Genomic DNA, 113860 nt, shown 5'->3' with positions numbered 1-113860 from the left:
GCGGCACCCGATGCGGCGGCGGCGGAGGCGCCGGTGCTGGGCGCAGCGGCACCCGACGCGGCGGCGGCGGAGGCGCCGGTGCTGGGCGCAGCGGCACCCGACGCGGCGGCGGCGGAGGCGCCGGTGCTGGGCGCAGCGGCACCCGACGCGGCGGCGGCGGAGGCGGCGCCGGTGCTGGGCGCAGCCGCACCCGACGCGGCGGCGGCGGAGGCGGCGCCGGTGCTGGGCGCAGCCGCACCCGACGCGGCGGCAGCGGAGGCGGCGGAGGCAAGTGCTGCAGCAGAAGCCCCCACCTCCAGCTCCGGTCCTGTTGCAGAGGAGGAGCTGGAGGTGGTCTTTGGCAGGCGGCTCCTGCAGCTCCAACTCCCGGAGGAGGATGCGACTCCCCTCCCCCAGGTACTGTTTCAGGTCCGGCGGTCGATCGAAGAGGCAACCTCCTCCGCCGAGACGGTCTTCCGGCGGGAGTGGTCTGCTCTGGAGAGCGAGCGCCAGCGCGTCTCCAACTGGCACACCCGCCTGGAAGCGCAGACGAAGGCTGAAGCCTCCCGCGCCGCAGAAACTCGGTCGAAGCTCAAGGCGGACCAAGAGGCCTACCGAGCCAACCTCAAGAAGGTGTTTGACCGGGAGTTCGCAGTGTCGAACCGAGAGAAATCCCTAGCGCAGCGGGAGCAGGATTTCACCCTGGAGGTTGTTGGCTTCGCGGCTCAGCGGTCCGACCTCGAGACTCGTCTCGCGGCTCAGCAGTCCGAGCTGGAGACTCGCAGCCAGGACCTTGAGGTCCGGAGGCAGGAGCTCGATGTCTTCTCTGCGACTCTGCAGGGATGGCGTGAACAACTGCAGGAGAGAGCCCGCCAGCTGACTGCCGACGAGGCGGTTTTGGAGGAGGGCCGGAAATCCCTCGCCAAGCGGGAGGCCCACGCCACCGGCATAGAGAAGGAACTCGGGCGCCAACGAGACTCGCTCAAGAAGTTGAAGGACCGGGCGGAGGAGAGGGAAGCTGAGCTCGAGGAGAGGTCCCGCGGGCTCGAGGAAAGGTCCCGCGAGGTGGAGGTGGCCAAAGCGGCTCTGGACACCCGGGTGCGAGAGGCGGTCCAGGAGGCAGTCCGGAAGCACCAGGAGGACCAGCGCGCGGGAGCCCAGCGGATCGCTGACTGGGCGGCCGAAGCGAGCCTCGCACTGGTGCCATTTGGGATGAGCCCAATCCAAGTGGCGGAGCCGCCAGCTTCGATAGCTGACGCCCTCCCAGTGCTGAGTTCTGCTTCGGATAGGCTCCATCGTCTGGAGTCAGTCCTTGCTGGTCAGCTTGAAGCCGAGGGTCGCGAGCTGATCCGGATGGTGGCGGATCACATCCTGACCTGCCTCCGGAGCCACGACCCGACCATCTCGCTGGCGCTCGTGGTCGATGGCCCTGTAGCGGAGACGGAGGCCGCTGCTCGGGACAGCGTGCGAGAGGTCGTCAACTTCGTTGCCGCCTACTTCAAACGGGAAGCTGCGGACCCTTGAGCTGGGCATTGTATCTTTTTCTTTTTGCACTATGTAACAAACACTGTATTAGTTGAAAATTTTGAAATAGAAGAAACTTCAACTTAGCTGTTTGTCAGTTGTTGATTTGCGGTATGCAGCACCCCGGCGCCCTGGCCCCCTGGCGGATAGGTTCAGTTGCTTGGACCTGTCTGCCACCTGAGCCGTAGAAGATATTCCGGACCTCCTTGGGCATAGGGCTGCATAGTTTGTAAGACGAGCAAGCGCCTTGTTCCCTGTGTAGCATACAGAACTACAGGGAGAAGAATCAAGTTCACTTATACAGTAGCAATGATACTGCAACTTAGCTGTTTGACGCATGCAGAATCCGTTCATGATGTGTGGGACAAAGCGGATGCTCCGGGCCCCCCGGGAGATAGGCTCAGTTATTTTGAGTCTGTCTACCATTGAGACCGGACCTTGATCTGCATGAAGGCTTTGAAGCGGATGCTAGGACCCCCTGGTAGGTAGGCTCAATGATTTGAGGCTGGCTACCACCAGTCCGGACTTAACCTGTGTACCACTTCAAATTTACAGCTTAGTAGCAGGCCCGCGGGACTTATCCCTGACTAGCGCCAGGCTGGTACTAGGTCTGGGGCTCTAGATGCGCAGGTCCAGGTTGCTCAGTGCTTGTTACAGAGTGGTGGAGTGTGTAGGCTTAGGGTACGGGACCAGGCTAAGGCGCTACACAGGGCTCCGGACCATTCCAGGAAACAACGCGATCTTCCCGGACCTGGCTTCATCGACCCAGGCCTCTCACAGCAGTGGGCAAGGTCACTTTGTTGTACTCGATCCTTTGAGATATAGGACTGGACATGCCGTGTTGGACTTAGGGAACCAACTCTTGAGCTGGAATGGGGTCCGGGCCCTTAATTACCCAGCTCCAGGTACTAGAGTACTCGTTACAAGGTGGTGGAGTGTGTAGGCTTTTGGGTACGGAACCAGCTAAGCGGCTACACAGGACTCCGAACCACCCCAGGAAACAAGCACCCGCTCTCCAGAGTAGGTCCTTAGGGGTCTGGACTCCTCTCCAGCAGCAAGAGGGTCCGGATCTGTACGGCAGTCCAGCAACTCAATTCAAATCTTAGTTGTAGCAACAAGGGTAGAGGTCCCCGCGGGGGTTAGAGAAGTAAAAACTTGAGAATCGGAATGCGAATTTAAATTTTGACACAAAGACAGAACTGGGAGAAATTATTTCCTTTGCAATCTTGATGTACATGGCTTGCGCGATGGATGCCAGAGGCCGGGTTTACGAGGTCGGACCTCTACCGTTCTGAGCCGCGCGTTAGCCGACGGTGCGATGGATGCCAGAGGTCGGGTTTACGAGGGTGGCCCCTAAATGCTCTGGGCCGCACGGTAACTCTATCTTATTACAAAGAAAAAGTTTATTTTCCGGCTCTGCCTAGGTGTAAAACTTACGCAGATGCTCTATGTTCCATGGGTTGGGCAGCGGCACTCCATCTTCTGTGGCGAGGCGAACGCATCCGGGCCGGCATACCTCTGTAACCCTGAAGGGCCCCTCCCAGCTGGGGGAAAGTTTGTGGAGCCCTGCTCGGCTCAGGATCCGTCGGAGGACGAGGTCGCCAGCCCGGAGCTCCCTACTGTGCACGAACCGGTGATGATAGCGCCGGAGCGCCTAGTTGTAGCGTGCATTTCGGATTGCTGCTCGCCACCTTCGCTCATCAACAAAGTCCACGTCGTCACGCCGCAGCTGTTCCTGCATGGATTCGTCAAATGCCTGGACCCGTGGTGAGCCCAGGTGAATTTCTGGGGGAAGGCATGCTTCAGCCCCGTAGACCAGGAAGAACGGTGTCGGTACCCTATAGCAGGGATACCCACTCTTACCGCAGCAAGACAGGACCCGCGTAGTTATCCGTAACTATGCGTAAGGACGGAGTAGCCAGGCCCCTCCGGTCAGGCTCTTCCCTCACCAGGCCAACGGCCCCGGACCCGTTCCCCGCCTGGGGGTGGGTCCGGAGACGCCACGTGTCTCTAAGGAAGGGAAGCTCCGAGCTGACAGACGAGGCCTCGGACCCCCCTTACCGTGCGGGGGTCCGGAGCCGCCACGTATCCCGGAGGCACGGGCGCGGGCTCGTGCGCGAGTCCTCCGCAAGGGGGACTCGCCCACCCACCGCATTTAATGCGGATGGTTGACGCATGCTCTGCCGCCGCAGCTCGCGGGACAACCTTTGTCAGGCCCCGCTGTGCACCGCGTATTACCAAGGTGCACAGTGCAGCCGCCTGTGCCGCGCCCGCGCAGAGCCCGCCAGCCGCATTAAATGGATACGACGGCACAGCACTTTTCCATCATACCGCCTACGCCGCTCCCTACACAGCCGTTCAGCTACGTGGCAGACGACACCGCTGGCTACGACGGGCGCCGTTCCGACAAGACAGCGCCTAGACATGCTGAACGGGAGGCTCCAAGAGCAGGCAAAGATATCCAGAGAAAGATCTCCTTTGCCTGCAACGCCATAATGATGAACAGTACTATATTTTATACCGCATCGCTGGGCCCACTTGTCGGGGTCCCGGCAGCCATGTACGCGCCTCCCTTGAGATATAAAAGGGAGGCACTCGCTGTGTACAGGACAGGCCGGACGGACACAAGCTCTCGCAGCTCTCACACTCTCATGGGGAGGCAATACAACACACAGTGGACGTAGGGTATTACGCTCCGGCGGCCCGAACCACTCTAAATCTTGCTGTGTTCATCGTGTTCTTGAGTGAGATCGTTCTGGGACTAGCTAACCCCCGAGTACAAACCCTCTGGGCTAGGGCGGGTGCCTTCCGCCACCCGGCCGTGGTTGCAGCTCCACGACATTTAAATGTCGTGGGATTTCTAGGGTACCCACAGCCGGGTGGCGGAACGCACACGCCTATTCCCAGAGAGGGTGTGCTCGGGGAGGTACTAGGCGATTGGGCTGATCTAGCTCTGAGATAAGCACACAAGAACACTCGATCTAGAGTGGTTCGGGCCGCCGGAGCGTAATACCCTACGTCCACTGGGAGAAGTTTTGATCTCTGTTGTGTATGAGTCTATCCTCTGCCGGACCTTGGCTCTCACCCAGCCTGAGTTTTCCTTCTAGCGGGCGCCCCCTTTTATAGACCAAGGGGGCGGATACATAGGACGTTGGGGCCCCGACAAGTGGGCCCAACGTGACTGCGCAGCATACTGCGCAGAGTATTTAGATGGCTACAGTGGGTACGAATCTTTCCTCCGATACGCCCTGCTAGCGCTACAGTGGTCTTCTCTTGTCCCGTCACCAAGGTGTCCATTGGGGGAGCGTAGCTTGCAGCGTAGCCTGTGGAGGCCATTATGTAGGCGTCATAATGGGTGAAGCCGAGCCGTCGTATTCATCTGTTATGGCAGACTTGGCAGGCGCGGCGTGGGCGGCGCCAGCGGCTCCACTATCTTGGTAATACGCGATCAATAGTGCCCCCTGGTCAAAGAATCGCCTCGGCTTCCACTGCATCAATGCGGGCGTCCACCTACCACAATAAATGCAGTGGTGGGTGAGGCTTAGCATGGAGACCAAGCGGCCTTGTACACGTGTCGGCTCCGTACCACCCGGAGGCAGGGCGTCGACTTCTACCCTTAGCGAGGGGTCCGGTTACCATACAAGGGGTCCGGGATCCATGAGGGGTCCGGGACTTCCACGGGGGTCCGGACCCCTCGGGAGGTCCGGAGCCCCGGTTGTTCGGGCTGCCCGCCTCTTCCGGGACACGCGCCGTTCCCGGATCTTTCCCAGTCGTGAGGCAGGTCCGGAACCGTCGCCGAGAGGTCAGGACTCTGCACCACAGGGGTCCGGCTATTTGGACGTAGTCAAGGACAACTTCAAGGCCCTTGCCTAGACACAGCAAGAAGGGGTACCCCAGTCCTGGGGTACCGACAAACGGAGTCTCCCCGGTGGCTCGGCTGGGTGTGGTCCGGTTGCCCCATAGTACGCATGGAAGCTCGTCAACCCATTTGGCACCATGCTTCTTCAAGCAGTTGTAGGTGCGGGTCTTGAGTCCCCTGAGGATCTCTGCATTCGCTCTCTCAACCTGTCCATTGCGGCGGGGGTGTGCTACGGACGCAAAGCATAGCTGGATGCCGATATCCTCACAGTACTCTTGGAAGAGTCTGCTTTTGAATTGGGTCCCGTTATCCGCGATGATGCAGTTTGGGACGCCAAATCTGCATACAATGGACCTGAGGAATGCGACTGCTGATTTCTTAGTGATATTCACCACAGGGGTAACTTCCGGCCACTTGGTGAACTTGTCGATGGCGACATAGAGGAACCGGTACCCGCCGACAGCCCGGGGGAATGGCCCCAGGATATCCACACCCCACACAGCGAATGGCCATGAGGGCGGAATCATCTGCAGAGCTTGAGCCGGGGTGCGTATTTGCTTTGCATGGAATTGGCATGCTTTGCAGGACCTTACCAGCTCAGCCGCATCCTGGAGTGCTGTTGGCCAGTAGAAGCCATGCCGAAAGGCCTTGCCAACAAGCGTGCGAGAGGAGGAATGACTTCCGCACTCGCCTCCATGGATCTGCGCAAGCAACTCGCGGCCCTCTCCTTGGGAAATGCACCGCATGAGGACACCGTTGGCGCCACGACGGTAGAGATCCCCTTCTACCACCGCGTAGCGTTTAGCCAATCGGACTATGCGCTCAGCGGACACATCGTCATCAGGGAGGATGTTATCTTTCAGGTAGCCCCGGATCTCAGAGATCCATGCATCGGGAGCTCCCTGAGTAGGTGGGGGTGGCTCTGTGAGGTCACTAGGATCCTCAACAGGGCACACGGCCCAGGTTGGGCACCACAGGTGGAGTGCTGCCGGGACCGCTGGCTTCGAGGTGCTAGCTTGATCCCCTTCACCTAGCTCGGCAGGCTGGGCGGTAGGTCTCAGCAGCCGTCTTTCAAAGACACCCTCGGGCACGGATGCCCAGGTAGATGCCCTCGCAGAGAGATCATCTGCTGCTGAGTTGTGCTCGCGGGGAACGTGTTGTAGTTCCAAGGCGTCGAAGTCCTTCTCGAGCTTCCTCACGTGTATGAGGTATGCCGCGAGCTGGGGATTGTTGCAGTTGCAATCCCCTCGGACCTGCTTGATGATTAGCTGGGAGTCCCCCTTCACCAGGAGCTGCCGGACCCCCAATGAGAGGGCTTGCGTCAGGCCAAAGATCAGAGCTTCGTACTGCGCCATGTTGTTGGTGGCCTTGAACTCAAGGTGCACCATGTACTTCAGCTGATCTCCGTTTGGGTCGATAAGGACCACACCAGCTCCGGCCCACTTTTCGCGGGCGGACCCGTCGAAGAAGAGTGTCCAGTGGGGCTCGGTGAAGACTGGTGCCCTGATTTCCGGCTCCGGGGGTCCAGCGTTGACGACCGGACCCCCAGAATTGCTTGGGGAAGGAGTCCACTCCGCTATGAAATCAGCCAGGATCTGGCTCTTGACTGCATGGCGTGGCTGGAAGTCCAGTTGGAACTCAGCCAGCTCTGCCGCCCACTTGGCGATATTGCCTGTGGCGTTGGAGTTGTGCAGGATCGCTCTTAACGGGTAAGAGGTCACTACGACAACTCGGTGTGCCTAAAAGTAGTGGCGCAGTTTCCTGGACGCAATAAGTATTGCATAGATAAGCTTATGCGTCTCAAGGTACCTAGCCTTCGCCTCGTGGAGGACTTCACTAACGTAGTAAACTGGCTTTTGGACGGTCCGGACCCTGGTTACCGGGTCCGGCTCGCCCTTATCCACCACATCAGGTCCTTGGGCCCCAGCGGCTCTGGGTTCCCACTGGCACAAGGCTCGTCCGGACCCCCTTGTGCGGGTCCGGGGCTTCAGGCAGAGGTGAGGCTGACGGGCCCCCGTGTCCGGGGTCCGGCTCACCATCTTTGGCTAGGGAGACCCTGGTGTCCCCCTGGCGAGCTTGCTCCGTTCTTTCGGCGACCAGCACCATGCTGACTGCCTCCGCAGACGCAGCAAGATACAGAAACAACGGCTCACCGGGCTCTGGAGCCACCAATACTGGCAGCGAGGTGAGGTGCCGCTTCAGTTCCTGGAAGGCCTGTTCAGCCTCTTCGGTCCAAGAAAATGGACCGGACCTCCTCAATAGTTTGAAGAAGGGGAGGGCCCTCTCAGCTAGCCTCGATATGAAGCGGCTAAGAGCAGCGAGAGATCCAGTAAGTTTCTGGACGTCCTTGATGCGGCCAGGAGGCCTCATCGCTTCGATCGCCTTGATCTTGGCTGGGTTTGCCTCGATGCCTCGATGTGAGACCAGGAAACCCAGCAGCTTCCCTGCTGAGACGCCGAAGATGCACTTCTCTGGGTTCAGCTTCGTGCGCGTGGCGCGGAGCCGGTCGAAGACGAGGGACAGGTCCTCCACTAGTGTCGACCCTACCTTAGTCTTGACCACAATGTCATCGACATAAAGCTCAACAATATCTCTAATAAGATTACAGAAGGTTTTGTTCATAGCTCGTACAAACGTGGGTAAGGCATTCCTTAGACCATACGGCATGACAATGTAGCAATAAAGCCCATCTACTGTTACAAAGGCAGTATGCTTCCTATCCTCTCTAGACATCTGGATCTGGTGGAAACCAGAGTATGCATCTAGAAAAGACAAAAGGTCACACCCGGAGGTGGAGTCCACGATCTGATCGATACGCGGAAGAGGATAGGGGTCTCTAGGACATGCCTTGTTGAGGCTGGTGTAGTCGATGCACATCCGAAGCTTCCCGTTGGCCTTTGGGACGACGACCGGATTGGCCAACCACTCGGGGTGGTGGACCTCCTCGATGAAGCCGGCGTGTAGGAGCTTATGGACTTCTTCGCGGATGAAGTTCTGTCGCTCCCCGGACTGCTTCCGAGGCTTCTGGCGCACCGGCGTGGCGCCGGGGTAGATCCTCAGATTGTGCTCGATCACTTCCCTGGGGATCCCGGGCATCTGTGACGGTTCCCAGGCGAACACGTCAACATTTGCCCGGAGGAAAGCGATGAGCGCGTCTTCTTATTTCTCCTCCAGGTTCCCCGCGATGCGGGTGGTCCTGGTGGAGTCCGCTCCAATCTGCACCGTCTTCATGGGAACATGGTCCGGATCGGACGGTTGGACCTTGGGAGCCTTAGCAGGCGCCTTGGGTTGCGAGGTGGATGGATCCTCCTCGGAACGTGCAGCCTCTGCCGCCAGAGCATGCAGTCTCTCAACTGCAGCGACGGCAGCAGTGCGGTCGCCCTGCACGGTGTGGACTCCGGCAGGGGAAGGCATCTTCAAGACCAAATACCCATAATGAGCAATGGCCATGAAGCGGTAGAGCTTCCGTGTTTGGAAAAAATGGACATACTGTTTTATGCTATCACATTGAATCTAGGGAAAATTCGATTCATGCCACCACAACTCCGTGAAATTGGGTGTCATGTTGAAAATCATGCCACTCAATGACATGGATTTCAATATGAGATCCAATTTCAAGAAATTGGAGTGGCATGGATCCAATTGACCCTTGAATCTAATCCACTTGCGTTGTGTCTCTTGCATAGTGCGAGATGCCCACGGATGAGATGGAGTACAGTATGAGGGAATCCTTGATGCAAATGCGCCTTGTGAGTGTAGCGGTTTTGGGACGTGGCGTGCTGGTAATAAAGAAGGTGTACAGGAAAAGCGGGAAGCAAATTGCCGTTGCAGCCTTAGCGCGCAATGGCATCATTTTATTTTGCTCGCCGAGCCCCTCGCTCATCTCCACACACATCTCGCTCCCTTTCCTTGGTTTAAGCGGCAAAAGCTTGAGCTTTCGTGTAATCTTTCCCTCCCCCCCATAGCTTAATTTCCTACCGTTGCCTGCTGCACCTGCACTGCACGCACGCTCTCATGATTTCTAGCTTGTGCAGCTCCTCACGCAGCCCTGCTTTTGGTGTATGCCTCTTTACCTTTCACGGAAGAAGTTCAGACTTTTGGCACTGATACAAATAGCCTGCCCTGTATCAGAAAGAAAAAACATCTATGATTGTTTTAGCTGTGAAAATCTGTGTAGAATGTATGTGTTTTCCCCCGCACTTTGCAACTAAATTTGAAACTTGTCCCTTCGGATTAGGTTACTTTTGAAATGTATGGTGCCTGGAACCTTAGCAATTGGTTAGGTTACTTAGTTTGAAACTTGTCCCTTCGGATTTGGAGAGTCTCCAACTCAGCAAAGCAGCAAGGTCAAACTTTATCGATACCAAGATATGCGAGCAAAGGTAGAAACTACATTTGGTGATTGATTGATTATTATTTTTCTCTTGCAAGTAACTTGGTGCTGATCTACCGTGGGATGGAAGAATTCTCAAAGCTTCGATGCAGCATTAAAATCGATCTCTTGGTTGCTGAGGCTTATTATAGGCTGAAGAGGCAAAAAAGAAAGAATTGTAGGAGCCAGAGCCAGCTGCTTGAACCGTGATGGAAGCAAGCAAAGCAATTAAGCGGGGGGCGGCAGTTGGATGGAACAGTGGCGAGCCCGTTCAGCTTAGTAGTAGCCCCCTAGAACTCTAAAAAAATAGTGTCACGCGCCCAACCCATCTCCTTGAGTCCTTCCCAACCACCCCGTCCTTTTAGCCCGTGCTCGATCTGTGGGTGCCCTAATCTAACAAACCCTAACTAACTAGCTAGTGGCCACATATACGCGACACATACGTGGACTGTGTGCATCGCATCGCACCGATATGAATATGCGATGCTACTGTTGGAGGGCCGGTACGGTCGCCCACCAACACAGGGCGAGCTACTCCAATTCGCCCAGTCGCCACCAGCAATACTATCTAGCTAGAATCAATCAGAGCTATGCAGCTAGCTCTAGCTCTTCTTCATGTTGTCTGCCTGCATGCAGAGATAATTAAGTTGTTCTTGGCGGCCAAATTATATTTGTGATCGCTGCAAGCGCCCAAGATTACACCACTGTAGCAATTAATATAACGAATAAAATCCCTGGAGTATGTTAAGTTCCAGCCAACCAAATTGGTAGTTAGCCACCTGCATGCGATTACTCCTGCTAATGGGGCGGGGCTTGATGGGTTTTTTGGGTGGGTTTTAATACGGGTACTATTGGATGGGTGGAAACGGGTGACACTATGAAATTGGTTGGGGCGGGTTGGGTTGACGACATAGACGGGTTGGGACGGGTTGGGGCGCTATGGTAGTAGATCGGCACGTAAGTCGCATATCATCTTCCATCGTGACTTCGGGTTGGGGCATTGGGCCGACGGGATGGGTCGGGGCGGGTGGTAGTTAGGGCTCTTGAAATATGGGTAGGGGCGGATTTGGAGTGGGTTCAACCCCATTAGCAGGCCTACATGCGATTAATTAAACTAGTAATTAAGCTCCCTGGGTTGGTCTGGATTACTAGTTGCATTGGATTCTTTTAGCAACCTCAACCACACACCGTGTGCTTAATAATTATATATAATAGCTGTGTTCCCTACCGGATTTGGGGGCTGCAAAAACTACTCCTTGCGCTATATATATATATATATATATATATATATATATATATATATATATATATATATATATATATATATATATATATATATATATATATATATATATATATGCTCAACTAACATTTTACCCACACTAACGGCCGGCGCTGCAGCTTAACATCACTGATTGCCGCCATCCTGCTTAATTAAAAAACGTCACCCGCCCCGCTCCATCCTCTATAGACAGTGGTTCTACAGGCGATCACACAGTGGTTCTACGCTAGCTCCTACCAAACGCTTTGTACGCGTGTACTGCAGGCAAGGGCACACACCTAATAGATAGGCCGCGTCACCTATAGCTATATACGTATAGCTCATCGTCGTCAAAATTTAGGCTGACACTCTGTTCGCAACATCCAGCCAACACTATTCTTCTCTTACACCAAACTAACAACAGCCAGCAGCCACCAACCAACCAACAATATTTTTCTCTCACAACAAATCAGCATCAGCCACCAGCCACAGCACAGCGAACATAGGCTAAATTTCATTCCAGTTTCCTATCCTGCTCTGCTCTATGATTGCACTTGTGCCTCTCCAAGTAATTAATAACGTCCATGATGATTCGTGCCAGCAACATTGTTAATACTAACTAATAAGATGCATGGTGGGTTCCGAGCATCTAGAAAAGAGGAGCAAATTAGTTGACGCATCAATGCAGATTTATGTCTGATCGAGTAGCTCGCTCCGACTATGAGTACAGCTCAAATAAACGAGGACCCCAGATTGTTTACAACTCGAGGGAATAATCAACCTTGCTTCTTACTCCAGGTTATAGGATAAATTATCTTATATTACCGGGGGGGGGGGGGGACACAATTCCCTCACAAAAGAAAAGGGCGGAGAGCAAACAAGTAAAAGGAGCTTTGGGCCGTATTCAATCGAGCCGACAGCCACTGTTCCTTTTACTCGCTAGGGCCCCGTTCGGTTCGGGCCGTTCCAGAACGGCCTGGAACCGTTTCAGGCCTTATTCTAGGTGTCAAGGCCTTCGTGGCCTGAAACAGTTCCGGCCCAGAGCCGAACGGGCCCGCGCTAGGCTGCAGGCTGCAGCAGCCACCGGTGGATTTGGATTTGGATTGGAGTCCACACGTGTGCTCCACCAAAAAAATGAGTACTAACTCCATTTCAAATTGTAGATGGTTTAATTTTTTAACTTAAATTGAACTACTCGTTTTATTAAAAAATTTATACAAAATATCACTTATTTTGTTATAGGTTGATTTATCAATACAGGATCTTCAAGAATAACTTACATTTGATAATGCTTACACAAATTTTTTAAATAAGATGAGCGGTCAAATTTAAAGTAAAAAAATCAAACTCTAGCTAGCTAGGCCAACAACTCGACGAATGGAATCAAATGGTGGGTGGACCACCTGGTGGTGCCGACCTGCCGTGAGTCCTTCCTACCTACTGGTACATGCCATCCCCATGCCATGCCTTGGCGCGCGTGAAAATGGCGATGCCACATCCATCCGATCAAACCGGGTTTCAATCCAAACACAAGGCAACTTCTATGATCTATAACAACTAGAATAGTTCTAGTTCTACAAGATTATTTCTACTAGTTCTACAAGATTATTTCTAAATTTCTGTAACGTGTCATCTCTAAATCTGACTATTATTGTTTTATTATTAATTAATGGTTGTATATATGTGCATCGCCGATGACAATGAGTCGGAAAAGAGACTATAAACATGCTGATTCTTATCACGGCCTCTTGTAAACGAGTCTACGTACCATCAGAGTTGTCCTTTTGTCCTTCCGATTCCTCATTCTCCACATATGACGAGGACCGTCTTTAGGAATTTAGGCCCCGACGTGAAATGCAGAATGGATCTCTAAAATACTCCAAGGAACAAACGTCTACCCCTCCATCTTATGAAATTATTTGAAAATTTTGCACAAGGTGCTATTCTAAAAATTCTATCTTAATTTACTTGTCTAATTAATTAGACAGATTTGAATTGCATGCCAACGGAGGGTGGAAGACACGAAGATGCTATTGCAGCGTCGAAGTATCTAATGCGCGAGGAATAGAAAGCAAATAGAAGCGATAGAAATATTAGACCTTGAACTGTTAAAATATGGGTCCTTTTTCTTTTCTTTTTTTTTTACCCCGAGCGGTCGCTCAGCTCGCTGCTCGCTCATGGCACCTGCATAGGACAGATGATCACGTGTTACACGTGCTGGAATATACTATAGCTCAGCGGCAGTCAATCGAGAGAAGACGCCAAAGGTATCATTTATTTCCATTGACTAGGTAGATGAGCTCCGACCTACTACCTATTCAATGGCAACTGAATAAAGACCATGATGTATTATTACATCATACTAGTGTTGTTGATGTTTTTGTTTTATGAATCCAACTTAATCTCCTCAACTCTTTTTTTGTGTGCTTCTCTTGTAAAAATTGAAAAAAAGAGATTAAAAAACATGACAGCTGAGCTCCAAAACAGATTACTGTTAGGTCTGTCTGGATCGCCGGATCCAAGCAACGTGCTAGCTCCCGCAAGGTCATTAAGCCCAACCACGATTGGGGCTACTCCCATGGTGACGCATGATCGCCTCTCATCCTTTGTCTTTTTTGCTCTTTGCGATTGCTGGAGTTATCTTTACTATGGTTGAGATTAGCAAAAATCATCGGATAGCATAGCTGCTAAGATGACTCAACCAGTGTATGATGAAATCTGGGAAGTTTGTTGATAGATTGACAAAGCAGAGCGTAGAAACAAGATATTAACTCTCATAGTTGACAGAGACACCACTCTGATCCTGACAGCACAACCGTCAACAAATTACTACTCAAGATCACATTTTGTTTGACGTCGAGTTGGTTACTTAAAAACTGAACAGACCGGCGTCAAATATTATAGTAGGTGGGAGGAGTACACGGTAAGTGTTTAATTACATTCTAGAGTAGATCCAGGTTGATATCGAACTAAACCGTCCCAGCCGGCCCGCTCTCCACACAAATGGCCGCAATTAGCATCGAACCGGTGGAAAACCAGACAACCTAGCGGTTTTTCGTTAAAACCAAAGCACGTCAGATTCTGAATCTGCCTGTTATTCAATTTCAAAGCCGTGCGTCCGACACAGATCGCCCACGGCACTCCACTCCGCTGGGGATCTCCTCCTCCACTCCACTTCACGCCTCTCTTCCTTTGCGGCGGCGACTGGGCTCGCCAGCTCTTCCCCGGCGACGAGCACCCCCCGCCCCCACAAGGTATGGCCGCGCCCCTTCCTCCTGCCGTGCGAAATCGAACACCCCGACCCCTAATGTCAGCTGTTTGTTTTGGGATCCGATCCGACTGCAGGTCGGTTGGTTAGGCAGTTCGGACCGGCGGCGCGGCCATGGCTTCCAACGGCATCGCCCCCAGAGGTATTATTTGCAACCCCCAACCGCCCCAGCAGCCTTCAGAGCCGCCCGGGAGATCTTGGGCAATGACTCGATGAGCACGCCATTATAGTTCTAGCGATCTGACATTGTTGGGAGGCGGGCTTCGCACTGTTGGGCCCAATTTTTCGGTTTATTATGTAGTTTGCAAGGCAGTATTGGCTGCTTTCCGTGTAATTCTAGTGCCTGTCTGCGGTCATGTGGAGTTCTGACTTCTGAGTGCTCCACGCTCCTGCTCTTATCCTTGTGTTCCCCATAATCTGTTCGCTTGACGTCATCCATTTGGTTTGTTTGATAGTAGGAGCTTCTGATTTCACTGCAAAATTCGTACATGTTAGCACAAGTTCTGTTTCCCCCCTGCTCGCGCTGCGGACTGCGCAGAAGGGAGGGTTCCCCAGAAGGGAGTGCTACACATGTACCTTTTTTTTTTGAAAGGAAAGTGCTACACATGTACTTGGTTTTAGCAGCTCCAGCAATTCTTTTTGTTTTACTATAATATAATGCCAACTGTAGTGTGGTATTTGCTTTCCACGATTGTTTGTACCAATTTATGATGGGAGGCGTAAGCATGGTTTACAAATTACTGTAGATACAGTGGGAGAGAGGATCATTTTAGATGGTTTTGCTATGTCCTACTATCACTAACTTTTCTTCCTTGCTCACAGATGTATGTGTTGTTGGGGTTGCACGCACCCCTATGGGTGGTTTCCTTGGCGCCTTGTCTTCCTTGCCTGCAACCAAACTTGGCTCTATTGCAATTGAAGGTGATACACACACCTTTCTGCATGCACATCATCTCTGAACAAGATGTAAATATTTGTTTTGCGCCCGCTGACACTGACATGAACATTGGTTGGGGCGGTTAGCTGCTCTGAAAAGAGCAAGCGTCGATCCGGCCCTTGTGCAGGAGGTCTACTTTGGAAACGTCTTGAGCGCTAATTTGGGACAAGCTCCTGCGAGGCAAGCTGCTCTGGGTGCAGGGATACCAAACACTGTTGTCTGTACCACTGTTAACAAAGTCTGCGCATCTGGCATGAAAGGTTTGAACCTAATTCATTTGTCCAGGCTATACTCTGCTCATAATTTACACAAGTGAGACATTTTATCTGACATGCCCTTGCTTTTCTTTCCTCTGTGCAGCTACTATGTTTGCAGCACAGTCAATTCAACTGGGTATCAATGATATTGTTGTGGCAGGTGGCATGGAAAGCATGTCCAATGCCCCAAAGTACATTGCTGAAGCTAGGTATGCAAAGCACTGTTTTGATAGATCCAATATCGTGCTGCATAGCTGAAGCATATGCTTAGGTTATTTTGTGGGTACATGCATGTTTACTTATTTGTGTTGCATTTTCAGCACTAGTTTGTATTAATATGCCCATTCTCTATTGGCAAGGCAATTAACAAAGGCACCTGTTTATTCTGAAATTGTATTATATTCTTGGTTAAAATGGATTTCAACTGCAATAATCTGATACGCTTACTGATTACAAAAATGCAGGAAAGGGTCTCGTTTCGGACATGACACACTTGTCGATGGCATGCTTAAGGATGGCCTTTGGGACGTATACGGTGATTGTGCCATGGGAATGTGTGCTGAGCTTTGTGCTGACAATCATTCCCTCACAAGAGAAGATCAGGTCTCTTACTATGGATAATAGTGCTATAATTTTATTTCTATATTTGTCAATACATAAAGTGGTGTTATTCATAGTGGTAAATAAGACAATTCTTTTGAGAGTTCTCTGATTTGGTTTGGTGTTATTCATAGTGGTAAATAAGACAATTCTTTTGAGAGTTCTCTGATTTGGTTTCAATCATCAGTTTAAACATCTTCTTTCATAATCTTGGTTATCATCCTGCGTGGTCTCGATCTGCATCAGCATTCCCAGTATCTTATGATGGACTTCTAGTTTGGACCCTTCTAGGAGCAATGGCTTTTCTATTAGGATTTTCATATGATTGGGGCTAATGTGATGATCTGGATCTGTAGATGAACTGTTCATTTGCTTGCTTCCAAAGGTGAATGTAGATGTGCCATACTACAATGAGTACTATTTGTATCCTTGTTGAAGCAATATAGATTTAAGAGTAAAATGCACTGTGGGTCCTTAAACTAGTTGAGCCGTTCTGTTTAGGTCCATGAACTTTGAAAATGCATTTTTAGGTCCAGAATCTATTTAAGTGTGTCATCTAGGTCCAATTCAGCCACGCCATACCCTAGACCGTCTACGTGGACGGCCAACTCGGATCCGACATGGACTTAGATCCAACGTGGACTGCCTCTCTCTCTCTTCCTCCCCATCCCCTCCTCCGGCGTCCTTCCCGTGCCTCGGCTGCGGCGTCCTTCCCGTGCCTCCGCTGCGCGACAGAGGGAGCAGGGGAGGGCGAATGCCGGCCGCCATGGCCCCGCGGATGACAGGTTTGACGGCGGGGCTCGGCTGCGGCCGAGCGCGAGCAGGCGGAGCTCAGGCGGGCACTGTGAGGACGGCGGAGGAGGAAGGGGGCGGCGCGCGGTCTTCTAGGAGCTCTGCTCCGCTGCGCGAGGGAGGAGGAAGGTGGTGGCCGTGCGGATCCTCGCCGGGGAGGCCGGAGGAGGCCACGGCGAGCGCGCGCGCGCGGGCCGAGCAGCGAGCAGCAGCGGCGTGCGAGCAGGGGGCGGAGCGGCGGCGTGCGGGAGAGCTCCGACAGAGAGAGAGGGGCGGGGAGAAGCGGACGGAGAGAGGGGGGTCGGGACGCCGCCGGAGCTCGGGGTCGAGGAGGTCGCCGCGCGTCCGCCGCGGCTGCCAGCCGCGCCCCGGCCCGCCCGCCGCTGCCCAAGCCCATGGCCGCCGGGAGGAAGCGCCGGGAGGGAGGGAGGAGGAGGGGGCGGCTCCGCGCGGCGAGGGGGGGAGGGAGGGAGGAGGGGGCTGCGCGCGCCGCCGTCGCCGCCATGGGGTCTGGGCGCGCGTGCCTCCGCCGCTGGCCCTGCGCGCGAGCCGCCGCCGCTGGCAGCGCGCGCGCTCGCCGCCACCCCCGCGCCCCTGCCGCCGGAGGGGACGGGACGGCTCGCGGCCGGGGCAGGAAGGGAGGGCTGGGGCAGCTCGCCGCAGGGAGAGAGAGGAGACGAAGGGAGGGAGGGCCGGGCCCCTGCTCGCCGGAGAGGGAGGAGGCGCCGAGCGAGCAGGGGGCGCCGCCGGCTAGAGGGAGGCGGAGGCGGAGGCGTGATGGATAGGGGCCCCACATGTAAGGATCCACATCACCGCACAGTCAACCTGCCACATCAGCTTCTAGGGTATGGCGTGGCTGAATTGGACCTAGATGACACACTTGAATAGATTGTGGACCTATAAATGCATTTTCGAAGTTCATGGACCTAAACAGAACAGACCAACTAGTTTAAGGACCCCCAGTGCATTTTACTCTAGATTTAATCTCTTAGGAGCTGCTCTTCAGTACACAACATTACCCTTCTATACCTCAAATATTTTCCTGTAACAATTTTCATTTTTTGTCAATTATATTCCTGTATCAATTGCATAGGAATCTTCCTGTATCTGATGCAATGTATTTTTCCTCTATATTGCAATAAATATATTTGCCATTACTGTCGAATTTTATTTTACTTTTTTTTCGTGCATAGGATGCTTTTGCTATCCAAAGCAACGAGCGCGGAATTGCTGCTCGTGACAGTGGTGCTTTTGCATGGGAGATTGTTCCGGTGATTTTCTCTCTTTCTTGGATCTAGACATTGTATGCCCTGTTTGGTTTTTCTTATGCTCAATATTTTGTCAACCAGATTGAAGTTCCTGTTGGGAGGGGAAAACCACCAGTACTTATTGAGAAAGATGAAAGCCTGGACAAGGTAAATTTCTCATGTAACAAAGTTGTTATGAACGAAATAAAATTTGTAGTTGGTTATGAACAAGGTAATTACTGGCATGCTCTTTTATCATAATTCTTGCTTCCCAGGAGTACAATGGGTCTCCTTACATAAAGAGCTTTCCAAACAGTTATTGTAAGGTCAATGACAATGACAGTTTCACTTATCTTTTGTTATTTCTTTGTCTCTTAGTTTGACCCCATAAAACTGAAGAAACTCCGCCCAAGTTTCAAGGAGAATGGTGGCACTGTTACAGCTGGAAATGCTTCTAGTATAAGGTTTTAACTGCTTGACATTTATTTTATTTCTGAATTATTTAAGTTTTTCTACAATATGCTGTTTTTTTTCCTGAAAGGTCCGAGACACAAAATATTTCATTGTTAACGATTAATTATTTTATTATATCATGCATGTATTTTGTTGCTGTCATATGCATGCCATATTCGACTTCTGTTTGTACTTACAAATTGCTTCTCCTATTTATGTTTGACTGCTTGTTATGCTCTAAATTGTAACTAATTTCTTTAGGCTTGTAACATAAATAAATTGGTGCAAATGGTTTATATCACATAAGAAAGTAAAAATATCTTTGTAATGCACTATTCCCATTCAATCAAGGAAAATTAGCTTACCTGTCAAGAGTGCTGCATATTGTTCGCTTGTGTAGGCTTCTGCAATCAGTCACATCGAATTTGTTTTTCATGAATCAGTGATGGTGCTGCTGCATTAGTCTTGGTGAGTGGGCAGAAGGCTCAAGAGCTTGGCCTGCAAGTTCTTGCAAGGATCAAAGGATATGCAGATGCAGCTCAAGTAAGCTATAGAAACAGTTATTTTATTTAAGAGTAGAGTATGCTTCTAGGTATATCATCATGATCTAAATATTGAAGGATGTACGAAATTATTTTCTCTTGAGCAGTTTATGTTACTATTTTAGATATCAAATTTTATCAATTCTTGTCATTCGTATTCTGAAATACTAACTTTTCAACTTTGAATGTTGTTTATACAGGCTCCAGAGCTTTTTACAACCACCCCAGCACTTGCCATACCAAAGGCTATCGCAAATGCTGGATTAGAGTCATCTCATGTTGATTTTTATGAGATTAATGAAGCTTTTTCGGTATGTATTGACAGTTTCTTTTATTGTTTACTTATTTTTTGGTAACAATATCTATTTTTACTTCTCAATACAGGTTGTTGCGCTTGCAAATCAAAAGCTTCTTGGGATTCCTTCAGTAAGTGACACCTATATCAAACTACCATTCCTTTAAACATCTTTTTTTCAGAAAATACACCCTGGTTTGTTTGTTATGTGCTATGCAGTAGCAACATTTAGTAGCATATAATTCTCCAAAAACATTTGGTAGCATATAATAATATATGAATAAACAACAATGCGCTTGCAGGAAAAGATTAATGTTCATGGAGGAGCTGTATCTTTAGGACATCCTCTTGGGTGCAGTGGTGCTCGTATTTTGGTCACCCTTCTTGGAGTAAGTTTTATCTTACGATGCTAATTTTTCTGATCTTCTGGTTACAATCCCTTTCGTTTAAAGATGTGGAACGTTTTCTAGTAGAAAACTTGAAGTAGATATGTAGGTAATTATGAATTCTGTCAAATACTTGAGCATCTCATAGGGTTTGTCATGAAGGGTAAATCATCCTTCATTGCTACTAGTGGGTTCTGTACTTCTGTTAGTGATTTTTCAATGTGCGAAAATGTCTTCAATTGTGATCCTAGATAAACCTGCATATCCAACTGATGACCATTGTTTCTCTTTCTTTCTCAAAAAGAAAAATCGTGGGTGTCTTCTTTAGTCATCATTTTGGGACATCATCTGGTTCCTCATAGTCCTTGTTTCTTTTTAAACAGGTCCTTAGGGAGAAGGGTGGCAAGATCGGTGTTGCTGGTGTCTGCAATGGCGGAGGTGGCGCGTCAGCACTTGTTCTCGAGCTTGCATAAGAAATACTGACCTTGTAAGACTCAGCACACTGAATACATCTAACTCAATTGCATTATTTTATTACATGATGAAGTATTAAAAGTGACAGTAAGCTGTGCGAGGTGCTAGTACTACTGTTGTATTATTCCACTGATTCTGATGATTAATCATTTTACCTTACAAGTTTTGTGCCATTTCGCTAACCCTAGCAACTTGACACTGCAGGTTCAATCGTTCCAGTAGTTAGCACCGGCTTCCTGTGGCGACCATGTACTATTATGTGGATGTTTATTTATGTTGTACCTTGTTGAACATTCTTAGATTAATTCAGCAATAAGTTGTATCGTGCTTCAGTTACTTGCATAGTATTCTGCAATAAGAGAAATGAAGCAGCATCTCTGCCCGGTTCTTGTATATCCAGTTCAGGAGCTCAATAGCTGTAGTTTTTAAATGTTTGTGTGAAATTTATTTACTTGAAACTGCGAGGATGCTACGCAGCAACGGCCATGCTGGGTTTCAGTCAAGAGTAGGTCTGGGAACTGGCGATGAGCAGGTGCAAGATACATGTGGAGCTTTTGGTCGTCCTCGTTTTCTGCTGGCTTCGTGTGAGTTGAAACTAGATACCGTGCGTGAATATAAATGAACAAGAGACTAAGGAATGGATTCCATGTATTGATCAATGATCATTTGTCTGCCTGAAAATCATTCCCACCTCCCGACCCTCTCGTCTTTTATCGCTGCATATGCCGTTGGTGCACTCCCACCCCCGATAATCCAAACCCTAAACCGCCGCCTCGGCCATCACGGCAACCAGCGCAGCAGTGGGGCGGGAGGGGCTCAAGCCCCCCCTACCGCTGTAATCTTCATGAAGTCCCCCTAAGCCCCTCCTACAAATTTGAGAAGGAAGAAGGAGGAGATGGGCTAGAGGAGGAAGAAGGGAAGCAGCCCCTCCTGCCGTGATTCCTGGCTCCGCCACTGAACCAGCGTCAATCTTATCGTCGGTTGCTCGCGCCCACCTCCCACCCCTCCATTCCCAAGGTAGAAGGCGGAGCAATGGCTGGCCGATAGTAGCAAATGAAGGTGCCGCCGGACTGCAGGAGGAAGAAAGATGACTGGACACCAAATCGAACAGACCATGAACATGCGTACGAATCTCAAAACACTGAGATGAAGAATAAATAAAAAATCTTCCAAAACATGGAACATATTTTTTTAGATCACACAGTAAAACTCAGACACTCACAACACACTCATCCTGAAGAACACACGTACGCAAACCCTATCGCTATGAGCATCCCCGGAGACTGAGCCGACAAATCTTTAAGATTGACAAAGTCACCACAGACTCGCCTATAACTGAATGCACAACACCGATAAATTTTAGAATATTAGGAAGTCGAATTCAAGATCTGATGGTGTTATTGAGGCTATTGTAACTAGTATGCTAGGATTCACCCGTTATGGACCTCGCATGGGCTGGAGGCACAAAGTTCCCGCGTCGGCCCGATAGAGTCCACGGTCTCCTGCGCCTGCCTGCTTCTGGCGGGGCGGCGCGCGGCCCGCTCACTTTCCTTTGGCCCCTTCTCTTCATCTTCATCTTCTAGATTATTCGTTGCGGCCTCGACCTCGATTCGATTCGCCCCCCTCCTCTTCCTTCCATCCGAGGCAACAAGGGACCAAACACGAGCTCCTCCTCCCAGAAAGACCGAGAGGAAGGGTTCCGCTCTACTCTTCCCCGACACCACTCCGCCACCGCCGCATCCCCCAACTCCCGCAAGATCCGCCGGGTGCCCGGGCTGTCGATTTCTCGGTAAGCCTCGAGGCCATCGACCGTCGATTCAATTCCGTTCCCTGTGTGATCCGGGCCGCCCAGCCGCTCTTGTACCATCCGGTTCCCGCACGGAGGCCCTTTACCGCGCTTGTATTACAATCTATAATAATCGCAGGGAGTTGCGCGTCACCGAGTTCGTCGTCTTGTCAACTGTCTTCTAGTTCGTATACGTGCTACCAATCTAGCCCCTTTGTGTGCCTGCATATACTGCCAATTCGTTCTTAGGTGAAATAAATGACATATTTTTTTCCGTAGTTGAACTACTGAAAGTCTGAAAGCGTGCTAGGCTAGCACTACCACTGTCTGTTGCTAAAGTAACACGTTCAATGTCGGTTCATGTTGCACGCTTACCGGTTACCATGCCAATGAGTATGTGGAACATCAAGTTTGCATTGCGCTTTTACCCAGATATACATGGTTATCAATTCTATTGGGCTTGAATAACTGAAGACTGTACCTTGGATATCTATTTCTCTACTTTCATAACCGGTTGTCATCATGTTTCATGAGCATTTTACAAACATGTAATCTCCTCTGCATGAGTGTTAATTCTCTAGCGTGATGTTGCGTATTTGTAGCCTCAGTCAAGATGAAGGCTGACTGACACTTAATAACTGATATTGTCTTTCCTTTCTTGATTGTCACATCGATCGCAAGTGTGAGCGCAATTATTTCTGCACCCCGTACCTCGAGTGCCTACTTTTGTATCTCTGCCTTGTCTGTATCATTTAATTTATTTCCTTTAGTTTCTCATATTCTAGGGAGGAGGAGGGGTTAATCTTTGTGGGGGGAAACAATGGTGAGTCCTTTAGCTGGAATCATGTAATAGGCTTTCTCCTCCCCCTTGGAATTTGCTGATAGCACTGGATAGTCAAACAATGTCAAGTCAAGAGATATTCCTTAAAGGTCTACATCACTATCTAATGTGCATCGTGCAGCGGTGAATTCAGATCCCCAAATGTTCTTCCTTGATACCTGCTTCCATTGCTTGATCAATATAATAGCATTTGATTTTGGATCTGAACCAAGCTACAATTTCTTTTATGTGTCATGTATGTTATTGATATTCAAAACTTGAGGAGTTGTCTGTCTCCTGACTTGTTTCGTATGTGCATGTTTTCATAATGATGAATCATTAATTATTTCTTCTGTTGTGGAACTGTAATGCTGTATCCTTCAATGCTTATAAATTTCTTTATGATGAATAGTACTTTGAGGGCTATGGCTACCATGGAAACACTTTCGAGCAGACATATCGCTGCTACCCAGCATCTTTCATTGACAAGGTTTGTAAATCTTCTTCAGATGAGGGACCATATTTTCTATTTCAATCTATGTTTCCACTTCATCCTCTACCCAGTTTCATGGGATAGTTGCTTGTTATGAGATACTGTGATCAATACTTTAATGCCTATTTCATTCAATTGTTGAATAAGGAACTTATCTTTCCTTAATCAACATGAGTTTTGAATTGAATCAAGTGAAATATCTTTCTATCATGCTTTAGTAGCGACTTGTTGGCATGCTTATGTCGAGACTTGCCTTTATAAACAATGTCACTAAATTATTTTTAAGCTTGTAATGTTATGGTTTACTAGAATATAGCATCCTGCAGTGAATTCTATCAACATCTGTTGCTAGAATAATTACCACCTTCCAATGTAACATTTCTAGTTTGCTTTTTTGAAATTTATTTTAAAATATCTCTTTTACCTCTTTTTTTGCAGCCACAACTTGAGGCTGGTGACAAAAGTATGCTCTCTGTTCAATGAGTTCCGAGTTCTGTATGTATTTTGTTTGCGATTAGAAGATAACATGATTATTACTTTTCTTCTTTTCAGTTATTATGCCACCATCGGCTCTTGATCGTCTCGGTAAGTGAGGTGCATTTGACTACTTCTCTTCAGTCTTCATCTTACAAGTTTTTAGCAAATTTTCCCGCACTCATTTGACAATAAGTTTGGTTTCTCTGCAGCATCTCTGCATATTGAGTATCCTATGCTTTTTGAAGTCCACAATACGGCAGCAGAACGGACTTCACATTGTGGTGTTCTGGAGTTCATTGCAGAAGAAGGCATGATCTATATGCCATATTGGGTACGTTGAGATATCTAGGATACTGTTGCACTTCTCTGTATATCATTATGTCAATAAAGCTAACTTGATGTACTCCATCAGATGATGCAAAATCTTCTTCTGCAAGAGGGAGATATGGTGTTCATAAAAAATGCGAACCTCCCCAAGGGCAAATATGTCAAGTTGCAGCCTCATACAACAGACTTTTTGGATATCTCAAACCCCAAAGCAATGTTAGTAATTTTCTTATTAACAATTTCTCATCCTAGGGGAACATGTGTTTACCCCTTCCCTCCATATATGACTGCTGTATTGTGACTGGAATTACATAGTATGAGTATTGAGTAATGCAAGTATGAAATTCCTGATGAACACTAATGGATCTGTTTGCATCATTTTTGCAGCTTGGAGAAAACTTTGAGGAACTTTTCTTGTCTAACCACAGGTGACAGCATTATGGTAGCTTATAATAACAAGAAGTACTACATTGATATAGTGGAGACAAAACCTTCCAATGCTATCAGTATTATCGAGACTGATTGTGAGGTTGACTTTGCTCCACCACTTGACTATAAAGAGCCTGAGCCAGTAAAACCTGCTGTTCCTGCAAACACAGAGCCTACTGCAGGTAATACCATTGTTCTATACATCACTGGATGTGGTTACCCTTGTTGATGCCTTTATTTTGTAATTATTAGACAAGAAACACTGGTCCTCCAATTCTTTTGCCTTTTTTTTTGCAGAAGCTCCAGCTGAAGAAGAACCAAAATTCATCCCCTTCACTGGTTCAGGAAGGCGTCTGGATGGGAAGCCTTCTAAGGATAAAGATGTGCTGGCCTCATCCCCTGCAAAGCGACAAGCTAATGCAACCAATGGTGTGCAGCCGTCAACAGCCAGCTCGTCTCAGGGTGGTTCGTCGCGTAAGACCACAGGAAAGCTTGTCTTTGGTTCTGGTGGAAGTCGAGCTGATAAGGTTGGTATTTGTCAACATACGCATCTTGTAACCACTGTCCAGGATACCCAATGATGACTACCTTTGGTCTGATCCTGAGAAGGAATGTTGTGCTGTATTGTGTTTACATTTTGTCCATCAATTTGTAGGCGCCTGAGAAGGAAGTGAAGGAGGAACCAAAGAATGAGCCGAAATTTGCAGCATTTACAGGAAAGAAATACTCACTGAAGGGCTGAAGAATAAATAGGTAGTGATGTATATTTATCAGTATATTTCCAGTGACAAGACATAACCAGGGAGAAGAGCTACTGAATTCAATTTATCCTTGTGGGATGGGCATCTTTGGTTGGGTTAGTGGCATACGTGCATCTTGAAGTCGAATGTTTCTTGTGTGAGAAACTGTGATCCTTCCATTGTCTGGCCGCAGTGGAGCAACTGATGTATAAAGCAATTCATGCCTGTTTATGGATTTCTGCTGAACTTGCATGTACAATAGAAGATTTCATCCCCAGTTCATCTGGTGAATATCCATACATGTGTACGTGCACGTCTCGATCCGGTTTAATGTAATAACTGCTCCCTTCGTTCCAAATTACAGGTTGTTTGATTTTTGATTCTAAGTTTGATTCCTCGTTTAAATTTCTTTTGTTATGGCTTGCTTTATCAATACAAGTTCTTTAAAAATGACTTTAAATTTGACTATGTTTGCATAAATTTTTTAAATATAATGAGTGGTTAAATTTGGGTTTCAAAAAGTCAAACGACGTATAATTTGGAACGGACTAATGAAGAGCTTAATAATAAGCTTCAACTGGCCAGGTCATACTACTTCATCAATAATTGCACCATCATGGATCATGATGCGTCGTCGTTAGTTTCTGCACAAGCGTAACAGGAGATCCTTTCCCAGCCGTGCGGCTTCTCCCAATTCCTGCACTACCACGAGACGCGACCGTGACACGTACGAAGAGTAAGGCCTTGATCGATCTTGTCACTTGGATAGGATCGGAAGAGAATGGAGGACCGGCCGGCCGGGGCAGCTGATAACCCATGACAGGTTTCAATCATGCATAGCATTCGACAAGTAACGGCTTATTATCAGATAGTAATAGACAGACGTTGCACGGGGCATTATTATTAACAAACAGAAATGGACTGAGAACTCTACACGTAGCCCATAACGCATGGCCCTACACTCCTTTTGGATCATTTCGTGGTGGTGGAAGTGTGTGACCGACGCCGACCTCACCAAACTAAACTCCCAATCAGTTACGCCTACGCCGTCTAACGTGGCCCCGTTTGGTTTGCGCTGTGTTAGTGAATAGTGACACTTTAACCATTAATTATAGTATCAAACAAAGTCAGTTTATAAAACTAACTTCAGAACCCCGCGCTAGGAACTCTGAAGAATCTAATGAGGCCTCTGACCGCGCGATCAGAGAATAATTACTGTAGCATCACTGTAGCCAATTATCTATTAATTACCGTCATTAGATTCGTCGCGAAAAGTTACACCCATCTCTAAAAAAGTTTTACAATTTGACTTCATTTACTGTTTCATACATAGAAGATTTTCCCTAGCATAGCATAGCGTAGCGCGAACCAAACGGAGGCCATTATTAGTCAACTCCATCGATCTCGCACTACATACATGCAACAATCAAAATAAATAATAGAGTACTAGAAGCATGAGAAAGGAGTAGTATTGGCCGCCTCCTGAAAAGATCTGATGATGGGGAGCGAGTCCCACCAACTGTAATACTACACGAGTCCACCCCAATCATCACACATATAAGTATAGAGAGAGCCTGCAGCCTGCGGGCGGCTGCCATGGCATTGGTGCGGCTGCGGCAGTCGATAGCTGTCTCAGGGCGGAACAAATAAATACTCCAGGAGCGAACCTGAATTTCATTACTTATAGCAAGGAAATTACAAAAGAGTTGGGAGGAGCTCATATTTCACGTAATAATATAAATACATGTGGATGCGCAATGCGAACTGAAGAAAGAAAAAAACTATGAAAATGAAAGAGTAACTAGTAGCTAATAAAGTTGACCCCAATAGTCATGGTATATATATTGATTTCCAATCAAGTCACTGCTAGAAAAGAAGAGTGGAACGTGCTCTCTCCGTCCTACAATAACTATTCGTTTATTAGAAAATTTCAGTCATATTCCTAATAGTAGAAAATAATCATATTATCTCTAATTAACAATAACAGTTTTGATTGATGACCATGCTGTTCATTTGATTTCTTAAATTTTCAATAAAAACAAATGTATTGGAACTGGAAAAAGGTAATATCTATTTAAATATTTAATTGTCTCTATGTCCTTCTCAGTGCAATTATTTTTTAATATTTGATATTGCTTTAACCAGACGAATTATAGTACAAATTTAAAAGTTAAACGAAGGCTCTTCAACGGAGCCTGGGCGGTACGTGTCCCGGAGCGTGGAATCGAGCACACGTGTTGAGCGTTGTAGAGCCGAATCGAGGCGAAAGCGACGAGGACGAGCGAGATCCGCTGGCGGCAATGGGACGGGTGGAGGTGGTGCCGCGCGCGGACGTGGAGCGCCTCCCTGCCACAAGCTCCGTGCGGTGGCCCCACCACCACATGCACGCAGCGCATGGCCCACTGCATGCCCCGAAGATATTCAGATATATACTGTACATAGGTCCCTCTAGTTTCACCATATCGCAGATCGGTCCTCCACGATGGCGCTCGGTACGTTGTTGCGTCCCGGGCCATGCATGCGTTCGGTCGGGGTCGTGTCGTGTCGCGCGGGTTTGATTTTGCGGGCCGCTGCGGTACATGTACGTGCGGTGACCAATACATTCGTCACAAGTCCGTCTTGACATCCTCCTCCTCTTCTTCTTCGTGTCGAACTGTCGATCATCAGCAAATGTGAATTGTTCACGTCTGCAGCAAGTGTACGTGCGTGCGAGCAGAGCATGCATGCAGGTCGATCCGAGTACGTGTATATGCTCGATCAATCTGCTCCGAGATGTTTGCCGAACCATCCATGCACGTACTCCTACAGTACGCACCCCTACGTGCGCGTGTGTATCCAACGCAGCGGCCGGGCGTGCCACGTGCACGCACCATCATCTGACGGCGGCGGCCGGGTAAACTGTTGGTAACGAACCCCACCGATGGAGCCGCAGCCGCCGGGCCGGTGGGGAGTCCCGGCACGCAATATCCCGGGACCCGGCGCCCCGCCGCCCAGCCGCCTACGCGGCGCGGCGCCATTGGCCGGCGCGTCTGCCGTCTGGCCACCACAACGTGTCCCCCGCCGGGGCTGACTCATACCACAGCCACAAGTACCTCGGACGACCGGACGCCAGGGCCCGGGGCGCGCGCGGCGCCGCCGCGTGGCCGCGCCGTGAGCCCGTGACCCACTCGGGGGAGGGACACGTCGTCGCGGGTGTCTCCCCTGCCCGGGCGGCCGGGCCTCGTATATAACCGGCGGCCGTGGCTTCCCGCGGCTCCATCGGCGGCGGCTCTTGCAGTTGGATATCCATCAGGCAGAGCAGCAGAGAAGAAGAAGCTAATTAATAATCCAAACAAGCTAGCAGATCCTCGATTATATTCCAAGCTGCGCGGCGCGGGGATTTATTTATTATTACGGAGTAATAATATATATATACCTGGAAATTAAAGGAGGAGAAGCATCGCTCCATGGCGCCGTTGGAGGTGGCGGCGACGACGAGCAACCGGGTGCAGGCGGCGGGGCGGATGCCGTCCATGGAGTGGGAGCCCAAGACGCTGACGCCCGACCAGATCAAGTTCGCAAGGGTACGTACTACTGTCGAGAGCATGCAGCTGCATGCTGCATATATATGCATTATTGTCCGTGCACCATCATATCATGGAGTATTTGTATGTTGTGACTAGCACCAAGATCTATCTTTTACCTCCAAAGAAAGGGCTCTTCTCTTCTCCCCTACCTTGATCATGAAATTGCATTATATTCCCAGATCATGAATCAATGCTTGAGACACAAATAACCCAAATCCAACTATCCAATGCCTGCCCTCCCTCCTTGTTTCTAGCTCTAAATCACGAACAAGTACACCATCGATCAGTACGTACTCACATTTCTTCTTGATTAGTAGTACTGCAATACACATATCTGTCCTCCGTCTTAGCTTGCTTTCTCCTTGGGAAAAAAAAACTTTCGAGTAATTCATGTATGAAATAAAATCATATATATACCTACACAAATAAATAATTGACCTTACTAGGTATAAAACATGCATGCATTATAAAAACATATATTTCCTTTCGCCAGTACTATGGTAGGAATTATATATAAACAATTCCCTCCCACTAATTGAAGTGTCACTGTTCCTGAAAGCCTATTCATTTGGGCAGTCCTTTCCACGTGATTAGGTCCCATTGCTTCACAGCATTTCTCTCTAGTGACTCACCTATCACCTATATATGTTCACCTATTCCTCCATCCACATAGATGCGCCAAAAGAAAAACAATTCCGAAAAGGCTCAAATTTATTTCACTAGTGTTTAATTTGCAGCATTTCAATTCCTAGCTATTCCTTGGCTCAACGTACAAATAAACTCGTGTCTTTCTAGTAGCAGTCGCAGGAGATCAAATAAATAAAATATATTTTTCTATAAGCAAAAATTAGAGTAAGAGTATAATGTACTGTAGCAAATTAAATGGCTAGCTGTAGCTAATTACGCAGGCGAGAGCGTGTAGCGTGTACCCACAATGATTGTCGTGCTACGTGTCCATGGCGGGTCTCTGTCGCTTGACCTAAACGTGCACCCCATGCGCCCGACGGGCCACACGTCCGTGACGGAGACGTGCCGGCCGGGAACAATGTCACTCGCGCGCGTGCTGTTCCAACACGTTGCACACCATATGGACTGATGATGACCATTCGTATATGTATACGCTTCTTGCTCGACCTCGCGAGTACGTACGTGCATGCTGCGTACACATCAAATGGTAGAGGTGTATCTTTCGTACGTGGACCACTACACGTACGTCGTCCATACGTCTTTGCATACGTGTATGCCCATACGTGTTAGGTCTGAACTAAAGTGCATTAAACGACGACGCAACCAAAAGCTGAGATTAATTAGAAACGAAGAAAGATGAACAGCTAAAGTGATTTGATTTGACGTTATTTTCTTTAATCTTTTTTCCCAGGAGGCGGCGCTGTACGTGGTGCGCACCAAGACGGAGGAGGAGGCGATCCGGATCTTCACCGAGGGGCTCAAGCCCGTGGAGGTGACCGTCAGGAACTCCAACTCCTTCGACTCCTCGTCCGACGACGACGTCGACCTCGGCTGCTACGGATCCGACTCCACCAAGCAGCAGGCCCGCGCCGCCGGCGGCAGAAAGGGCGGCGCCGCCCGCGGCGGCCACCGCGGTTGCCGACGGCGTTCCATCGACGTCGAGAGGGACGTCGCCACGGCGCCCTTCTAGCTAGCTCACTCGCTCTTAGAGACGACGCTGCGTGCGTACTTGCTACTTAGGAAGGGTCTCTTCTTCTTCTTTTTTTTTTCTCCCTGCAGTTCCCTTTTGGCTTCTGGCTCTCTTTTTTTTTTTCTTTGACAAGGTTGACTATCCGCTGGCTTGGTTTGGTTGTTTAGTGGAGCCGGCGTTTAGCAACCAGCTAGTTAGCGCGGCAAATTTTGAAGGCGCAAGGCTTTAGCTGAAAGAGATGTGAAGAGCAGCTAGCGTCCGTGTAAATGTCAGAAGCTAGCACTGTAAATTACAGTTTTTTTTCCCTTCTCACAAACTTTAGCGTTCCTTCTGTTTTACTGCATTTTCCGTTTTGCTGACTATCTACGGCATTAGATAGGACACTTGCGGTAACGGCTATTGGAATCTTCTATTGAGGTTGAGGAACAGAGACCTTTAGGTGCATCTGCATTAGGGATGCAAGTAGTCTGGATCTCTGGTTTGATCAAAAGTTATCCAATTTTTCTGGATTTTATTTAGTCCTTGGCCAGCTTTGTGTTGGATTCACTTGACCTGATAATAACTGATAGTTGAAATATGCTTCAAACTATTTTTCTGGCAAACCAATGTAGGCAGAACACATAACCACAATCCATTTGAGCGGTTCCTTTACCTATTCAGTGGTAAATACAGAGACCACCAACAGCCGCTTCTTCCTGCTATAACATTTAGCATCGATCTGGCTGGCATATATAATTCATACTTGATGACTTGGAATTCTGACGGAATATCAGGTTGCTTCAGGTGGTGTGGTGTACATATATATACAAGTCGTTCAGTCCTCAAGGCTGGAGCAGCATACAGAAAAGTATGTTATGTTTGTTGCGAACTTGCGATACATCCGTTGCCAAATTAAAGTGCATGAAGAAACACTTAACCCACAGCAGAATGGCCTCGCCCACAGCTGCACCTGGTAGGTGCGTGCCCCTGTTTTTTTTCCCTCGAATACACAGGAGAGCTGCGTATCATTGTATTAAGACGAAGAACGTTTTACAACCCCGTTAGCACAAGGCATACGCGCACAGGCACCTGCTCGGTACCTAGTGAAAGGAAAGTAATACAAGCCTCAAAAGGCCAACCCACTCTCGTACTACTCCCGCTTTAAACAACCCAAACGACGTGCGCCCGCGTGAATCCAGAGTTTTATATCTAGCTTGATCTTGTCCTGCAACTCAATCCCGGTGCAGCTTGTTCCCTTGAACAAGCGTTTGTTTCGTTCCTTCCAGATCTCTCAAATGATACACATGAAGAGTGAATCAAATCCTCTCCTGCGGTCTCGGCCCTGCATGCCTTGCAGGTAATCCCACCAAGTTTGTAGCTGAGACTGTCCTTGGAAGGAGCAGGTGCAGTCCATCCAGGAGATCAAGTTCCACCAAATGACTTTCGTAAAGCTGCAGTTCACAAGTAGATGATCTACTGTCTCGGCCTCCTGATCGCAGAGCCAACAAAGGTCGTGTTCATCAAGGTTGTGTCTTCGCCGACGATCAGCAGTCCAAAGTCTTTTCTTTAATGCAAGCCAAGTGAAGAATTTGACCCATAGAGGCGCCCAGCTCTTCCAAACACGTTGGATGACAGGGTTGCGCACCGTACCGATGAACATTGCCTTGTAAGCCGAGGATGCCGTGTAGTTTCCGTTCGTTGTCCACTTCCACCGGAACCAATCCGGTTCGTTGCTGATTGTAACTCCGGTCAATGCATGCCAAAGTCGGACGTAGTCCCTGAGGGCAGCGACCAACAGCCCACCTTGGATATCTCTGATCCAGCGCTTTTGAACTAAGGCTTCCGCGACTGTGCGCTTTCTGGAGATTCTCGGCGAGATAAATTGGATGAGGTGTGGTGCAATTGATCTCACCGATCGACCGTCCATCCAATTGTCAAGCCAGAAAAGTGTGTGCAATCCATTACCAACGATCACCGTCACCGATGCATCAAAGAGCGCTTGAACCTCCGGTTCGATCTTGATTGGTAGGGACGACCAAGCTCTATCTAGGGCTGGATATCGAGCCAGCTCGGCTCGTTATAGCTCGGCTCATTATGGCTCGACTCGTTATAGCTCGTTATACAAACGAGCCAGAAATCTAGCTCGGCTCGGCTCGTTAGTGGCTCGAGCTAGCTCGTTTGGCTCGCGAGCCAGAATATAAAAATATTTACATAGAGATGATAACCGTAAATCTGTAAAAAAAACACATCACATGCATATTTAAAATGAAATAAATAAAATAATGTGAATTATATAATGAAAAATATAAGTATGTTATTATCCATGACCATGATCAATCATTATTCGTTGATCGTTTTCACTAATTCATACCATATTTGTTATTTATCTTGGCTCGTTATGGCTCGCGAGCCAGCTCGAGCTGGCTCATTATAAAACGAGCTGGCTTGTTATAAAACGAGCTGGCTCATTATAAAACGAGTCGAGCTCGAGCCGAGCTACTAACGAGCGAGTCGAGTGAGCTAGCGAGTTACGAGTTTTTCGTCCAGCCTTAGCTCTATCATCATCAGTGCGCTGCATCCACAACCAACGAACTCGCAGGGCAAGACCTGATAGACGTAGGTCTGCAACAACTTGTAACTGCAGCGGTCTTGGAGTTGACAAGTCTGATATATATGGGCTTGTTCAGTTCTGCACACCGCTTGGAGAGTGATCCGTGATCTGCACACCGCCTCATCCTGCAGACAAGTTATGCACGCGAGCCATTGGGTGAAACAACTGGATTTGTTGCTCCAGTGGCTAGGACTGAATATGGTATGGTAGTGCGTATTGCCAAGCATAGGAAACAAGTCTGACAAACACTGAAACACATATATCTGCTCTGTTCGCTTCAATCAGCTAACAGTGTTTTTCTCTCACACCAAACTAGCACCAGCCACAAGCTACCAGCCAGCCAGCTGTGCTTTTCTCTCACAACAAATCAGCACCAGCCACCAGCTACAGCCAGCCGAACACTGTGATCATTAAAGTCTACATGGAAATGAAGTCCTACAACCACGATGGTGACACAGTAGGTAACAGAAGAGAGTTGCAACCAACAGATTCAAGGAGCAGTACAAAGTAACAAGATCTACTCATGGAACAGTACATATCACAGAAGATATTCAGAGCAAATTGTCTGCCTTGTGAGGCAATCGCCAGTAGAAGTTCCCAACAAATGACGGTGTCTTCTGTCGAAGCTTGGGATGCCTCATGGTGTAGATTCCAGCTATTGCGACAAGAACTTTCCATGGTGTAAAACAGAGCATAATAGCTGCTGCCAGAGTAAAGAGCCCAAACATTGCTGTTGCTGTTGGATCCCTCCATGTTGTCAATGAAGTAATCCTCTCCCCAAAGGATGCTACGTCTCCCATGACCGACTGTATCCTGCTGGCAACACTCCTTAGCCTATCATACCTCATCCTTACAAAATCAATGCTCCGAGAAGTAGGGAAGGTATCAAATTCCTCATCGAGCTCATCTGGATGTACTGTGTCTGCTAAAGATACCTTGATATCAGCGTGCGAAGGATAACTAGGCCGATGCCGGTAGTTCCATATTGTAATGAAGAAAATATATAAGAGCATTGATGGGAGTATGAGTTGGTGAAACACAAGAGCTAGGAGGAAAACAGCATGTGCCAGCAAAGTGATTGCAGGATTCTGCCATGAACGAACATAGGAGAACCAGCTCCAAAATGTTATGAAGATTGAGAGGACCGACATGATTCTGTTCAAATTGACCTTACTTTTCCTCATGCTCCAAAAGTTGCTTTGTGCATCAAACATGTATTCCACGGCTTCCTTGCATAGGGGTGGATCCATCTGGCTCAGTCGGGATGCGACAATCTGGATAGCAGAGAGCCTCAAATTGTCTTTCAGGATCAATGAAAGAGGGTCCTCATTGTGCATTGTTGGTAAATTCAAGGATGCATACATACGCACTGTGTTCACTAATGATCTTGCGGTAAATCTTAATGATAGGTACAGTTCACCCATTTTCCTGACCCCTGAAGGATGTAGGATGAGAAGAGGGTACCCATGAGAATAGATCCGGCCAGGTTGAAGATTGGAAAGGCGTATCCTTACTTTCCCAATGTTGGCATCCTTGTACTTGCCTGAACTAGACTCTTCCACCTGGCCATTATCAAACAGTCCAATGGTCAGGATAGTTGCTGTATCGTAGACATCCCATGAGTACTGCTCATTGAATGAAGGATGGCAGTTGTTGATGATGGTACGACTTCGTACCCACTTCTGACCATATTTTGCCACACAATATGGGTGCAGCGATAATCTCCCATTTCCTCTTCTTATAGGAGGGAGGCCCTTAGCTCCAAGAATGCCAACCTCAAACAAGCCAACAAGTGGAGGATTTGAGGTTTCCTCAGCTGCTAGTCTCAAGTCGTTTCTGTACTCTCCAAAGCCATACTGAACGTCATATCCACCATCGAGACAGGTAGTGATATTAATCCGGCAGGATGACACAGTCAACTCATCCCCGCCACCATTGGAAGCTGATGCATTGGGTGGAATTTGAAGATCAAGCCATTGCCTCTCAAGTTCAGTGGAGAGACCTCCAACTCGACGCTGAATTGTTTCCAAGGGTATAACAATTCGACCAATAACCTCACCTAGGCCAGGCACTAGATGTGCTTTGACAGAAATTTGAAGGCCATCCTCAAATGGTTCTGCAGCAACAAATGTCAGTTCTTCATCCCAGACATAATGGGCTAGTGGCTTCTTCACTATCTTCGTCCTCTTATGCTGACAACCTACCACCACTTGGACCCATGCTTCTACAAATTTGTTTCCAGAAGCGAGTGCAATACATTTAAACTCATTTATATGGACGCGCAGACACCACAGCCTTGGCAAATTATACACTTTGGGCACGATATGTGGTCTTGCAGTCACACTTGCTTCCAACCAGTCTGACTTCCATGACTCAGAGAATGCCTCATCAGCCTGCGAGCCCCACCAAACTGAAAGCATCAACTCACCTTGAGTTGTCCGTCCACTTTTGTCAACAAGACAGTGCCACTGTGGCACTACCGGTATGTCATTTCGGGAATGCAAAGGGACGTCATTTAAGTCAAGTGACACCAGACCAATAAAATTATACGTTACCCCATCATAGATAACAGCATAGATTCTAGTTACTTGGGAGCTGTCCAACTGGCGTTTGGAGAAGGCAAAAGTTGAGTTCCACACTGGATTCTGTTCCTCATGGGCAAACATGGTGACGCCTCTAAGGTTACCAGCATTTACCTCTACATAGGGATCGGGTTTTTCGTCGGCGTCCACATCAGGCAAGCAACGAGCCTTTACCACAAGTACAAACAAATATGGTATGCGCCAAACAATCATCCCATCTTCAAACTTAGGTTGAATTTCCTTTGGTACAGCATCCACAGGAACCTGCAGGGGTTGTTGCAGGACTGGAGGGGGAATAACTTGTGAGACAGGGGCTTCATTCTTCAGAAATACTCTAAGAAGCAGCACTCCCTTTGATCGCTTGAATATTCCACCCTTCAGCTGATAGTCTTTGATGACTGCACCAGTTGATTCAGAAAAGCTAGCCCCAGAAAGCCTGACTTTGCCGAGTAAAACCTGGCAGTCATCAATGGCATTATAGACAGAAGCTTCAAGAGTAAGAGAAGGAAGCCTTTGTTTGTCCAGCACATCAAAAGTGGCCATCTCTGACCATACAGGGCAGCGAACCATCCTTTTGATAGATGTAGTGAAACTTTGCCCAGCAAAGCGAAGCTGAACACATGGATTAAGTAGCTCTTGGCGGTCCGAAAGGCCATTGGCGCTTACAACCTCCACAACCAGTTTAAGCCTCGCCATTATATCTTCAAATCTGAACTGGTAATGGCCTGAAAAAGTCAATATGGCTTTTGTAATTTCTTCGAACTCGAACAATGATAGCCTATAAGAATATACTATTATATATATTTTTTTCAAGAGACTGACGAACAGAACACCACTACTACAAAACAAAGCAATTAAACTATAAAATACTAGGTGTGCATAGTTTGAAGCTGTTCTAAATAAAAATGATCATATCTTCTAAAAAAATGAGTGACATTTGATAACTTATATCTGGGTCAAGGCAAGAGCTGAATGAAATGGAATAGGCAATCTTCCCACCACTTGACTATATGTGGCTTAGAAGCAGTTTTTTTTCCTCGAACACATGACTTAGAAACAGTGATTTTTGTATCTAACAGCACATTTGAAGAAACTATGCAGGTGGTATTTGGTCCATTGAGGTAAGTTACCCAGTAAAATTTTTCTGATTCGGTGGAGTGTGGACAAGATTGAACCAGCTTCCCATCAGAAAGCTTAAATGACTTAACTGAGAATTAAGGTTTCAGCTGTTGCACATAACATTGTAATAATTAGTGACAACAAAATCGAAGTGTCAAGTCTCAGCAAGTTATCCATCCTATTTTGAAGCCTAATGTCAAAGTTTCATGTGGTTGACATTTGCAAGTTCTTTTCAGATTCGAAATGCAGGTTTCAGAAAGATGCAGGTTTCAGTACATGTTCAATGAATTCCTGGGACAAAGAGAAGATATAAACCCGTATCTTCGAATTATGATGACAGAAACTCAGCAAAAGCTATAGAAAAAAAAAAATCTAAATCACTGTCAAGGAAAGGAAAAAGGCAAAAAAAAAAAAAAAAACTGGAGCACCTCAACGGCCAAATGGCACGGCGCCATTCAACTGCTGCTCCCTGCCGCCGCGACCGCGATTGCAGCCGCGACCGAGATTGCGCCCAGGATTTCGTCGGCATCCCCGTGCTCGATGGATGCGCTCGCAGCGGAAACCGCGAAGCCGATGTTGTTTCGCGGCATCCAACGATGCGAGAACAAGAGGCATGGCCACCTACGGCTATAGATTGAGCCTGGCCCGCCCCCGTGACGGAGAGCCTGGCCGCCCCTCCGCGGCCGCCGCACTTGCCTCGCTGCGCGCTGCCGGCCGCCGCCGGACGAGGGATTAACATGGTGGTGTGAGTCACCACCCTGGACATTTTCGTAATTCCGTTTCTCGGTCCAGACCGGGTCGAAGAAAACCCGATTTTTTTTTTGAAAACCCGATTAATTTCAGACCTAAAATATTAGCAGTAGGGGTTGATAAAAGAAATTATGATGGGAAGTTGATTTTTAGTCACAATCTCATGTTCGTTCGGTTTCGTGGAGGAATCAAGCTAGGGAGGGAATTCATATCTCTGTTTGAGGGAATTCATATCTGTTTGGTACATGGGTACGGTTTTGGAATGAAAAATGTATCATAGAAAGTCATAATGATCAATGTAGATGAATAAATGTTGGTCTTTCACTTAAGCATATATGAAGCTGCTAATGGTATAAGATGCAGACTAAATCCATACCAAATTATTTTTATTAAATACACCGATGTAAACCACTCCAAACCACCCCATAATATGTGAAAATCAAACTACACCACTCATCAAGAGGAAGATGGAGATCCGAAAGTAGTGCGGAAGCATGATGGTGGTGGTACTTTTAATTGTTATGCACTATTAATGGCTAAAATGATGAGTACACTAGTTAAGCAAGCACAGCTACCGCTCGGCGCTATTAGTATCCCAAATCAAATCAAATCATTTCTCTTGTAAAACCAATTCAAACCAAACTAAACTGGATTGATTGCTAGAAAAAATATTTTTCACCAAATTGAAGTAGCACCAATACAAAATCCAAACAATTGCAACGGGTTTTCATCCAAACAATTAGGAGCTTGAAGCATATATAGATTTCAACTAACTTTCAAACTTTTTTCCTAGAAGGATCGATGTGAGTTGGACCTCTAAACTCCTATTCCTCGTCCCATCAAAACTCTCCATCTCACAGAACAAACAAAAATATTCTAAGCTTTTATCTCTGAATTCTCATTCCCCGGTACAAATTACTCCTACCTTACTACTCTTCCCATCCTAAACTTAATGTAGTTTGATTTAGAACAAAACTAGACATGCTTATATTTTAGGACAAATGAAGTATTCCCTAATAGAGTTGTAAAACAAAAAATGTGAACAATGGAGCAGTGAATTCTGGGTGCAAGCTATGATAAGCTGAAACAAACCAAATTAAATATGCACTAAACCGTATGATCTTTATGAAACGAGAATTTTGTCGAGGCTCAGTCTCTGTCGATTTGACTGACTCGGAGAGGCAGCACTGGAGCATATCATCGCTAGCTAAAGATGATCATGCAACAGGAGCGAAATAAACGACGATCGAAATGAGATCGATTAAGAAGCAAATTAAATTAACAAAGCACGCGGTGTCAATAGTTACTATACCTTGGGATTGGGCTTTGCTCTCTGCAGAGGCAGGTTATTAGCCTCCTCGAAGGCTCGCAGTCGCAGCAGGAAACGAACTCACTCTGACTGTGAGTCGGCTGCAGTCGCAGACTCGCAGCTCAGTCACTAGCTAAATCTCGGAACTTATTACATTACATGTGTGTGTCACTTTGGATCGAGATGCTTTGACCAGAGATTAAGCACTTGTACCATTGACTAAGGACACCGGCTCGAAAGCGACAAAACCTGAACGACTGGTTCATTAATTGCGTTGGCTAAAAATGGCCTGCGCGGTCAAGTCAACTGGATCGTGTGCCAGCGAGCGTGTTGCGTGCAGCTCACGTGCTCCTGCAGTTACTCCTAATTGTCGGTGTCATTTTCCTAATAAGACATGGAGCTATGGAAGGAAGCAAGTCGCAAACCACGGGTACCTTAGCCTTTGCATCACAAGTTTTGTTCTTTCGTTTGTTTTCTTGCTATTTGATGGGTCCTTTTGTTAGCACTTTGATGAGACCTGTAATAATAGATGAAGGAGCAAAGGGGATTTAACCCGGTTGGTAGGGATGTTTGGGAATCTCCAAGTCGGGAGTTCGATTCCCGCTTTTTGCGTAAAAAAAATCCCCTCATCTGTTTCTATATGCAAAACATAGTGAGGTCCGGCCTAACTCGATCACAAGGCGACCGACCACTATATCCCAACCTGTGTGAGAATATCTTTATCTTAGTACGACCACTATATCCCAACCTGTATGAGAAGATCTTTATCTTAATACAATATCGTGGGACTTCTTTCCTCCGCAGGTCAATTTTTTTTAATAATGGATGAAGGGAGTGCTCAACTCATGCATGGGAAAAGACTAGACTAAAGAAGTTCCATTATCCAAAAACAAAAATCTCACTCCGAAGAAATTTGGGCTTGATGGGCCGCAACTGTAGTCGCGACAGCCATACGAATAACGTTGTTAATCCGGGTTGTGTGCTAGCTTCCAACAAAGTCGCCTGTCACTGTCAGCACAAGTGTCAGGCAGATATATATCGTGTTTGTGTGGTGGCAAATAGCTTAAGAGTGCCAGCAGGTGAAAGAGAAATGGATCAGAAGAATTAAGGCATGACACACGGTAAAGGTGAGTGCCTTTGGTTATTGCATAAAGGTTGGTGGAGCTTTTGCAAGAAAATAAATAAAGCAAAAAAAAAAAAGACTGAAACAACCAATAGAACACACTATGTATGTGGATCATAAGCAGCAAACGCAGCGTGTACGTGCATGATCTATCTGCTGGCTCTCTAGTGAGCGTCTTCCTCCTCGCAGTGCTTGGTGTAATTGGCGGCGTCCAGCAGGCCCTCCGCCGGGCTGCTCGGCTTCACCTTGATCATCCACCCCTCCTCGTACGGGCTCGAGTTGATCTGCGTATTATACATGATGGTGGCATTGCAACTAACATCCATCACAATTCACAAAGCACTATTACCATAGCACAAGCAAACATTATTGATGGCAAGTTGCATTGGCAACCGTACTTACCAGGCCGGGCGTCTCGGACAGCTTGGAGTTGACCTCGACGACCTCGCCGGAGATGGGGGAGTTGACGTCGCTGGTGGCCTTCACACTCTCCACGTTGCCGAAGGATCCTCCTGCAGCGACCGTCGCGCCGGGTTCCGGCAGCTCCACGAAGACCACCTCTCCAAGGTGACTCTGCACCGAGTAAATAAATGATGGAGTGGTTTCCGTTAAAAACATCCTCCGATCCGATCTCATGCGTACAGTTTAGCCAGACCATTTTGGTGTTAACCGACCAGCATATTTCTAAATAATTGTGTCTGTCTGTCTGTCTGTCTCTATCAAATTGAGCATATGCATCCGTCTATGATGCGATAATTCTGTCTGATTCTACGCATGATGCATTGTTTATATGTTATACTGAAATTTCTTCAGATTGTTTATATATATGCTATACTAAACTTTCTTCAGATTTAATTTTTTAGACAATAATGTGAAATTTATTCAGATTGTTTATATATATGTTACACTGAACTTTTTTCAGATTTTTTTTAGATAATAGTGTGCACTTTCTTTAGATTGTTTATATATATGTTATACTGAACTTTGTTCGGATTTTTTTAGATAATAATAATGTGCACTTTCTTCAGATACAATTGAGGAACGTAACACTGAGGATACATGAAAGGTGGGTTGGAAAATAAAATATATATGCTGATGAGGTGAGGTACCAATTCGATGAGGTCACCTGAGCATGGTCCGTGATGCCAACCGAGACGACGCCGTCCCCATGGTCCTTGAGCCACTCATGAGACGTGGTGTACAGCAACCCGTCATGAACTGCACAACAACAGATACCAAGCATGACCATGACCATGAACTGCACAACAGCAGCTAGTTGTGACAGCAGCCACTCTGAATGAACAAGTACCACATGTACATATACGAACAAATTAAGAAAAGACAAGTTAAGCTTGGCACAATGCAAGGATGTATAAATTGGAGATGACCAAGTATTTTCCCACCCGGAAACTGACAGAGTACCTTGAGTTCGATCTATATGATGATGATGATGATGATGATGACCTAGAGGGAGAGGGAGAGAGGGTACCAGCCATACCTGTGGAGAAGAATCTGGAGATGGAGTAGGACGGGCCGGCAGTCCTGGCTCCGGAGAGCTTGAGCGCATTGGCTGCTGAGCTAGCCCACAGCCTGAGAGCCATCGTGTTGCACTGGCCGGCAGTGCGAATGTGAGTGCTAGTTGGATCAACTTCTTCTTTCCCTTCTCTCTTAGTGTCTAGGATGGCCAGCCAGCAGTAGTGATGGTAGAGGACGAACCAAGGGCATGCAGTGAGAGGATCGGATAGGGGGGTTTTGATTGTTTGGCTCAGGAAGAAGAAAGGGGTGTGCATGCAGGGATAGGGTTTGTATGGTTGTGGATATAAGTGGAGATCGAGCCGCCGTTGCTCTTGGACGTTCGTCCCAAAACGGATGCACTTTTTTACGGTAGTGGATCCCGGTGCCAAATTAAAACAATAATACTCGACTGATCGACTCCCTCCATTCAGTGCCATATGCGTGTGTCCCAAAACACTGTATTGGATTCTCGCTTTTTCCGAAACGCCAGACGGAGGATGACACGCCACAACCTGTCTGCATCTCCGTGGAAACCGAATCCGAACGAACGATGAAACAATCAGATCATCATCCTGGAGGGGACCGGCCGGCCGGATTTTTCTTGGTACGAGCCTTGTTGTATCTAGCTAGCGGTGGACACAGCCTAAAAAGTTAGAGGGGACTTGTTCACATCATCCTCGCTCCCTCCTTTTCTTTTTCTCCTTCCTCATTTCTTCTTCCTCTTCTCTCTTTTCTTTTTTTTTTCCTCTTCTTGATTCATGTCAAAAATTTGTGGGGGAGCTTCGAGGGGATCCATGAGCATTAAGCTGTGCAACACCATATATATGGTGTATTTTGGACAGCAGGTCTTCACAGACTTTATTACAAAAACTGTAAAATACTAGTCTATCAACCCGTGCCAATTACGTGGCATGTTCTTATTGGCCGGTTTAGCATTCGATTGAGACAAAATTGGAATTTACCTGAATGTTGTGTAGCAGAAAATTATTGTAGGCACTGATTGGCCCACTCTGCTGCCTGCTGGCCGCTGGCAGTTAACGGTGGCCGACGGTTAGCGGAAGCGAAGCAGAGGGGGGGTATATCCTGTGGAAGGTAGATAAACTATCTATGTTTAAAGCCCATTTGGTCTAATTAGCTACTGCAAATATGTTCAACTTTTTCTTAAATATGTTCAACATTTTTATTTAAACATGTTCAACATTTGACATTGAAAATGTTGAAACTATATAGATGAAATGTTGAAATCGTAAATGTTAAATGTTGAAATGATAGATCCAAAATGTTGAACCACTAGTCCTTCTCCGGCGACCTGGCGGCGAAGCGGGCGGCGCGCAACGGCAGCGCTGGGCACGGAGGCGGCGGAGACCAGGGGCGGCGGCGCGCGGAGGCCAGGGCCGGCGGCGCATGGCGGCCATGGCACGGAGGCGGTCGGGGCATCGGCCGGGCGCGGCGGTGGCCGGGGGCTGCGGCGGCCATGGCGCAGTGGGGGCCGGGCGCGGCGGTGGCCATGGCGCGGTGGCGGCCGAGCGGCGGCGGGCGTGGGGACGGCCGGGGCGGCGGCGGTGGTTGGGCGCGGCAGCCATGGCGCGGTGATGGCCGAGCGGCGGCGGGAGTGGGGATGGCCGAGGATGCGGCGGGCGCGGCGGTGGCTAGGCACGACGGCGCGCGACGCGGTCAGGGGGCGGCGGCGCGGGCTCACAGGAGGAAGGAGCATGGGAGGGCTAGGTTTGGCTGTGTAGATCCATTGATTGCAGATATTTGCACGAATCTCAAACACTGAAAGGTGGAGAAGAAAAAAACTTCCGGAAGATATATATAGGATCCAGGGGGTTGATCCCTGCCAGAATCCACGGGCACAAAATACGACCCAAGGAGCCAAGAATGTAGCCCATGGGCCCTGATGAAATGTACCAGGGCTGATGGCCCACTATATGAGCCAGCCCATCGATCACAGACGCGCGCATGCGGAGCGGAATCTCATTGGGCCAGGTTGGGGCTAGATTCGTGAGTTGGTCTGGTCGTCTCCCCACCAACCCACGGCCTCGCCGCCAGCAGAAAACAGAGAGGGAGGAGAGGAGGACCCACATGGACATGGCTATGGCTGCGCGCTTGGGCCCCCTCGGCCTCCCGCACGCGGCGCTCCTCGGCTCCTCCGCCGCTGCCTCCACCCGAGCTCTGCCTCTCGCCCCGTCCCGTGCTCCTCGCCTCCCTTATCCTCTTCCTCATTTCCCCACCTGCCGCCGCCCCTCCTCCTCCTCCTCCGCCGCCGCCTACGCGGCGCGCCCCCGCCCCCGCCGCGGGTCGCCGCGTCTTCTGGCTGTCCGCGCCATGGCGTCCGGGAACCCCTACGCCGCCGAGCTCGCCGCGGCCAAGAAGGCCGTCACCCTCGCCGCCCGCCTCTGCCAGGTGCCCTTCCCCGTCCTCCGCGGCTCTCCCCTTCTCCTCTCAGCCCTCGTGCGGAAGGATCAAAAGTGTTGCTGCCTCGTGATTAACATGGTCCACCCGCGGGCGTAATCCGCCGCTCAATAAGATTTAAAAAAAATAAAACTTTCTGAGAGCACACAAATGACCTGGAACCGTCTGAATTCTTGGGTTTTGCGCTCCAGGAACGGTGAGGAACCGTGCACGGTAGCGTAGCGCGTACACCTTACTGTTTATGATCTAGATATAATGCATTTCAAGGGACACCAGCTGCTGCAATGTATTCATGTTTTTCAGTTGTTGCCAAATTTGAATGCTGGTGTAGTCCTTCAGGCTAGTATGGTCCTGGTAATTGATTGTTTTGATTCCCGACACTGCAATTTGAATCTATTGTTATTTCTTTCTCCTCAGGCAGTGCAACAGGACATTGTGCATTCAGGCATTCAGTCTAAGGCGGACAAAAGCCCTGTCACAGTGGCCGATTATGGTACATGCTCATCCTGCAAATGTATATCTACGAGTGGCTGAATTTTCTGTTTAGTAATGAACCGTTCAATGCTACTGACTTGCATGCACAAAACTCCAAAACTTAAGTTGATGACCAAAAAAATGGGAAACTCACTTTATACTTCACCACTCATATGCATGCTTCCTTAGGTCTCAAAGATGGGATAAGGGTCGGCTGTAAGTTTTTATATGAATTGTGGCAGCTGCGACTCTTTAGTAACTAGGAAAAGCAGTGCACTTAGCACCTCTGGCATGTACTAACAAATTCACTTCAAAAGCAGAAAAGTTTAAGTAATGAGGAGGGCAGATAATTCATTTATGATTCAATATATGGCAGTACTAAAATCACATTTGGAGTTAGCTTTTTAATGTAGAGATGTTTTCCCTACAAACTTGCTGATTGCTTGTTACATCTCATTTCACTCATGTAGGATCTCAAATATTGGTCAGCCTTGTCTTGAAGATGGAAGTATCATCTGGCCCGTTTTCATTGGTGGCTGAGGAGGTAACTATAAATTGTCTTTTACCTGTTTTCGTGTAGAACTCATGAATATATTTTGTAGTTAACTGGCACTAATGCTTACATAGGACTCGGAAGAATTGAGAAAAGATGGCGCTGAAGAAATTTTGGAAGAAATTACTGATCTTGTCAATGAAACCATCTCTGATTCTGGTTCATATAACATTTCATTTATGAAGGAAGGTATCCTCTCAGCGATTGATGATGGAAAGTCCAAGGGAGGCCCAACTGGGAGACATTGGGTCCTAGATCCAATCGATGGTACTAAAGGGTGAGTTCAATAGATTAAACCAACAGCTTACAGATCCTTGTACTGCAATAAAATGAAAGAAATGTCATCCAGCTTCTGAAAACTAGTGTCACTCCTTTCATGTGCTCTTTTCTAATAGAATAAGGTAGCAGATACTACATTTGTTTCAGTTCACGGACTAATGCTAGATTGGAAAACCTTTTTTCCCATTGACATACCATAGGACAAACTATTTGGTATGAATGACATAACATCTGACATGTCATAGCCCTAGTACCAGAACCATGAAGGCTGTGGAACCAACAAAATTGTACTGAGTTGAAGCACCAATCTACTTAAAATGAACTACATCTGAGCACACATTGTGTGGTTCTCTTTCCAAATAAGAAATGTAATGTGATGGTATACCTATGGCTTCCTTCCTATACTGGGTTCTAATAAACCATTGTGATATGACAGTCATAAACATGTATAGAGTTGCTTTCAGTCATTCATTTTTCCTTTTTGTTTGCCTATTTGATACCACTTTTTGATACTACTGTTTATCATGCTAATAAATGCCCTTCTCTCATCCAGATTTTCTTTTTTGTAATTTTAATCAGTTTCGTAAGGGGTGACCAATATGCAATCGCACTGGCCCTGCTTGATGAAGGTAAAGTTGTTCTGGGTGTATTGGCTTGTCCAAATCTTCCTTTGTCATCAATAAGCAATCCGAATGGTAGCTCTTCGGGCGGTCAAGTTGGTGCCCTTTTTTCTGCTACAATTGGTTGTGGGGCTGAAGTAGAGTCTCTAGATGGTTCTCCGCCACAGAAGGTTATAGATCTTTTGATATGATGCTTTTAACCTACTTCCTCTCTGATGTTTATATTTTAATTTCTTTGCACATTTTTGTCGACTAATTTCGAATTTTTGGTTTTTTGCTGACTCCTGGCTGATTATAATTTCAGATTAGTGTTTGCTCCATTGACAATCCAGTCAACGCCTCATTCTTTGAATCCTATGAAAGTGCACACTCCATGCATGATCTGACTGGCTCTATTGCAGAGGTTAGACCCAGACAATTATTTGCTTTAGTCCAGGTCCACAAGAGTACATAATAATCCGTTGTTTGGATGCTATCAGAAACTTGGTGTCCTAGCTCCTCCAGTTAGAATTGACAGCCAAGCAAAATATGGTGCTCTGGCCCGAGGCGATGGTGCCATTTACTTGCGTTTTCCACACAAAGGTTACAAAGAGAAGATATGGGACCATGCGGCTGGCTCAATTGTCGTGACTGGTTAGTTTGAAGTTCTCTGTTTTTTTTTTCAAATGACTAATCCAAAATTTAGATTTGCTCATGTTTTCTGTTGATGTTGGCTTTTGCAGAAGCTGGAGGTATAGTAACAGATGCCGCTGGGAATGACTTGGATTTCTCCAAAGGGAGATTTCTTGATCTCGACACAGGCATCATCGCAACGAACAAGCAGTTGATGCCGTCACTCCTGAAGGCCGTCCAAGATGCTATTAAGGAGAAGAACCAGGCCGCCTCCCTCTTGTAGGCTGTAGCAGTCATAGTGATCAACAAAAAATGTTAGTTGCAATAATGTTTCATATTCATACCGTGTCTTACATGTGCCTGGCCTTTTGTTGTGACATTACAATTTCATGTTGTACCACTTGTGATGAGGCTCTTTCCTCTTGGCAATCAGATAACCGTTCTTTTTCTTACTGTTTTATGGAAAATTTTCATTCAATTTACTTCAGCATATGGTTCCAATTAATGTAAGTGGCTAAAATACTTCCGTTTTTTTTTGCTAAAATCTTTTCAATTTTGGGGGGCAAAACCCCACATGCATGTGTCTTACGGTTATAATACAACACACATAAGTTTTATGTATTTTTCATATTCCTTGTATGCTTATTGACCGTTCAATGTAGCTATCATTTGTTCTCTAATGGCTCATTCGACATACCAAGTGCTAGAAGTGCTCCTTGATGAATTGTGTAAAAGTTTACTCGAGTACGAGTAGTAAGTACTAAGTACTTAATCACCCACCTCAACCTCAAGGAAAATAGGGTCGGTCTCAATGGTAACATGCACGTGAGGTTATAAGGAATTAACGATTCTCTAAAGAGAAATATCTTGGAACTCACATGACAATATAGATGATTTCGTACAGCCGTGCTGTTTTGATTTTTGGTCCATAGAAAATTGTTTGCTAATCAGGAAAATCATAATTCTTTTTTATAAAGAAAAACTAACAACCCAGATTGTTTTTTTTCCATATATTTGATTATTGTGGCGTCACCTATGTTTTTTTCCTTCCAACATGGGCTTTCGCCCGAATTTCATTACCCGCGTAACGAAATTACAAAGCGTCTGTTTAAGCAGTTTGGTGAAACACAAGTCTAGCAAAAGGAAAAGGTAAAACGAAGCGAAAGAGGCAAACAAAGGGCCCCGAAGATACTGCACGACACAAACCGGGTAGACCTCCTAAAAAGAAACATTCTCCAACAGCACAGAACAGCGCGAAACACTAAAGTAAGCTATTTGCCACGGCACAACTGGGCAGCGAAGCCTCTTTTTGGGTGCGCCGGGCCTCAGTGAAGTAGCACATGTGTTACTTCACTGAGGCCCGTTGGTGAAAAATTTGGATTTTGGTACTATAGTATATTTCGTTGTTTTTTGATAAATAAGATCCAATCATAAATTAATTAGTCTTAAAAAATTCATCTCGTACTAATCAGTTAGACTATATAATTAGTTATTTTTTTCAACCACATTTAATGTTCTATGCATATGTCCGAACATTCGATGTGACGGACACAGTAGAATTTTTTTGAAATAAACAGAGCCACTGGCGACGCTTTCCTTGGGTGGAAGTGTAGAGCTGCTTCCTTCAGAGCTTCTGCGCCAGCCTCCAGTTTCGCCTGGTCCTCTTGCTTTTGCAGACCTGCCCAATAGCAGATAAAAGAAGACGTCGAGCAAATAATCTCAGTAGGAGATTTAGCTTTCTTTTGTTCAAAGCAAGTAAGATTTCTTATTTTCCAGATCGCCGAGCAAATCGCTGCCAAACCCACCAAGTGAAAGTGCTTGTGATTAGGGAGAAAAGTGTCCACCCAGAATCAGAATTGTTCAAAGAAAAAAAATCCACATTACCCCCTAAACTCTACTCAAAGTCTAAAACTCAACCCTGAAGTCTAAAACCGGCTAATTAACAATCTCAATCTTCCAAAACCAGACATCGAACGCCCCCAGCCCAAACCCTGAGGTGCGCGAGGCGAGGCAAGGCCTCGTGCTTTTTTTTTATTCCAGCCTCCAGCCTGCTGATGTGGACGCCAACAAGTCTAAAAAACAGACTACTTTGGGCTGGGGGCGTTCGATGTCTGGTTTTGGAAGGTTGTAGTTGTTAATTAGCCGGTTTTAGACTTAGTTTTAGACTTCGGGTAGAGTTTAGGCCTATATATATATCCGGCTCCCACAACATGAGCAACTAGGCTGTTTGGCGCGTGCGCGGCTGTTTTACTCCTTCCCTGTGACTTCACTCGCCAAGCCTACTCCGCTCGCACCCCACTTCCCCTTCCCCACCATGTCGCAGCTTTCGGAGGTCGCCGCCAACCCGTACGCCGCCGAGCTCGCCGCCGCCAAGAAGGCCGTCGTCCTCGCTGCCCGACTCTGCCAGGTTAATTGGTTTTGATCCCCACATCTTAACGCTCTGTTTTCCACCGCGTCTTTTCGGGATCCGCTCGACTGGAGTTGGATCGCCAGGACAGATCGCCCCCCAAGAGCACGTGGTTAGATTTTAGTTCGTTGAATGAGATGCGGTTAGATCGTTGGAACTTGCATAGGGGGCAAACAGGTCTTCAGTCTGTCTTTGCCTTCTTGGAAACTCCTGAATGACTATGTTAGGGAGGAGAAAGATGCACAAAGATGCATGATGCCTTGTTGCCCATTGCTTATGATCTTTGGCTCTTGGATGTGGTAGTTAAGTTTGCATTTGATCTTGAGAAGGCAATCTCTGACTCAAAATCTCAACTCTGGAAAAAAAATTAGAAGTTCACTCGAGTTGCACGCTTTCTGAATTATTGGATGTTCCATTGGGGAAAAGATGGCGAGCCTTTAGGCCTAAGCCTGTCTTTCGTTGGGATGATAAATTTCATAGGGACAGGAAGATATGCATGGACACCTTGCAGGCCGTTTTTTTTCTTGTCTTAGTTGTGATGATCAAATTGGAGTTGTTACTCTTGAGATGGAATCTCTGATCCTAACAATTAACTGTAGCTTCTTTGGATGCTTGCCGATAGCTATTGTATTTACTTGTTTCCTCTTACCCTGTGTTTCCCACTGTTTCTTCAGATAGTACAGCAGGGCATCTTGCAGTCTGATGTTCAATCGAAGGCAGACAGGACTCCAGTGACTGTTGCAGATTATGGTACAGGGCGATACTTGATTTTTCTTAAAAGTTATTATAGAAGAATTTGGAGAACATGGTATTGATGTTTTGTTATTTATCAACTCTAGTTAATATATGGAGCTCTTTGGAAAAGGAAAAACAAACATACAACACTTTTTTGCTTCTTCTGAACTTTTGGTTTAAGTACTTCTTTTTTTGGTTTCATAACCAGGATCACAAGTATTAGTAAGTCTGGTCCTGAAGAAGGAATTACCTTCTCACTCCTTTTCAATGGTAGCTGAAGAGGTGACCCCCTTTTTTTCCATTATTGTACATAGACCACATAAGCATTTTCCTGTAATAAATTGGTGAAATGTATTTCTGCAGGATTCAAAAGACTTGAGAAAAGATGGTGCCCAAGAAGTTCTAGAACACATTACCAGCCTGGTAAACGAAACCATTGCAAATGATGGTTCATACAACATGTCGTTATCTAAGGAAGATGTGCTCGCTGCAATTGATGGCGGAAAATCTGAGGGAGGTCCATCTGGGCGACATTGGATACTGGACCCGATAGATGGCACCAAAGGGTGAGTTTGATAACTTACACCTACTAATTTCATGTTTTACCACTAGTTATAGCTTATCCTGGCATGTACTGGATAGAACATGTACTCAGGTTCAGCAAAAGTAGGTCTTCCTTATTTTTCTGTAAGTTTAAACTAACACAATTGGAAGTACAGTATACTGTATACTGGAGTGAAGTCATATACCATCGATTTACACTTTATCTCTGATTTCCTAGATCTCACTTAATTTAAACTAACACAATTGGAAGTGTAACAGAACACATGGGAGAGCGGGGCGATATCCCATAATTTTTCTGTAAACTAGATACACTGGGCGACTTATCTATCAAGTAACGATTTATATCATTTCAACTATTTGTTTTATAATACAAAATGCATCAGCTTCACAAAGCTGAAGTTTTTATTAACACCTTGATTAGCTATGAAATGCTTAAGATTAACAAAGTTGAATTTGTATTTTTAACAAATGATTTTGAAGAGGTCATATAGTCATTCAATGCTTTTATACCTATTAACAGAAAGCTACTGATAATGCAGCACCTTTGTTTACTCTGCCTTAATATTTATTTATAATTGAAATCCTTTTCATGAAAATTCGATGCAGTTTCATAAGGGGGGATCAGTATGCAGTTGCACTTGGATTACTTGATGAGGGCAAAGTTGTTTTGGGTGTGTTGGGATGTCCAAATCTTCCACTGAAGTCAACAAACAAACACAATGGTGGCTATGGCTCTTCTAGGGATCAAGTAGGTTCTCTCTTTTTTGCTACCATTGGTTGTGGAACCGAAGTCGAGGCCTTAGAGGGATCTGATCCGCAAAAGGTAATTAGCGCTTTTGATTTGCTTAATGATCATAACCACTTCCACTTTTCATAAATCCATTTCTTTCTTATTTTACCTCTTCTTTTTTTCTAACTTGCATTTTAGATTAGTGTCTGCTCTATCAACAATCCAGTCGATGCCTCATTCTTTGAATCCTTTGAAGCATCCCACTCCAAGCGTGATTTAACTAGCTCCATTGCGGAGGTTGGTCCTTGATGACTATTTGCTTTGCCCAGAGATCTCAATAATTATATAAGTGAATCCATTGCTCTTGTATTACTAGAAACTTGGTGTCCAAGCTCCTCCTGTTAGAATGGATAGCCAAGCAAAATATGGTGCTCTTGCCCGTGGTGATGGTGCCATTTTTCTGCGCATTCCTCATAAAGGTTACATAGAAACAGTTTGGGATCATGTGGCTGGATCAATTGTTGTCACAGGTACAATACCATATTCTATTCTAGAAAAATCTGAAAGATCCATTTCCTAATTGGCCCTATCTGGTGTTTTGCAGAAGCTGGTGGCATGGTCAAAGATGCCTCAGGAAATGATCTTGATTTTTCCAAAGGTAGATATCTTGATCGTGACAGAGGCATTATTGCAACAAATAAATATTTAATGCCAGTAGTTCTAAAGGCGCTTCAAGAGGCTATGAAGGAGGAACAATAGTGTGCTGTGCTTATGTAGCAATCTCAGAATTGGTTCCAAAATTTCTTATTTGTATCACAATATCAGTTTTACACAATCTCATGTACAAAAAGGTGCAACAATCATTGTTGTACGATATGCTATTATATCGTGTTAATCATGTGGCAGTTACTTGTCCTTAACCTCAATAAATGGATATGAATTTATCCAATTGGGCCTACGGCTTACCATTTGTTATGTGCATTTTCCATCTTTCTAGAGAAATTACTCGTGGAAATTGGTATTCCTGAGTTGATATCTTTGGGTCTATGGTTGAAAATTAATTATTACACATATATGTGTTTCATACTGATTATTCCATTTTTTAAAGAAAAGAAAGGGTAAAATATGTTTGGTACATATATATGTGTGTTTAATACTGATTATCGCAAGCTTGTTATGGTAATTGCATCAAGACAAAGTATAGGCATAATATGGGAGATTGTGGTTCTAGTTCTGATATAGTCTACAGAACTGTGTTCAGTAGATGGAATATTTACCTTAAGATCAACTATTGTGCGTATGGTGCCTTGAAATATGAAATTCAGATGTTCTAATTGTAAGTCTGATATTCATTTTGTACTCAACAATCTAATTTTTGGTTCTTCTCCATCTAAACACATAAACAAGGTACTGTCCCTTTTGTCTACTTTGCTGTACAATGTTTTCTTTTTTAGACTCATCGTGTATAGTGTTTTGTAGCCAGAGTTTATTCTTTAGATGTCAAATCATGGAAGGAATCTGAGTGAGTTCGAATAGTATTTGAAGGTGGAAATTATTTGAGGTGATCTGTCTCTTTACTTATATTTTGTGTTTGGCTTTAGTAGCTATTATATTAAGTATGTTGTGCATGCATGAAATATCTCCTTATGACTCTATTCCACATAAATACGAGCAACAGTACAATACATATATGAGCTTGTTGTAAACATCTGGCAGGTTGAATTATTGTTTTAGAGCCTATGAATCAGGAGATTACTGGCTGAATCATATATTGCTTATAATGCTATGGATCTGAATCATCAATACTTACACAACGATGTTGCTCATCTAAATCCTGAAACCTAAACAGGTACATCAGTTGGGTAGTCTGCAGGGTGCTTCATGATTGTCTCCCGCAGCAATCGCTCTTGTTCTCGCAGGTTGGAAGGGATCTGATCATAAACATCAGTGAAAAGCTCAGCAATTGGTGGTTTTGGCATTCTTTCTGCAACCTGAATGGCTTGAAGAAGCTGCACAGAAGTTAACAGGTGGTTAAAAACGTAACACAGTGCTGTAGAAAGATGAATATTGTTTTTACACCTAGAAAGATAAATCTTTGTGCAGCAGCAATATTACCTCTTTTCTCACTCTGCTCCTTAGTTCAGATTCTTCAGCATCAGACCACCAGTCGTTCCCCTGAACCCATTTTCTGTATCTGGAAATTGGATCCCTTGCTGTTCGCCAATGCTCAATCTCATCAACTGGCCTGTACTTGGTTGAATCATCAGATGTTGAGTGATGGCCGACTCTGTAAGTCAGGGCCTGAAAGTTCAATAGTCAATACTCGGATCAATTATATTCTGAAATTTTGTTGTTTCAGGTGATGCAACTTGGTCGAATTATCCTGCACCTCAATTAAAATTGGTCTCCCTTCAGCTATAGCAATTTCTCGGGCAGCATGGACTGCACTGTAAACAGCAAGAGCATCATTTCCATCTACTCTGATACCACGGATCCCATAAGCCTGGCCACGGATAACCACTCCATCACCTGCATGAAGACTTGATTTTAGTACAGACATTGGCACCAATCACTTGTAAATGATGTGGTTCACTACGATGAAACTTTGCATACTTCTGAACTGTTCAGTGGTTGGGGTGCTGATTGCCCAGCCATTGTTGCGGCAGAAGAAGACCACTGGTGCCTCCATAACAGCTGCAAAGTTGAGCGCGGCATGGAAGTCTCCCTGAACATTTTTATCTGTCAGGAAAGCTGGATAAAATGTTACTGGCGAGCAACTGTTTAGTTGTTGGTGACTTTTCATCTACCTCACTTGTGCCTCCATCGCCGAAGTATGTGATGGCACATGCATCCTTTTTATCCATCTTCAGAGAGTAGGCAGCTCCAACAGCATGTGGGAGCTGTGTTCTGACAAACAGCGAGAAAGATAAGAATTCACTCGGCAGAATTTTCAGACATGAGAGAGATATTCCTACTTCAGACTTACGAAATAGGCGATGAGACTGTGAAATAGTTAAGACGGTTTGATCCATAGTGAATTGGCATTTGCCTTCCTTTACCATAATCCATACTGTTCCCAAAGCATTGGTTTGCAAACTCTTGCAGTGTGAAACCGCGCCACAGAAGAACACCTGGTTCCCTGTACTACATTTTGGCTCCACAGATTACAGACAAGGAAAAGACAGTGGGTAAATCATTTGTATCAGTAGTACTCAATACTATGTTGGAGTGATTGATGTTGTACCTGAGGCAGCACAATGTCGTCAATACTAAGTGCAGCAGCAGATGCTATGTTGATCGCTTCCTCGCCATTGGAAGTGAGATAAAATGAGATTCTACCCTGCCTCTGCGCTTCATAGAAGATGTTATCCATGATATGGAGGGTGACCATCTCCCTGTACATTTTCAGAGCCACCTCCTTATTGACCTGACAAGTGTGAGTAACATTAATCTTCAGAACAAAAGTCTTCCTCACAGTATGTCTCAAGGAATTCTGAAAATGGTGCAGTGAGCAGTGTGCCAGTGTACCTCTCGGAATCTACTACCAGATATTGTTCTGCCATCATCGTCAAGAACACGATAACAGCTGATCCTTTCCCCATGTGACTCCGGAAGGAAGTTCATTTCAGCTACAAATGAAACCTTCCCTCCAGGGAAGTCAATGGCCTGCAAAAAATTAACGGTGCCAATTAAGCGTCACATATACGGACAAATTTACCTCAGCATCACTGACAGAAACCTAGTGCCATTGAACTGAAAAGCACAGCAACAATATACCATTGACATTGAAGGCAATGGACAAATTTACCCATGTTGAATACAGTTGACCACCTTGATCACGGAAAAGACAGCAGTATCAACAGTTGTTTAAAACTAACACAGCAGGCAAGACATGGAGAGGCTACTACTTTGACTTCGAAAGGGAAGGTAATATTTATCTAGAAAAAGTAACATTAGTATATTATTACTTTACTAGTAGCAAGTACACGTTCCTATCTAGAATAAGTATTCACTTACATCAGCTTACCACACCTAGGGGTGGTAAAGAGCCTCGAATTTTAGTCTAAATAATCTAAGGGCCGAGCTCTTATTTTATATATTTTTGAGCTAAAAATATATAAAGGCCAAGTTGGATCCTGAAGATAGCACTAGAGCCATATGCTCAATTTACCACCTCTAACAATACTGTCAGACCCATTGACCAAAAGAACCTATCACCCTTATCAGCTTAGTTTACTAGTGGTTGTCAATTCTAGCCATAATTGTCTCTACAACACCTTCCTCCACTTTTCACATGCCATGCTCGTGGAAAGAGTAGTTGCGATGATCTGATCCACCACAAGTTATCGATCAACGTGTACAAGTTGATCCACCACATGGCCACAACGTGTGCAATTTTGCTTAATCAAGAGGACAGTATGCATCATCCAAGGCACATCAATTTGATTATTCAGAATTTCGGATTGTTAGCGCTAATCTATCCAGATGAGACAAACTATAACGGGTTTCCATGATAGAATACAGAAATCAAGAGGCCAGCGCGCGTGGCGGCCGGGGACCCATCACCTGATCGCCGCCGGCGAACCCGTTCTCCGGCTCCTCCTCGTCAGCGGCGGCGGCGGCGGCGCTGCTCTCCCCGGCGAAGCGCCGGATGGAGCAGAAGCCCCGGCGGACGATTCTCTCCAGCGGTGGCAGTGGTGGTGATCCCAGAACCGGCGGCGGCGCTGCGGCCGATGAGCCCAAGAGCCACGGGCTGGTCTCGCCGCCGTGGCGCGAAGGAAGCGGCGGGAGCCTCCTGGCGGCGCGGCGCGCCAGCTGGGACGACGCTCTCGCCAGCCACAGCGCCGCCATGTCAGACGCTGCCGGCTGATCTCCCCGTGCTTGCTCTCTCAGCTAAGCTGGAATGCCGCGCTTAGCTCCAGCGGATGTATTTATAGGTGGCCGTGTTGGAATTTGATAGAGCTAGACGACATGAGCAAGCAATGGAAGGTGAGGGGGGATACGGGATAGGCAGGGCACTGAGCTGGAAAGATAAGTGTGCGGGGAAGAGTGCGCGGCGGGGGAGCATGGAGGGGGAAGGGCAGGGAGGAGTAGCAGATGGGCACGGCTCGCTGTCGCTGGGAGAGCGACGACGAGCAGGTGGGGACCCGGCCCACATGTCGGCGAGGGAGGCGTGCTAGAGAACGGGACGCCGGAGCGTGGGGCCAGGACGGGGTGATGAGCATGGGCGGGAGTGGTGACAGAGAGTGACGTCACAACTCACGAGCTTCATCCCCGGTAGCTTGGAGCTAGGCTGAACGGTGACCAGGCGTGCTCATGGACCATGTGCTGTGTATTCTAGGATGTAGGATGTGCTGGAGCTAGGCTGATCGGTGACAAGGCATGCTCATGGACCATGTGCTGTGTATTCTACGTAGAATGTAAACAAGGGAGAAAAAAAGACAATAAAATGAAATCAGTATCTATCTATCTAAATATATTAATATGGAACTGTTAAAAGAAGCCACCACTTTCATCAAGAAGATCTAGAAATTTTCACGTTAATCTAAAAAAAGAAAGGATGTTATACAGTTGAATTTTATTGAAGATCTAATGGTCTAAACTAACAGAGTACATATTAAATATGATTAATAAATTTATTAAGTGTTAAAAGAAACGGCCACATTCGTTGAGAAGATTTAGAAATTTTCACGTTATTTAAAAAATAAAAGGTTTTACACGGTTAGATTTTATGAACTGTCTAAACTAACTCAAGATTCTATATCAAATACTAATTAATAAATAGAATTAGAGTTTAAGAATTAAAAATAGAAGGTTTTACACGGTTAGATTTTACTGAAAAGGGAAATTTAATCAATAGTTCATATCGAATACAATTAATAAATAGCTAATTTTAGAACTAAAAACTAAGAAAAATTAGAACATGGCCAAATCGTCCATACTAAATACAGTTAGTAAATAGATAAATTTATAATTAAAATAATAAGGAAATAATAACTTAACAAAAAAATCCATCTTAAATATGATTAGTAAAATAGCTAAATTCAGGATTTTGAAAATAAGGAATTAGCCCTTGATAGAAAAGAGTTACTATTAGTAAATATCTAAATTTAAAGTAAAAATTAGCTGAAACAAGAACTACTAGTTCGCAAAATTTTTATTTCAAATATGATTAATAAATAGCTAAATCAAGAATGAAAACTAAAAACTAGCAGTTAATTTATATGAATTTTGAACAAAACTAGCTAATTTATTTAGTTGTTCACTAATAACGTTCACAAAATGTTGACAGGATCCTGAAACTGTCGCGTCAGGATAAGAATTTCTTGTTCAATGCTCATGATGTGATGAACACATGTTTCGAAGGCGGCTGATGGGTGTTGGTTGTAACATTTTTCAGGCGGCGTGCTTATACACGATAACTTCTCAGACTGGCGTGTGGGGCCGAGGAGGTGACAGGGCTGGCCCACCAGCTGCAAAATGCAAGAGAGTGAGTGAGACTGGTGAGTGCTGACAAGTGACAAGGCAAGAAGCTCACCAAGTAAAGTATGGACACAAGCGACTAGACGACCAAGTGCCGTTATTCGCATCATGACTTCGTGGACACGCTACTCATCAAGGTTATGCACAAGATAGGATCGATCAGCATTTATTTAGGAAAAAAGATTCAGTAAGGAGGCCTTAATATCTGCTTGACGATCTCTTACAAGAACTTGCCGTAAAAAAAAAAAAAATCTTACTAGAACTGTCAGACCTTAAACCTCGCCGGAGAAGATAACCAAGGCCAAAAAGCTCCACGCGAATCTTTCAGTGCTACACAGCCAATTTTCCCTTTTTTTCTTTTTCTTATTGGTGCCTCCATGTGAATCTTGCGGCTACAGGTGGTCCGTCCACCCTCCACACACGCAAAAAACACGCACCGAGTAACGGATTTGTTTTAAGTAGATCGACTCAAAACAAAATAAAAGGTGCAAATTCGATTCGTCAAGCAAATTTGATCGAGTTGCATTCTAGGAGTTACAACTCAATATATTCGGTACCCGCAAAAAAAAAACTCAATATATTCGGATTCTAGTTTCAGAGCATCCCCACGTCAATGGCAGGCTGTCGTTTGTGCAAGAGCCCTGGAAGGCACTATAATACAGAATACTTTTGCCATAGTGAACATCAGATACCCAGTCAATTGAGCCCAACAATCACAAACTTTCCTCCTGCATCTAATGGTGAAAGACCGAAGCCTCACCAGATCACACCACCTAGCACTGTGCAGTGGAAGTATTAGCTTCCCCAGCTCTGGGTCTCATGTAGCCCAAACCTTTTAGCTTCTCCACCAGCTTCCTCTCCGCAGCAGCCTGAAATCATGAACCAGTGACTGCCAGATACACAACTTCAGAAAATTGTTATGCAGAGTTGAGCGCGCCTGTGAGTACCTCGAGCATGGGGCTGTCTTTTGGGATGTTGCATGCCAGGACTATGTTCATACCAGTCTTCAGCACTGAAACATGAAGTGATGTAAAGCTTGTTGTTGTTAATAAGCTACCATGAATGCATGACTATTAGTTACTCCCTCAGGACCCTTTTCTTAGGCGTATCACGGTTTTTCGAAAAGATCAATATACAGAGGTGTGAATTAACTAGCTTGGAGAAAATACGAAGCAGTTTTGCATGGCCAAAGAGTAAACATCGATGCGACACTAGCCAAATAACGTGCGAGGGATCCATGTGTACTAGGCTGTGGCCAATCAATCAAGAAATCAGAGTGCATCAAGACAGGGTCAGGAGAGTGTAAAAGGCCGGCAATTAAATCTCTTCGTTGGCCTCTTAGTGATTGGGTTGAGGCTCCTCACGCCTAATAAAACGGTCTGGAGGGAGTAGCTGAAAACAGAAGCAGTACCTAGATGGCGGGCAATCCCTGATCCGGTGTTGTCAGATGTTCCTCCTAGTACAGAGGTGACACTGACTCCATTATCCTGCAATGGCCACGAGAAGGCAACATAGAAAAATTGACATTGAAACATCAGTCTTCATGAGGCAACACTGCCAAAAAAAAAAAAGACAATGAAACAACTGAACATCATCTTCTAAGAATGAAACAGTTACCACTTACTGGCCTAGTGGTTGCAGCAGCGTACAGATGGCCAAATTTTGCTGTGTTGCATCCAACCCACACATAGATCTGAATCAAAACGAATAAAGAATAAAGGCTCAAATATAATCACTCACATAGACACCAATTAAGTCTGAGAGTTAACACACTGCAAACAAGCTGAGAGGATTCAAAGGCAGATTTGAGCCGACCACTACAAATGATATAAACATCTTATCTATCATAACAATGATAGATAAACACTTCAAGCTTTGCTCATAGTGACAATGTAGAACAACCAAACACTTAAGTGTGATGCTTCCATTTCATATGAAGAAACATAAGGACAGGCGAAACATAAGGACAGGCTTGAAACTTCAGGGCTCAAATTTACTTGATTTTCTAAATAAAACTTGATAGACATCAGGTATAACATTCTCCTTTTACCCAGATGGCTAACACATAGAAGTATAGAACAAGCCACCAACACAGCAACTACTGTTAAATATTAATACCATTTGCATTTCTCATCCAGATGAAGTTTCTTTTCCCAGCTTATATAACATATATAGCTACTTTTCTTTTTTGTCTTGCACTTGGCAGTACGGATTGGCCAACATTCAAGTCTATCATTAGAAGTAGCACAAGCATTTTTTAGTGTAACAATGAACTTGTGATCCATCATGAATTTGCACTAGTTTCGGTTTGATTGATTGGAATCAGGAAACCTTGTTTACCTGTTTAGAGAACCTCACGATCTGAAAATGAAGTGTGACGTCATGAAGGTCCTCTGTGAAACAAGTGACTTGAAGGCCCCCCTCGGACGACGAATCACCTGAAGAATTAGTTTGGCCCTCTTTCCGGGTTGACGAGCTCACCACAAAATCTGAAAAGCTTGTCATCAGCTCCTCTGAAGACATGACGCACCTTTAAACCCTGAAATAAGATCAAACTACTTCAATTCCATTACCATGCTTAATGATACAACAAAGTGGATAAAAACATGAAGCGGTTGGGTATTTAATGCCAACGTTTGTAACTTTGGATCCATTTCCTCAATCGGCTTCTGAAACCCAGGATCAATGACATTCGGCATTGGTGCAACATGAGGATTATTTTGCTTCAAGTTAGAGTTGGTTTGATTCTAAGTTGAGCCAAATCGGCGAAGAGATGGGGATTGGCGAGGAGCCGAGCAAGAGCTACCTGAGGGGCCGCACGTGCAGTGGAGGGAAGCTCTGTGCCGTGCCGGTGCCCGCAGCTTGCTCTGCCTCGCGTGGGTGCGCCTCCCAGCAAGCTGGTTCGGCGGATGCGCAGAGCCGCAGATGCAAGGGATGTCGCCGGCAGTGGCCCGGTCGCTGGTTTTCCACCGCCAACCTCGTCCCACGGTCCCAGCGGCTGCCGGCGGCTAGGGTTCTGTGACTTCTGTCTTCGTCTCCCTGAGAAGTTCAGGAGGGGGACGACCGGACGAGACGGACAGACGGAGTCAAGGGAGCAACAGAGACGGGCCGACTAGGTTGGGTGGAGCCGCAAGCCTGCCGGCCGAGCAGGGGCGGCGAGCCGGCGGGCAGGTGGCGGCGGCGCCGGGTGGAGCCGTGGAGGGGATGGGGGCGCCGGGTGGGCCGGTGGGGTGAAGAGGCTGTTTGTTGCGGAATCCAAATTTACAGTCGCTCGCTATCTTTTTTCCTGGCGATCGATCCAATAACACTCCAAACCACCACGTGTGTGGGCCCACTATTTTCCACCGTTTTCCTTTCCGTGCAGCTCCCTCACCTCGTCCCATTCGACAGGAACCGGATCCTCTGCGGTACTCAAATCGGAACAGTAAAATGAGCCTTGTGCTACAGTAGCTGCTGTGTCAAACAGTCCTAGGGACAGCACCCGAATACTGTTCATGGGTTTACTGTTCATATACTGTTTACCACTGTGCATGCGATCCCACCCATCCATTTTAAATCGGACAGCTCTCACCCCTTTCAACTCTCTCTGCAGTACTTTCAAAGTACCGCAGAGGATCCCCTTCTAGGCTTTTACTACGTGCCCTCGACAGGAACGGCCGACAGGCGCCGCAACGCCTCAGGCTCAACGACGCAGTGCCTCGCCTGCCGCAAGCTTGCTGCCGAAAGATGGTTGGGCTTCGCCCGTTTTGCGCGGCCGTCGGAGGCAGCTCGAGCTCAGCGCCGGTACGATGTTCGGTGAACAAATTTTTAATTTTTGGTGCACAAAAAACTTGATGTGCAACTTTGTTGGACCGACTAGTAAAGCTTCGACTCCAACTTTTTGGTTGTGAACAATTTTTACAGAAAAGTTATGCACGCGACAATATTCTCATGTGAATTTGTGATAAAAATTTGCAAAATTCTCATTAGAAACTTGCGACAAGAAATTACAAGTATAAATTATACAAAAAAGTTGTTTGCAAAAAAATTTTAGGAATAATTTTTCTGAAAACATGACATGAAAAAGTTTATACATAAAAATTATACATAAAACTTTTATACATAAGTTGTTAACTTTCTATAATTGGAAACTGGTGGAAGATAAACTTTCCAAAAGAGGAAAGTTTGACTTTGCAGAATGCTGCTGGCGTGCGCTCGCGAAATAGAAAGGCCCCTGTTTGTTTCCGTTTTTTTGAATTTCGCTTCTCTTTTCTGAATTTCGCTTCTATGAAAATCAAAATTCGATTCTATGAGTTGAGTGGTAAAATATCTGAAATACCCTCGAGGCTGATGATATCTCATTTTTTACTGAATATTTTTGAGTATTTTGACTACATAATTATATTACTATTAGATCAAATAGATTAATATCACAAATATTTCAATAGATGTATCAGCACTAATTTCTAAACTGCAAGTACATGAATGATGGATACAACTAATTCCAATGGACATCCCACTAATCTGCGCAGGCACAGGAGCCTTGCACTGGCACAGGAGCCTCGGCGTTGCTCTGGTTGAGGGAAAAGGCAGGGGCGCAGGCGCTGCTTGGTCTTGGGGACGAAACTGCCGCCGGCGCTGATCCAGCTTGACGACGGCAGGGTCACGAATCAGGCAACCGATGGAGCTGCAACACGTTGTGGAGGCTTCGTGCTTCAGTCAGGGCCGGCGCACCTTGGGGTGGGGGCCGGCGGCGGACAGGGAGGATGGAGGATGGCCAGTGCGAATCCGGGGTCACGGAGGACGGCCGGCGCGAATCCGGTCGGTGGCGCTCGCCGGAGCGGAGGGCAGCCGGTGCACCTGGGGGGGGGGCGGCGTCGACGATCTGCAGGCCTAGCGGCCGCTTCAGGGCATGCCGTCACAGATCTAGGTTCACGGAGGACGGCCGGCGTGTATTCGAGATTGCTAGGGAATCGGCGGCCGAGATAAGCGAAAAAAAATCGAAGAGTTTGGGTGGGATTTTGGCTTTTCTCCACCCAGAATCCGAAAAACGATTCGATTGTAAGCGGTGGCAGGCGGGTAATTTCGGTGAAGTTTGAGGAGAAAGCTGCTGGCGTTCGATGGCTTCGGATGCTTTCGGTGACTCTTCGCTTTCGGAAACCTAGCCCAATGAAGCTGGCTGTTTGGGCTTTCCTGCGTCGAAAAGTTAGGACGAAGCCCAAACAAACAGGGTCGAAGAGGCCGGTGTGAGAAAACATAACAAAACTCGTGTTGAAGAAAACACATTGAAGAAAAATCAGATACGTACTGTATAAGCCTATAACCATGGCAACGCATGAGGGTATTAGCTAGTCTAATGTATAAGCGATTCATACACGTGGGTTTGTATCTTTCAGTGTTCTTAAATAATTAACAAAACATTTTTTGAATCATAAATCAAAAGCGTCATGTTCCATCTTAAATAGAAAATATTCTTAAATATATACGCGTGATGCACGTTCTTCTAGAGAGTAGCGCATGTTGCTCTCCGGTATTAGTCATCAGCTCCTGTTGATCCTGTCAATGTCGCTTTCTCTTCTATGAATTAAATATATACGCGTGATGCACGTTCTCTAGAAGTTACGTCACAAACTGTATACATAACATAGTGCCGGTGAAAAGGATGTTAGCGTGTTGCCGTGCCTTGCTTGTAGCAATCTTCGTCGAATTACAGTTGAGATGTAGGTTCTTCATCGAATCTGGTACAATTGAGATGTGTTGACGAGGACGTCGACATGCTGGACATGTTCATGTTATGGTCTTCACTAAATTACAAGTCAGTCACCAACTCGGTCATCACGTTCGTCTCGGATTCAGCCGACACTCCTGCACGGTTTTGGTGATATCTCCCTTATACGGCGTCCAAATGAAGTGATCTTGGATGCGTTGGAATCGTGACGACGAGACGCTTCTTTTGGTTCTGGTCCCAGCTCCAGAAACCTCGTGGAACATTCTGTGTGACCACGAAAAGATGTTGCGTCACCTGTTTTGGGCATTTTCAGGTTTGTATCGTGTCGGGCCTTAAGCCCATGTTGTGGGCGCCTCCTTGGTCGCCTCAACCCTAGGACGCCCCTCGTTCTCTCTTAAACTCAGTAGCCGCCGCCGTTTAGACTCGGATTTTGTTTAGTCTTGTGATTTCCTTCGAGGAACAGACATTGCATCGTTGTATCTGTGGCGACAAGTCCTTATATATTGATCCAGGGCCCCCGTTCTTGATCTCCTCCACTGTGTCGATTAGTCCTTTGGAATCGAGTTTTTTAACCCCTCTTTGTTTCGCTTCATCCATATTTGCAATATCAGATTGCGTGTTTACATCTTCTTGCTTGTGTCCTTCGATTCGCTTGCAGGAAAAGCCTTCTCGGCGAGGTCAATCAAGTTGTGCTTGGTTGATAACCAACGAAGCAGTGGTGTAACGGTTGCAAGACTTCGAATCGTGTCTTATTAGAAGCCGGATCGCCAAAGTCGAGTCTCCACCAATCAAATCTACCCCTACCTCTCGAAAGATCAGACCTAGTCCTCATCATGTGTTCTAGAAGAGCCAATTAGTTAAGAGTTTAGAGTTTAGGGATGTACCTCAACTTATTTTGAAGATTATCTCAACTTGTAATAGATTTGGATGTATATCTTATCAGCTACGTAAGGGGCGTTTGAGGTACATAGAGAGGCTTCTCCATCTTATCTTACTATTACTAATTGCAGAGCTGTACCAAGGATTTGGAGACTGTAACACCCAAAATTTTAAATTTTATTTGAATTCAAAATTTGACTTTATTCAATGAGGTTTGTGTTAAAAAAAATTCTTTCTTCTCTCAATCCCTAACCCAGCCCACCATCCCCTCCCTCTTTTCTTTTCTTCTCCGCAAGGCCCAATCGGCCTGCCCAGCCCACCTCCCTCTGTCTCACCGCCATGCGGGCCCCACCAGTCAGTCCCTTCCCCTACCTCCCGCCTTCTCGTCTCCCCGTGCCGAGGCGCCGCCAACTGGCCACCTCCACATGCCCGCCCGCCCGCCTCCCTCCCCTCCCTCGGTGCTCGCCTCCAAGGCTCAGTGGATCCTCCACCGCACCCCCTCACCTCCCCTTCCGTTTCTCCCCCCAGTAACGGCCGTGCGCCACCATGGCCTTAATGGCCGGCCACCACCGAGCTCCACCGCTGTAGGATCAAGAACACCGACTAGAGGGGGGGTGAATAGGCGGTTTAAAATCTAAAACCAACAACACTAGAGAAATTTAATTAGTAACAAAGGAAAACCCTATGTCATGCTACTACTATCTCTAGATGGGTTTGCAACCTAGGGTGACAAGATACAAATCAAGATCTAGTAAAGTAAATTGCTCAAAGTAAAAACAAAAATTAAAGTGAGCAAGAGAGGTAACCAAGCTTGACACACGAATTTATCCCGTGGTGTCGATGACTTGCCGGTCACCCCTAATCCACGTTGAGGTGGATTCCAAGAATCAACCACTCCTCTATCAAGAACCTCTTGATCTTGAGCCGGCTTGAATCAAGGAACCGCTCCACACCTCGATTCCACTAGAGTTGCTCTTCACCACTCCGGTAAGGTGAACACAAGACCTCTCACAACCGAAATCGGGGCTCCTCAACAATCTCCTTGGAGGAGCTCCACGAAATCCTCTTCTCCAAGCCGTCTAGGGAGCGGCAACTCCCAAGAGTAACAAGTCGATGACGCTTGCTTGAAGTTTTCCTAGTGCCACAAAGCTCAAACTATTGATGCAATGCACTAGGAAGCCCTCACACTCGCAAGAATGCAATCTCTAAGCAAGTGTGTGTGTGAGAGGGATGCCTTAGCTCTATAGTGTCAAGTATGCAGTCCAAATGGCCAAGAGAGAGACCCAATGGCCGGGCATTGGGTATATTTAGACATCCCCTCAAAAACTAGCCGTTACACTCTTTTCTGCGAAGTTGCGGACCGTCCGCTGTTCAAAAACCGGACCGTCCGCCATTATAAGCCAGTGAGTCAGAGTGCATTTAATGCGTGTCAGAACTAGCCGTTACAGCCCTGGCGGACCGTCCGCTCCCCAAGGGCGGACCGTTCGCAGTTAAGTGTTCCACACCACCAGAGACGAATATCGTCTCTGGTACAACTTTGAAAATAGCCGGCGGACCGTCCGCGCCCCAGGAGCGGACCGTCCGCAGTTCATCCTTGAAATCCACCAGAGACAACAATGTCTCTGGTACAAACTGTCAAATATTCGGCGGACCGTCCGCGCCCCAGGTGCGGACCGTCCGCAGCACAGATCATAAGCCCAACCAGAGAAAACAACCTCTCTGGTACATTTTGAGTTAGTGCGACGGACCGTCCGCCCACCTGGGCCGGACTATCCGCCAGACACATCTAATTTCCACCAGAGCCAAACATGCTCTCTGGTACGTGTGCGGACCGTCCGCGCTCCAGGGAGCGGACTGTCCGCTCTTGTGCAGTCAGCTCTCAAACTTGTTCTTTTTCAAAACTTGTCAAAGCGTCGTTAGCCCTCATGCATGCACCTAGACATTTTGAGCAAAATGGCACTAAAGACCCGTCAAGCACGAGTACACAACCCCTCTTGATAGTACGGCTATCTATCCAACAAATCCGGTCACTTTTCATCCACTAAACGCCTTGTGACCGGTAAAATACAAAAGCACTATTTTATACCTTTTGCCTTGAGCCCGAGCTTTGCATATCATCTCCAAACTTCACACGTTCACAACCAAATCCCTTTCATCCATAGATCAAACTATGCTCATTATCTCGAATGAAATTGTTAATCCACAAAACGTTGTCATTAATTACCAAAACTCGAATTAGGGGCCTAGATGCTTTCAATCTCCCCCTTTTTGGTAATTGATGACAACACTAAATTTTGGAGTGATAAAAGTGTTTAAGTCAACTTTATACACTAGGCATAAGGTGGACTTGGAATTGAACTTTAGAAGAACTTACTCATTTTTCTTGAAAATTTCAGAATATGGTATGAATAAATTCACCAAGTTCGATGAGTAGAGAGAACTCCCCCTTGATATGTGCAAATAAATTTGAATGAGTACCAACAACACATATAGATGAGATTTGAAAGTTTTGACGGAGTTTCCCCTACAAGTGGAAATCGAGGCATACAAGATACAAGATATATATATATATATGATATGAATTTTAGCTTAGTTAGCACAACCTCACAACCACAAGATGATCATTAGTAGATAAGAGTAACACAAATCAACATAGTTCATCACACATTACAAATAAAATGTTCAAATCCAACCACAAATCACAAATCGAGTTCATGCAAGACACAAATCATAAACATGTAATGCAATAGTTCAACACAAATAAACACGAGTAGCAAGCGGAAGCCGAAAGCGAATGATTTCCATGTGAAGTCCATGAGCCCCCCTAGATCCAAGCACTCCAAAGCTCCTTCTCCCCCTTTGGCATCAATTGCCAAGAACGTCAATCCATCGGCGGTGGAGGAGGTGGCGGTGGGTAGAACGGCTGGTGCGGGTAGAACTCTGGAGGCGGCACTGGAGCCGGGAACACTGAGTAGAAGTGGTCAGAAAATCCGGTGAAGGCTGTGCTGAAAGTATCAAAGCTCTGCTCTAGATGCTGCTGCATATGCTCAAGCTACTCAAACTGCTCAGAAGAAGGCAAATCCTCAAAGCGTGAGTCAAGAGCTGCTATGTCTGAGTGTAAACTCTGCTGAACCCCTTGCATCTGAGCCATCATGGGCTGGAACATCTGCTGCTGCATGTTCTGGAAGTTGAGGTTCATCTAATTGCATCTGACTGGCCAACCCCGTAATCTGAGAGGACATGCTCTCCTACATGGATGCAAAGTACGGGTCAAAGTAGCCAGCTGGAGGAGCCCACTGCTGCTGTACTGGAGGATGTGGTGGTGACATGGCATGCTGAGCTGCAGCTGCTCCCATGTGAGCATCATCATCACTATCATCAGCACCATCCTGCCCCTATGCTTCCGCATCCATATCATCTCCAGGGAAAGGAGTCAAAGGCCTCAAAAGAAAAGTATTGTCATTCTTGAATGGCCTGAAAGGAGTGTGCTTGCTTTCACATATCCCTCTGAAGCTAGACTTGACCTTGATGATGGACATAATATATGGAGTAAAATATAAGTTCATCTCCATGATAAGCCTTAAATCTGCAAGCTGATCCATAATAAGAGCAATGACATTTATTCTATTTCCGTTCATGATATGAGATATCACATTCCAATAGAGCCCTCTAATCTTGTCCTTGTTGCCACTCTTAGGCATGAATGTGACTCCGACAATCTTATTAATCACTGCAGGATGATGTCTCAGACCCTGAATGCCCCCAAAGCTTCTAGCAATACCAAGATGTGCAGGCTCATAGTACATGGGGTAGTCATTCTCATCTAGAGGGTTTTCTAACACAACATTCACACTTTGCTCACTAGTGATGAAATCATAATCCAACTGATTAGCCTCAGCAAGCTGTGCAAAATATAGCAAAATAAGTTCTCTTTCCAGTTGTCCACCAAAATGTTTCCTCTACCATATTGATCTCTAAGGTGGCATAGAACTGACGTATGACTGTTTCATTCCAATCACATCTATGTTGCAGAAAATTTGCCAACCCCATAGCCTCAAATCTATCAACTAGATCAGACATGACTTCTTGTGATCTCATATAGCCTATGTCAATGGTCAGATGTTTGAATACATTCTTCTTAACTAGATGACCAAAGTAAGCATCTTTTTATACCTCAGTTTTGAAGAAGAGGATGTTGGTGTCACGAGGAAAGCTGAACTGATTCACTGCTCTAGCATTGGCATAGCTCTATGCAGTCCACTGTCGGCTAGGAAGATCTAGCCCCATCAGATCTGTAACATCATCCTCAACTTTGTCAGTCTCTTCCTCTGAAGATTCATCACCAACATTACCCACTGAAGATGCTGCAGCCATCTCACTGAGATTGGGAGCGTAATCCACATCATCAGAGTCATCACCGTCTCTTTGTCTTTTGGAAGACACAACCTTCTTGATTTTGGAAGTAGTGGCAGAACTAGCCATTATAGCCCTGGCGGACCGTCCGCTCCCCAGGGGCGGACCGTCCGCAGTTAAGTGTTCCACACCACCAGAGACGAACATCGTCTCTGGTACAACTTTGAAAATAGCCGGCGGACTGTCCGCAATTCATCCTTGAAATCCACCAGAGACAACAATGTCTCTGGTACAAACTGTCAAATAGTCGTCGGACCGTCCGCGCCCCAGGTGCGGACCGTCCGCAGCACAGATCATAAGCCCAACCAGAGAAAACAACCTCTCTGGTACATTTTGAGTTAGAGCAGCGGACCGTCCGCCCACCTAGACCGGACTGTCTGCCAGACACATCTAATTTCCACCAGAGTCAAACATGCTCTCTGGTACGTGTGCGGACCGTCCGCACTCCAGGGAGTGGACTGTCCGCTCTTGTGCAGTCAGCTCTCAAACTTGTCCTTTTTCAAAACTTGTCAAAGCGTCGTTAGCCCTCATGCATGCACCTAGACATTTTGAGCAAAATGGCACTAAAGACCCGTCAAGCACGAGTACACAACCCCTCTTGATAGTACGGCTATCTATCCAACAAATCCGGTCACTTTTCATCCACTAAACGCCTTGTGACCGGTAAAATACAAAAGCCCTATTTTATACCTTTGCCTTGAGCCCGAGCTTTGCATATAATCTCCAAACTTCACACGTTCACAACCAAATCCCTTTCATCCGTGGATCAACCTATGCTCATTATCTCGAATGAAATTGTTAATCCACAAAACGTTGTCATTAATTACCAAAACTCGAATTAGGGGCATAGATGCTTTCAACCGCGCCCCTTCCCTTCCCTCGCCGGCCGCTCACCTCCCGCTTCCGCCCTATAAAGAGGCACTCCGAGCCCGTTGCCTCGTTCCTTTCCAGCCCCGCTCCCCGCTCTGCCACCGCAGAACAGCGCGCCACCGCCAACTCGAGCGCCGCCGCTGTCGATCTACCGCGTCTCTGCCTCTCCTACGACTTTGACCACCGCAGAAGCCTCGCGTGGTGGTGGGGATCCTCGCCGATCCGTTTCCCCGCTTACTCTCGCCCTCTCGCAGCCGAAATTGCTCACCGGAGCAAGCTTGCCAAACCATGCCGCCCGCCGCCGTGGCACTCACCTCTCTGGCCCCTGCAACGCCTCTTTGACCTCGCCTCTGTGTTCGCCGTTGTCGCCTCGAACTCCCCGTCCTCTCCGTTTGCGGAGCCGAGCACCAGGGCGTCAACCCCGGTGAGCTCATCGCCCGCCGCCGTGCGCCGTGGCACACCGCCTTCCCGGCTCTGCACGCCCGCCCCGACACCCCCATCGTCTTCCCCGTCATGCGCGCCAGCTCCCTGGCCGAACCCCATCCTGAACCGAGCCCCAGAGCACCGACTTCGGCCATCTCCGGCGAGGCCGCCGCCACGCGCCGCCGTCCGCTGCCCGCCTGAGCCACCACCGCCACCGAGCCGCGAAGCCGCCGCGCCCGCTTGAGCCGCAGCCCAGCCGAGCCGCCCGATCCGCTCTGCGCCGTTGGATCTTGATCCAACGGATCAATGCCGGTCAAACTAGAGCCGCCCCTGGTGTTTTTGCAAAAAAGGATCCTCAGTTTTATAGGAATCAACCCGCAGTCCGTCCTAGTTTAAAAGTAATTCCAGAAAGGCCCTCCTTTTTCTGTTTTAGCCTCTGAACTTTCTAAAAATAGAACCCGCCGTCTATACCTTCTTTGTTTTCAATCTAAACCTTATATCTAAGGTTTAATTATGTTCTAGCCCCTGATTTCTTCAGATCTAGCCCCTAGAAGTTCTGTTTCTTCATAAATAAGCCCCCAAACCTTGTTTTAGTCATATCTTTCTCGTTCTAACTCCGTTTTCAGTGATTCTTGCGCTCACGCGATCCTTGCAACCCGTACAACATCTTTATCACAATATCTTTCCCTGTTTTTGTTGTTTGTTGTGTTGTTTCTTATTTCTTATTTGTTTTTGTTTGTGTGAACGTGTAGACAACGCACCATTCGAGGGAAATCAAGAGCAACAATACGAGGAAGAGAATCAGTAGTTTGGCAAGGAAGGTGTGGCATAACCGTCAAAATTAATCCAATTAAAGTGCCCTAACTATCATCTATACGCACTTCAATGGAGTAATCTGACAATCTGTCGGGTAAAATCCCGATAACACCACTGAATATCGGATCGTAATAACATACCTCACTCGAAGGCGAGTCCAGAGATTACAATAAACATAAATTTTACAACACAAACTTCAAAAGTAAGTGTTATTATAAACTGAGTTTGAGGATTCAAACAAGGTACCTCAGAAATTTGAAAGTAGATAAGTTCTTCAGAGTTTATAAACAGCGGAAAGAAAACAACAACTAGCGACGATATATGACATCATGATGAAGCCCGTACATGACGTCAATCTCACCAAGTATTCCCAAGATTTCCTAAAAACAAAGTCAAAAGTAAGACTGAGTATACTAATACTCAGCAAGGCTTACCCGACTAAGGGTATATAACAGCCCTTTAACTAGACATGCAAAGCTTGTGAAGGCTCTGGGTTTCATTTTGCTGAAAAACAATAAAGAGTAGGTCCTTAATTTCAAGTTTTAGCTTTCAGGTTCTAGTTGGATTAACCAGTCTAGATTTGCACCTATCTATACAAATATGGTGTAGAGATTATTTGCATCCAACAAGATTGAGTATCATCTTTGCTTCACTTCTTACTCTATGTGGCAAAGAGATCAAGCAGTCTCAATTTCCATGAGAAACGGACAATTCTGAATCGAATTTCCACCTTCCAAGGATAAACCTAGCACACACACTTGGAGCACTGACGAGTCACTCCCAAGCAACTGTTTGGTTCTCATTCCGGATCGTGGATCAGCGCCACTCTCCCCGACTACAGAGAACCGCTCTTCTCTGTGCCCGTGGTTTGTTTTGCAACATAAAATAAACTTTCAATGTAATTTAACTTCCTATCTCTAAAAGAGAGTGGAAGGTATGTCCACTTTCCGGGCCGATCAGTTACTAGGCTTGCCGCGTACCATATTTACGGCATATGGCTAGTACTTTCAAATGCTTAACCAACACTACCACACACTACGGCCTTAGGAAATTTATCAACACAGATGGATTTCAAGATGAAGCTGGAAACCAAATCCGTCCATGGTCCTTATAGTGATTGTTGGAATGTAAACAATCAACTCCTATAAATCTCGCGAGTGATAGGCAATCACTCGACTTTTACCGGTCCTATTAGCATAGCATCTAATCCGGACTCAAATCTATTGTTCAAACAGTAGGTACCTAAGATTATGCAACTAGGGTTTTCAATCAACTCCAACAACTTAAATGCACAGGTAAATAATAACAAAAGTTGTATAAATTGAAATAATAGGATTATACACCAGGGCTTGCCTTTAGTAGAGTCTATAGAGTCAGTAAGCGTTAGCTCTTCCGAATCTGGGTTTGGAACTTCCGTTAGTTCCGCGATGTTGATTGGACTTCATGTAGTTCACTCTTGCACTCCAGTTTCACGTTTAGGTCTTCGTTATCTTCTGTAATGTTGACTTGCACTTCAGAAGTATCCTCGTCTGGTTTCTGGAATAGTTCGTACGTTCCGTCGACTAGCGATATTGTTTCTATATGCAATGCAGTACTCGAAATTAGTGAAGTGCTTAAGTAAAGTTTTCCTTCACTAAAAAGTTATTATCCAATAAAGTAAACATTTAAGATCAAGCTTAAAAGTGTTATTTTACTGGGCAATTGTTTATAGGGTAAAAGTAAACACAAGGAATTCCATAAAATAGCAAAACTAATTACATTAAATAGCATGGTTTGAAGTCAAAAGAAAAGAGGGTAAATTTATTCAGGAAATATGGGTAGGTTGAATTCAAATTTAGAATTTGAATTCAAAAGAATTTCAACAATTAAGACTTTAACTCAAACATGAACTCAAAGTCCAAAAGGAAAGACCATGAATATAAATCAAGTCTAAACATGGAACTTATTCTAGCAAAAACAATACTAGCATGTATGAATTAACCTTAAAACTCAGACATAAATCCAAAACTCAAGCTAAACAACGCAAAAATTATCCCAAAAATTACCATAAACTATTTATGATCAGTAGATCTCATGATAAAAATATGACTCTAAGAAATTAAAAAAACATGCTTTAACAAAATAAACAAGTGCATTAGCTAGGAAGAAACAAACACATGAAATAATAAGAAAAATTCAAGAATTTGGGCCACAAATTTCACATAAGACTATACATGGTAAAAGGATGCTAAGTTCCAAAAATCAAGTATAACAAAGTATGGTTGAAAAGATATAAATAAATTGCTCATTTGCTAACAATTAAATTAGAGCACACAATATAAAGTTTCATGTAAACTTTAGTAGCCAAAGTTATAGAGCTAGTTAAGAGGAACACATCAAAATTAATTTGGCATTTTTCTGATTTTTCTATAGTTTCCTAGGATTTTTCAAAGTTCACATGATTTAAAAGAAAAGGGGATTGACTATTTGCAGAAAGGACCCTAGAAACAAAATAGACCCTGTAATCGGGTCCTTCAACCATGGCCGGCGTAGGGAGTTCCTGGCCGGCCAAATTCCGGCAAGAGGAGGCCACGACGGCGAGGGGAAAGTGGGGAAAAACAAAGAGGACGTCTAGGGCTACCTCCAGGTGGCTTCGGGGTGAGGAATGGTGGCCGGTGACGGGCTGTCCACGGCGAGCTTGCTCTCCAACGGTGGGTGCTGGCGGATGGCGGCGTTCCAGTTGGCTAGGGCGGTTGAGATCAGTTCAGCGAGGTTCAGTGGGAGGTGGAGGATTTGGTCTGGGGTTTAATTTGGGCGAAGAGGGGCCAAAGGGGCGAGCTCGGCACAGCAATGGCGAGCGGTGGTGGTGGAATGGCGGAGCAGTGATGGATGTTGGCGAAGAAGGGATGGCTGGCTATTTATAGGCGCCAAGAGAGGGGATAAACGAAGGGAAACGCGAGGGATAAGTTCCTCTGGGCTGTGGGCGAGAATCGACGGCGGCGGCGCTTTTCCTACGGGCGGGCCGGCGGCGTGGCATGAGCAGCGGCGTGGTAAGCGCGCAGGACGCCAGCGGGAGAGAAGAAGTGGCGGCGGGGTGGGGCACTGGACGCGTGGAGCGCCCGAGGTGGGGATCCGAGGCGGTGCGGCTGGTCGGGGGGCGGGGACAACGGTGGCGGGGCAAAACCACGGCGACGGCGGCGCCCTTGTTCTGCAGAGGGAGAAGCAGAGAGGAAGAAGAAGAAGGATGGTTTTGAAATTTTCAAAAATCTCAGGGACCAAATTGTAAAGCAAAATTTTATGTTGATTTAGGGCTCAAATGAAAAAGTGTTCAACATAAAAGTTGTGTAACTTTTTAAGATCTACAACTTTCCTGTTGTGCAAATTTTCACTAGATTAAAGAATTTTGAAATATTTTCAAATCTGCCAAAACTTTCATTTGCAAAAGAACACAACTTATATTTTAAAATTGCAAGGGTAATCCTAAGCATAAATACATCTTTTTATGAGGGTAAAAAGGGAAAAACAAAATATGCATTTTAACCCCTCATAAATTTGAAATTTTGCCTTTTGCAAAACTATTTTGTAAAAAGGACTTTGCATTTTTCTAAAATAACAAAAATACCCTTGCTTTGGAAATCATGGTTTAAATTTTAAAACACAGAAGCTTTATTTTAAAGAGGTGTTTTTAGACCATAAAACCTAGACTGTCACAGAAGTCAAGTGGACTACTCCCCTGCATATTCTATTTTGTCCCAATAATAACATGATAATTCACTTTACTTTATTGTTGTTTTGCATAAACTTGAAGGGGACACCTATTAAGGATTTACCTAGTCTTTCACACATGAAACCTTGAACACAGGGTTTAATAAATCTTCTTGGGTAGAAATGCTTAGATACTTTATCTTGGGATGGTAATTGTGACATCCCAGAGTTTTAAAATGCTAAGCAAGAAATATTAAATATGATATCATGCATAATCAACCAAGAAAATGGAATCGAATACATTTATGTGTGCATGCATGTGTATGGGTATAGATGCATAGGTCAGAAACCGTAAATAATTTTGTAAACCAATGCAAGTATACATATGAAATCGAATAGGCGTCTCTCTAAAATCATGCTAAATCAAAGTCTTGTTGAAGTCAAAGAGAGAAATAAAAGTTTGAACATAAAATGACAGGTCCTTTGAACCGAAGTATTCAAAGATTTAATTTATCTGTCAGATTTCAAACTAATCTACTTTGAAAATAATTTCTAAAATATAGCTCAAATGAATTTTTGTCCAAAATAAAAGCTGTAGGTTTTCAAAAGACAAACAACTTTCGTGTTCAAAGTTTTTCGAGTTATCACACGAAAATGGGAGAAAATTTTGAATTTCAAGGCGTATAGTACCTTTTCAAATGCACTCAAGTTTTAATTTTTATTTTTTCAAACGAAGCCTCAAATGAACTTTTTCCTAAAACGAAAGTTGTAGATCTTGAAATTTTGAGAAAGTTTGGTATTCAAAAGTTTTTCATTTGAGGCCATGTAGAAGGAGAAAATTGAGTTTACCAACTAGAGTTTTGAACTTTGCTTTAATTACGAAATTGCCCCACCACCATCTCCCTTCTCTGTTTCACGTTCACGGCGTTGCCGTCTCGCCGCCGGCACGGCCACGCGCTGCGCCCTCGCCGCTTTCCCCGTCTCTGGTTCTCCCGAAGCCTCTTGGCCTCTCCACGCGGCGCCATCTCCTTGCGCGCACACCGAGGACGGCCGTCGACGCGCCACGGCGACGAACACGCCGAGCCGTGCCGTGTGCCGCTTCGCAGCTCGCCGCGAAACCTCTGCCCTGCCCCTCCTCCGCCACAACTCAGCGCCCAGATAGCATCTCCCTCGTCCCGTGCATCTCCCAGGCCTGCCCACCGCCTCTCCCTGTACACGCAGAGGCGCCACCACACCATGGCCGCCGCCTCCACCTAGGCCGCCGCCGAACCTCCTCCTGCGCCCCTCCTCTCCCCAAACCGACCCTTTAGAGAGCTTCCTCGACCTCCACTGGTCCTCCCAAGCCCAGCCAAGCCGCCTCCCACTCGCTGGAGTGCCGCAGCGGCGGTACAGGGCCGCCGCCGGCCGCCGCCGCCCGCAGACAGCCCGCTACGGGCCACCTCAGCCTTCACCGAGACCATCTACAGGTACGATAGATGAACCACGTGAAGGATGTGACGTTGGAGCCAAGCCAGAAGACGGTGAATGGTGGAAACGTCTAGAAGATGGACGGATGGATTCCGATGTGCACGACCAAGGAAGATGTTCGCCGAGCAATTATCTTATAACTAACACTGACCTAGTGTTATTCCCAGGCAAGCCCCGGAGCATATTCTATCTATTTTAAATTTATGCAACTTATTATTATCTCTATCTACTTGCGCATTTAAGTTTATAGGAGTTGTTTGGAACCTTAGTTGCATGATCCTAGGTACCTATGTTTGAACACTAGTATGTGTAGGTCGCTAGATGGTTCGGTAGAAGTCGAGTGATTTCCTGTCACTCGCGAGAATTATAGGAGTTGAATGTTTACTATATACTGTAACTATAAGGCTCACGGGCGGGGTTGTGGTACTTGTGATACCCCGTCTGTTTAGTGAAAATTGATAAGGCCGCAGTGTGTGGTAGTGGTGGTTAAGCGTTTGAACGTACTAACCACATGCCGAGAAATATGGTAATCGGTAAGCTTAAGTACCTGATTGGCCCGGCGAGTGGACTTTACTCTCACCCTCTTTGAACGTTGTTCTCATGCGGCCACATGCGGGTGCAAGAAGGCTCACGACCCGGCGTCGTACCGTGGCGTGGATTCTTGTAGTCGAGGTGGGTGACCCTGATCCACAACCCGGAAAGAAAGGGGAAAAGTCATGTGGGTGACTTGGTTCCCATACGTGTGTGTTAGGTCTGCCTGGCCAGGTTAACAAATTTGATTCGAATCGTCCGCTTCTCACGGTTTGGGACTGCTTAACCCTTTTGCCACATAGAGTAAGAAGTGAAAGATGATGATGATGAATATGGTTGATTGGATGATAAAAGATAATTGTTTTCACCATGTATGCTATGGGATAGATGCTCACCTAGAATGGTTAATTGAACTAGAACCTGAAAGCTATAACCTGCAATTAAGGATCTACTCTTGACTGCTTTTCGGCAAAACAAACCCCTCAAGCCAAAATCCTTGCATGTCTAGATAAAAGGCTAAGTATACCCTTAGTCGGGTAAGCCTTGCTGAGTATTAGTATACTCAGCCTTGTTTGTGGCTTTGTTTTTCAGGTGGTACATCTGAGGATGGATGACGTCATGTACGGGCTTCATCATGACGTCTTGTTTCGTCGCTAGATTATCGTTCGTTTTCCGTCACTCTTGAACTCTGTGGTACTTTTATAAATTCAAACTTGGTTTGTAATATTAATTCAATTTCATACTCTGTGCTGTAAAATTTGTGGAATGTTGCATTCTCTGGACTGCTTTGTCGATCCTGTTCAAGTGGTTTAATCGGGATTTTACCTGACAGCACTGCCGGATTACTCCGTTTTAAGTGCGTGTTAACCCTGATTGTCGTTTTGATGATAGTTAGCGCACTTAAGCCGGATTAATTTAGGCGGGACTGCCACAGTAATATAATGAACCTTTTGCGAAATGTTAATCATGCTTTATGTTGGTTAATGTTACAAGATCATATGACTTTAATTGGAACATGGAGAACCACCTAGGAAAATAGTACAACCACAAGGACCACATGGCTCTGGTCTTGGCTGATTAATTAGAGATTCTAGTTTGAAGCGGTCTTACCGAAAGGGCGAGAGGGGCGGCAGTAGATGGGGTATAACCCGGTCGTCTTGGGAAGTGGGCTTTGCTAAGATACTAAGCCCATTAGGGAGGTTTATACTCTACTACTGCTCCGGAAACCTTAGCGGGCTACTTCTTACTAGGGAATCTTTGTAAAGGTCTCGTAGCGTCCCTATGCAGCCACACCTCGGAAGTGTGGTATTGTGCCTAATCAGCACATGCGTGGTTGGGTCCAAAATTCTTCTGAACTTTTACGCGACTTGTGGTGAAAGTGTACAACCTCTGCAGAGTGTAAAACTGATATATCAGCCGTGCTCACAGTCATGAGCGGCCTAGACCCTCATATGATAATTGAACTTGAAGAATAAATTAATCCGTGGTTTCTATGGTTTTGTTATGATATATCCTTTATACTTAAGTGGGTTGGTATAAACTTATACCTAGTAATTAGGTGCCTGCTAATAAAATTTGACCAACTAAAATGCTAACTGCTATAAATCATAGCCTTTCCTTGATAGCCTTGCATTTTCTCCCACTTGCTGAGTACTAACCATAAGAGTACTCACCCTTGCCTAATGCTGTTCAGAAGAGAATGTTCAAGAGGAGAACTACGACGACTTCGAAGAGTTCTAGGCGCGCGTTCACCAGTCAACTGACTATGGAGGAAGCCGCTGCTGCAGTACTCGTTTAGGTTATCGGTGGAACGCTTATAATTTATCGGAGTGTAAGAAAGTTATTTACTCTTTCTTGCTTACATTTTGGACACTGTTTTTGATATATTCACTTATGATGTCTATCATATGTGTTTAAACTTGATCCTGGCGCACATATGAGATGCATTCGATTTTGTTCTTAAAACCGGGTGTGACAGAAGTGGTATCAGAGCTGTGTTGACTGTAGGACGCAAGCCTAAATAGAAATGGTCGAAATTAAAGACTCATTTTCTAGCCAGCCATGTCAGCTTCCTAAAACATCTTATGTTCTCGTAAAAATCTATTTTATTTTCTTGTTCTTTGTTTCCTTTTTGTTTTCCAACTGTTCTGAGTTTTGGGTTCTTGACTGGATCAAGAAGACTGCTCGCAAAAGCACCAGACTTTTTGAGGTTCACATCTCTCCCGCTTAGCCAGCTTCCTCAGCAGCCCGTCAAATAACGAAGCTGAAGAAAAAGAAAAGAAAGAAGTCTACCTCTACTTGAGACAAAGGATGGCCATATCATGGAACTTGAGTCAGATGGAAACCTCTTGACCTCGGCAGCATCACCATCACCAACAACACCAGGACCCCTCACCATTGTTCTAGACTAGGTTCTTAGGTTGGTTATCCCTCTAAGTCTGTCTCGTTAGAACCGTTCTTGTGAGGGCGTGCGATGTGTTAATGTTTGTGCTTGTTTTGGAGTTTTGCTTTGCTTCTTTAAACAAAATGTTTAAATCTGTTTTGGGTTCAAATCTTGGTTCTCTTCTTCTGTATCCACTCATCATTCTTATCCAAGGTTGGTTACTCTAACAATCAGATGGTAAATACCAGGACAGGAAGAGTACAAGACATTCCAAGCACAAGGCGTGCTCATAGAATCAACCAACAGAACCAAGCACCACCTCCACCACCAAACCCAGCAATGGAGCAGTTTTTGGCAGCTCAGATGCAGCTTTTACAGAATCTCACCAGCACTGTTCAGAACCTACAAGCTCAGCAAAACCAGCAACCACAGCAGATGCATCAGCAACCAAGAGATAAGCATTGCGCATTCATGAGCCACCACCCTCCCACTTACTCGCACTCGGTGGATCCCTTGGATGCTGATGATTGGCTAAAAGTCATTAGCAAGAAGCTGGAGATAACTCAGTGCAATGACCGTGAGAAGGACTTGTATGCCTCCTGTCGTTTGGAAGGTTCCGCAGCCGATTGGTGGGATGCCTATACTGCGGCACATGCCAATGCTACTGCCATCACATGGGATGAATTCAAAAATAGTTTCCGTGAACACCATATCCCAGCCGGTGTGATGAAGCTCAAACAGAAAGAGTTCTTAGCTCTCAAGCAAGGCAACATGTCTGTCAGCAAGCACAGGGATAAGTTCACTCAGTTATCCCGTTACGCGCCCAACAATGTCGACACAGATGCAAAGAGACAAGATCGTTTTCCTCGATGGCTTGATAGGACTGCTCAATTATCAACTGCAGAATCACACATTCCCAAATTTTCAGACACTACTAGACAAGGCAATAGGTCTGGAAAGCAAGCGTAATGAGCTTGGCGAACAGAAGCGAAAGTTCCAATATCAAGGACAATCCAGCAGCAACACCCGGCCCCGCTACAACTCGTCACAGAAAATTCAGACTCGTTCTGAAGGACAAAGTAAAGGCTATCAACAGAATCAGCAATTTCCCCAAACTCCTCAGCAGTACAACCAGCAAATGCAGCACACTCCCAAGCAGCCACAGAATCGTTCAAGCAATGTAACAGGAGCACCAATGCGGAACAACAATCCAATAGACGCGGCTTTAATATAACTGAAGTCCATCCATCAACAGATCCACCAAATAAGTGGTCCATCCAGGAGGCAAGAAGGAAAGCCCATCGTCCCCGTCCGCATCCAAATTGACAAATATGAAATCAGATAGACCGTGTGAGGGGCCACATGCGCAGATATATGCATGCAACTCCAGCCTCCAGCTCCAGCCTGCCGAACATGGTGAATGGCTACATGATGAAGATTAGTGACGGACTCAAGTCACAGTGCTCCTCGGTGACAGTAGGAGCAATCGGCAAGTCAGCAGCTAGGCGCAGAACTTTAACTTTAAATTAGTATTCGGTTTCACTTTTTTTTACCACCAAATAGGTACTTTCAGATACTTCCTACCTTGATTACTGTACAATTTTTCTCAATACAGTTTTCACCAATTATGCAGGCGGTAGGCATCGATGGAATCAACCAAGTGCACTTGGCGCAGCATCCCGGGGTATCGCTCCTTGTCTACACCCGCAGCGACCGAGGCTATAGGATAGCTAGTGTGCGTGGGCAAAAGACACACGTGAAATGGACGGACCCCATTTGCAACACAACTATTCAAATCCAATTCAAACCGATCCAAACTGCTTTCACCTACAAACCAAACTAAACCGATCGAACTATTTTCTAGTGCCAGTCTATTCCCACCGGACCAAATTAAAGGATAACCAGATGAAACCCAAAACCGTAAAACCAATTTCAAACTAATAAACCAGAGCTGGGGGCTACAGGTCGGTGGGACGAGTTCGGAGGCTCGTCCGCTACAGGAGGTTCAACGCTTCCCAAACTTTTTCCTTTTTGAACTCGATGCTTGTTCGCAAACTTTCATAAAGAACACGTATCTAAAGTTGAAGAATATAATGATCCGAATCCGAAGAGAAGACGACATGATTTGCTCGTGCTTGCCGCGCATTTTTCTTTCATGGCCATATGTTTGCAAACAGCAGCTTCTCGAATTCCTTGAGGCTTGCGGCCTCCGCGCACACCACTACCTGCACGCCGCCGCCGTCGTCGTTCATCAGGTAGACGAACCCCGAGCGCTCCGACTCGGCGCGCACCATGAGCTGTGGCTTCCCCCACCCGTAGTCCGCGTCGTAGACCGGCATGCCCAGCCAGCTGATGACCCTCAGCTCCGTCTCCGGCAGGCCGCCCGGGACCGGCCGGGCGTTCTTCTCCCCGAGCTCGAAGTAGTCGATGGCAGACCGCACCACCTCGTCGTCCATCCGGCGGACGGCGCCCCTGATCCGGGCGGCGGTGTCGGCCAGCGCCTCCGAGGTGACGTCGCGCACCACGGCGGAGGTGCCCACCCAGATGAGCGCGTTGCCGAAGTAGCTGTCGGGGACGGGCGGCTTCATGCGGCGGCGGACGTTGGCCGGGAGGGTGAGGCGGGTGGTGGCGTCCGCCGGCAGGCCCCTCGCGGCGCACACGCAGCGCCACGCGTGGGCGCTCAGCGCGCAGAAGGTGCTGACGCCGCCGCCGCAGGCCTGCTTGAGAGCGGCGACGCGGTCCTTGGAGACGGCGAAGACCTTGCTGGCGACGGGCCCCGAAGGCTGCGTCAGGGTTAGCTTCGGGCAGAAGACGGCGAAGGCGTCCGGGTTGACGAAGGGCGGCGACCGCGCGCGGAGGAGGCGACGGTCGTGGCACGGGGGTTCCGCCATGGCGCCCCCGCCGTCGCGGCCGCTGCACAGGGCCGACCACGCGTGGAAGAAACGGAACGAGCTGATGGCGTCGGCGGCGGCGTGGTGCAGCGCCGTCCCAAAGGCCACCCCGCCGCACTTGAGGAAGGTCACCTGCCATGCCATGCCATGCGGGTTGCGGGTACATCAGTCAGAAGCATGCAGATGGAGGACGGCTCATGCATGCATGCATGCAACTTTTGACCGACCTGACCTGTATGGCGAGCATGATGGACGGCTCGACGCGGGGCACGAACAGCTCCTTCAACTCCGGCGACGGGGTGACGTCGCGGAAGTCGTCGACGGTGAGGTGGTCGGAGCGAGCCACGACGAGAAGCGCGCCCTCGGCCTTGCAGTCGATGACGAAGCGGCCGTCGGCATCGACGCCGAGGCGCCCGGCGAGCGGGTAGAAGTCCACCAAGGCTCTGGCCATGGACTCCTTGAGCCGTGCCACGTCGAAGAAGTCGCCGGCGGCGGCGGCGGGGCGGTAGAAGTAGACGGTCGGGGTGTGACCCCTGTTGACGAGCAGGAGGTCGAGGGGGGACAGCCAGAGTTGTCCTCTCGGCGTCCCCTGGCTCGGGGACACAAGGCTGCTCTCCACCACCTGCACGTCGTCGGAATACATCACCATGGTGTCGCTCCTCTGCCTACTAGCTAGCTGCTGCTATCTCTCTAGCTCCCTCACTCGCACACACACCCCGCCTCTTATCTCATATACGGCGCCTGTTGGCTTTAGGATGTGCGGAAATAATAGTCGCGATATGAAAGATTAACTATTGAAACATATGTCGTAGGGTCCGATTTTTCTTCCCTCCGGACGACATTTGTGTCTTAGCTTTTCCGTTTATAGTTTCAATCTGCAAAAACAATCGAATCCGACGAGTGCTAGCGTGCATTCTAGCTAGGGACCGGTAACCATCACTAATAAAAATTATTTTTAGAAGATGGTAAACTACCATTTGTAGAAGGTGGTTGCGTGGCGTACAAAAAATCGTTGTTATAGTGCATGTTAATGTAATTAAGAGTACTCAATACATCCTAAAAGAAGTGTTGTTTTAGCATTCGAACAATTTGTAGTTTCAATCCGTCCTAAAAGAAGCGGAGCTCCCCTCAGCTCGTACGCCAGCGGCTCTCCAAGAGATCTCTAGGAATCAATCATTTTGTAGTTTAAAAATTCGTGTGGTGCATGCGCTGCCAGCCTGCCAAGCAGACTGCTCTGCTGGTAGGGTCTCCTCTCGATCTGTGCTGAATGTGCGTGTGCAAAAACCACACACGTACGTGACATCAGGGCCACTCCGCCTAGAACTTTTATATATTTATATAATGCTGCTGTACGTGCCGTGCTTCACGCATAATAATACTACTTTGTATTACCGTCGATTACTGCCAAGCCTGCTTTGTATCTGCATGTGTTGTCGTTCTATTCTAGCAGATGCTGCTGCTGCAGATGATCGTCAGTTACTGCACACCCGTGAGACTGAGAGGGTGACGGATGTTGGGGTAACTACTGATCATGCTAATCCTCAAGAGCTGAGCTAGCATTTACAGTGGTCTTTCGGGGAAAAGAAAAACAAGAAATCCTCGAGAGCATGAATGGTAATATGTACGCCGGTCTCAATGAAAATTTCATAAAAGAGATTTCATGATATTAAATATCATTAATTTTGCTGATATGACAAGAAAAGAGAAGGATTAAGTTTCTAAGATGTAAAAAGAATTTATCACCATGAAACTCAACTGACGTAGTTACCTAGTTCTCAATCTAGCTAACTGTCTCAATGAAACTCCTAATAAGACTAGCCTTATGCATGCAGGTCTCCCCAATCCACATCCAGGTGGGCTAGGTCAGTCATGGGTACTTACCGATGTCTATATTGAATGCCTATTGATGGCGTAATAATACTACTGACCTACTCATGCTAATTGTGAGGGAACCGCCAAATTAAAACTCCAAATTAAGCGTAATGGCCGTCATTTGAACACATCGGACGCATTAGATTAATGGTTTAATTTGGCGATCCTTTCTCAACCCACGGCCCGATCGAAACAACACCAGTAGTCCCACGCAAAGGTGGGCGCAAATAGTACAACCATAACAAATACTTGAAATTATACGGCAAGACGGAAAAGGGAAAAAACCACAATCTTTACAACACGAGTTTAAATACAACAATTTTACAAAGCTGGTTCAAATACATACATAACTTACATGTTTTACAACTCCAGAGATGCGAGTTCGAATAACAAGAGAAATGTCTATATTCCCTTACTTCTACACTTTTGCCTATGCACAACCGGTCAGACCGGTTCAGACAACCGGTCAGACCGGCTGCAAGAAAACCCTACGAATACCGGTCAGACCGGTCCACTAACCAGTCAGACCGGTCCAACAAAATTTGAGGGACTGCAACTCTGCTCTTAAGTGTGCAACCCTACAACTCTCTAACCTAAGGGTCTCGATCCACGAATTCCCACCCCTCTGCATCCCGGCGGATAAATTTGATGCAGCAGAGGCAAAAATCCACGTCTGGGTGCCCTGAAATAAAAGTATCGTGGCAACAAACCCTGAGCAACTAATACTCAGCAAGACTTACCCGACCAGTGGGTATAACTTAGCCCACGTATCTAGACATGCAAGGCTTTTGGCTGGTGGTTATTTTGCAGAAAAGCACGTTAAGTGAGTCCTTATTTCCCAAGTTTTAGCTCTCATTTTTATCAATATAATTACTAATCATCTATGATTGCCAAAACTACAACAACCAAGGTGATCAAATCATTAATTAGATATCATCAGCCCACATTTCATCTCTTCTCATTCTACTCATTTTCCTTTCTACGATGTGACCAAGAGATCAAGGCTCTCATAACCGCGAGACACCGCGAATCGATTCGATTTAACCTTGCAAGGTGGACCTAACCAACACGGCACGCAAAAGCCCCATCGGACCCCACGCACCAACATTTCCCCTCCCCGCCTCGAACTACAGGAACCAGCCCAACGACATATGGTCAGTCGAGCTCAACGTGAGACCACCAAAAGTAAACATATGCATCCCCAATTCTCCGCGACTACTCGACTCGCCCCAGGAGTTGGGTGCGGGTTCCTGTACTTTCGAAGCAAAGCAGTACTCGGCTTACCGGTTTCGACTACCTCCTACTCCCGGCATGCGACTAGTACAATTCAATCCCCGATCAGCACAGCCGACAACGAAACGGTCCTTAATCGACACAGATAGGGCTACACATTTCCCCGTCCGGTCTTCCATCCCATATTTTCCATCTTGAACATAATAACTCATATAAAATAACATAAAGACATCCTATATCTCGCGAGTGACCGAATTATCACTCGGCTTCTATCGAGCCCTATTAAGCATAGCAGTGCTAACGACCTATTCATACTAGTATAAGGCCCAGGAAAACCTAGGGATCATGCAATTAGGGTTCCAAACAATTCATAAACCTAATGCACAAGTAATAAAGATATATATATGTGTCATAATTTAAAATAATAGGACATGCACCGGGGCTTGCCTTGAGTCTGCTGCTCAGCAGAGATGGGCCTTGGGCCGACTCCCCACGGACCTCCTGCTGCGGGGCTTGCCCCCGTGGCTCCTGTGGCTACGCAACCACCTCATATACCACCTCCTCCGCCACGGCTGCTACACGTATGCATATGCATATGATATGAGAGAATGCATGTATGATTTGCAAAACTTACAAGTACACAATAACCAAACCAATTTCAAACTAATTGTACCAAATACTCCCTACGAAACCCTCTCAGCCACTGCCACACCGGTCAGACCGGTCACCCTTAACCCAGTCACACCACCGATCAGACCGGTCCCAACCAGAGCAAAAACTAGACCCCAAGTCGCGGCTAAACTAGCCCACCAAAACTCAATCCCTTCCAGGCACTAGTTCAGAGGTGCATATAAATGATCTTGACCCAAGGGATTCGACTAAAACCTCCTAGAAAGATGGATTCACCCAACCCTAGATGAAATACCTTGGATGAGTTAAACTAGACCTCAACTTCTAAATCCCTTCTAGCCCTTAGTTCATGGATCCACTTGGACATTTTTTACCAGAGGGAATCACCTAAGATCATCTAGAAAAGGAGATCGAACCAACCCTAGTTGCTTACCTTGAATGGGCTCCACCCCCACAAAAAACTTGGAATCGACAGCACCCCAAGAAGAAGCACATGGAGGAGATGATCACCTACGCCAATACGAAGCTCCCATGGCCTTGGAACCAAAGGAAGAGGGAGGATTGAAGAGCTTAGGGCTTGGAAAGGAAATGAGAGGGAGAGAGCTCGGGCAGGAGCTGAGCTGGGCGAGGCGAGGATGAGGAAGTGGTTGGGAGAGAAAGAGAGCAGTTTAAATGATGTGGGCCCAAGAAAACGGTTGGCCCAGCTTCAACCGGTCAGACAGGTCTGGCCCAGACTGACAGAACAACTTGATTTGGTGAATTGTCGCGGAAGTTAGAGCTAATGGCCGAAATTAATTCTTAATTACAGGTGATTAATACTTGAAGTGTTACACTAATGTGCAGTACGTGAGGCTGAATCCCACAACTTCTGAAACAGACTTTATGTTACATGTATCTATAAACCCTAAATATGTGCCCGGCCACCTGCCCAATATACACATACAACTGGTACTATTATAAATAGAGAAAATTCCTTATCTAGTATCCATAAAACTTGCTCTTCCCTCTATAGCACCCAAACTTCAGATCTTCCCTATCTAGCCTAGCTCGAAATTTTTGTTCCCAGAATAGAACTTCCGTTAGATTGGGCAGATAACGGTGTTAACTCAATCGCAAAAGAACGATTTTACCCCTCCTTCACTTTCTAGTGTGGCGTGTCTTTGTTGCTGGTACATAGCTGTTTTGGCGCCAATATTTTTTTTGTATCGTAGCTGTTTTGGCGCCAATATTTTTTTGTATCATGCATCAAAATTTATTCTAGTTTTACTGTAGATTTTGGAATTAAATTTGCTGGTAGCTGTGGCTGCCGAACAGGTATGTTGCTGCTAGCCGCAGCGGTTAAAATGGCAGCCAGCTGCACCAGCACCACCAGCATTTCAACATTTCACATCCTTTCTAGCATTTTTGCGGTTGCCAATCAATTTTATGTCCAGCAAATAATTACTATCTGACATTCTGTTGGTACAGATCGACATGAACGAGAGGTAAATCTCCAATTTAATCTGCTATGCTACAAAAGAAATCTGCAATAGGAACACTGCTATTCAACTTACCTAAGATCCTGCGCTAGTGCTGGCTGCAGCTGACCGTCGGCCACGGCCGCGCCCGCGGACTGGCGCTGCCCAGGGGCCACGCCGGCTGCCTCGCACCGCCCAGGGCCCTCCGCGCCCGCGGCCGAGCGCCGCTCAGGGGGCGCCGCACGAGCGGCCTCGCCGCCCCCAGCCACGTCCGCGCGAGCTGCCTCAATGCCCCCAGGGGGCTCCGCGCGAGGAGCCTCGCCGTCCCCAGGCGCGTCCGCGCCAGCGACCGAGCGCTGCACAGGCCCGTCCGCGCGAGGGGCCTCGCCGCCCCCAGGCGCGTCCGCGCCAGCGGCCGCCCGCCGCATAGGGCCGTCCGCGCGAAGGGCCTCGCCGCCCCCAGGCGCGTCCGCGCCAGCGGCCGCCCGCCGCAAAGGGCCGTCCGCGCGAGCCCCCATGGCCGCTTGCGTCCTCGCGCCGCCCCGAGGCCCGCCCCCATGGCCGCCTGCGGCCTCGCGCCGCCCGGGGCCGTCCGCACCCTCGGCCTCGCCGCCCCTCCGGGGCTCCGCGCGAGCGGCCTCGCCGTCGAGGGCCTCACCACCCATTCTCTCGATCTAGGTTCAGGCATGAGTGAGGGAAAGAAGAGAGGCGCACGGGAAGAGAGAGGCGCACAGGATTTTGGTGGACTGAGTGGGGAGGCAAGGGGTATTTTAGTCTTTTCACAACCAAACTCACGGAACACGCTGACAAAATGGACGGAAGTGCTGGATAGGAACAAAAATTTCGTGGTGCAATCATGGGGGAATTTTTGAAGTGCTAGAAAGGGAACAAAAATTTCGGTGGTGCAGTCATGGGGGAATTTTTGAGTTTGGGTGCTATAGAGGGAAGAGCAAGTTTTATGGATGCTACAATGGGAATTTTCTCTTATAAATATGCTCCTGAATTGATATATATAAGGCAACATATCTAATGCAAATCAGGGTAGTTGTGCAGATTTGCAAACTAGAGATCCAGTCCATACGATGCTCATCCGATGGCTCCCTTTAGATGTGGGTTCATTTTACACTTAACCCCCCCCCCACCATTAGCAAAGCTAATTACAGTTTTGCAGAGAACCTTGGTACAACTACCTTGGTTTGCACTAGATATGTGTTCGCATCATGTGTCACAACTCACAAGAGCTAACCAAGTGAAAGCGACCAGATCAAATCCCAGTTCAAAATATGCACACTACTGGAGCCTGAAATCGACGACGACGCCACATGTTCCTCCACTTCTGCACTGCCACATCCTGGAACCATCACCAGTTCAAACTTTGGCGCCAGGCTAGAGCGAGTGGATGCCCTTGGCCTTCTCGATCGCCTCTTTGATCTTCCGAGTCGGCTCTTCGAAAAGCATCGCCGGATCGTCCAACTGCGCCGCGAGGCTGGGCTCATCGAGGAATGCACGGAAGGTGTCTGCGACGGAGCTGGAGAGCGACTGCAGGTTGTACCCTCCTTCCAGGAAGAAGACGCAGCGACCGCCGCAGAGCTCCTTTGCCAGCTGCTTGATGCTCGATGCCAACATATAGAACGTGCCCGTTGTGAACTGCAGCCCAGCCAAGGGGTCCAGTGCATGCGCATCGTACCTGAAAAGGACATGAGTTCATTCGGGTTAGCATATATGACACCAATGAGGATATCAAGCCGCGCCAGCACCCAGTGGGTTTGTGGAACCAAGGGAATGCGAATTTTCAGCATTTTTAGGTTCAGAACAGTTTGCTTGGCTGGTCTTAAGCTTGCATTGTGGAAGGAGGATCTCACCCAGCTGAAACAAGGATTATATCAGGCTTGAATCGTTGGGCCGATGGAGCAATGACTTCGTCAAAAGCACACCTCATTGCGTAATCGCCTGCGCCACCAGGAAGTGGCAGGTTGAGCGTTGTACCTTCACCATCGCCCTGGCCGACTTCGTCGATCTTACCAGTCCCAGGATAGCTTCCAAACTACACCAATAGAACATGTAGAAAACAAAGATCATTTGATGGGTAAAGTTCAGCACCTAGCTATGCAAATAAAGGGTACAGAAAACAGAGATAGAAAACCTGATGAGTTGAGAGGAAGAAGATGTCTGGGTCATCATAAAATGCATCGGATGTCCCATTGCCATGGTGAACGTCAAAGTCTATTATCATCACCCGCTTTAGTCCATGTTGATGCTGAGCGTACCGAGCAGCCACCGCAATGTTCCCAAAGACACAAAAGCCCATGGGACCTTGAGGAACAGCATGATGTCCTGGTGGCCTTACTAACGCAAAGCCAAGGGGTGGATTAGGGCCTAACTTTGATGCGGCAACCTAGGAAAACACACAACATTTCTCGGGAAACCAGTACTGCAAAGGAAAATTTACTCAATCCTAAAATAACAAACATACTGAAACCGCCAGTAAAGTCATCAGAGAGAAGGTCAGTTACCACTGAATCAATCAATGTGATTCCAGCACCAGCTGATAGAAGTGATTCTTGGAAAGTCTACATAAAGAAAAAATGGAGCAACTAAAAAGGTGATACCAAAAAATTTGCTGATTCTCATTGCATGCACATCAGTATCTGAAGTAAACTATGAAACCAATCATGACTACAACCTCAAAATTAATACCACAGGAAACCATTTTCATTTAAGATGAATGCAACAATGTTGTATTGTATAGCTTGTGACAGTACAGGAGTGAGATAGTACAGGGCATGTACATTTAGTCCCAAAAGAATGTAACAAGAAGAAAAGGACATGCATAGAGCATTACAGTCTCTGTAGCGTATGTTGGTCCAGTTCCTTCAATGAATATTAGACCTTCTTCTGAAGCTTTACTCATAGCCTGCACCCATAAACTCTCTGGATAAATCATTCTACCACATGTTATGTAAATAGCAGCCTTATTTCTAAATCCTATTGATATGATTTCATCAGCAGAGAAAGCAACTTCCAATCCTCCACTCATGTTAAAATTTAATTAAGAGCAACTTGGTGACAAGTACCTTTTCGAGTCCAGTGATGTAAGATCTTGAATGAACTCGTGCAACATCATCTAGACAAGCAGGGTTGAAATTTTGAATTTCAAGAACCTGTGAACCACGATGCTGAAAGCAAAACAAATAAGATACTAGAGAACCTAGGCATACTCATCCTTTCCCAGAGAAATAAAAAGTAGATGATATAAGCAAGAACCATGCCAAAAACTGTTGAGAGTTTAAACGAAGAACAAGAAATTATCTGTTGAAAAATAATGAGTACTAAGATAATGTACTCGATAGTTCATTACTAGGACAAAACGTTTGCCCTTTTCATTTTGTCATTTATAAGATTTCGTCTTTTAGCATGGATTTAAGCTGAATGCAAAGTAAAAGAAAAATTAAGGTGATGCGAAGTAAGATAATTTTCCGAAAGTTGTGAATATTCATAGTAATATTGCAGATATACCTTGGGACTAAGCTCCAATTTCTCAAGAGCATCAACTATTGCAGGCACTCTTTTATTAGATTCTGGATGCGCTTCCTGAATACCAAAAGAAATGGAAAATTATGATACAAGGCAGATGAGACAATTAACTAAACAATGAATTCAGTGTCATTTTTTTCAAGATAAAGAACAGTATTTACTTCCTAATCATATACAATGGGCTAGAAATACTGCATATTGCCAACACTCTCACGGTGCAACTGGTCAGCCGAACACGCCAAAGCAGTTCGCTGAGCCAGCCCGGGTTCGAGTCACGGCACAAGCTTCTTAAGATAAAAATCAGGGGGACGTCTCTCCCCCTAGTCGAGTCTTTAGAAATACTGCATATTGTTCTGTAACTCAGTACTTAAGTTCTAAACCATAACGCCAAACCAAATCAATAAAAAGCACTCTTCAAACATGAATACTAGGAATACTTATGATTAATGAACAATTAAATTAAATGCTAATGAGTTTCAGTTAACAGATTGTTTATGACAATGAGCACCGTCCCACAATATGAATGTGAATTCTGCTGTGAAATGAGATAAAATAATTTCTTACTTTGTTATGTCCCAAGGCAGGAGAGGTACAATAGAGAATACGAGCATCGAGAAGTGAATTATCAGGTAATGCTAATTTCTTTTGAGGATTGTCTTTCTCTGCTACAGAAGATCCCTCATTATTTGCCGAGCACTGTGCACTCCAACTCCTGATTTGTTTTTGTTCTCTTCCCGGTGTTTGGAAGATGCTCCTCCAGGTTGAGGGATGATGACTTCCAAAGGCACAGCAATGTCTGAGCAAAGGCAACATTCTCCCTGGGAAAAAGGGCCAGATTTCATATATATGTATTTATTCTGTTCATTATTTTATGTGGATAGAAAATAGAAAGTTGAAATCAATAGCCAAAGCACTGACTGCACAGCGCACACTACATCCAGTAACTTATCGCCCCGATGCAAGAAAAAGGCTTATGCCAGCCAATAGAATAAAGAGATGCGCCGTGCTTGTTCAAAATTCATCCTTCCAAATGATAACTCAAAAGTTAGGAATGATGTAACAACAGCCGGAACTACCACTTTTTATTCATACCTCAAATCATCTTTACTGGCTTGATGCCGGTAAAAACTAAAAAACAACTACCAAAGAAAATCAGGGAATCCCCCCCCCCCCACCAATCATTTTCTTTCACTTACCATGTTTTACGCAGAAAAAGAAGTAACTAAGTTTCGTGATCAGAGACTCAAGTGATCAAGAGTTCAAGACATATGCTTTTAGCATTTCCTTTCAAGCAGAGGCAGAGCCAACAATAGCCCCTCTTCATTCCTAGAGCTTCCTGGCTTGTAAACCAGTAACCAGCATGCCATCAAACGAAATTGGTTGATATAAAAAAAACACCCATCTAGATATGATGATTCTGCTTCACGCGAGCATTTCCCCGAGCAGATGGTAGGCATGGCTCGCACTTACTGCGGTAGCCCAAGGAGCAAGGAAGACGAACCAGGAAGAGCCAACAGAGCAGAGGGTTGACCTACCTCCAAGAATCGGAAGGGATGGCACCCACAGCTGCTCCGTCACCAGCGCCAGCGGCAACAAAATCTCTACGTCCTCCTTGTCCGGCGACTGCTCACCCCTCGTGGCAGGCAGCCGCGGTGGAGTCGAGTGGTGGAGGGACCCGGCGGCATCCACAACGAACCACAACTAACGCGGGCCTAGGTGGGCCGCCACGAGCTCCTGATATGGGCCGGCCGCCAGTCACATGTGAGCCCAATAGGCCCAGATGCTGCGAGTCTTCTCGAAAACGTCTTCTTGAACAAGCACGGCACGGGTGCGTGTCACAAGTCAGAAGACGGCATCGGGCACGGCCGCCTTGAATTGGTCCGTGCGGCGGCGGCTGCGGGAGGAGGAGGAAGAGGTAGGCGAGGGGATGGCGCAGCCGAGCAAGGAGCCGTGCAAGAAGGAGGCGTGCGACATCCAGGCCTGTCTCTCCAAGAACATGTTCCACTCCAGGAAGTAGGCACCTCTTCCGAAGAATCTGATAGCTTCGTGAGTCCATGGATATTTCTCCATTTAGTTCACATGAATTGGTAGCGGCTTGAGGTATTTGGCCCGGATGCCTGCGCGCTGTTCAGGTTTTAGGAACGGGGAGACCTAGAGAGCAATTGGTTTAAGGGGTTAGGAGTAACAAAGAACTCGTGCTATGGTGGACTTGGTAAATTTGCCCTGCACTCATCATGTTTGGGATTGATGGTGACCACGTTATTGTTAGCAGCTAAGTATGGTTCTCGTCTCAAAGGTATGGGGGATTCTGGGGATAACGTCTTCTTGATGGCCATGGGCACTGCCGCACTGGGCAGCAAGATGTTGCTTGCTTCAGATATTTGCTTGCATGCTCATTCCTGAGTTTGGACCTTTTTCTCCTGTCCTTGTTTTTGGCTGATTCTCGGGACAAAGGGTGGTGTCTGGATTCTAAGTTTCTAACATTTATTTTTGATAATGTGCTATGTTTATCTGTGAGTAGCATTTTCTTAAGAATTTTGTTAGCATCATGCTGTTGCGGAGGAACTTCTCTTTCTATCATTTTATATGCCAAACAGATTGTGCTTGTTCATTTCTGCTCAGATCATGTTTCATAGGTTTCGCCTGTGTATGTTTATATTTCTGCTCGGGTCCTGGATGTTTTTTTGATACCGTCCAGTTTTGACACAAAATCACACATTTAGTAACTGGTGATATCATGCATTTATTCATGAATCATGTTCAATATGAAAATTAAATAAGGATGTATTATATCTTTTGTTTATAATCATGTGCGCTTAATTTCATAGTACTTGTTTTATTTCTACAGGTGTGTGAGAGTTATTCAGTTACTTCAGTCATGTTGTGAGCAGTGTGAGTACAAATCAACACACTGCGGTTCCTTGTCTGGATTACTTAAGAACATTTCAAAGTGAGGAAACAATACCGATACTGCAACAACTAAATAAAAGTAAGTTTGAAGACATTTAGGAATTCTGTGGTTACTAAAGTTTGTTTCTCTTTCAACACTTTCTCACTGGAATTTTAAATTTAAATTTTGATTCTTGTGTTGAGGTTTCTATCTCTTAGTTTTATGCAAACAACAGCACAACAAATTACATTATTACAATGAACTTTTGAGTTATTCTAGTAAATGCTGTCATAATTTATTTTGATCCTGAGAGCACCCCTTTTTATCATCATATGCTTTGTGTATGTCAATATAATAAGGCCATAATTATGAGGTATTCCAAGCATATACTTGATTCTTCCATGGTTCCTCCACACAATCTGCATGGATATCCCTGAACCCTGATCACCAAAGTTTATTGACATATACGGTTGAACGATAAGAACACATACTGAAATCTAAACATTACTTAAGGGAGAAGTTTACAATTTATTAGATGAGATTCTGGCATTCCGCCTTGCATTTATTCTACATGGTCAGATTCATCAAGCATAACTATGCGGCACTTGTTCTTAGATAACTGGATGCCAACTTGACCATATGCTGCCATGTGGGGCCAAGGATAGCTGTAGCCTGGCAAGTCCCACTTTCTTTGCTTTGCACATGAAGGAGAGGAATATCGAGGGATAATGTTCTCTCCATAAGATCTAAAAGTGGAGATTTTTTTTGCTGCTTTTAAAGTTTTGAAATTTTCAATTTTGTAATAACTTTGTTATAACCACCAGATTTTCTGTATCATTTGGAAGTTGAATTTGTGACTCAATTGACATAGATTTTTTCTTTTACAGGTTCTTTACGGTTAGCTTAGGAGTTCCAGGGGGCATCAATCTCTCATGGATTAAGGTATTCTATAATGTGGCAGTTCACATTGCGTTCTGTACTGTTCACCTAAACCTACCGTATTGAGTTTCAGTTTCATGCTATTATAATTATGAGTCACATGCATTGCTAGTTGACTGTGTTAATTTTAAAATATTTCCTCTTCACACAGGATGACTCGGAGGGGCATCAGTAATGCGGCCATCCTCAACCTGAATGATGCTCTGGTTGCTTAGTTGTTCGGTACTAAGTTGAATAGCAGATAAATGTTTGTTTATGATCAATTCCAGCGTCTGTCTACTTGTGGCATCGTTCATACTTGTGCTGTTCTACACATGTAATCCCCATCCTCTTCTTGAATAGCTAAATAAATGAACCCCATGTATACTGTACAATTATCCATACAGAGATATTGTAGTGACCCCCAAAGTTCCTTTTCCCATTTCAATGCTCACCCTTCCATGTTCTGTGGCAAGAAAGTCAAAATCTGGATAAAAACGTCTTGGATGATAATTTGATCTTTCCGGAAGAAACATGGCAAAAGCACGATATCATAAACTTGGGATGTAAGATATGGTGCCAATCAGGAACTCTGTGAGGTCATTCGATTTCAGTATCGAGTTGCCAAGCATCTGTGGCCAGTTCCAGGTTGCTGAGAAATACCAGTACCCTAGTTGAAGCAATTCAGTGGTGTGCTGTACTGCCACGTAAATGAGTAATCGACGAGTATCTCTCTATCTGTAGCCAACAACCTTTTTGCTTGTGAAATGGAACTTCTATTTCTGTGTGATGCAATACCTACCAAGCGAGTGTGTAGACCGGTACGCGATGCGATGACTTCAAGCTGACACGCACTATACATTCTCTACAACTAATCCTTGCTGTCTACCAGGGACCAATCGGTTTGTTGGTGTGTCCTCGACTCCACATGGCCGTTCCTTAACTTGTTTCTCATCTTCGATTCATGTCATAATTCAGTCAGGCATTATGTATGCGCAAGAGGGACCGATAATATTCGGTCCATCCCTTTTTTGTAATGATCGGATTGTATTCATTAAAGCCACTTTTATTCTTCTTTACGATGGATTAGCGACGTCTAAACAGCTGAAAGTTGATGACAAAAGGGTCTGACTAGGAGTGCATTTTGAATTTGCAAAATTGTGGGTTCTCCTTTTTTTGTCATTTTCACTACTGTAGCTGAGTCAGATAGTCTGGATTTCTGGTCAGAAAAGTTAAGCACTTGGATTTGGTGATGTGATTAGCAAACCTAATTTAGATGCGCTTCAGTTTACATTTGCACAGGTCACCTGAATAATTGCGAGCCCGTGACTTCAATTGAGTTGTTAAAATTTGAAACTTTGGGCTGAACTTCGCTTCGCGTAATAATGCTAAATTGGACAAGAGAAATAAATTATATTGCAAGTTTACAAAAGTAGCAAATATTCTCTTATTGTTCCGAAATTTCAAATGGCACACATCTGAAAATTTCAGCCATGAAAGAATTTGACGAAATTGCAAAATCAGCCTGACTGTACAACATTGTTCGATGCAGAATTCTTATAGCTGCCCCGATTCTGCAAGTTCTAGCAGCTAGTCAAAATTAAGCCAAACCCAAGGCACAACCAATCAGGCTCTGAACAGCCACACAGCCAAGATGAACTTCTAACAGAGAAATAAGAACATTCATCACCAAAAAGCCATAGCCACTGAGGGCAGCTGTGAACCAAGTTCTTGGTCCTGTGCTACTGTGCTAGTGAGAGAAACATGTATTGATGAATCGATCGCTCTCGTATATACACCTGATACATCATCATCCATGCACAGTCGAAGACTCGATTTTTCAGCTGCATCAGATCGGCGGCGCCTTCCTCGACGGGGCGGCGCCGGATTTGGGCGCCAGGAACAGCTTCTTGAGCAGCCTCAGCATCATGAGCAGGCCCATCCTACGCCTCCGGACGACGGCGTGCTTCCGCGTCTCGCCGGCGCCTTCGTAGCCGTCGCCATCGAACCAGGACTCTTTCGTCGCCGCCCACGAGGGCGTCCCCTTGGAGAGTGGGCACGGCTGCGCGGCCCGGGCGAGCTCCTCGTTGAAGTCCTCCCACAGCATGTCCATCTTGTCCTCCACGGCGAACCTCGCCGAGCCGTGGTGGTGGCCGTCGTAGCCTCCCAGGTGGTGGTCGCTGCCCGGGGCTTGCTTCTCCGCGGCCGAGAAGCTCCTTCGATGCTCGTGCTCGTGCCCGGCCGTGTCCACAACGCCGCCGGAGACGACGAGCCACGGGGACGCGGAGGCGAAGTGAGGGAAGGGGGCCTTGTTGCCGGTGTTGCAGTGCTCAAACGGGACGGTGGGGAATGTGAACTCTTCCATTGCTGCTGCTGCTGCAGTGCTGCTGTCTCTTCTCTCTCTCTCAAGCTCTGTCTGACTCTATTGAAGTTCGGGTGCAAAGATGTATATGTGGAGAGGTCATGGAGGTTGCAACTTCTTTATCTACCACCTCTGGACATCCCCAGAGATGGAAAGGATTAGAAACAGGGCGGATGTAGGAAGACAGGGAGAGGAAGCGATATGGCTTGTTAATTGTCTGATGAAGTTGAAGTGATGGTTGGCAAATGGGGGTATTATAACATGGTGATGGCGGTTGGTAAGATGCTTGGCTGATGAGATTGCTGTGTCAAGTAATAATGCCAATCAGACAAGCACTAGGAGCAAAATTTAGGGCCCTAGCTGCTTGATGCTTAATAATTACAAGGTCATCATATAGAAATACAGCTAAAGTTGAGGAGCAAAAGATATTAACTGAATGGGGCCCAAGAATGTTGAGACATAACTTTACTTAGCCTGAACATTAGCTGCAACCGCTGGTGCTGAGCAAAATATTTGAAAATAACAAATAAAATTAGTGCAAGCTGCAACTGCTGGACTAACCAATCATTCGGGAATATATCTGGCCAGGTTGCACTTTGTTTGTGATATCCTCAATTGTGACGTTTATCAGCTGCTGGTGGAGGCTTATCACTTGCAAATTTTTTATTTGCAGTTGAGGAACAGTGATGAGGCGATTTGAATGGTTTTGGAGGGAGGAGAGGAAGAGCATAGAAGCTGGCAGGCAGTGCTTTTCAGCTAAAGGTCAGCGCTCCCCGCTCACTTTACTGACAAAAGGGTGGTAATAAAGACAAGTAGGGTTACAGTGAACAGAGTATACGCCTTGCTACGCCTGTTTACTTTTTCTCATTTGTAGAGCTTTCCTTTTCGGCAGCACTCTTTAGTAGAGCAGTCCAGATAGAAATTATTATAAATTGAGATCCAGGATAGTATTAGTCAACAAGATAATATCAAATATACCTATGGAAAATGCACATAGTATTAGCAATGGATATTAGACCACAAAATTGTATAATGACTGACAGAAGGATGCAGTGGTTGCATTTTGGCGACTTGTGAATGAAAGGAGTTGAATGTCTCGGTCCTCTTCATTGTGTAGAGTATGTAATCCTACTAGAAGCCTACAAATTATCTTCATTGCTTGTCTAGTTGGTCTGGTTCCCGCACGGCCACGCCGATGCCCAGTCTTGCCGGCGCTCGCTCGCTCGCTCCTAGTCCTAGCTGGGCGGCCGCGCGTGCAGGCTCTAGGCACCGCCACCGATCCGGGAACGCTTGGCAAGGCCTAGAGCCAGTCCATGAAAAACTGAATGGGTCGAGTTTACATTTTCACATTGAATTCGAAAATTGAGTATTTTGCCTTCTCGAACTTGCAAAACCGGATATATGACCTCTCTGGTGGTTTTCTTAGTGATTTTCCTCCTTTTCTTTTATATTTATTTTGGATGAATCTTTGAAAGTAAATAAAAAAAATCATAAAGCAGAAAATTAAATTTTGTTGGACTCCACATAAGTAGATCTATTCATTGAACAAACTGTATGATATAATTTAGTAAAAATTAAATTTTAATTTTAAATATATAATTTTCTATAATTAATTCATATCTACATATTTCTTGGTCCAATTATGGTGAAATTTTATGGTGAGCTAATAATTGTATTCTTAAGTTGCATTAAAAATTTCATGGTCATTGGATCATTTATTCTTGACAAACTGAAGGGTCTGGTATAGCTTGGAATTAAACTCTCGAATCTATAACTCAGACATACATGATCCAATGAGCATGAAATTTAGACTACAACTCGATCATTTAATTATTAGATCACCATAAAAATTTCAACATAATTGGACGGAGAAAATTATAGATATGAAATAATTATAGAAATATATATCTAAAATTGAAAATACAAATTTTAATAAATTATCATATCATATATTTACTGCATAGACCTACTTATGTGGAGTCCAATAAAATTTGATTTTTCATTTTATGATTTTTTGTGATTTACTATAATTTTTTAAAGATTTATTCAAAATAAACATAAAAGACAGTGAAAAAGCACTAAGAAAAACTAACCAGGCAGGTCATATGTCTGGTTTTGCGAATTCGAGAAGGCAAAATATCCGATTTTTTAGTTTAAGAAGGAAACATAAATTCGATTTATAGTTCATAAAGATAAATAGATGGGCCGCGGCACTAGTCGTCCTAGGCCCAAAGCCGCCCCTCTACGCCAGCGGCCCAGCGCGTCGGTTGCAGCTTTTCCGCCACCCCCCTGTGGCGTGCTTCGAAGCCGCCATGGCCAGCGGCCCGGACAGAGCTCCAGGTTGTTTTGAGTAAAACCCCCTCACCAGTTATACGAAATTTACAAACCCCCTCACCAGGTAGTTGCATCGGATCGCGTTTAATGCAAAAACACCCCTGCTATCTCCCCGCCATCTGAAGTCCCTCCCTTCCCTTTCCTCTCCGGCGACGGCGACACCGTTTCCAACGGACTTGCGCTACTCCTCCGGGTCTTCCTCAACCCTCCACACCATTCCACCGCGTCCGATTCTGGCTCGCCTCCCCCTCCCCCTCCTAGGGCGGCAGCTCATCTCGTCCCCGTCACCCTCCTACCGTGGGCCGCCCTTCGCCGGCTCCACTGCTACTCCTCATCCCGGTACCATCCCTCCCGCCCCGGCCGGGCTTCTGCGCAGAGCTTAGTGCTTGGTGCTGTTACCTAGGGCCTAGGCCCGATGGTTTCCGGCTCGCCGGAGGCGGAGTCTATGGCTCGATTGGTCGGGAAGCCTTGACGCGGCTCCACGCGGAGGAGGCCGTACGTACCGCGGTGGCGCGGCATTGTGGGGAGTGGAGCGTGCACGATGCTTCGCAATGTGTTGCGGTCGGTTGGAGATTAATCTGCATCGGCACCTGATGCTGATTGGGGGAGGCAGAGAATGATTTGGGGGCGATGCAGAACCTTAAGCGATATGGTGCCGGATCGAGAAGAAGAGGATTTCATTTTCATCCATCCATGCTCTGACGAATTCTGCGGGAATTCGCTGCCTAGATCGGGGGAGGTGAAGGTAAGCTTCCCTTCATCGTCAACCCGGGACCCGTGCTGTGCGCGTCCGCCGTCGCCATCTCAGGTAAGTACAAGCCAGGACCCGATGCTTATACAAGTCACTCTAGGTACATGCAGCGTTCATTACACGTTCTTCGATCCAGTAGTCAACAGAATGTTAGGCCTTGTGTTACTCTCACTGTCGCACATTATTAGATGAAATAGCTGAAGCAGTACGTCAGTAAGTCAACTCTGGACCCATCCAAATTACCCAAATGAGGGGGCGGAGGAGTACGTCAGTCAGTCAAGAGAATTCTTCTTTGAACTTTGACTGACAATGATATTTTGATTGTTTTAGTTAGGTATAAAATAGCAGTTGCATGGTTAGATTTGTCAACAAAGCTATTCTGCAAATGATGAATATTTGAAATTACTGTGTTAAATTATTCCAAAACAGAGTGACTTAAAGAATTGACAGCCTTAGCACACACTCACTCTATTTCATGCACCCTGAAGAACAAAACCCAAGGAGGAAGCCATTGCCGAGCGCCAACTGAAGTATCCCAAAAAGTTTTTTTTTCCCATTTGTTGAGCTGGTCAAGATCAGTAGGAGTTAAGGGAGAGGGAAAGAGGCCAAGCGATCAAGTGGAGACCAAGACGCAAGTAGGTTCAATCAGATGACCATGGAAGGGACGAGGAGCTATTGTCTCTGCACCAGCCATGGTTTCTTCCTGCTAGTACTTCTCCCCGGCCTGTTTTTGTTTCACCATGCGCCCATGGCTGCCGCCACCGATGCCCCGCCTCGGCGCCTCCCCTTACACCGGAGGAGGCGCAGGTCATCTTGATAAGTCTCTCGAGCGTCGTGGGTACCAACAGGTGGAACTCCAGCACACCTGTATGCAACTGGACTGGACTTGCCTGCACGCCTTCTGGGTCCGGTTCTTCCTCGGTGGTGACCAACATCACTTTGTCCAACTACGGCATCTCCAACCACTCCGTCTTTGCCTCCATATGCCGTATTTACACCTTGCAGTCCCTTGACCTCTCAAGAAATTCCTTTACCGATTTGGGGGACCTATTCTCCACCTCTTCTTGCCGCATGAAGGAAGGACTGCTGTCCCTTAATCTGACCAGTAACAAGTTATCTCAAAAGCTCAGTGATTTGTCGGGTTTTCCACAGTTGGAGGTTCTTGATTTGTCCTTTAATCTTTTTCCTAGTGAAAATTTGAGCGCATATTTGGGTTCTTTTCCCAGATTGAGGAGCATGAATCTTAGCTCTAATAAATTGAATGGTGATATTCCTCTCAGTATGGCCGGCTCTTTGGCTGAGTTGGTGCTATCTGGTAATCAATTCAGTGGTTCAATTCCTCAAGCTTTGTTTGCTTATGGAAATCTCACGTTGCTGGATCTCAGCCAGAATGATCTGAGTGGTGCCGTCCCAGATGAGTTCAAGAGTCTCCCCAAGCTACAGACTTTGCTCCTTTCTGGAAATGCTTTGAGTGGCAAAATACCAGTGAGTCTGAATGTGACAAGGCTGACTCGGTTTGCATCTAACCAGAACTTATTCTCTGGTTCGATCCCTACCTGGATTACCAAGCATGTCAGAATGTTGGATTTGAGTTATAACTTTCTTAGTGGGAGTATCCCACCAGATTTCCTCTCTCATCCTGGGTTGCAGACCGTTGATCTTACCAGTAACATGCTTGAAGGGAGTATTCCCAACAACTTATCTCAAAGTCTCTTCCAGTTGAGGCTTGGTGGAAACAAGCTTGGTGGGAACATACCAAACTCCATTTGTGATGGCATGAGCTTGGCTTATCTTGAGTTGGATAACAATCAGTTGATGGGAAATATACCTTCACAACTTGCTAAATGCAAACACTTGTCTTTGTTAAGTTTGGTTTCAAATCAGTTACAGGGTCCATTGCCTGATGGAATCAGTAACCTTGAAGAGCTAGTGGTTCTGAAGCTTCAAAACAACTCTCTCAACGGACATATCCCGAATACATTTTCTGCAAGCCTGATCACATTGAATCTTAGTCAGAATTCATTCACTGGGCAGATACCAAGCAGAGTTTTCGAGCTTCAGAAGCTTTCCACCTTGGATTTGCATGGCAACAATATCAGCGGTGGCATTCCAATTTCAATCAGCTCATCTAAGTCTCTAATTGAGCTCAATCTGGGGTATAATGCTCTGACTGGTACCATCCCAACAATGCCTACTACTTTAAGCACTTCTCTTAATCTTAGTCACAACTATCTCAGTGGATCTATTCCTTCAGATCTTGGCTATTTAAGTGAATTAGAAATTCTTGATCTTTCATACAACAAACTGTCTGGTATGGTGCCATCTTCACTGGGGAACATGCAAAGCTTGACACAGCTGGTGCTTTCTTATAATAATCTTTCTGGGTATGTTCCTAGATTCCGTCAAGATGTGGAAATTGGTATTGATGGGAATCCTGATCTTGTAAATGGTATGGTAAACAATAGTGACACTCGTACTACTGGTAAGAGAAAAATGCACAATGTTGTCATCATCATTTTCACTATCGCTGGTGCACTTGTTGGATTATATGTGCTTGCTGTTATCACTATGATGTCGTTATCGAAGAGAATTTATCGTGTCAATGATGAAAGGCGATCTGCTGGGGAGGGTGTTTCTCAAATCATCAATGGCAACCTTGTTATGAACAACCACCAAACCTCTGCAACAGAGTTCATGAAAGCAAAGCCAGATAACTGGCAGATCACACCTTTCCAAGCTCTGAACTTCGAGGTTGCAAATATACTGCAGGAACTAACGGAGGAAAACTTGATTGGCAGCGGTGGCTCAGGGCATGTGTACCGTGTTACATACACCAACCGGAACAACAGGAGCACCGGGGTGGTGGCCGTGAAACAGATACGCAGCATTGGGAGGTTGGATTAGAAGCTGGAGCGTGAGTTTGAGTCTGAGGCGAGCATCCTATGCAACATCCGGCACAACAACATTGTCAAGCTGCTGTGCTGCCTCTCTAGCTCGGAGTCCAAGCTCCTTGTGTACGACTACATGGATAACGGCAGCCTGGACAGATGGCTCCATGGCAGCGTCCTCTGCTCAGGTTACTCTATGGCGAGGACACGGTCTGTGCAGCATGTCCCATTGGACTGGCCGACGAGGCTCATAGTGGCTGTCGGGGCCGCGCAGGGGCTGTGCTACATGCACCACGGCTGTTCACCACCCATCGTTCACCGGGATGTCAAGACGAGCAATATCCTACTGGACTCGGAGTTCCGGGCTAAGGTTGCGGACTTCGGGCTGGCTAGGATGTTGGTGCGGGAAGGGGAGCCCAACACGATGTCTGCAGTGGCAGGATCATTTGGCTACTTGGCTCCCGGTGAGGTTCTCCCTTTTCTTCCTTTTATTTATCATTCGGCAGATATCACACTCATTTTGTCAGATTCTGTACAGTAACTGGAGCAGTAGTTGCTGTGGATATCGCAGGATTGCCGGACCTTATATTGCAATTTTCATGTTTATATGCAGAGTATGCTTACACGAGGAAGGTGAATGAGAAGGTGGATGTCTACAGCTTTGGTGTGGTGCTCTTGGAGCTCACAACCGGCAGGAAGGCCAACGATGGCAGCGAGCTTGGTTGTCTGGCAGACTGGGCTCGGCGCCACTACCAATCAGGGGTGAGCATCCTCGATGTTATAGACAGGAGCATCAGAAATGCAGGATACCCTAGTGAGATTGAGACTGTGTTCAGGCTAGGCGTGCAATGTACCGGCACCTTGCCATTGACACGGTCAACGATGAAGGACGTGCTGCGGGTTTTGCTCAAGTGCTGCGAGCAGACGCTCCGGAAAAGCAGAATGGAGTTTAGCATGGAGTTCTAAGCAGCTCCATTCTTGCTGCCATAGAGGAACAGCTGTCGGTAAAAGATGTCCAACGGCAAAGGAAAGAAGTATCATTGAAGAGAAGAGTGCCTTGTTGAATTGCACTGCCTGCACTCTGAGGATAAAACCTGATATTGCACATTGGGCATATTTTGTTTTGTTTTCAGAACTTGATAGGAGTAGGACATATGTTTCAGTCGAGTTGCAGTAGTAGGCGTGTGAGTATTTTTCAGAACAAAGAATACACCCTACTAGTACATGTTCACAAAAGCTTGACATTGGTCATGGGTAGTTCAACTAAAAGAGCGTAATTTGCCCTAAGAAATAGACAATAAATCATGATCACAGAACTTGTTGCCTACTAATTGAGATAAGCTTGCAACATGTAATTTTCATTTGTTCGTGCAAATGTTTCTGTGGTTTCCTTGCCAAATTAATTTTGTTTCTATGCTTCAAGTTGCTTTATTAGTTTATAACCATCTTGCCGTGTGTTGACTGGCGCTAGTGTTGTGGTCAGTCTCTGGTCGGAGATCGGACCCTGATAGGAGTATCACATCACCGAAGTGTTAAAACTGTCAAAGACTTTTCTAGAGATTGACTTTGCCGTCGTTTGTACACTAGCCTGGATCCGAGCATTTCGACGAGGACTTCACGACCTTCCCAGGAACTTCGCAGCGAACAATAATCTCACACGGCAGGCAATGCAACGCGGAAATTTCCCAGGAAGCTCCTAGCTCAACGTCGCACCATATGCCGAAAGGGACAGTGGCAGCAGCTAGGTTCAGCCCCATAGCAAATTCCCCTCTTCCGTGTACCGGCGTCCACCGCGGCAGGGACACCGTCCAGCAGCACATGGCGACACCGCGACGCGCGTGCGGGGGCCTGCTCGTGCTCGTGCTGCCCTGCTTCCTCCTGCACGGCGCCGCCGCGCAACCGGCCGGCGAAGCGCAGCTGCTCCTCCGGATCAAGCGCGCGTGGGGCGACCTGCCGGCGCTCGCGGCATGGGGCGGCGGCGCGGTCGCGGGCGCGCACTGCGCCTGGCCGTACGTGCGGTGCGACGAGCCGGGCGGGCGCGTCACGGAGCTCGACCTCGCCAGCCTCGACGCCCGGGGCCCCATCCCGGACGCCGTCGGCGGTCTCTCCAGCCTTACGCGCCTCGACGTCTCCAACAACTACCTCGTCGGCGGCTTCTCGACCGCCCTCTACCGGTGCGCATCTCTCCGGTACCTCAATCTGTCCCAGAACTACCTCGGCGGCGAGCTCCCCGCCGACATCGGCCACGGCCTCGGGAAGAACCTGACCGTCCTGGACATGGACGGCAACGAGTTCAATGGCACCATCCCGCCGTCGCTCTCCGGCCTTCGGAGCCTCCGGTATCTCTCACTGTCAAGCAACCACTTCGCCGGCACGATCCCCGCCGAGCTAGGCGAGCTGGCGAACCTTCAGACCTTGTACCTGGCGTACAACATGTTCGACACCGGCCGGCTTCCCGCGTCGTTCGAGAACCTGACCAAGCTGACCGCTGTGTGGGTGGAACAGTGCAACCTCGTCGGCGACTTCCCGAGCTACATGGTAGGGATGCCGGAGTTGCAGATACTGGACCTCGCACGCAACGCGTTCACTGGAAGAATACCCGCGGGGATTTGGAGCCTCAAGAAACTGAAGCTAATGTACGTGTACGGGAATAATCTCACCGGCGACATGGTCGTCGATGACTTCTCCGCAATGAGCTTGACAGCGATCGACGTCTCGGAGAACAAGCTTACTGGAATCATCCCGGAAGGCTTCGGGCTATTGGAGAACCTCAGGTTGTTGAGCCTCTTCCGCAACAATTTCTCTGGTGAGATACCTGTGAGCATTGGCAGGTTGCCATCTCTAGAGAGGCTGCGGTTGCACAGTAACAGGTTCAGTGGCACGCTTCCACCAGAGCTCGGCAAGCACTCACCAGGCTTGATACTAGTAGAGGCTGATGACAACGAGCTCGTCGGCACGATTCCGGAGGGGCTGTGCGACAAAGGCCAGTTCCTGTCGCTCACCGCCTCGCGCAACCGCTTGGACGGCTCAATTCCGCCAGGCCTCGCAAACTGCAGCACTCTGAGCTACTTGAAGCTGGACGACAACCAGCTCTCCGGCAAGGTTCCAGAACGCAGCTTCGATTTGTGCTCTTACAGAATAATCGGCTGGCTGGGAGTCTTCAGAAGACGATGTACATCAACCTTGAGACGTTGCACATAGGGAACAACCGGCTCGGTGGCAGCATTCCTGTGACACCCCGGTCCAGGGTTTAATAGGATTAATAGGATATTCATATCAACAAGTTGCAACTTCTTTTCCGGAAGCCGGTCTCCAAAGAACTCCGAGGTTAAGCGTGCTTGGCCCGGAGAAATTTGGGGATGGGTGACCGACCGGGAATTTCTTCCCGGGTGCGCACGAGTGAGCACAAAGTGTGCAGAAAAGACTGGTGTTGGTTTGTGAGAACAGTCTATGTCCTAGAAAGCAACCAGATGTAAGCGGGCCCGGCCTCGGGGAGGCATGACGTTACAATTCCTCAAGAGGTTCAATGCCGAGAACAACCAATTTTCCGGCGAGATACCGGGGAACCTGGGCAACGGCATGCCGCAGCTGCTGGCACTGAACCTGTCCGGTAACCAAATCTCTGGCTCGATCCCATGGAGCTTCTCGAGGCTTTCGTACCTGGAGCAGATGGACGTGAGCAGGAACCTGCTCACCGGCGAGATACCTCCAGAATTGGGTACCATACCGGCGCTCAACGTCCTAGACCTGTCGTCGAATGAACTCTCCGGCAGTATACCGTCGGCGCTTGCCAAGCTCGAGCTCAGCTCCCTCAACCTCTCGTCCAACCAGCTCAGCGGCCGGGTCCCGGCCGGGCTTGCCATCGCGGCCTACGACAGAAGCTTCGTTGGCAACCCCAACCTCTGCACTGCCCCTGCGACATCTGGCGACCTCGCCGGTGTACGTCCCTGCACTTGTTCCGGAGGCGTCTCGCCTGCGCTCCGCTCCGGCCTCCTCGCCACGGGCGCCGTGCTCCTCCTCATCTTTGGAACGGCCTTCGCCTTCTTTGTCGTCCACGACGTCAGGGCGCGCAGGCGCCTAGCGAAGAAGGCGGATGATTGGAAGATGACGCCTTTCCAAGCTCTGGATTTCAAGGATGCGGCGATTCCCCATGGGCTGAAGGAGGAGAACCTCGTCGGCCATGGCGGCTCAGGGCGCGTGTACCGCGTCACGTACACCAACCGGTACAACGGAAGCACTGGCGTCGTCGCCGTGAAGCAGATACAAAGCTCCGGGCCACTGGACAAGAAGCTGGAGCGCGAGTTCGAATCCGAGGCCGGCATCCTCGGCAACGTCCGGCACAAGAACATCATCAAGCTGCTGTGCTGCCTCTCCGGCGCCGAGTCCAAGCTCCTCGTGTATGACTACATGGACAACGGTAGCCTGGACATGTGGCTCCACGGCCGCGCCCTCCGCGCGGGGCACGCCATGGTGAGGATCAGGTCCTTGGGGCGCGCGCCACTGGACTGGCCCACGAGGCTTGGAGTCGCCATTGGTGCCGCGCAGGGGCTGTGCTACATGCACCACGAGTGCTCACCCCCCATTGTTCACCGAGACATCAAGACAAGCAACATCCTGCTGGACTCGGAGTTCAGGGCGAAGGTCGCCGACTTCGGGCTGGCCAGGCTGCTGGTGCAGGCCGGGGCACCGGAGACGATGTCTGTGATCTCCGGGTCTGTAGGATACATAGCTCCCGGTAAGGATCCTAATCAATTTGGTGCTCCCTAGCTCCCTGTATCGAAATTCGGAATACATACTACTTACTGACAGACTGGCAATTCATTCTTTTCATGTTCAGAGTGTGCTTATTACACGAGGAGGGTGAACGAGAAGATGGATGTCTACAGCTTCGGTGTCGTGCTCCTGGAGCTCACAACCGGTAAGGAGGCTGCCGACGGCGGTGAGCATGGTTGCCTGGCAGAATGGGCTCGGCACCACTACAGGTCGGGGGCGAGCATCACCGATACTATAGACAAGTGTATCAAATATGCAGGGTGCCATGGCGAGATCGAGACCGTGTTCAGGCTAGGAGTGACATGCACCGGCAACTCGCCGTCGTCACGGCCAACTATGAAGGACGTGCTGCAGATGTTGCTCAAGTGTAGCGAGCAGACGCACCGGAAAAGTGAAACGGGTCATAGCCCGGAGTACGAAGCAGCTCCACTCCTGCTGTCGCAGTGAGGCTGCTGGCATGGCACTGGCATCCCAAGAGGCAAGAGTATGGCATATTTCGTCTCAACTCTCAAGAAAGGAACCACACATAGCACAGGGCAATTGCATCATTGTCAAAGGTCAACCGACCGAAATAATCTTGTAAACTATGACCCGATGGTGCATATTGCTGGTACTTTAGCAGAGAATTATGCATCCAAACATTTTACTGCGACCTTCATATCTTCCACTAGGTACAACTTGCCTACCGACGAGTTGCTGTAATGCTTTGTGCAATCAGCGGTTAATAGACGCTATCTTACGCTGTTGTAATTATTTATCTTAGGATCAGACTTTATTCGCTGACTTGTCATGCCATGTATAGCGTGCCACATCAGATTATAGATGAAACTACAGGTAGTTCTGAATAAAAAGCATGAGGACTAAAATGAAAGATCCTAAGATAAATAATTACGAATTAGAAAAAAGCTATCCCACCTTTCTAAGTGTGCATCGATACAAATTTTTGTTCGGAAGAAACCGGCTAAGTCTTATTAAAAAGTTGAGACAAATTTTTTAAAAGATATATACATATACTCAATTTGTTCCAAATTATAGGTTGTTTGACTTTTTTATCCCAAGTTTGACCACTCGTTTTGTTAAAAAAATTACAAATATCACATCTTTTTTTTTGGCTTGCTTTATCAATACATGTTCTTCAAAAAGACTTAAATTTACTATGTTTGTACAAATTTTTTTGAATAGGGATTCTTTTGTTGTGGCTTGCTTTATCAATACAAGTTCTTCAAAATGACTTGAATTTAATTATATTTGCACAAAATTTTTTGAACAAGATGAGTGGTCAAACTTGAGATTGAAAAAGTCAAATGACTTATAATTTGGAACGGAGGGAGTACCTTACAATTACTAATTAGAGGCCATCTAGGATCCTAGGTAGGGATGCAAGTTATATTTATTTTGGATCATTGGGTCGACCCAAAACTTTAATAAAATGAACTAGGATGGCATTGTGCGCAATTAATTTAGGAGGAGAAATGAACTAGGATGGCATGCCATCATATGTATTTAGTTGACCCATAGAACACCATTGGGTACCCACTTGCATCCCTAATCCTAGGTGGATACTTTTTTAAAAAATGGAGATATTCTCAAAAAATCAGAAACATCCGGCCATCAATCCGACAACTCTAATCATAATTGGATATGTTTAGTTTTCCTAATAAATTACTCACCTCTATCATTATGAAAATAGACTACAGTAACCCCTAAATATATATGTATCTAAATTATCCACCTCTGCTATTATTAATAAAATCTAAATTAACCCCTTAATATAATGGTATGGGTGGATAATTTAGATGAAGAGCAGAGGTTACTTTTATTTTTTTAATGTTAATGGCGCGTAACTTTTGTAAGATGTAATAGATCTGATGGATATGATGATTGGTGGCTAGTATCGAATTGATGGCTAGATGTTTCTATTTGTTATTGAAATTTTCGAATTTATCTTTGTTAGCGTGTCCAGTGAGGATTAACATGAAGGCTTCACATGAGTCTTCAATTAGCGATATAAAGTTACTGTTTTATATGTTTTATAAAGATAATCTTACTACTGGGAAGAGTCTACACAAGTTATGGAGTGAACTGCTATTTGTTGGACTTTGACCTCGTCTCTAGCAAAACTGTACTAGGCAAGATCAGAGAGAAGCTGCATTGGGAAAACCGGAACGTACATCTGCGGCGTGGAATATCTGAATAGACAAACCGGAGAGTAGCATTGATTGATGGGATTGCAATCCAGTACGTCCCTATGTAGAATGAATGAAAGTAGGCATGTATTCTTGTATTAAGATTACTCAAAGAAGCGGGAACAGTGAACAGTACTGAAGCAGACGACGATCGAGGTGGAGAAGTCTCGAACTCCCGATTGATTATTTCATGGATATAAACATCTATTACAACAGAAAATGGCACATAAGCAGGGATCAAAATTTGATCCAGTGGCACACAAGGGCCTTGAAGATTTTGGATAATAGCACACATATAAGGAAGATCAAGTCTTTTTGGATAATAGCACACATAAGGGAGTTCGATCAAGTTTTTCTAGTGTCATATGGATCAGAATTAACCCTAATCGTATTATATTGCTGCTCTGTGTCTCTGTTTCACCTATGTTTATTTGCAGCAATGTGACTTCCTCTCGGGATGTCCTTGTGGAGACGGAGGTGTGCTCGTCGGCTGCCTCGACCCTGTAAAGCAGATGCATCAGAAACGTAATTAAATCCTACATGCAAGTCAGCTTAATTACTAGCTAATTCTCACCTATAGGTATGTTTAGCTCTAGCAGCTTGTGAACTACTGAAGAAAAAGGGGGGCCTTGAATTAAGTAAGCACTGTAGCGCTAGTGCTTACCTGCTTGCGCAGGCTCAACATGCATGATGAGAATGATGATGAACACCGCGGCCAAGATCGCCAAGCACCGAAGAGCCAGCAACGAGGGAGGCGCCTTCATTATATATTTTTTTCCTTTTTTTCCTTGTGTGCTGCTCTCGATCTATTTGTGCCTGCACTCAAGCTCGCCTCTTAAATTTGTACTAGCTTGCATTGCTCTCGGCCGGCTGCGCTATTGTATAGCTCGACATACCGGTCGTGTACGTACGTCGACCATGTTAGGTCGGCGGCGGTGAAGGCAGCTGCCGTCTGTCAACGATTCAGGCGTAAGTTGCGCATGTGGACCGTAGAGGAGACGAAGGACTGCGCGCGCGTTTGCGTCGACCTGCTGCTGTTCATCCGATTTGCGTCGATATAGTTTCTCTGGTTCACAAAAATTAGAAATATGCTGTTATCAATTCGACAACTTTAATCATAATAGTCATTAGATATGTTATGTTTTCTAATAAATTACCGTCTCTAGATTATCTAAGTCAAATTTTAAGACTCTTTACCACCCTTGGATATGTGCAGATGTTAAATATAAGAGGTTGAGAAGAAATGCAAGATTTCTAATTAAAGTAATAAATAATGAGCCAAACCGAGTGATGACTGGCTTGACTAGTCTTGATATGGTAATATCGATACTATTCAAGGATAGGATTGGACTGCTATTTCGTTCTTACTCCCTCCATACTTGAAAAAAAGTCGCTTTAGACAGTGACACGGTCTTTAAAACTTAACTTTGACTTTTGGTACAGAAGAGAAAAACTGGGCGGTCGCGTCGCTCCCGACGCAAGCGGCGCAGGCGCCCCCAAACCCTAGCCGCCCCCCCCCACCTTCGGCCTTCCTCTCCCTCGCCGCGCCACCGCCCGAACGGGCTGCCTGGGTGCTTGGGCGGCTATGGTGACGGCGGCGGCGTGGCTCCTTCCCCCTCTCCTCCGGTGGTTGGGCGCGGGCGCGGCCGTCTCGTCCTTCGAAGGGGGATCGCCGGCGCGGCGCTACGCGGTGGCGGCGACGGGAGGCCACGGATCCGGCATCGCCCCGGCCGAATCCGGCGGCTGTGCGGCGGGGGTGCACGCCTGTGTGTGGGGGGGGGGGTGGCGGACGACGCTAGGCGGCGGCGGCTGGCGCGGACTAGGGCGCGAGGTGTTGCTGGCTGCAGGCGGATCTCCATTCGGGCGGCGGCGCGACAGGTGGGCTGCCGGGGCTGGCTGCTGGCGAGCTTGCCTGGCCCCAGCTGGCATGCCCCCCCCCCGGGGCTGGCTGCTGGGCATGGCCGTGGCGGGCCGTGGCTGGTGGCCGCATCCGGGTGCCGCCGCTCTACCGGATCTGGGACATGGTGGCCCGATGATGGTGGGGTCGGGGCGTGCTGCACGCGGGCGATGGGTGCTGCGGTGAGGAGGAGGTGCTCCTCCTCTCCCCTTTGATGGCGATATTGGTCCAACGTCGCCTTGGTGGTGGGGCTGGGGGGCTGGTGCTTGCTGGTGGTGCTTCGTGCTGTGTCGGGCCTCTTCCAGTAGATGCGTTGCGGAGGCGAGGAGGGGCGAACTACTGCCTAGTCCAAGTGTGTGCAACAAGCACGGTGCTAAGTCGGGCGAAAGCCTTCACTGACGATTTTGTCAGTGGCGATGGTGGCGGCGCCCTTGTGGTGCCGTTCTTCCTGCTGGGGGCGCCGCTGTGATGCATCGTGTCCTACTGCATGGGGTCTTCTAGGATGAAAATCCTGTCCATTTATGAACGTGTGATGGCGGCTCCATTGGCGTTGTGTCCTCCTTGGAGGCGCCACATCTAGAGACCCGATTTGGCTAGGCAGTGGTGGTGGTTGGTTGGCGGTGTTGCTTGTGCGCAACGGCTGAGGAGGCGCGACTGGTCCGTGCTGGCAGGGAGGTGCAGAGGGCCCATGGGTGCTGGAGGCCTAGAGTTGGCGTGCATGGTGCGGTGGTGACTCCGGACGGCTGGACGGAGGTGTCACTCTCATAGCAGTTTCAGATATCTGAGTCCTTGGCGGAGGAGTGCAAGGCCCCCACGCAAAGTGGCCAGGATCAGTGGTTTTCATCGGCGCTGCTATGAAAGTGTTCTTCTGTGGCAAACAGGGGGATCGACGATCGTGTGTGTGCGGCTTGAGGGGGATAGTCCCATGGTGGAGGAGTTTGAGTTGCCGCTCCTTGCAGCGGGCCGCGACATTTGGCGTGGCACAGCGTTGATGACGACGGCGCAGTTTCGCGGGTGGCTTCTTTTGGCTCCTCTCCCAGTTTGTGGCGGTGTAGTGTTTTGTTGTGTGTGTTGTTTGCGTGCGTTATTTGTGTGGTGGTGGTGTTTGCTTCGGCGCGTTATGTATAATGTTTCTTCTTCTTATATGATGCGGCAGTGCTCCTGGCTTTTATTTCAAAAAAAACTTTGACTTTTTATTTTTATAAAAATATTTATCGCAAAGTGATATATTTATATTTTTATGAATGTGTTTTTCAAGACAAATCTATTCATATAATTTATATTCCTAATGTTTGACTCAAATCTGGTCAAAACGATTTTATTTTCGAGTATGATGGGAATATTAAACTTGGACGACGTCTCTAGCAAAACTGGAAACAACATCAGAGCACCGAGGCCGGCCCTTTTCTATTAGGCTTTATTATGCACTGTGCATTATTGTACCTGGAGAAGCTCGAATCAGAGTGCAGCACACTGAACATTCCTGAATAATCTATATTAGCCTTTTGCTAACTGCTTGCTGCTCTAATCCGTGTGAAGGAGTGACAGCTTCACACCGAGACCCAAAACTTCAAAGATGATCCGTGTGAGGGAATTGTACATTTACACGTACAAAAGATGGCCTTTTCTCCGGCTTCTCTCCGTCAAACACGGCTTGTATGTCTCTCTCTGATGCAAAAGCAAAGGCGATTTGCAGCCTCGCTTTCGTCTTTGCTGTTGATTATACTGCCCAGCTGGTACGGCCATCCTGCTAATATTTTGGAGGCAGTGTTGGGTCCTGTTTAGTTGAAACACAAATTTTTTTCCGAAAGAATTTTGCTAATTTGAAGTACTAAATGAAGTCTATTTATAAAACTTTTTGTACAAATGGGTTGTAAATCGCGAGACGAATCTAATCATGCTAATTAATTCATGATTAACCCATAATTAGCGGATGGTTACTGTAGCATAACTGTTGCAAATCATATATTAAGTAGGCTCATTAGATTCGTCTCGCGATTTACAGCCCATTCATGTAAAAAGTTTTGTAAATAGACTTCATTTAGTACTCCATGCATATGTCGAAATATTCGATGTAATGTTTTTTGTGTTTACGGGGTTTATGGAGTGGGAACTAAACACGGCGTCAGTCACGAATCACAGTACGTGGCTTGCTCGAATGGCCGGCGATACCGCCGGTGAAAATAATATTCAAATCGATAAACAGTGAAAAAACAGCTCGCTAGCGGTAGAATCCTGCAAACCCGTGTGGCCGTGTGGAAGAAGGGTGAAGTCTCCGTTCAAAGTCTCCTCGTCAAGTGTGTGGACCGACTACTGAGTGAGAAAATGACATCAACAGCTAGCAATAGCCATATTCTCTCCCTTTCCCCCTCCTTTCCTCTTTTTACTGGCAAATTCCCCGAAGACCGTAGCTTGCAAATTCCAGTTTTTAACAAATGCATTTAGCTTAGGTCTCGGGGTTTAGCTACCTGGATCCAGTTTTTAACAAACGGGAACGGGTTTGCTTTGGACTAACCTTTTCAATTCCTGCGTTTGTGTCAGCAATCCCGTTCACGTTTCGTACCTGGATCCAGTGATCACAGATTTAGCTTAGGACTAGTCCTTTTCAGGATTAAGAGGCTCCTGGTTGTAGCTGAGAGCCAGCCTGAGCCAGAGCACCAGCTTCTTTGA

At 46.7% G+C, this 113860-nt stretch overlaps 14 protein-coding genes, 1 long non-coding RNA gene and 2 pseudogenes across 21 annotated transcripts; 8 read left to right on the top strand and 9 right to left on the bottom strand.

The window, feature by feature from the left end:
- Positions 1-14109: 14109 nt before the first annotated feature.
- LOC120696895 (acetyl-CoA acetyltransferase, cytosolic 1-like) lies at positions 14110-20645 on the top strand. The gene is made up of 15 exons (XM_039979922.1): positions 14110-14249; positions 14341-14405; positions 15086-15184; positions 15287-15460; positions 15561-15666; positions 15922-16060; positions 18043-18120; positions 18199-18264; positions 18475-18560; positions 18993-19092; positions 19292-19402; positions 19476-19517; positions 19689-19775; positions 20156-20259; positions 20451-20645. The coding sequence occupies exons 2-14, from the start codon at positions 14378-14380 to the stop codon at positions 20243-20245; spliced, it is 1206 nt and encodes a 401-aa protein (XP_039835856.1). The 5' UTR covers positions 14110-14249; positions 14341-14377; the 3' UTR covers positions 20246-20259; positions 20451-20645.
- A 1102-nt stretch (positions 20646-21747) lies between these two features.
- LOC120696894 (ubiquitin fusion degradation protein 1 homolog) lies at positions 21748-25635 on the top strand. 4 transcript variants are annotated; one of them, XM_039979920.1, is made up of 10 exons: positions 21748-22035; positions 22818-22855; positions 23265-23342; positions 23784-23808; positions 23898-23939; positions 24032-24153; positions 24235-24365; positions 24537-24760; positions 24876-25105; positions 25234-25635. In XM_039979920.1, exons 6-10 carry the CDS (start codon positions 24055-24057, stop codon positions 25318-25320), a joined length of 771 nt encoding a protein of 256 aa, XP_039835854.1. In that variant the 5' UTR covers positions 21748-22035; positions 22818-22855; positions 23265-23342; positions 23784-23808; positions 23898-23939; positions 24032-24054; the 3' UTR covers positions 25321-25635. The 4 variants fall into 4 exon arrangements, with proteins under 4 accessions (XP_039835854.1, XP_039835855.1, XP_039835852.1 ...); XM_039979918.1 differs by having other exon boundaries at positions 21848-22035; positions 23898-23930; XM_039979919.1 differs by having other exon boundaries at positions 21930-22035; positions 22821-22855; positions 23898-23930.
- A 2901-nt stretch (positions 25636-28536) lies between these two features.
- Positions 28537-30884, top strand: LOC120696893. Its single transcript, XM_039979917.1, has 2 exons — positions 28537-28881; positions 30263-30884. Exons 1-2 carry the CDS (start codon positions 28765-28767, stop codon positions 30539-30541), a joined length of 396 nt encoding a protein of 131 aa, XP_039835851.1. The 5' UTR covers positions 28537-28764; the 3' UTR covers positions 30542-30884.
- A 2486-nt stretch (positions 30885-33370) lies between these two features.
- Positions 33371-38854, bottom strand: LOC120696891 (FT-interacting protein 7-like). Of its 2 annotated transcripts, none has more exons than XM_039979912.1 (2): positions 37261-38854; positions 33371-36438 (listed from the first exon to the last, which is right to left on the bottom strand). In XM_039979912.1, the coding sequence occupies exon 2, from the start codon at positions 36407-36409 to the stop codon at positions 33683-33685; it is 2727 nt and encodes a 908-aa protein (XP_039835846.1). In that variant the 5' UTR covers positions 36410-36438; positions 37261-38854; the 3' UTR covers positions 33371-33682. The 2 variants fall into 2 exon arrangements, with proteins under 2 accessions (XP_039835846.1, XP_039835848.1); XM_039979914.1 differs by having other exon boundaries at positions 37458-38854.
- Positions 38855-39982: 1128 nt separating this feature from the next.
- Positions 39983-41856, bottom strand: LOC120696892 (glycine cleavage system H protein, mitochondrial-like). 2 transcript variants are annotated; one of them, XM_039979915.1, is made up of 4 exons: positions 41513-41856; positions 41141-41232; positions 40417-40587; positions 39983-40298 (listed from the first exon to the last, which is right to left on the bottom strand). In XM_039979915.1, the coding sequence occupies exons 1-4, from the start codon at positions 41802-41804 to the stop codon at positions 40179-40181; spliced, it is 675 nt and encodes a 224-aa protein (XP_039835849.1). In that variant the 5' UTR covers positions 41805-41856; the 3' UTR covers positions 39983-40178. The 2 variants fall into 2 exon arrangements, with proteins under 2 accessions (XP_039835849.1, XP_039835850.1); XM_039979916.1 differs by having other exon boundaries at positions 39983-40329; positions 41513-41811.
- A 1658-nt stretch (positions 41857-43514) lies between these two features.
- On the top strand, positions 43515-46964 carry LOC120696890 (3'(2'),5'-bisphosphate nucleotidase-like). Its single transcript, XM_039979911.1, has 8 exons — positions 43515-43935; positions 44362-44437; positions 44889-44962; positions 45046-45248; positions 45830-46040; positions 46175-46273; positions 46350-46503; positions 46593-46964. The coding sequence occupies exons 1-8, from the start codon at positions 43615-43617 to the stop codon at positions 46763-46765; spliced, it is 1311 nt and encodes a 436-aa protein (XP_039835845.1). The 5' UTR covers positions 43515-43614; the 3' UTR covers positions 46766-46964.
- Positions 46965-48694: 1730 nt separating this feature from the next.
- LOC120696887 (3'(2'),5'-bisphosphate nucleotidase-like) lies at positions 48695-51893 on the top strand. The gene is made up of 8 exons (XM_039979908.1): positions 48695-48889; positions 49564-49639; positions 49833-49906; positions 49988-50190; positions 50795-51011; positions 51117-51215; positions 51295-51448; positions 51523-51893. The coding sequence occupies exons 1-8, from the start codon at positions 48797-48799 to the stop codon at positions 51675-51677; spliced, it is 1071 nt and encodes a 356-aa protein (XP_039835842.1). The 5' UTR covers positions 48695-48796; the 3' UTR covers positions 51678-51893.
- A 653-nt stretch (positions 51894-52546) lies between these two features.
- LOC120696886 (2-oxoisovalerate dehydrogenase subunit alpha 2, mitochondrial-like) lies at positions 52547-55971 on the bottom strand. Its single transcript, XM_039979907.1, has 9 exons — positions 55485-55971; positions 54447-54584; positions 54163-54345; positions 53905-54062; positions 53726-53825; positions 53532-53643; positions 53308-53447; positions 53034-53219; positions 52547-52927 (listed from the first exon to the last, which is right to left on the bottom strand). Exons 1-9 carry the CDS (start codon positions 55767-55769, stop codon positions 52760-52762), a joined length of 1470 nt encoding a protein of 489 aa, XP_039835841.1. The 5' UTR covers positions 55770-55971; the 3' UTR covers positions 52547-52759.
- Positions 55972-57877: 1906 nt separating this feature from the next.
- LOC120696888 (proteasome assembly chaperone 4-like) lies at positions 57878-60672 on the bottom strand. Of its 2 annotated transcripts, none has more exons than XM_039979910.1 (6): positions 60045-60065; positions 59742-59940; positions 59026-59094; positions 58813-58888; positions 58349-58413; positions 57878-58270 (listed from the first exon to the last, which is right to left on the bottom strand). In XM_039979910.1, the coding sequence occupies exons 2-6, from the start codon at positions 59922-59924 to the stop codon at positions 58175-58177; spliced, it is 489 nt and encodes a 162-aa protein (XP_039835844.1). In that variant the 5' UTR covers positions 59925-59940; positions 60045-60065; the 3' UTR covers positions 57878-58174. The 2 variants fall into 2 exon arrangements, with proteins under 2 accessions (XP_039835844.1, XP_039835843.1); XM_039979909.1 differs by lacking the exon at positions 60045-60065 and adding an exon at positions 60208-60672 and having other exon boundaries at positions 57883-58270.
- Positions 60673-80495: 19823 nt separating this feature from the next.
- LOC120696885 (putrescine hydroxycinnamoyltransferase 1-like) lies at positions 80496-84466 on the bottom strand. The gene is made up of 2 exons (XM_039979906.1): positions 81698-84466; positions 80496-81597 (listed from the first exon to the last, which is right to left on the bottom strand). The coding sequence occupies exons 1-2, from the start codon at positions 82112-82114 to the stop codon at positions 80728-80730; spliced, it is 1287 nt and encodes a 428-aa protein (XP_039835840.1). The 5' UTR covers positions 82115-84466; the 3' UTR covers positions 80496-80727.
- Positions 84467-86749: 2283 nt separating this feature from the next.
- Positions 86750-87322, bottom strand: LOC120700366 (spidroin-2-like). The gene has a single exon (XM_039984581.1). It carries the CDS (start codon positions 87320-87322, stop codon positions 86750-86752), a length of 573 nt encoding a protein of 190 aa, XP_039840515.1.
- A 362-nt stretch (positions 87323-87684) lies between these two features.
- Positions 87685-91877, bottom strand: LOC120696884 (histone deacetylase 14-like). Its single transcript, XM_039979904.1, has 9 exons — positions 91727-91877; positions 90756-91009; positions 90174-90248; positions 89732-89833; positions 89500-89571; positions 89171-89227; positions 88801-89052; positions 88520-88701; positions 87685-88344 (listed from the first exon to the last, which is right to left on the bottom strand). Exons 2-9 carry the CDS (start codon positions 91002-91004, stop codon positions 88044-88046), a joined length of 1290 nt encoding a protein of 429 aa, XP_039835838.1. The 5' UTR covers positions 91005-91009; positions 91727-91877; the 3' UTR covers positions 87685-88043.
- Positions 91878-92022: 145 nt separating this feature from the next.
- LOC120696883 (cx9C motif-containing protein 4-like) lies at positions 92023-94453 on the top strand. The gene is made up of 4 exons (XM_039979903.1): positions 92023-92204; positions 93040-93180; positions 93969-94023; positions 94172-94453. The coding sequence occupies exons 1-2, from the start codon at positions 92119-92121 to the stop codon at positions 93143-93145; spliced, it is 192 nt and encodes a 63-aa protein (XP_039835837.1). The 5' UTR covers positions 92023-92118; the 3' UTR covers positions 93146-93180; positions 93969-94023; positions 94172-94453.
- Positions 94454-95428: 975 nt separating this feature from the next.
- Positions 95429-96681, bottom strand: LOC120696882. The gene has a single exon (XM_039979902.1). It carries the CDS (start codon positions 96362-96364, stop codon positions 95849-95851), a length of 516 nt encoding a protein of 171 aa, XP_039835836.1. The 5' UTR covers positions 96365-96681; the 3' UTR covers positions 95429-95848.
- A 2429-nt stretch (positions 96682-99110) lies between these two features.
- On the top strand, positions 99111-103551 carry LOC120700364 (annotated as a pseudogene).
- Positions 103552-103702: 151 nt separating this feature from the next.
- On the top strand, positions 103703-107857 carry LOC120696880 (annotated as a pseudogene).
- A 1569-nt stretch (positions 107858-109426) lies between these two features.
- Positions 109427-110202, bottom strand: LOC120696879. The gene is made up of 2 exons (XR_005684314.1): positions 109958-110202; positions 109427-109794 (listed from the first exon to the last, which is right to left on the bottom strand). It is a non-coding gene; the product is annotated as an uncharacterized LOC120696879 (long non-coding RNA).
- Between the last annotated feature and the right edge of the window lie 3658 nt (positions 110203-113860).

The sequence above is a fragment of the Panicum virgatum genome, chromosome 3K (genome assembly GCF_016808335.1).
Source record: "Panicum virgatum strain AP13 chromosome 3K, P.virgatum_v5, whole genome shotgun sequence".
In the NCBI taxonomy this organism is placed as follows: Eukaryota; Viridiplantae; Streptophyta; class Magnoliopsida; order Poales; family Poaceae; genus Panicum; species Panicum virgatum.
Note: the sequence above shows the minus strand (reverse complement) of the source record. Positions and strands in the feature narration are given on the sequence as shown.

Excerpts from the sequence above, each read along its gene's own strand:
- LOC120696895 (XM_039979922.1), top strand. The coding sequence starts at position 14,378 with ATGGCTTCCAACGGCATCGCCCCCAGAG. Across the intron at positions 18,121-18,198 it reads TTGCATGGGAGATTGTTCCG|ATTGAAGTTCCTGTTGGGAG; the intron begins GTGATTTTCTCT and ends TTTGTCAACCAG. Across the intron at positions 19,776-20,155 it reads TTTTGGTCACCCTTCTTGGA|GTCCTTAGGGAGAAGGGTGG; the intron begins GTAAGTTTTATC and ends CTTTTTAAACAG.
- LOC120696894 (XM_039979918.1), top strand. Across the intron at positions 23,343-23,783 it reads CAGCATCTTTCATTGACAAG|CCACAACTTGAGGCTGGTGA; the intron begins GTTTGTAAATCT and ends CTTTTTTTGCAG. Across the intron at positions 24,366-24,536 it reads ATCTCAAACCCCAAAGCAAT|CTTGGAGAAAACTTTGAGGA; the intron begins GTTAGTAATTTT and ends TCATTTTTGCAG.
- LOC120696893 (XM_039979917.1), top strand. The coding sequence starts at position 28,765 with ATGGCGCCGTTGGAGGTGGCGGCGACGACGAGCAACCGGGTGCAGGCG. Across the intron at positions 28,882-30,262 it reads ACCAGATCAAGTTCGCAAGG|GAGGCGGCGCTGTACGTGGT; the intron begins GTACGTACTACT and ends CTTTTTTCCCAG.
- LOC120696891 (XM_039979912.1), bottom strand. The coding sequence starts at position 36,409 with ATGGCGAGGCTTAAACTGGTTGTGGAGGTTGTAAGCGCCAATGGCCTT.
- LOC120696892 (XM_039979915.1), bottom strand. The coding sequence starts at position 41,804 with ATGCACACCCCTTTCTTCTTCCTGAGCCAAACAATCAAAACCCCCCTA. Across the intron at positions 40,588-41,140 it reads GCATCACGGACCATGCTCAG|AGTCACCTTGGAGAGGTGGT; the intron begins GTGACCTCATCG and ends TACTCGGTGCAG. Across the intron at positions 40,299-40,416 it reads TGTCCGAGACGCCCGGCCTG|ATCAACTCGAGCCCGTACGA; the intron begins GTAAGTACGGTT and ends TATAATACGCAG.
- LOC120696890 (XM_039979911.1), top strand. The coding sequence starts at position 43,615 with ATGGACATGGCTATGGCTGCGCGCTTGGGCCCCCTCGGCCTCCCGCAC. Across the intron at positions 44,438-44,888 it reads TGTCACAGTGGCCGATTATG|GATCTCAAATATTGGTCAGC; the intron begins GTACATGCTCAT and ends TCACTCATGTAG. Across the intron at positions 46,504-46,592 it reads TGGCTCAATTGTCGTGACTG|AAGCTGGAGGTATAGTAACA; the intron begins GTTAGTTTGAAG and ends TGGCTTTTGCAG.
- LOC120696887 (XM_039979908.1), top strand. The coding sequence starts at position 48,797 with ATGTCGCAGCTTTCGGAGGTCGCCGCCAACCCGTACGCCGCCGAGCTC. Across the intron at positions 49,640-49,832 it reads AGTGACTGTTGCAGATTATG|GATCACAAGTATTAGTAAGT; the intron begins GTACAGGGCGAT and ends TTTCATAACCAG. Across the intron at positions 51,012-51,116 it reads AGGGATCTGATCCGCAAAAG|ATTAGTGTCTGCTCTATCAA; the intron begins GTAATTAGCGCT and ends CTTGCATTTTAG.
- LOC120696886 (XM_039979907.1), bottom strand. The coding sequence starts at position 55,769 with ATGGCGGCGCTGTGGCTGGCGAGAGCGTCGTCCCAGCTGGCGCGCCGC. Across the intron at positions 53,220-53,307 it reads GGAGACCAATTTTAATTGAG|GCCCTGACTTACAGAGTCGG; the intron begins GTGCAGGATAAT and ends TTGAACTTTCAG. Across the intron at positions 52,928-53,033 it reads GGAGCAGAGTGAGAAAAGAG|CTTCTTCAAGCCATTCAGGT; the intron begins GTAATATTGCTG and ends ACTTCTGTGCAG.
- LOC120696888 (XM_039979909.1), bottom strand. The coding sequence starts at position 59,924 with ATGTCTTCAGAGGAGCTGATGACAAGCTTTTCAGATTTTGTGGTGAGC. Across the intron at positions 58,414-58,812 it reads AGGGATTGCCCGCCATCTAG|TGCTGAAGACTGGTATGAAC; the intron begins GTACTGCTTCTG and ends TTCATGTTTCAG. Across the intron at positions 58,271-58,348 it reads AAGACAGCCCCATGCTCGAG|GCTGCTGCGGAGAGGAAGCT; the intron begins GTACTCACAGGC and ends TCATGATTTCAG.
- LOC120696885 (XM_039979906.1), bottom strand. The coding sequence starts at position 82,114 with ATGGTGATGTATTCCGACGACGTGCAGGTGGTGGAGAGCAGCCTTGTG. Across the intron at positions 81,598-81,697 it reads CCATCATGCTCGCCATACAG|GTGACCTTCCTCAAGTGCGG; the intron begins GTCAGGTCGGTC and ends ATGGCATGGCAG.
- LOC120700366 (XM_039984581.1), bottom strand. The coding sequence starts at position 87,322 with ATGGGTGGTGAGGCCCTCGACGGCGAGGCCGCTCGCGCGGAGCCCCGG.
- LOC120696884 (XM_039979904.1), bottom strand. The coding sequence starts at position 91,004 with ATGTTGCCTTTGCTCAGACATTGCTGTGCCTTTGGAAGTCATCATCCC. Across the intron at positions 89,834-90,173 it reads AATTGGAGCTTAGTCCCAAG|CATCGTGGTTCACAGGTTCT; the intron begins GTATATCTGCAA and ends TTTTGCTTTCAG. Across the intron at positions 89,572-89,731 it reads ACATCACTGGACTCGAAAAG|GCTATGAGTAAAGCTTCAGA; the intron begins GTACTTGTCACC and ends TTATGGGTGCAG.
- LOC120696883 (XM_039979903.1), top strand. The coding sequence starts at position 92,119 with ATGGCGCAGCCGAGCAAGGAGCCGTGCAAGAAGGAGGCGTGCGACATC. Across the intron at positions 92,205-93,039 it reads AACATGTTCCACTCCAGGAA|GTGTGTGAGAGTTATTCAGT; the intron begins GTAGGCACCTCT and ends TTATTTCTACAG.
- LOC120696882 (XM_039979902.1), bottom strand. The coding sequence starts at position 96,364 with ATGGAAGAGTTCACATTCCCCACCGTCCCGTTTGAGCACTGCAACACC.